Genomic DNA, 144179 nt, shown 5'->3' with positions numbered 1-144179 from the left:
TGGGGGATTGTTAATTCCCAACACGCAGAATGCCATTTTTCTATGGGGATTTGGGAGGATAACTGGAGGAATCAAGATTCCCTGCACCAGGAATGCCATGATTCCATGGGAAATTGCGTGGAGAGCTGGCGGAGAATACATTCCTGATATCTGGAATTCTGTTATTCCTTGTGAATTTCGTGGTTATTTGGGAGGGTGTATGGGAGATTCTAAAGTGCTGACACCCAGAATGCCATGATTCCATGGGAAATTCGAAGGGGAAGTGGAGGATGCTCAATTCCTGACACCTGGAATTCTGTTATTCCATGGCAGTTATGGTGCGGAGCTGAAGGATTCCAAATGCCTGACACCCGGAATTGTCTTATTCCCTAGGGATCTGGGAGGGAAATGGGCAAATTGTCAATTCTCAATACCCAGAATGTCGTTATTCCATGGCCTTTTTGGAAGGGAACTCGAGGATTCCAATATCCCCATGCCTGCAAGGCTGTTATTCTATTGGAATTTGGGAGTGGAACCGGAGGATTCCAAATTCCCAATGCCCAGAGTGCTGTCATTGCATGGTTTTGCTGGGAATTGGATAGTGCAAATGGCGGATACCATATTCCCAACACCATGAATGCTGTTTTTCCGAGGTTGTCGTGGGAATTTAAGTGGGCATATGGATGTTTTGAAAATCCCCATACCCGGAATGCAGCTATTCTATGGGAATTTGGAAGGGGAAGTGGAGGATTCTAAATTTCGCACACACAAAATGCCGTTCTTCCATTCGAGTTTGGTGGAAATTTGGGAGAGGAAGAGGAGGAGTTGAAATTAGCAATGAGTGAACTGCTCTTATTCCATGGTTTTGTTGGGAATTTGGAAGGGGTAGTGGAGGATTCTAAATTCTCAACACACATAGTGTCATGATTTCGTTACAGGTTGATTGGAATTTGGGCGAGGAACTGGAGCATTTGAAATTCCCAACACATTAAAGTGGTTATTTCATGGGAATTTGCAAGGGGAACATGAGGATTCAACGTTCCCAATGCCCAGAATGCCATTATTCCCTAAGCATTTGGGAGGGAAACAGGCAGCTTCCAAGTCCTCAGCTCCCAGAATGCTGTTATTCCATGGGAATTGGGGTATGGAACTAGATGAAACTCAATTCCCCATGCTTGGGTATGCGTTATTCCATGGGAATATGGGAGACCGTATGGACGATTCGAAATTCCTGATAGCCGGAAGGCCGTTATTTTATGGGAATTTGGATGTGGAAATGGGGTATCCTAAATTCCTGATACTTGGAATGCCGCTATTGCATGGGAATTTGGTGGGATTTTGGGACAGCTTCTGGGGGGTTCCAAATTGCGGAAAAACCGAATGCAATGTTTCCATGGGAATTTGGGAGGGGAAGAGGATGATTCTCAGTTCCTGAAATCTGGAATGTTGTTATTCCATGGGAATGTGGTGGGAATCTGGGAGGCTGTACGGGGCATTCTCAATTCCTCACACCTGGAATCCCATGATTCCATGGGAATTTTTTTTTCAGGGAGGTGGAGGATTCCAAATTCCTGACACTTGGGATGCTGTTGTTCCATCGGAATTTGAGTGGGGAACTGGAATATTTCAAATTGCGGACATCTGGAAAGTTGCTTTTCTTTGGGAATGTGGTGGGATTTGGGGTGGGTTTCTGGGGGATTGTTAATTCCCAACAGGCAGAATGCCATTTTTCTATGGGGATTTGGGAGGATAACTGGAGGAATCAAGATTCCCTGCACCAGGAATGCCATGATTCCATGGGAAATTGCGTGGAGAGCTGGCGGAGAATACATTCCTGATATCTGGAATTCTGTTATTCCTTGTGAATTTCGTGGTTATTTGGGAGGGTGTATGGGAGATTCTAAAGTGCTGACACCCAGAATGCCATGATTCCATGGGAAATTCGAAGGGGAAGTGGAGGATGCTCAATTCCTGACACCTGGAATTCTGTTATTCCATGGCAGTTATGGTGCGGAGCTGAAGGATTCCAAATGCCTGACACCCGGAATTGTCTTATTCCCTAGGGATCTGGGAGGGAAATGGGCAAATTGTCAATTCTCAATACCCAGAATGTCGTTATTCCATGGGCTTTTTGGAAGGGAACTCGAGGATTCCAATATCCCCATGCCTGCAAGGCTGTTATTCTATTGGAATTTGGGAGTGGAACCGGAGGATTCCAAATTCCCAATGCCCAGAGTGCTGTCATTGCATGGTTTTGCTGGGAATTGGATAGTGCAAATGGCGGATACCATATTCCCAACACCATGAATGCTGTTTTTCCGAGGTTGTCGTGGGAATTTAAGTGGGCATATGGATGTTTTGAAAATCCCCATACCCGGAATGCAGCTATTCTATGGGAATTTGGAAGGGGAAGTGGAGGATTCTAAATTTCGCACACACAAAATGCCGTTCTTCCATTCGAGTTTGGTGGAAATTTGGGAGAGGAAGAGGAGGAGTTGAAATTAGCAATGAGTGAACTGCTCTTATTCCATGGTTTTGTTGGGAATTTGGAAGGGGAAGTGGAGGACTCTAAATTTCGCACACACATATTGTCATGATTTTGTTACAGGTTGATTGGAATTTGGGCGAGGAACTGGAGCATTCGAAATTCCCAACACATTCAATTGGTTATTTCATGGGAATTTGCAAGGGGAACATGAGGATTCAACGTTCCCAATGCCCAGAATGCCATTATTCCCTAAGCATTTGGGAGGGAAACAGGCAGCTTCCAAGTCCTCAGCTCCCAGAATGCTGTTATTCCATGGGAATCGGGGTATGGAACTAGATGAAACTCAATTCCCCATGCTTGGGTATGCGTTATTCCATGGGAATATGGGAGACCGTATGGACGATTCGAAATTCCTGATAGCCGGAAGGCCGTTATTTTATGGGAATTTGGATGTGGAAATGGGGTATCCTAAATTCCTGATACTTGGAATGCCGCTATTGCATGGGAATTTGGTGGGATTTTGGGACAGCTTCTGGGGGGTTGCAAATTGCGGAAAAACCGAATGCAATGTTTCCATGGGAATTTGGGAGGGGAAGAGGATGATTCTCAGTTCCTGAAATCTGGAATGTTGTTATTCCATGGGAATGTGGTGGGAATCTGGGAGGCTGTACGGGGCATTCTCAATTCCTCACACCTGGAATCCCATGATTCCATGGGAATTTTTTTTTCAGGGAGGTGGAGGATTCCAAATTCCTGACACTTGGGATGCTGTTGTTCCATCGGAATTTGAGTGGGGAACGGAAATATTTCAAATTGCGGACATCTGGAAAGTTGCTTTTCTTTGGGAATGTGGTGGGATTTGGGGTGGGTTTCTGGGGGATTGTTAATTCCCAACACGCAGAATGCCATTTTTCTATGGGGATTTGGGAGGATAACTGGAGGAATCAAGATTCCCTGCACCAGGAATGCCATGATTCCATGGGAAATTGCGTGGAGAGCTGGCGGAGAATACATTCCTGATATCTGGAATTCTGTTATTCCTTGTGAATTTCGTGGTTATTTGGGAGGGTGTATGGGAGATTCTAAAGTGCTGACACCCAGAATGCCATGATTCCATGGGAAATTCGAAGGGGAAGTGGAGGATGCTCAATTCCTGACACCTGGAATTCTGTTATTCCATGGCAGTTATGGTGCGGAGCTGAAGGATTCCAAATGCCTGACACCCGGAATTGTCTTATTCCCTAGGGATCTGGGAGGGAAATGGGCAAATTGTCAATTCTCAATACCCAGAATGTCGTTATTCCATGGGCTTTTTGGAAGGGAACTCGAGGATTCCAATATCCCCATGCCTGCAAGGCTGTTATTCTATTGGAATTTGGGAGTGGAACCGGAGGATTCCAAATTCCCAATGCCCAGAGTGCTGTCATTGCATGGTTTTGCTGGGAATTGGATAGTGCAAATGGCGGATACCATATTCCCAACACCATGAATGCTGTTTTTCCGAGGTTGTCGTGGGAATTTAAGTGGGCATATGGATGTTTTGAAAATCCCCATACCCGGAATGCAGCTATTCTATGGGAATTTGGAAGGGGAAGTGGAGGATTCTAAATTTCGCACACACAAAATGCCGTTCTTCCATTCGAGTTTGGTGGAAATTTGGGAGAGGAAGAGGAGGAGTTGAAATTAGCAATGAGTGAACTGCTCTTATTCCATGGTTTTGTTGGGAATTTGGAAGGGGAAGTGGAGGACTCTAAATTTCGCACACACATATTGTCATGATTTTGTTACAGGTTGATTGGAATTTGGGCGAGGAACTGGAGCATTCGAAATTCCCAACACATTCAATTGGTTATTTCATGGGAATTTGCAAGGGGAACATGAGGATTCAACGTTCCCAATGCCCAGAATGCCATTATTCCCTAAGCATTTGGGAGGGAAACAGGCAGCTTCCAAGTCCTCAGCTCCCAGAATGCTGTTATTCCATGGGAATCGGGGTATGGAACTAGATGAAACTCAATTCCCCATGCTTGGGTATGCGTTATTCCATGGGAATATGGGAGACCGTATGGACGATTCGAAATTCCTGATAGCCGGAAGGCCGTTATTTTATGGGAATTTGGATGTGGAAATGGGGTATCCTAAATTCCTGATACTTGGAATGCCGCTATTGCATGGGAATTTGGTGGGATTTTGGGACAGCTTCTGGGGGGTTGCAAATTGCGGAAAAACCGAATGCAATGTTTCCATGGGAATTTGGGAGGGGAAGAGGATGATTCTCAGTTCCTGAAATCTGGAATGTTGTTATTCCATGGGAATGTGGTGGGAATCTGGGAGGCTGTACGGGGCATTCTCAATTCCTCACACCTGGAATCCCATGATTCCATGGGAATTTTTTTTTCAGGGAGGTGGAGGATTCCAAATTCCTGACACTTGGGATGCTGTTGTTCCATCGGAATTTGAGTGGGGAACGGAAATATTTCAAATTGCGGACATCTGGAAAGTTGCTTTTCTTTGGGAATGTGGTGGGATTTGGGGTGGGTTTCTGGGGGATTGTTAATTCCCAACACGCAGAATGCCATTTTTCTATGGGGATTTGGGAGGATAACTGGAGGAATCAAGATTCCCTGCACCAGGAATGCCATGATTCCATGGGAAATTGCGTGGAGAGCTGGCGGAGAATACATTCCTGATATCTGGAATTCTGTTATTCCTTGTGAATTTCGTGGTTATTTGGGAGGGTGTATGGGAGATTCTAAAGTGCTGACACCCAGAATGCCATGATTCCATGGGAAATTCGAAGGGGAAGTGGAGGATGCTCAATTCCTGACACCTGGAATTCTGTTATTCCATGGCAGTTATGGTGCGGAGCTGAAGGATTCCAAATGCCTGACACCCGGAATTGTCTTATTCCCTAGGGATCTGGGAGGGAAATGGGCAAATTGTCAATTCTCAATACCCAGAATGTCGTTATTCCATGGGCTTTTTGGAAGGGAACTCGAGGATTCCAATATCCCCATGCCTGCAAGGCTGTTATTCTATTGGAATTTGGGAGTGGAACCGGAGGATTCCAAATTCCCAATGCCCAGAGTGCTGTCATTGCATGGTTTTGCTGGGAATTGGATAGTGCAAATGGCGGATACCATATTCCCAACACCATGAATGCTGTTTTTCCGAGGTTGTCGTGGGAATTTAAGTGGGCATATGGATGTTTTGAAAATCCCCATACCCGGAATGCAGCTATTCTATGGGAATTTGGAAGGGGAAGTGGAGGATTCTAAATTTCGCACACACAAAATGCCGTTCTTCCATTCGAGTTTGGTGGAAATTTGGGAGAGGAAGAGGAGGAGTTGAAATTAGCAATGAGTGAACTGCTCTTATTCCATGGTTTTGTTGGGAATTTGGAAGGGGTAGTGGAGGATTCTAAATTCTCAACACACATAGTGTCATGATTTCGTTACAGGTTGATTGGAATTTGGGCGAGGAACTGGAGCATTTGAAATTCCCAACACATTCAATTGGTTATTTCATGGGAATTTGCAAGGGGAACATGAGCATTCAACGTTCCCAATGCCCAGAATGCCATTATTCCCTAAGCATTTGGGAGGGAAACAGGCAGCTTCCAAGTCCTCAGCTCCCAGAATGCTGTTATTCCATGGGAATCGGGGTATGGAACTAGATGAAACTCAATTCCCCATGCTTGGGTATGCGTTATTCCATGGGAATATGGGAGACCGTATGGACGATTCGAAATTCCTGATAGCCGGAAGGCCGTTATTTTATGGGAATTTGGATGCGGAAATGGGGTATCCTAAATTCCTGATACTTGGAATGCCGCTATTGCATGGGAATTTGGTGGGATTTTGGGACAGCTTCTGGGGGGTTGCAAATTGCGGAAAAACCGAATGCAATGTTTCCATGGGAATTTGGGAGGGGAAGAGGATGATTCTCAGTTCCTGAAATCTGGAATGTTGTTATTCCATGGGAATGTGGTGGGAATCTGGGAGGCTGTACGGGGCATTCTCAATTCCTCACACCTGGAATCCCATGATTCCATGGGAATTTTTTTTTCAGGGAGGTGGAGGATTCCAAATTCCTGACACTTGGGATGCTGTTGTTCCATCGGAATTTGAGTGGGGAACTGGAATATTTCAAATTGCGGACATCTGGAAAGTTGCTTTTCTTTGGGAATGTGGTGGGATTTGGGGTGGGTTTCTGGGGGATTGTTAATTCCCAACACGCAGAATGCCATTTTTCTATGGGGATTTGGGAGGATAACTGGAGGAATCAAGATTCCCTGCACCAGGAATGCCATGATTCCATGGGAAATTGCGTGGAGAGCTGGCGGAGAATACATTCCTGATATCTGGAATTCTGTTATTCCTTGTGAATTTCGTGGTTATTTGGGAGGGTGTATGGGAGATTCTAAAGTGCTGACACCCAGAATGCCATGATTCCATGGGAAATTCGAAGGGGAAGTGGAGGATGCTCAATTCCTGACACCTGGAATTCTGTTATTCCATGGCAGTTATGGTGCGGAGCTGAAGGATTCCAAATGCCTGACACCCGGAATTGTCTTATTCCCTAGGGATCTGGGAGGGAAATGGGCAAATTGTCAATTCTCAATACCCAGAATGTCGTTATTCCATGGGCTTTTTGGAAGGGAACTCGAGGATTCCAATATCCCCATGCCTGCAAGGCTGTTATTCTATTGGAATTTGGGAGTGGAACCGGAGGATTCCAAATTCCCAATGCCCAGAGTGCTGTCATTGCATGGTTTTGCTGGGAATTGGATAGTGCAAATGGCGGATACCATATTCCCAACACCATGAATGCTGTTTTTCCGAGGTTGTCGTGGGAATTTAAGTGGGCATATGGATGTTTTGAAAATCCCCATACCCGGAATGCAGCTATTCTATGGGAATTTGGAAGGGGAAGTGGAGGATTCTAAATTTCGCACACACAAAATGCCGTTCTTCCATTCGAGTTTGGTGGAAATTTGGGAGAGGAAGAGGAGGAGTTGAAATTAGCAATGAGTGAACTGCTCTTATTCCATGGTTTTGTTGGGAATTTGGAAGGGGTAGTGGAGGATTCTAAATTCTCAACACACATAGTGTCATGATTTCGTTACAGGTTGATTGGAATTTGGGCGAGGAACTGGAGCATTTGAAATTCCCAACACATTCAATTGGTTATTTCATGGGAATTTGCAAGGGGAACATGAGGATTCAACGTTCCCAATGCCCAGAATGCCATTATTCCCTAAGCATTTGGGAGGGAAACAGGCAGCTTCCAAGTCCTCAGCTCCCAGAATGCTGTTATTCCATGGGAATCGGGGTATGGAACTAGATGAAACTCAATTCCCCATGCTTGGGTATGCGTTATTCCATGGGAATATGGGAGACCGTATGGACGATTCGAAATTCCTGATAGCCGGAAGGCCGTTATTTTATGGGAATTTGGATGTGGAAATGGGGTATCCTAAATTCCTGATACTTGGAATGCCGCTATTGCATGGGAATTTGGTGGGATTTTGGGACAGCTTCTGGGGGGTTGCAAATTGCGGAAAAACCGAATGCAATGTTTCCATGGGAATTTGGGAGGGGAAGAGGATGATTCTCAGTTCCTGAAATCTGGAATGTTGTTATTCCATGGGAATGTGGTGGGAATCTGGGAGGCTGTACGGGGCATTCTCAATTCCTCACACCTGGAATCCCATGATTCCATGGGAATTTTTTTTTCAGGGAGGTGGAGGATTCCAAATTCCTGACACTTGGGATGTTGTTGTTCCATCGGAATTTGAGTGGGGAACGGAAATATTTCAAATTGCGGACATCTGGAAAGTTGCTTTTCTTTGGGAATGTGGTGGGATTTGGGGTGGGTTTCTGGGGGATTGTTAATTCCCAACAGGCAGAATGCCATTTTTCTATGGGGATTTGGGAGGATAACTGGAGGAATCAAGATTCCCTGCACCAGGAATGCCATGATTCCATGGGAAATTGCGTGGAGAGCTGGCGGAGAATACATTCCTGATATCTGGAATTCTGTTATTCCTTGTGAATTTCGTGGTTATTTGGGAGGGTGTATGGGAGATTCTAAAGTGCTGACACCCAGAATGCCATGATTCCATGGGAAATTCGAAGGGGAAGTGGAGGATGCTCAATTCCTGACACCTGGAATTCTGTTATTCCATGGCAGTTATGGTGCGGAGCTGAAGGATTCCAAATGCCTGACACCCGGAATTGTCTTATTCCCTAGGGATCTGGGAGGGAAATGGGCAAATTGTCAATTCTCAATACCCAGAATGTCGTTATTCCATGGGCTTTTTGGAAGGGAACTCGAGGATTCCAATATCCCCATGCCTGCAAGGCTGTTATTCTATTGGAATTTGGGAGTGGAACCGGAGGATTCCAAATTCCCAATGCCCAGAGTGCTGTCATTGCATGGTTTTGCTGGGAATTGGATAGTGCAAATGGCGGATACCATATTCCCAACACCATGAATGCTGTTTTTCCGAGGTTGTCGTGGGAATTTAAGTGGGCATATGGATGTTTTGAAAATCCCCATACCCGGAATGCAGCTATTCTATGGGAATTTGGAAGGGGAAGTGGAGGATTCTAAATTTCGCACACACAAAATGCCGTTCTTCCATTCGAGTTTGGTGGAAATTTGGGAGAGGAAGAGGAGGAGTTGAAATTAGCAATGAGTGAACTGCTCTTATTCCATGGTTTTGTTGGGAATTTGGAAGGGGTAGTGGAGGATTCTAAATTCTCAACACACATAGTGTCATGATTTCGTTACAGGTTGATTGGAATTTGGGCGAGGAACTGGAGCATTCGAAATTCCCAACACATTCAATTGGTTATTTCATGGGAATTTGCAAGGGGAACATGAGCATTCAACGTTCCCAATGCCCAGAATGCCATTATTCCCTAAGCATTTGGGAGGGAAACAGGCAGCTTCCAAGTCCTCAGCTCCCAGAATGCTGTTATTCCATGGGAATCGGGGTATGGAACTAGATGAAACTCAATTCCCCATGCTTGGGTATGCGTTATTCCATGGGAATATGGGAGACCGTATGGACGATTCGAAATTCCTGATAGCCGGAAGGCCGTTATTTTATGGGAATTTGGATGCGGAAATGGGGTATCCTAAATTCCTGATACTTGGAATGCCGCTATTGCATGGGAATTTGGTGGGATTTTGGGACAGCTTCTGGGGGGTTCCAAATTGCGGAAAAACCGAATGCAATGTTTCCATGGGAATTTGGGAGGGGAAGAGGATGATTCTCAGTTCCTGAAATCTGGAATGTTGTTATTCCATGGGAATGTGGTGGGAATCTGGGAGGCTGTACGGGGCATTCTCAATTCCTCACACCTGGAATCCCATGATTCCATGGGAATTTTTTTTCAGGGAGCTGGAGGATTCCCAATTTCTGACAATTGGAATGCTGGTGTTTCATGGGAATTTGAGTGGGGAACTGGAATATTTCAAATTGCAGACATCTGGAAAGTTGCTTTTCTTTGGGAATGTGGTGGGATTTGGGGTGGGTTTCTGGGGGATTGTTAATTCCCAACAGGCAGAATGCCATTTTTCTATGGGGATTTGGGAGGATAACTGGAGGAATCAAGATTCCCTGCACCAGGAATGCCATGATTCCATGGGAAATTGCGTGGAGAGCTGGCGGAGAATACATTCCTGATATCTGGAATTCTGTTATTCCTTGTGAATTTTTGGGTATTTGGGAGGGTGTATGGGAGATTCTAAAGTGCTGACACCCAGAATGCCATGATTCCATGGGAAATTCGAAGGGGAAGTGGAGGATGCTCAATTCCTGACACCTGGAATTCTGTTATTCCATGGCAGTTATGGTGAGGAGCTGAAGGATTCCAAATGCCTGACACCCGGAATTGTCTTATTCCCTAGGGATCTGGGAGGGAAATGGGCAAATTGTCAATTCTCAATACCCAGAATGTCGTTATTCCATGGGCTTTTTGGAAGGGAACTCGAGGATTCCAATATCCCCATGCCTGCAAGGCTGTTATTCTATTGGAATTTGGGAGTGGAACCGGAGGATTCCAAATTCCCAATGCCCAGAGTGCTGTCATTGCATGGTTTTGCTGGGAATTGGATAGTGCAAATGGCGGATACCATATTCCCAACACCATGAATGCTGTTTTTCCGAGGTTGTCGTGGGAATTTAAGTGGGCATATGGATGTTTTGAAAATCCCCATACCCGGAATGCAGCTATTCTATGGGAATTTGGAAGGGGAAGTGGAGGATTCTAAATTTCGCACACACAAAATGCCGTTCTTCCATTCGAGTTTGGTGGAAATTTGGGAGAGGAAGAGGAGGAGTTGAAATTAGCAATGAGTGAACTGCTCTTATTCCATGGTTTTGTTGGGAATTTGGAAGGGGAAGTGGAGGACTCTAAATTTCGCACACACATATTGTCATGATTTTGTTACAGGTTGATTGGAATTTGGGCGAGGAACTGGAGCATTCGAAATTCCCAACACATTCAATTGGTTATTTCATGGGAATTTGCAAGGGGAACATGAGGATTCAACGTTCCCAATGCCCAGAATGCCATTATTCCCTAAGCATTTGGGAGGGAAACAGGCAGCTTCCAAGTCCTCAGCTCCCAGAATGCTGTTATTCCATGGGAATCGGGGTATGGAACTAGATGAAACTCAATTCCCCATGCTTGGGTATGCGTTATTCCATGGGAATATGGGAGACCGTATGGACGATTCGAAATTCCTGATAGCCAGAAGGCCGTTATTTTATGGGAATTTGGATGCGGAAATGGGGTATCCTAAATTCCTGATACTTGGAATGCCGCTATTGCATGGGAATTTGGTGGGATTTTGGGACAGCTTCTGGGGGGTTGCAAATTGCGGAAAAACCGAATGCAATGTTTCCATGGGAATTTGGGAGGGGAAGAGGATGATTCTCAGTTCCTGAAATCTGGAATGTTGTTATTCCATGGGAATGTGGTGGGAATCTGGGAGGCTGTACGGGGCATTCTCAATTCCTCACACCTGGAATCCCATGATTCCATGGGAATTTTTTTTCAGGGAGCTGGAGGATTCCCAATTTCTGACAATTGGAATGCTGTTGTTTCATGGGAATTTGAGTGGGGAACTGGAAGATTTCAAATTGCAGACATCTGGAAAGTTGCTTTTCTTTGGGAATGTGGTGGGATTTGGGGTGGGTTTCTGGGGGATTGTTAATTCCCAACAGGCAGAATGCCATTTTTCTATGGCGATTTGGGAGGATAACTGGAGGAATCAAGATTCCCTGCACCAGGAATGCCATGATTCCATGGGAAATTGCGTGGAGAGCTGGCGGAGAATACATTCCTGATATCTGGAATTCTGTTATTCCTTGTGAATTTCGTGGTTATTTGGGAGGGTGTATGGGAGATTCTAAAGTGCTGACACCCAGAATGCCATGATTCCATGGGAAATTCGAAGGGGAAGTGGAGGATGCTCAATTCCTGACACCTGGAATTCTGTTATTCCATGGCAGTTATGGTGCGGAGCTGAAGGATTCCAAATGCCTGACACCCGGAATTGTCTTATTCCCTAGGGATCTGGGAGGGAAATGGGCAAATTGTCAATTCTCAATACCCAGAATGTCGTTATTCCATGGGCTTTTTGGAAGGGAACTCGAGGATTCCAATATCCCCATGCCTGCAAGGCTGTTATTCTATTGGAATTTGGGAGTGGAACCGGAGGATTCCAAATTCCCAATGCCCAGAGTGCTGTCATTGCATGGTTTTGCTGGGAATTGGATAGTGCAAATGGCGGATACCATATTCCCAACACCATGAATGCTGTTTTTCCGAGGTTGTCGTGGGAATTTAAGTGGGCATATGGATGTTTTGAAAATCCCCATACCCGGAATGCAGCTATTCTATGGGAATTTGGAAGGGGAAGTGGAGGATTCTAAATTTCGCACACACAAAATGCCGTTCTTCCATTCGAGTTTGGTGGAAATTTGGGAGAGGAAGAGGAGGAGTTGAAATTAGCAATGAGTGAACTGCTCTTATTCCATGGTTTTGTTGGGAATTTGGAAGGGGAAGTGGAGGACTCTAAATTTCGCACACACATATTGTCATGATTTTGTTACAGGTTGATTGGAATTTGGGCGAGGAACTGGAGCATTCGAAATTCCCAACACATTAAATTGGTTATTTCATGGGAATTTGCAAGGGGAACATGAGGATTCAACGTTCCCAATGCCCAGAATGCCATTATTCCCTAAGCATTTGGGAGGGAAACAGGCAGCTTCCGAGTCCTCAGCTCCCAGAATGCTGTTATTCCATGGGAATCGGGGTATGGAACTAGATGAAACTCAATTCCCCATGCTTGGGTATGCGTTATTCCATGGGAATATGGGAGACCGTATGGACGATTCGAAATTCCTGATAGCCGGAAGGCCGTTATTTTATGGGAATTTGGATGTGGAAATGGGGTATCCTAAATTCCTGATACTTGGAATGCCGCTATTGCATGGGAATTTGGTGGGATTTTGGGACAGCTTCTGGGGGGTTCCAAATTGCGGAGAAACCGAATGCAATGTTTCCATGGGAATTTGGGAGGGGAAGAGGATGATTCTCAGTTCCTGAAATCTGGAATGTTGTTATTCCATGGGAATGTGGTGGGAATCTGGGAGGCTGTACGGGGCATTCTCAATTCCTCACACCTGGAATCCCATGATTCCATGGGAATTTTTTTTTCAGGGAGGTGGAGGATTCCAAATTCCTGACACTTGGGATGCTGTTGTTCCATGGAATTTGAGTGGGGAACGGAAATATTTCAAATTGCAGACATCTGGAAAGTTGCTTTTCTTTGGGAATGTGGTGGGATTTGGGGTGGGTTTCTGGGGGATTGTTAATTCCCAACACGCAGAATGCCATTTTTCTATGGGGATTTGGGAGGATAACTGGAGGAATCAAGATTCCCTGCACCAGGAATGCCATGATTCCATGGGAAATTGCGTGGAGAGCTGGCGGAGAATACATTCCTGATATCTGGAATTCTGTTATTCCTTGTGAATTTCGTGGTTATTTGGGAGGGTGTATGGGAGATTCTAAAGTGCTGACACCCAGAATGCCATGATTCCATGGGAAATTCGAAGGGGAAGTGGAGGATGCTCAATTCCTGACACCTGGAATTCTGTTATTCCATGGCAGTTATGGTGCGGAGCTGAAGGATTCCAAATGCCTGACACCCGGAATTGTCTTATTCCCTAGGGATCTGGGAGGGAAATGGGCAAATTGTCAATTCTCAATACCCAGAATGTCGTTATTCCATGGGCTTTTTGGAAGGGAACTCGAGGATTCCAATATCCCCATGCCTGCAAGGCTGTTATTCTATTGCAATTTGGGAGTGGAACCGGAGGATTCCAAATTCCCAATGCCCAGAGTGCTGTCATTGCATGGTTTTGCTGGGAATTGGATAGTGCAAATGGCGGATACCATATTCCCAACACCATGAATGCTGTTTTTCCGAGGTTGTCGTGGGAATTTAAGTGGGCATATGGATGTTTTGAAAATCCCCATACCCGGAATGCAGCTATTCTATGGGAATTTGGAAGGGGAAGTGGAGGATTCTAAATTTCGCACACACAAAATGCCGTTCTTCCATTCGAGTTTGGTGGAAATTTGGGAGAGGAAGAGGAGGAGTTGAAATTAGCAATGAGTGAACTGCTCTTATTCCATGGTTTTGTTGGGAATTTGGAAGGGGAAGTGGAGGACTCTAAATTTCGCACACACATATTGTCATGATTTTGTTACAGGTTGATTGGAATTTGGGCGAGGAACTGGAGCATTCGAAATTCCCAACACATTCAATTGGTTATTTCATGGGAATTTGCAAGGGGAACATGAGCATTCAACGTTCCCAATGCCCAGAATGCCATTATTCCCTAAGCATTTGGGAGGGAAACAGGCAGCTTCCAAGTCCTCAGCTCCCAGAATGCTGTTATTCCATGGGAATCGGGGTATGGAACTAGATGAAACTCAATTCCCCATGCTTGGGTATGCGTTATTCCATGGGAATATGGGAGACCGTATGGACGATTCGAAATTCCTGATAGCCGGAAGGCCGTTATTTTATGGGAATTTGGATGCGGAAATGGGGTATCCTAAATTCCTGATACTTGGAATGCCGCTATTGCATGGGAATTTGGTGGGATTTTGGGACAGCTTCTGGGGGGTTGCAAATTGCGGAAAAACCGAATGCAATGTTTCCATGGGAATTTGGGAGGGGAAGAGGATGATTCTCAGTTCCTGAAATCTGGAATGTTGTTATTCCATGGGAATGTGGTGGGAATCTGGGAGGCTGTACGGGGCATTCTCAATTGCTCACACCTGGAATCCCATGATTCCATGGGAATTTTTTTTCAGGGAGCTGGAGGATTCCCAATTTCTGACAATTGGAATGCTGTTGTTTCATGGGAATTTGAGTGGGGAACTGGAAGATTTCAAATTGCAGACATCTGGAAAGTTGCTTTTCTTTGGGAATGTGGTGGGATTTGGGGTGGGTTTCTGGGGGATTGTTAATTCCCAACAGGCAGAATGCCATTTTTCTATGGGGATTTGGGAGGATAACTGGAGGAATCAAGATTCCCTGCACCAGGAATGCCATGATTCCATGGGAAATTGCGTGGAGAGCTGGCGGAGAATACATTCCTGATATCTGGAATTCTGTTATTCCTTGTGAATTTCGTGGTTATTTGGGAGGGTGTATGGGAGATTCTAAAGTGCTGACACCCAGAATGCCATGATTCCATGGGAAATTCGAAGGGGAAGTGGAGGATGCTCAATTCCTGACACCTGGAATTCTGTTATTCCATGGCAGTTATGGTGCGGAGCTGAAGGATTCCAAATGCCTGACACCCGGAATTGTCTTATTCCCTAGGGATCTGGGAGGGAAATGGGCAAATTGTCAATTCTCAATACCCAGAATGTCGTTATTCCATGGGCTTTTTGGAAGGGAACTCGAGGATTCCAATATCCCCATGCCTGCAAGGCTGTTATTCTATTGGAATTTGGGAGTGGAACCGGAGGATTCCAAATTCCCAATGCCCAGAGTGCTGTCATTGCATGGTTTTGCTGGGAATTGGATAGTGCAAATGGCGGATACCATATTCCCAACACCATGAATGCTGTTTTTCCGAGGTTGTCGTGGGAATTTAAGTGGGCATATGGATGTTTTGAAAATCCCCATACCCGGAATGCAGCTATTCTATGGGAATTTGGAAGGGGAAGTGGAGGATTCTAAATTTCGCACACACAAAATGCCGTTCTTCCATTCGAGTTTGGTGGAAATTTGGGAGAGGAAGAGGAGGAGTTGAAATTAGCAATGAGTGAACTGCTCTTATTCCATGGTTTTGTTGGGAATTTGGAAGGGGAAGTGGAGGACTCTAAATTTCGCACACACATATTGTCATGATTTTGTTACAGGTTGATTGGAATTTGGGCGAGGAACTGGAGCATTCGAAATTCCCAACACATTCAATTGGTTATTTCATGGGAATTTGCAAGGGGAACATGAGCATTCAACGTTCCCAATGCCCAGAATGCCATTATTCCCTAAGCATTTGGGAGGGAAACAGGCAGCTTCCAAGTCCTCAGCTCCCAGAATGCTGTTATTCCATGGGAATCGGGGTATGGAACTAGATGAAACTCAATTCCCCATGCTTGGGTATGCGTTATTCCATGGGAATATGGGAGACCGTATGGACGATTCGAAATTCCTGATAGCCGGAAGGCCGTTATTTTATGGGAATTTGGATGCGGAAATGGGGTATCCTAAATTCCTAATACTTGGAATGCCGCTATTGCATGGGAATTTGGTGGGATTTTGGGACAGCTTCTGGGGGGTTCCAAATTGCGGAAAAACCGAATGCAATGTTTCCATGGGAATTTGGGAGGGGAAGAGGATGATTCTCAGTTCCTGAAATCTGGAATGTTGTTATTCCATGGGAATGTGGTGGGAATCTGGGAGGCTGTACGGGGCATTCTCAATTCCTCACACCTGGAATCCCATGATTCCATGGGAATTTTTTTTTCAGGGAGGTGGAGGATTCCAAATTCCTGACACTTTGGATGCTGTTGTTCCATCGGAATTTGAGTGGGGAACGGAAATATTTCAAATTGCAGACATCTGGAAAGTTGCTTTTCTTTGGGAATGTGGTGGGATTTGGGGTGGGTTTCTGGGGGATTGTTAATTCCCAACAGGCAGAATGCCATTTTTCTATGGGGATTTGGGAGGATAACTGGAGGAATCAAGATTCCCTGCACCAGGAATGCCATGATTCCATGGGAAATTGCGTGGAGAGCTGGCGGAGAATACATTCCTGATATCTGGAATTCTGTTATTCCTTGTGAATTTCGTGGTTATTTGGGAGGGTGTATGGGAGATTCTAAAGTGCTGACACCCAGAATGCCATGATTCCATGGGAAATTCGAAGGGGAAGTGGAGGATGCTCAATTCCTGACACCTGGAATTCTGTTATTCCATGGCAGTTATGGTGCGGAGCTGAAGGATTCCAAATGCCTGACACCCGGAATTGTCTTATTCCCTAGGGATCTGGGAGGGAAATGGGCAAATTGTCAATTCTCAATACCCAGAATGTCGTTATTCCATGGGCTTTTTGGAAGGGAACTCGAGGATTCCAATATCCCCATGCCTGCAAGGCTGTTATTCTATTGGAATTTGGGAGTGGAACCGGAGGATTCCAAATTCCCAATGCCCAGAGTGCTGTCATTGCATGGTTTTGCTGGGAATTGGATAGTGCAAATGGCGGATACCATATTCCCAACACCATGAATGCTGTTTTTCCGAGGTTGTCGTGGGAATTTAAGTGGGCATATGGATGTTTTGAAAATCCCCATACCCGGAATGCAGCTATTCTATGGGAATTTGGAAGGGGAAGTGGAGGATTCTAAATTTCGCACACACAAAATGCCGTTCTTCCATTCGAGTTTGGTGGAAATTTGGGAGAGGAAGAGGAGGAGTTGAAATTAGCAATGAGTGAACTGCTCTTATTCCATGGTTTTGTTGGGAATTTGGAAGGGGAAGTGGAGGACTCTAAATTTCGCACACACATATTGTCATGATTTTGTTACAGGTTGATTGGAATTTGGGCGAGGAACTGGAGCATTCGAAATTCCCAACACATTCAATTGGTTATTTCATGGGAATTTGCAAGGGGAACATGATGATTCAACGTTCCCAATGCCCAGAATGCCATTATTCCCTAAGCATTTGGGAGGGAAACAGGCAGCTTCCAAGTCCTCAGCTCCCAGAATGCTGTTATTCCATGGGAATCGGGGTATGGAACTAGATGAAACTCAATTCCCCATGCTTGGGTATGCGTTATTCCATGGGAATATGGGAGACCGTATGGACGATTCGAAATTCCTGATAGCCGGAAGGCCGTTATTTTATGGGAATTTGGATGCGGAAATGGGGTATCCTAAATTCCTGATACTTGGAATGCCGCTATTGCTTGGGAATTTGGTGGGATTTTGGGACAGCTTCTGGGGGGTTCCAAATTGCGGAAAAACCGAATGCAATGTTTCCATGGGAATTTGGGAGGGGAAGAGGATGATTCTCAGTTCCTGAAATCTGGAATGTTGTTATTCCATGGGAATGTGGTGGGAATCTGGGAGGCTGTACGGGGCATTCTCAATTGCTCACACCTGGAATCCCATGATTCCATGGGAATTTTTTTTCAGGGAGCTGGAGGATTCCCAATTTCTGACAATTGGAATGCTGTTGTTTCATGGGAATTTGAGTGGGGAACTGGAATATTTCAAATTGCAGACATCTGGAAAGTTGCTTTTCTTTGGGAATGTGGTGGGATTTGGGGTGGGTTTCTGGGGGATTGTTAATTCCCAACAGGCAGAATGCCATTTTTCTATGGCGATTTGGGAGGATAACTGGAGGAATCAAGATTCCCTGCACCAGGAATGCCATGATTCCATGGGAAATTGCGTGGAGAGCTGGCGGAGAATACATTCCTGATATCTGGAATTCTGTTATTCCTTGTGAATTTCGTGGTTATTTGGGAGGGTGTATGGGAGATTCTAAAGTGCTGACACCCAGAATGCCATGATTCCATGGGAAATTCGAAGGGGAAGTGGAGGATGCTCAATTCCTGACACCTGGAATTCTGTTATTCCATGGCAGTTATGGTGCGGAGCTGAAGGATTCCAAATGCCTGACACCCGGAATTGTCTTATTCCCTAGGGATCTGGGAGGGAAATGGGCAAATTGTCAATTCTCAATACCCAGAATGTCGTTATTCCATGGGCTTTTTGGAAGGGAACTCGAGGATTCCAATATCCCCATGCCTGCAAGGCTGTTATTCTATTGGAATTTGGGAGTGGAACCGGAGGATTCCAAATTCCCAATGCCCAGAGTGCTGTCATTGCATGGTTTTGCTGGGAATTGGATAGTGCAAATGGCGGATACCATATTCCCAACACCATGAATGCTGTTTTTCCGAGGTTGTCGTGGGAATTTAAGTGGGCATATGGATGTTTTGAAAATCCCCATACCCGGAATGCAGCTATTCTATGGGAATTTGGAAGGGGAAGTGGAGGATTCTAAATTTCGCACACACAAAATGCCGTTCTTCCATTCGAGTTTGGTGGAAATTTGGGAGAGGAAGAGGAGGAGTTGAAATTAGCAATGAGTGAACTGCTCTTATTCCATGGTTTTGTTGGGAATTTGGAAGGGGAAGTGGAGGACTCTAAATTTCGCACACACATATTGTCATGATTTTGTTACAGGTTGATTGGAATTTGGGCGAGGAACTGGAGCATTCGAAATTCCCAACACATTCAATTGGTTATTTCATGGGAATTTGCAAGGGGAACATGAGCATTCAACGTTCCCAATGCCCAGAATGCCATTATTCCCTAAGCATTTGGGAGGGAAACAGGCAGCTTCCAAGTCCTCAGCTCCCAGAATGCTGTTATTCCATGGGAATCGGGGTATGGAACTAGATGAAACTCAATTCCCCATGCTTGGGTATGCGTTATTCCATGGGAATATGGGAGACCGTATGGACGATTCGAAATTCCTGATAGCCGGAAGGCCGTTATTTTATGGGAATTTGGATGTGGAAATGGGGTATCCTAAATTCCTGATACTTGGAATGCCGCTATTGCATGGGAATTTGGTGGGATTTTGGGACAGCTTCTGGGGGGTTCCAAATTGCGGAAAAACCGAATGCAATGTTTCCATGGGAATTTGGGAGGGGAAGAGGATGATTCTCAGTTCCTGAAATCTGGAATGTTGTTATTCCATGGGAATGTGGTGGGAATCTGGGAGGCTGTACGGGGCATTCTCAATTCCTCACACCTGGAATCCCATGATTCCATGGGAATTTTTTTTCAGGGAGCTGGAGGATTCCCAATTTCTGACAATTGGAATGCTGTTGTTTCATGGGAATTTGAGTGGGGAACTGGAATATTTCAAATTGCAGACATCTGGAAAGTTGCTTTTCTTTGGGAATGTGGTGGGATTTGGGGTGGGTTTCTGGGGGATTGTTAATTCCCAACAGGCAGAATGCCATTTTTCTATGGGGATTTGGGAGGATAACTGGAGGAATCAAGATTCCCTGCACCAGGAATGCCATGATTCCATGGGAAATTGCGTGGAGAGCTGGCGGAGAATACATTCCTGATATCTGGAATTCTGTTATTCCTTGTGAATTTCGTGGTTATTTGGGAGGGTGTATGGGAGATTCTAAAGTGCTGACACCCAGAATGCCATGATTCCATGGGAAATTCGAAGGGGAAGTGGAGGATGCTCAATTCCTGACACCTGGAATTCTGTTATTCCATGGCTGTTATGGTGCGGAGCTGAAGGATTCCAAATGCCTGACACCCGGAATTGTCTTATTCCCTAGGGATCTGGGAGGGAAATGGGCAAATTGTCAATTCTCAATACCCAGAATGTCGTTATTCCATGGGCTTTTTGGAAGGGAACTCGAGGATTCCAATATCCCCATGCCTGCAAGGCTGTTATTCTATTGGAATTTGGGAGTGGAACCGGAGGATTCCAAATTCCCAATGCCCAGAGTGCTGTCATTGCATGGTTTTGCTGGGAATTGGATAGTGCAAATGGCGGATACCATATTCCCAACACCATGAATGCTGTTTTTCCGAGGTTGTCGTGGGAATTTAAGTGGGCATATGGATGTTTTGAAAATCCCCATACCCGGAATGCAGCTATTCTATGGGAATTTGGAAGGGGAAGTGGAGGATTCTAAATTTCGCACACACAAAATGCCGTTCTTCCATTCGAGTTTGGTGGAAATTTGGGAGAGGAAGAGGAGGAGTTGAAATTAGCAATGAGTGAACTGCTCTTATTCCATGGTTTTGTTGGGAATTTGGAAGGGGAAGTGGAGGACTCTAAATTTCGCACACACATATTGTCATGATTTTGTTACAGGTTGATTGGAATTTGGGCGAGGAACTGGAGCATTCGAAATTCCCAACACATTCAATTGGTTATTTCATGGGAATTTGCAAGGGGAACATGAGCATTCAACGTTCCCAATGCCCAGAATGCCATTATTCCCTAAGCATTTGGGAGGGAAACAGGCAGCTTCCAAGTCCTCAGCTCCCAGAATGCTGTTATTCCATGGGAATCGGGGTATGGAACTAGATGAAACTCAATTCCCCATGCTTGGGTATGCGTTATTCCATGGGAATATGGGAGACCGTATGGACGATTCGAAATTCCTGATAGCCGGAAGGCCGTTATTTTATGGGAATTTGGATGCGGAAATGGGGTATCCTAAATTCCTAATACTTGGAATGCCGCTATTGCATGGGAATTTGGTGGGATTTTGGGACAGCTTCTGGGGGGTTCCAAATTGCGGAAAAACCGAATGCAATGTTTCCATGGGAATTTGGGAGGGGAAGAGGATGATTCTCAGTTCCTGAAATCTGGAATGTTGTTATTCCATGGGAATGTGGTGGGAATCTGGGAGGCTGTACGGGGCATTCTCAATTCCTCACACCTGGAATCCCATGATTCCATGGGAATTTTTTTTTCAGGGAGGTGGAGGATTCCAAATTCCTGACACTTTGGATGCTGTTGTTCCATCGGAATTTGAGTGGGGAACGGAAATATTTCAAATTGCAGACATCTGGAAAGTTGCTTTTCTTTGGGAATGTGGTGGGATTTGGGGTGGGTTTCTGGGGGATTGTTAATTCCCAACAGGCAGAATGCCATTTTTCTATGGGGATTTGGGAGGATAACTGGAGGAATCAAGATTCCCTGCACCAGGAATGCCATGATTCCATGGGAAATTGCGTGGAGAGCTGGCGGAGAATACATTCCTGATATCTGGAATTCTGTTATTCCTTGTGAATTTCGTGGTTATTTGGGAGGGTGTATGGGAGATTCTAAAGTGCTGACACCCAGAATGCCATGATTCCATGGGAAATTCGAAGGGGAAGTGGAGGATGCTCAATTCCTGACACCTGGAATTCTGTTATTCCATGGCAGTTATGGTGCGGAGCTGAAGGATTCCAAATGCCTGACACCCGGAATTGTCTTATTCCCTAGGGATCTGGGAGGGAAATGGGCAAATTGTCAATTCTCAATACCCAGAATGTCGTTATTCCATGGGCTTTTTGGAAGGGAACTCGAGGATTCCAATATCCCCATGCCTGCAAGGCTGTTATTCTATTGGAATTTGGGAGTGGAACCGGAGGATTCCAAATTCCCAATGCCCAGAGTGCTGTCATTGCATGGTTTTGCTGGGAATTGGATAGTGCAAATGGCGGATACCATATTCCCAACACCATGAATGCTGTTTTTCCGAGGTTGTCGTGGGAATTTAAGTGGGCATATGGATGTTTTGAAAATCCCCATACCCGGAATGCAGCTATTCTATGGGAATTTGGAAGGGGAAGTGGAGGATTCTAAATTTCGCACACACAAAATGCCGTTCTTCCATTCGAGTTTGGTGGAAATTTGGGAGAGGAAGAGGAGGAGTTGAAATTAGCAATGAGTGAACTGCTCTTATTCCATGGTTTTGTTGGGAATTTGGAAGGGGAAGTGGAGGACTCTAAATTTCGCACACACATATTGTCATGATTTTGTTACAGGTTGATTGGAATTTGGGCGAGGAACTGGAGCATTCGAAATTCCCAACACATTCAATTGGTTATTTCATGGGAATTTGCAAGGGGAACATGAGCATTCAACGTTCCCAATGCCCAGAATGCCATTATTCCCTAAGCATTTGGGAGGGAAACAGGCAGCTTCCAAGTCCTCAGCTCCCAGAATGCTGTTATTCCATGGGAATCGGGGTATGGAACTAGATGAAACTCAATTCCCCATGCTTGGGTATGCGTTATTCCATGGGAATATGGGAGACCGTATGGACGATTCGAAATTCCTGATAGCCGGAAGGCCGTTATTTTATGGGAATTTGGATGTGGAAATGGGGTATCCTAAATTCCTGATACTTGGAATGCCGCTATTGCATGGGAATTTGGTGGGATTTTGGGACAGCTTCTGGGGGGTTCCAAATTGCGGAAAAACCGAATGCAATGTTTCCATGGGAATTTGGGAGGGGAAGAGGATGATTCTCAGTTCCTGAAATCTGGAATGTTGTTATTCCATGGGAATGTGGTGGGAATCTGGGAGGCTGTACGGGGCATTCTCAATTGCTCACACCTGGAATCCCATGATTCCATGGGAATTTTTTTTCAGGGAGCTGGAGGATTCCCAATTTCTGACAATTGGAATGCTGTTGTTTCATGGGAATTTGAGTGGGGAACTGGAAGATTTCAAATTGCAGACATCTGGAAAGTTGCTTTTCTTTGGGAATGTGGTGGGATTTGGGGTGGGTTTCTGGGGGATTGTTAATTCCCAACAGGCAGAATGCCATTTTTCTATGGGGATTTGGGAGGATAACTGGAGGAATCAAGATTCCCTGCACCAGGAATGCCATGATTCCATGGGAAATTGCGTGGAGAGCTGGCGGAGAATACATTCCTGATATCTGGAATTCTGTTATTCCTTGTGAATTTCGTGGTTATTTGGGAGGGTGTATGGGAGATTCTAAAGTGCTGACACCCAGAATGCCATGATTCCATGGGAAATTCGAAGGGGAAGTGGAGGATGCTCAATTCCTGACACCTGGAATTCTGTTATTCCATGGCAGTTATGGTGCGGAGCTGAAGGATTCCAAATGCCTGACACCCGGAATTGTCTTATTCCCTAGGGATCTGGGAGGGAAATGGGCAAATTGTCAATTCTCAATACCCAGAATGTCGTTATTCCATGGGCTTTTTGGAAGGGAACTCGAGGATTCCAATATCCCCATGCCTGCAAGGCTGTTATTCTATTGGAATTTGGGAGTGGAACCGGAGGATTCCAAATTCCCAATGCCCAGAGTGCTGTCATTGCATGGTTTTGCTGGGAATTGGATAGTGCAAATGGCGGATACCATATTCCCAACACCATGAATGCTGTTTTTCCGAGGTTGTCGTGGGAATTTAAGTGGGCATATGGATGTTTTGAAAATCCCCATACCCGGAATGCAGCTATTCTATGGGAATTTGGAAGGGGAAGTGGAGGATTCTAAATTTCGCACACACAAAATGCCGTTCTTCCATTCGAGTTTGGTGGAAATTTGGGAGAGGAAGAGGAGGAGTTGAAATTAGCAATGAGTGAACTGCTCTTATTCCATGGTTTTGTTGGGAATTTGGAAGGGGAAGTGGAGGACTCTAAATTTCGCACACACATATTGTCATGATTTTGTTACAGGTTGATTGGAATTTGGGCGAGGAACTGGAGCATTCGAAATTCCCAACACATTCAATTGGTTATTTCATGGGAATTTGCAAGGGGAACATGAGCATTCAACGTTCCCAATGCCCAGAATGCCATTATTCCCTAAGCATTTGGGAGGGAAACAGGCAGCTTCCAAGTCCTCAGCTCCCAGAATGCTGTTATTCCATGGGAATCGGGGTATGGAACTAGATGAAACTCAATTCCCCATGCTTGGGTATGCGTTATTCCATGGGAATATGGGAGACCGTATGGACGATTCGAAATTCCTGATAGCCGGAAGGCCGTTATTTTATGGGAATTTGGATGCGGAAATGGGGTATCCTAAATTCCTGATACTTGGAATGCCGCTATTGCATGGGAATTTGGTGGGATTTTGGGACAGCTTCTGGGGGGTTCCAAATTGCGGAAAAACCGAATGCAATGTTTCCATGGGAATTTGGGAGGGGAAGAGGATGATTCTCAGTTCCTGAAATCTGGAATGTTGTTATTCCATGGGAATGTGGTGGGAATCTGGGAGGCTGTACGGGGCATTCTCAATTCCTCACACCTGGAATCCCATGATTCCATGGAAATTTTTTTTCAGGGAGCTGGAGGATTCCCAATTTCTGACAATTGGAATGCTGTTGTTTCATGGGAATTTGAGTGGGGAACTGGAATATTTCAAATTGCAGACATCTGGAAAGTTGCTTTTCTTTGGGAATGTGGTGGGATTTGGGGTGGGTTTCTGGGGGATTGTTAATTCCCAACAGGCAGAATGCCATTTTTCTATGGGGATTTGGGAGGATAACTGGAGGAATCAAGATTCCCTGCACCAGGAATGCCATGATTCCATGGGAAATTGCGTGGAGAGCTGGCGGAGAATACATTCCTGATATCTGGAATTCTGTTATTCCTTGTGAATTTCGTGGTTATTTGGGAGGGTGTATGGGAGATTCTAAAGTGCTGACACCCAGAATGCCATGATTCCATGGGAAATTCGAAGGGGAAGTGGAGGATGCTCAATTCCTGACACCTGGAATTCTGTTATTCCATGGCAGTTATGGTGAGGAGCTGAAGGATTCCAAATGCCTGACACCCGGAATTGTCTTATTCCCTAGGGATCTGGGAGGGAAATGGGCAAATTGTCAATTCTCAATACCCAGAATGTCGTTATTCCATGGGCTTTTTGGAAGGGAACTCGAGGATTCCAATATCCCCATGCCTGCAAGGCTGTTATTCTATTGGAATTTGGGAGTGGAACCGGAGGATTCCAAATTCCCAATGCCCAGAGTGCTGTCATTGCATGGTTTTGCTGGGAATTGGATAGTGCAAATGGCGGATACCATATTCCCAACACCATGAATGCTGTTTTTCCGAGGTTGTCGTGGGAATTTAAGTGGGCATATGGATGTTTTGAAAATCCCCATACCCGGAATGCAGCTATTCTATGGGAATTTGGAAGGGGAAGTGGAGGATTCTAAATTTCGCACACACAAAATGCCGTTCTTCCATTCGAGTTTGGTGGAAATTTGGGAGAGGAAGAGGAGGAGTTGAAATTAGCAATGAGTGAACTGCTCTTATTCCATGGTTTTGTTGGGAATTTGGAAGGGGAAGTGGAGGACTCTAAATTTCGCACACACATATTGTCATGATTTTGTTACAGGTTGATTGGAATTTGGGCGAGGAACTGGAGCATTCGAAATTCCCAACACATTCAATTGGTTATTTCATGGGAATTTGCAAGGGGAACATGAGGATTCAACGTTCCCAATGCCCAGAATGCCATTATTCCCTAAGCATTTGGGAGGGAAACAGGCAGCTTCCAAGTCCTCAGCTCCCAGAATGCTGTTATTCCATGGGAATCGGGGTATGGAACTAGATGAAACTCAATTCCCCATGCTTGGGTATGCGTTATTCCATGGGAATATGGGAGACCGTATGGACGATTCGAAATTCCTGATAGCCGGAAGGCCGTTATTTTATGGGAATTTGGATGCGGAAATGGGGTATCCTAAATTCCTGATACTTGGAATGCCGCTATTGCATGGGAATTTGGTGGGATTTTGGGACAGCTTCTGGGGGGTTCCAAATTGCGGAAAAACCGAATGCAATGTTTCCATGGGAATTTGGGAGGGGAAGAGGATGATTCTCAGTTCCTGAAATCTGGAATGTTGTTATTCCATGGGAATGTGGTGGGAATCTGGGAGGCTGTACGGGGCATTCTCAATTCCTCACACCTGGAATCCCATGATTCCATGGAAATTTTTTTTCAGGGAGCTGGAGGATTCCCAATTTCTGACAATTGGAATGCTGTTGTTTCATGGGAATTTGAGTGGGGAACTGGAATATTTCAAATTGCAGACATCTGGAAAGTTGCTTTTCTTTGGGAATGTGGTGGGATTTGGGGTGGGTTTCTGGGGGATTGTTAATTCCCAACACGCAGAATGCCATTTTTCTATGGGGATTTGGGAGGATAACTGGAGGAATCAAGATTCCCTGCACCAGGAATGCCATGATTCCATGGGAAATTGCGTGGAGAGCTGGCGGAGAATACATTCCTGATATCTGGAATTCTGTTATTCCTTGTGAATTTCGTGGTTATTTGGGAGGGTGTATGGGAGATTCTAAAGTGCTGACACCCAGAATGCCATGATTCCATGGGAAATTCGAAGGGGAAGTGGAGGATGCTCAATTCCTGACACCTGGAATTCTGTTATTCCATGGCAGTTATGGTGCGGAGCTGAAGGATTCCAAATGCCTGACACCCGGAATTGTCTTATTCCCTAGGGATCTGGGAGGGAAATGGGCAAATTGTCAATTCTCAATACCCAGAATGTCGTTATTCCATGGGCTTTTTGGAAGGGAACTCGAGGATTCCAATATCCCCATGCCTGCAAGGCTGTTATTCTATTGGAATTTGGGAGTGGAACCGGAGGATTCCAAATTCCCAATGCCCAGAGTGCTGTCATTGCATGGTTTTGCTGGGAATTGGATAGTGCAAATGGCGGATACCATATTCCCAACACCATGAATGCTGTTTTTCCGAGGTTGTCGTGGGAATTTAAGTGGGCATATGGATGTTTTGAAAATCCCCATACCCGGAATGCAGCTATTCTATGGGAATTTGGAAGGGGAAGTGGAGGATTCTAAATTTCGCACACACAAAATGCCGTTCTTCCATTCGAGTTTGGTGGAAATTTGGGAGAGGAAGAGGAGGAGTTGAAATTAGCAATGAGTGAACTGCTCTTATTCCATGGTTTTGTTGGGAATTTGGAAGGGGAAGTGGAGGACTCTAAATTTCGCACACACATATTGTCATGATTTTGTTACAGGTTGATTGGAATTTGGGCGAGGAACTGGAGCATTCGAAATTCCCAACACATTCAATTGGTTATTTCATGGGAATTTGCAAGGGGAACATGATGATTCAACGTTCCCAATGCCCAGAATGCCATTATTCCCTAAGCATTTGGGAGGGAAACAGGCAGCTTCCAAGTCCTCAGCTCCCAGAATGCTGTTATTCCATGGGAATCGGGGTATGGAACTAGATGAAACTCAATTCCCCATGCTTGGGTATGCGTTATTCCATGGGAATATGGGAGACCGTATGGACGATTCGAAATTCCTGATAGCCGGAAGGCCGTTATTTTATGGGAATTTGGATGCGGAAATGGGGTATCCTAAATTCCTGATACTTGGAATGCCGCTATTGCTTGGGAATTTGGTGGGATTTTGGGACAGCTTCTGGGGGGTTCCAAATTGCGGAAAAACCGAATGCAATGTTTCCATGGGAATTTGGGAGGGGAAGAGGATGATTCTCAGTTCCTGAAATCTGGAATGTTGTTATTCCATGGGAATGTGGTGGGAATCTGGGAGGCTGTACGGGGCATTCTCAATTCCTCACACCTGGAATCCCATGATTCCATGGGAATTTTTTTTCAGGGAGCTGGAGGATTCCCAATTTCTGACAATTGGAATGCTGTTGTTTCATGGGAATTTGAGTGGGGAACTGGAATATTTCAAATTGCAGACATCTGGAAAGTTGCTTTTCTTTGGGAATGTGGTGGGATTTGGGGTGGGTTTCTGGGGGATTGTTAATTCCCAACACGCAGAATGCCATTTTTCTATGGGGATTTGGGAGGATAACTGGAGGAATCAAGATTCCCTGCACCAGGAATGCCATGATTCCATGGGAAATTGCGTGGAGAGCTGGCGGAGAATACATTCCTGATATCTGGAATTCTGTTATTCCTTGTGAATTTCGTGGTTATTTGGGAGGGTGTATGGGAGATTCTAAAGTGCTGACACCCAGAATGCCATGATTCCATGGGAAATTCGAAGGGGAAGTGGAGGATGCTCAATTCCTGACACCTGGAATTCTGTTATTCCATGGCAGTTATGGTGCGGAGCTGAAGGATTCCAAATGCCTGACACCCGGAATTGTCTTATTCCCTAGGGATCTGGGAGGGAAATGGGCAAATTGTCAATTCTCAATACCCAGAATGTCGTTATTCCATGGGCTTTTTGGAAGGGAACTCGAGGATTCCAATATCCCCATGCCTGCAAGGCTGTTATTCTATTGGAATTTGGGAGTGGAACCGGAGGATTCCAAATTCCCAATGCCCAGAGTGCTGTCATTGCATGGTTTTGCTGGGAATTGGATAGTGCAAATGGCGGATACCATATTCCCAACACCATGAATGCTGTTTTTCCGAGGTTGTCGTGGGAATTTAAGTGGGCATATGGATGTTTTGAAAATCCCCATACCCGGAATGCAGCTATTCTATGGGAATTTGGAAGGGGAAGTGGAGGATTCTAAATTTCGCACACACAAAATGCCGTTCTTCCATTCGAGTTTGGTGGAAATTTGGGAGAGGAAGAGGAGGAGTTGAAATTAGCAATGAGTGAACTGCTCTTATTCCATGGTTTTGTTGGGAATTTGGAAGGGGAAGTGGAGGACTCTAAATTTCGCACACACATATTGTCATGATTTTGTTACAGGTTGATTGGAATTTGGGCGAGGAACTGGAGCATTCGAAATTCCCAACACATTCAATTGGTTATTTCATGGGAATTTGCAAGGGGAACATGAGGATTCAACGTTCCCAATGCCCAGAATGCCATTATTCCCTAAGCATTTGGGAGGGAAACAGGCAGCTTCCGAGTCCTCAGCTCCCAGAATGCTGTTATTCCATGGGAATCGGGGTATGGAACTAGATGAAACTCAATTCCCCATGCTTGGGTATGCGTTATTCCATGGGAATATGGGAGACCGTATGGACGATTCGAAATTCCTGATAGCCGGAAGGCCGTTATTTTATGGGAATTTGGATGTGGAAATGGGGTATCCTAAATTCCTGATACTTGGAATGCCGCTATTGCATGGGAATTTGGTGGGATTTTGGGACAGCTTCTGGGGGGTTCCAAATTGCAGAAAAACCGAATGCAATGTTTCCATGGGAATTTGGGAGGGGAAGAGGATGATTCTCAGTTCCTGAAATCTGGAATGTTGTTATTCCATGGGAATGTGGTGGGAATCTGGGAGGCTGTACGGGGCATTCTCAATTCCTCACACCTGGAATCCCATGATTCCATGGGAATTTTTTTTTCAGGGAGGTGGAGGATTCCCAATTCCTGACACTTTGGATGCTGTTGTTCCATCGGAATTTGAGTGGGGAACGGAAATATTTCAAATTGCAGACATCTGGAAAGTTGCTTTTCTTTGGGAATGTGGTGGGATTTGGGGTGGGTTTCTGGGGGATTGTTAATTCCCAACAGGCAGAATGCCATTTTTCTATGGGGATTTGGGAGGATAACTGGAGGAATCAAGATTCCCTGCACCAGGAATGCCATGATTCCATGGGAAATTGCGTGGAGAGCTGGCGGAGAATACATTCCTGATATCTGGAATTCTGTTATTCCTTGTGAATTTCGTGGTTATTTGGGAGGGTGTATGGGAGATTCTAAAGTGCTGACACCCAGAATGCCATGATTCCATGGGAAATTCGAAGGGGAAGTGGAGGATGCTCAATTCCTGACACCTGGAATTCTGTTATTCCATGGCAGTTATGGTGCGGAGCTGAAGGATTCCAAATGCCTGACACCCGGAATTGTCTTATTCCCTAGGGATCTGGGAGGGAAATGGGCAAATTGTCAATTCTCAATACCCAGAATGTCGTTATTCCATGGGCTTTTTGGAAGGGAACTCGAGGATTCCAATATCCCCATGCCTGCAAGGCTGTTATTCTATTGGAATTTGGGAGTGGAACCGGAGGATTCCAAATTCCCAATGCCCAGAGTGCTGTCATTGCATGGTTTTGCTGGGAATTGGATAGTGCAAATGGCGGATACCATATTCCCAACACCATGAATGCTGTTTTTCCGAGGTTGTCGTGGGAATTTAAGTGGGCATATGGATGTTTTGAAAATCCCCATACCCGGAATGCAGCTATTCTATGGGAATTTGGAAGGGGAAGTGGAGGATTCTAAATTTTGCACACACAAAATGCCGTTCTTCCATTCGAGTTTGGTGGAAATTTGGGAGAGGAAGAGGAGGAGTTGAAATTAGCAATGAGTGAACTGCTCTTATTCCATGGTTTTGTTGGGAATTTGGAAGGGGAAGTGGAGGACTCTAAATTTCGCACACACATATTGTCATGATTTTGTTACAGGTTGATTGGAATTTGGGCGAGGAACTGGAGCATTCGAAATTCCCAACACATTCAATTGGTTATTTCATGGGAATTTGCAAGGGGAACATGAGCATTCAACGTTCCCAATGCCCAGAATGCCATTATTCCCTAAGCATTTGGGAGGGAAACAGGCAGCTTCCAAGTCCTCAGCTCCCAGAATGCTGTTATTCCATGGGAATCGGGGTATGGAACTAGATGAAACTCAATTCCCCATGCTTGGGTATGCGTTATTCCATGGGAATATGGGAGACCGTATGGACGATTCGAAATTCCTGATAGCCGGAAGGCCGTTATTTTATGGGAATTTGGATGCGGAAATGGGGTATCCTAAATTCCTGATACTTGGAATGCCGCTATTGCATGGGAATTTGGTGGGATTTTGGGACAGCTTCTGGGGGGTTCCAAATTGCGGAAAAACCGAATGCAATGTTTCCATGGGAATTTGGGAGGGGAAGAGGATGATTCTCAGTTCCTGAAATCTGGAATGTTGTTATTCCATGGGAATGTGGTGGGAATCTGGGAGGCTGTACGGGGCATTCTCAATTCCTCACACCTGGAATCCCATGATTCCATGGAAATTTTTTTTCAGGGAGCTGGAGGATTCCCAATTTCTGACAATTGGAATGCTGTTGTTTCATGGGAATTTGAGTGGGGAACTGGAATATTTCAAATTGCAGACATCTGGAAAGTTGCTTTTCTTTGGGAATGTGGTGGGATTTGGGGTGGGTTTCTGGGGGATTGTTAATTCCCAACAGGCAGAATGCCATTTTTCTATGGGGATTTGGGAGGATAACTGGAGGAATCAAGATTCCCTGCACCAGGAATGCCATGATTCCATGGGAAATTGCGTGGAGAGCTGGCGGAGAATACATTCCTGATATCTGGAATTCTGTTATTCCTTGTGAATTTCGTGGTTATTTGGGAGGGTGTATGGGAGATTCTAAAGTGCTGACACCCAGAATGCCATGATTCCATGGGAAATTCGAAGGGGAAGTGGAGGATGCTCAATTCCTGACACCTGGAATTCTGTTATTCCATGGCAGTTATGGTGCGGAGCTGAAGGATTCCAAATGCCTGACACCCGGAATTGTCTTATTCCCTAGGGATCTGGGAGGGAAATGGGCAAATTGTCAATTCTCAATACCCAGAATGTCGTTATTCCATGGGCTTTTTGGAAGGGAACTCGAGGATTCCAATATCCCCATGCCTGCAAGGCTGTTATTCTATTGGAATTTGGGAGTGGAACCGGAGGATTCCAAATTCCCAATGCCCAGAGTGCTGTCATTGCATGGTTTTGCTGGGAATTGGATAGTGCAAATGGCGGATACCATATTCCCAACACCATGAATGCTGTTTTTCCGAGGTTGTCGTGGGAATTTAAGTGGGCATATGGATGTTTTGAAAATCCCCATACCCGGAATGCAGCTATTCTATGGGAATTTGGAAGGGGAAGTGGAGGATTCTAAATTTCGCACACACAAAATGCCGTTCTTCCATTCGAGTTTGGTGGAAATTTGGGAGAGGAAGAGGAGGAGTTGAAATTAGCAATGAGTGAACTGCTCTTATTCCATGGTTTTGTTGGGAATTTGGAAGGGGAAGTGGAGGACTCTAAATTTCGCACACACATATTGTCATGATTTTGTTACAGGTTGATTGGAATTTGGGCGAGGAACTGGAGCATTCGAAATTCCCAACACATTCAATTGGTTATTTCATGGGAATTTGCAAGGGGAACATGATGATTCAACGTTCCCAATGCCCAGAATGCCATTATTCCCTAAGCATTTGGGAGGGAAACAGGCAGCTTCCAAGTCCTCAGCTCCCAGAATGCTGTTATTCCATGGGAATCGGGGTATGGAACTAGATGAAACTCAATTCCCCATGCTTGGGTATGCGTTATTCCATGGGAATATGGGAGACCGTATGGACGATTCGAAATTCCTGATAGCCGGAAGGCCGTTATTTTATGGGAATTTGGATGCGGAAATGGGGTATCCTAAATTCCTGATACTTGGAATGCCGCTATTGCATGGGAATTTGGTGGGATTTTGGGACAGCTTCTGGGGGGTTGCAAATTGCGGAAAAACCGAATGCAATGTTTCCATGGGAATTTGGGAGGGGAAGAGGATGATTCTCAGTTCCTGAAATGTGGAATGTTGTTATTCCATGGGAATGTGGTGGGAATCTGGGAGGCTGTACGGGGCATTCTCAATTCCTCACACCTGGAATCCCATGATTCCATGGGAATTTTTTTTCAGGGAGCTGGAGGATTCCCAATTTCTGACAATTGGAATGCTGTTGTTTCATGGGAATTTGAGTGGGGAACTGGAAGATTTCAAATTGCAGACATCTGGAAAGTTGCTTTTCTTTGGGAATGTGGTGGGATTTGGGGTGGGTTTCTGGGGGATTGTTAATTCCCAACACGCAGAATGCCATTTTTCTATGGGGATTTGGGAGGATAACTGGAGGAATCAAGATTCCCTGCACCAGGAATGCCATGATTCCATGGGAAATTGCGTGGAGAGCTGGCGGAGAATACATTCCTGATATCTGGAATTCTGTTATTCCTTGTGAATTTCGTGGTTATTTGGGAGGGTGTATGGGAGATTCTAAAGTGCTGACACCCAGAATGCCATGATTCCATGGGAAATTCGAAGGGGAAGTGGAGGATGCTCAATTCCTGACACCTGGAATTCTGTTATTCCATGGCAGTTATGGTGAGGAGCTGAAGGATTCCAAATGCCTGACACCCGGAATTGTCTTATTCCCTAGGGATCTGGGAGGGAAATGGGCAAATTGTCAATTCTCAATACCCAGAATGTCGTTATTCCATGGGCTTTTTGGAAGGGAACTCGAGGATTCCAATATCCCCATGCCTGCAAGGCTGTTATTCTATTGGAATTTGGGAGTGGAACCGGAGGATTCCAAATTCCCAATGCCCAGAGTGCTGTCATTGCATGGTTTTGCTGGGAATTGGATAGTGCAAATGGCGGATACCATATTCCCAACACCATGAATGCTGTTTTTCCGAGGTTGTCGTGGGAATTTAAGTGGGCATATGGATGTTTTGAAAATCCCCATACCCGGAATGCAGCTATTCTATGGGAATTTGGAAGGGGAAGTGGAGGATTCTAAATTTCGCACACACAAAATGCCGTTCTTCCATTCGAGTTTGGTGGAAATTTGGGAGAGGAAGAGGAGGAGTTGAAATTAGCAATGAGTGAACTGCTCTTATTCCATGGTTTTGTTGGGAATTTGGAAGGGGAAGTGGAGGACTCTAAATTTCGCACACACATAGTGTCATGATTTTGTTACAGGTTGATTGGAATTTGGGCGAGGAACTGGAGCATTCGAAATTCCCAACACATTCAATTGGTTATTTCATGGGAATTTGCAAGGGGAACATGAGGATTCAACGTTCCCAATGCCCAGAATGCCATTATTCCCTAAGCATTTGGGAGGGAAACAGGCAGCTTCCAAGTCCTCAGCTCCCAGAATGCTGTTATTCCATGGGAATCGGGGTATGGAACTAGATGAAACTCAATTCCCCATGCTTGGGTATGCGTTATTCCATGGGAATATGGGAGACCGTATGGACGATTCGAAATTCCTGATAGCCGGAAGGCCGTTATTTTATGGGAATTTGGATGCGGAAATGGGGTATCCTAAATTCCTGATACTTGGAATGCCGCTATTGCATGGGAATTTGGTGGGATTTTGGGACAGCTTCTGGGGGGTTGCAAATTGCGGAAAAACCGAATGCAATGTTTCCATGGGAATTTGGGAGGGGAAGAGGATGATTCTCAGTTCCTGAAATCTGGAATGTTGTTATTCCATGGGAATGTGGTGGGAATCTGGGAGGCTGTACGGGGCATTCTCAATTGCTCACACCTGGAATCCCATGATTCCATGGGAATTTTTTTTCAGGGAGCTGGAGGATTCCAAATTCCTGACACTTTGGATGCTGTTGTTCCATCGGAATTTGAGTGGGGAACTGGAAATATTTCAAATTGCAGACATCTGGAAAGTTGCTTTTCTTTGGGAATGTGGTGGGATTTGGGGTGGGTTTCTGGGGGATTGTTAATTCCCAACAGGCAGAATGCCATTTTTCTATGGGGATTTGGGAGGATAACTGGAGGAATCAAGATTCCCTGCACCAGGAATGCCATGATTCCATGGGAAATTGCGTGGAGAGCTGGCGGAGAATACATTCCTGATATCTGGAATTCTGTTATTCCTTGTGAATTTCGTGGTTATTTGGGAGGGTGTATGGGAGATTCTAAAGTGCTGACACCCAGAATGCCATGATTCCATGGGAAATTCGAAGGGGAAGTGGAGGATGCTCAATTCCTGACACCTGGAATTCTGTTATTCCATGGCAGTTATGGTGCGGAGCTGAAGGATTCCAAATGCCTGACACCCGGAATTGTCTTATTCCCTAGGGATCTGGGAGGGAAATGGGCAAATTGTCAATTCTCAATACCCAGAATGTCGTTATTCCATGGGCTTTTTGGAAGGGAACTCGAGGATTCCAATATCCCCATGCCTGCAAGGCTGTTATTCTATTGGAATTTGGGAGTGGAACCGGAGGATTCCAAATTCCCAATGCCCAGAGTGCTGTCATTGCATGGTTTTGCTGGGAATTGGATAGTGCAAATGGCGGATACCATATTCCCAACACCATGAATGCTGTTTTTCCGAGGTTGTCGTGGGAATTTAAGTGGGCATATGGATGTTTTGAAAATCCCCATACCCGGAATGCAGCTCTTCTATGGGAATTTGGAAGGGGAAGTGGAGGATTCTAAATTTTGCACACACAAAATGCCGTTCTTCCATTCGAGTTTGGTGGAAATTTGGGAGAGGAAGAGGAGGAGTTGAAATTAGCAATGAGTGAACTGCTCTTATTCCATGGTTTTGTTGGGAATTTGGAAGGGGAAGTGGAGGACTCTAAATTTCGCACACACATATTGTCATGATTTTGTTACAGGTTGATTGGAATTTGGGCGAGGAACTGGAGCATTCGAAATTCCCAACACATTCAATTGGTTATTTCATGGGAATTTGCAAGGGGAACATGAGGATTCAACGTTCCCAATGCCCAGAATGCCATTATTCCCTAAGCATTTGGGAGGGAAACAGGCAGCTTCCAAGTCCTCAGCTCCCAGAATGCTGTTATTCCATGGGAATCGGGGTATGGAACTAGATGAAACTCAATTCCCCATGCTTGGGTATGCGTTATTCCATGGGAATATGGGAGACCGTATGGACGATTCGAAATTCCTGATAGCCGGAAGGCCGTTATTTTATGGGAATTTGGATGTGGAAATGGGGTATCCTAAATTCCTGATACTTGGAATGCCGCTATTGCATGGGAATTTGGTGGGATTTTGGGACAGCTTCTGGGGGGTTGCAAATTGCGGAAAAACCGAATGCAATGTTTCCATGGGAATTTGGGAGGGGAAGAGGATGATTCTCAGTTCCTGAAATCTGGAATGTTGTTATTCCATGGGAATGTGGTGGGAATCTGGGAGGCTGTACGGGGCATTCTCAATTCCTCACACCTGGAATCCCATGATTCCATGGGAATTTTTTTTCAGGGAGCTGGAGGATTCCCAATTTCTGACAATTGGAATGCTGTTGTTTCATGGGAATTTGAGTGGGGAACTGGAATATTTCAAATTGCAGACATCTGGAAAGTTGCTTTTCTTTGGGAATGTGGTGGGATTTGGGGTGGGTTTCTGGGGGATTGTTAATTCCCAACAGGCAGAATGCCATTTTTCTATGGGGATTTGGGAGGATAACTGGAGGAATCAAGATTCCCTGCACCAGGAATGCCATGATTCCATGGGAAATTGCGTGGAGAGCTGGCGGAGAATACATTCCTGATATCTGGAATTCTGTTATTCCTTGTGAATTTCGTGGTTATTTGGGAGGGTGTATGGGAGATTCTAAAGTGCTGACACCCAGAATGCCATGATTCCATGGGAAATTCGAAGGGGAAGTGGAGGATGCTCAATTCCTGACACCTGGAATTCTGTTATTCCATGGCAGTTATGGTGCGGAGCTGAAGGATTCCAAATGCCTGACACCCGGAATTGTCTTATTCCCTAGGGATCTGGGAGGGAAATGGGCAAATTGTCAATTCTCAATACCCAGAATGTCGTTATTCCATGGGCTTTTTGGAAGGGAACTCGAGGATTCCAATATCCCCATGCCTGCAAGGCTGTTATTCTATTGGAATTTGGGAGTGGAACCGGAGGATTCCAAATTCCCAATGCCCAGAGTGCTGTCATTGCATGGTTTTGCTGGGAATTGGATAGTGCAAATGGCGGATACCATATTCCCAACACCATGAATGCTGTTTTTCCGAGGTTGTCGTGGGAATTTAAGTGGGCATATGGATGTTTTGAAAATCCCCATACCCGGAATGCAGCTCTTCTATGGGAATTTGGAAGGGGAAGTGGAGGATTCTAAATTTTGCACACACAAAATGCCGTTCTTCCATTCGAGTTTGGTGGAAATTTGGGAGAGGAAGAGGAGGAGTTGAAATTAGCAATGAGTGAACTGCTCTTATTCCATGGTTTTGTTGGGAATTTGGAAGGGGAAGTGGAGGACTCTAAATTTCGCACACACATATTGTCATGATTTTGTTACAGGTTGATTGGAATTTGGGCGAGGAACTGGAGCATTCGAAATTCCCAACACATTCAATTGGTTATTTCATGGGAATTTGCAAGGGGAACATGAGGATTCAACGTTCCCAATGCCCAGAATGCCATTATTCCCTAAGCATTTGGGAGGGAAACAGGCAGCTTCCAAGTCCTCAGCTCCCAGAATGCTGTTATTCCATGGGAATCGGGGTATGGAACTAGATGAAACTCAATTCCCCATGCTTGGGTATGCGTTATTCCATGGGAATATGGGAGACCGTATGGACGATTCGAAATTCCTGATAGCTGGAAGGCCGTTATTTTATGGGAATTTGGATGTGGAAATGGGGTATCCTAAATTCCTGATACTTGGAATGCCGCTATTGCATGGGAATTTGGTGGGATTTTGGGACAGCTTCTGGGGGGTTGCAAATTGCGGAAAAACCGAATGCAATGTTTCCATGGGAATTTGGGAGGGGAAGAGGATGATTCTCAGTTCCTGAAATCTGGAATGTTGTTATTCCATGGGAATGTGGTGGGAATCTGGGAGGCTGTACGGGGCATTCTCAATTCCTCACACCTGGAATCCCATGATTCCATGGGAATTTTTTTTCAGGGAGCTGGAGGATTCCCAATTTCTGACAATTGGAATGCTGTTGTTTCATGGGAATTTGAGTGGGGAACTGGAAGATTTCAAATTGCAGACATCTGGAAAGTTGCTTTTCTTTGGGAATGTGGTGGGATTTGGGGTGGGTTTCTGGGGGATTGTTAATTCCCAACTCGCAGAATGCCATTTTTCTATGGGGATTTGGGAGGATAACTGGAGGAATCAAAATTCCCTGCACCAGGAATGCCATGATTCCATGGGAAATTGCGTGGAGAGCTGGCGGAGAATACATTCCTGATATCTGGAATTCTGTTATTCCTTGTGAATTTCGTGGTTATTTGGGAGGGTGTATGGGAGATTCTAAAGTGCTGACACCCAGAATGCCATGATTCCATGGGAAATTCGAAGGGGAAGTGGAGGATGCTCAATTCCTGACACCTGGAATTCTGTTATTCCATGGCAGTTATGGTGCGGAGCTGAAGGATTCCAAATGCCTGACACCCGGAATTGTCTTATTCCCTAGGGATCTGGGAGGGAAATGGGCAAATTGTCAATTCTCAATACCCAGAATGTCGTTATTCCATGGGCTTTTTGGAAGGGAACTCGAGGATTCCAATATCCCCATGCCTGCAAGGCTGTTATTCTATTGGAATTTGGGAGTGGAACCGGAGGATTCCAAATTCCCAATGCCCAGAGTGCTGTCATTGCATGGTTTTGCTGGGAATTGGATAGTGCAAATGGCGGATACCATATTCCCAACACCATGAATGCTGTTTTTCCGAGGTTGTCGTGGGAATTTAAGTGGGCATATGGATGTTTTGAAAATCCCCATACCCGGAATGCAGCTCTTCTATGGGAATTTGGAAGGGGAAGTGGAGGATTCTAAATTTTGCACACACAAAATGCCGTTCTTCCATTCGAGTTTGGTGGAAATTTGGGAGAGGAAGAGGAGGAGTTGAAATTAGCAATGAGTGAACTGCTCTTATTCCATGGTTTTGTTGGGAATTTGCAAGGGGAAGTGGAGGACTCTAAATTTCGCACACACATATTGTCATGATTTTGTTACAGGTTGATTGGAATTTGGGCGAGGAACTGGAGCATTCGAAATTCCCAACACATTCAATTGGTTATTTCATGGGAATTTGCAAGGGGAACATGAGGATTCAACGTTCCCAATGCCCAGAATGCCATTATTCCCTAAGCATTTGGGAGGGAAACAGGCAGCTTCCAAGTCCTCAGCTCCCAGAATGCTGTTATTCCATGGGAATCGGGGTATGGAACTAGATGAAACTCAATTCCCCATGCTTGGGTATGCGTTATTCCATGGGAATATGGGAGACCGTATGGACGATTCGAAATTCCTGATAGCTGGAAGGCCGTTATTTTATGGGAATTTGGATGTGGAAATGGGGTATCCTAAATTCCTGATACTTGGAATGCCGCTATTGCATGGGAATTTGGTGGGATTTTGGGACAGCTTCTGGGGGGTTGCAAATTGCGGAAAAACCGAATGCAATGTTTCCATGGGAATTTGGGAGGGGAAGAGGATGATTCTCAGTTCCTGAAATGTGGAATGTTGTTATTCCATGGGAATGTGGTGGGAATCTGGGAGGCTGTACGGGGCATTCTCAATTCCTCACACCTGGAATCCCATGATTCCATGGGAATTTTTTTTCAGGGAGCTGGAGGATTCCCAATTTCTGACAATTGGAATGCTGTTGTTTCATGGGAATTTGAGTGGGGAACTGGAATATTTCAAATTGCAGACATCTGGAAAGTTGCTTTTCTTTGGGAATGTGGTGGGATTTGGGGTGGGTTTCTGGGGGATTGTTAATTCCCAACAGGCAGAATGCCATTTTTCTATGGGGATTTGGGAGGATAACTGGAGGAATCAAAATTCCCTGCACCAGGAATGCCATGATTCCATGGGAAATTGCGTGGAGAGCTGGCGGAGAATACATTCCTGATATCTGGAATTCTGTTATTCCTTGTGAATTTCGTGGTTATTTGGGAGGGTGTATGGGAGATTCTAAAGTGCTGACACCCAGAATGCCATGATTCCATGGGAAATTCGAAGGGGAAGTGGAGGATGCTCAATTCCTGACACCTGGAATTCTGTTATTCCATGGCAGTTATGGTGCGGAGCTGAAGGATTCCAAATGCCTGACACCCGGAATTGTCTTATTCCCTAGGGATCTGGGAGGGAAATGGGCAAATTGTCAATTCTCAATACCCAGAATGTCGTTATTCCATGGGCTTTTTGGAAGGGAACTCGAGGATTCCAATATCCCCATGCCTGCAAGGCTGTTATTCTATTGGAATTTGGGAGTGGAACCGGAGGATTCCAAATTCCCAATGCCCAGAGTGCTGTCATTGCATGGTTTTGCTGGGAATTGGATAGTGCAAATGGCGGATACCATATTCCCAACACCATGAATGCTGTTTTTCCGAGGTTGTCGTGGGAATTTAAGTGGGCATATGGATGTTTTGAAAATCCCCATACCCGGAATGCAGCTATTCTATGGGAATTTGGAAGGGGAAGTGGAGGATTCTAAATTTCGCACACACAAAATGCCGTTCTTCCATTCGAGTTTGGTGGAAATTTGGGAGAGGAAGAGGAGGAGTTGAAATTAGCAATGAGTGAACTGCTCTTATTCCATGGTTTTGTTGGGAATTTGGAAGGGGAAGTGGAGGACTCTAAATTTCGCACACACATATTGTCATGATTTTGTTACAGGTTGATTGGAATTTGGGCGAGGAACTGGAGCATTCGAAATTCCCAACACATTCAATTGGTTATTTCATGGGAATTTGCAAGGGGAACATGAGGATTCAACGTTCCCAATGCCCAGAATGCCATTATTCCCTAAGCATTTGGGAGGGAAACAGGCAGCTTCCAAGTCCTCAGCTCCCAGAATGCTGTTATTCCATGGGAATCGGGGTATGGAACTAGATGAAACTCAATTCCCCATGCTTGGGTATGCGTTATTCCATGGGAATATGGGAGACCGTATGGACGATTCGAAATTCCTGATAGCTGGAAGGCCGTTATTTTATGGGAATTTGGATGTGGAAATGGGGTATCCTAAATTCCTGATACTTGGAATGCCGCTATTGCATGGGAATTTGGTGGGATTTTGGGACAGCTTCTGGGGGGTTGCAAATTGCGGAAAAACCGAATGCAATGTTTCCATGGGAATTTGGGAGGGGAAGAGGATGATTCTCAGTTCCTGAAATGTGGAATGTTGTTATTCCATGGGAATGTGGTGGGAATCTGGGAGGCTGTACGGGGCATTCTCAATTCCTCACACCTGGAATCCCATGATTCCATGGGAATTTTTTTTCAGGGAGCTGGAGGATTCCCAATTTCTGACAATTGGAATGCTGTTGTTTCATGGGAATTTGAGTGGGGAACTGGAAGATTTCAAATTGCAGACATCTGGAAAGTTGCTTTTCTTTGGGAATGTGGTGGGATTTGGGGTGGGTTTCTGGGGGATTGTTAATTCCCAACTCGCAGAATGCCATTTTTCTATGGGGATTTGGGAGGATAACTGGAGGAATCAAAATTCCCTGCACCAGGAATGCCATGATTCCATGGGAAATTGCGTGGAGAGCTGGCGGAGAATACATTCCTGATATCTGGAATTCTGTTATTCCTTGTGAATTTCGTGGTTATTTGGGAGGGTGTATGGGAGATTCTAAAGTGCTGACACCCAGAATGCCATGATTCCATGGGAAATTCGAAGGGGAAGTGGAGGATGCTCAATTCCTGACACCTGGAATTCTGTTATTCCATGGCAGTTATGGTGCGGAGCTGAAGGATTCCAAATGCCTGACACCCGGAATTGTCTTATTCCCTAGGGATCTGGGAGGGAAATGGGCAAATTGTCAATTCTCAATACCCAGAATGTCGTTATTCCATGGGCTTTTTGGAAGGGAACTCGAGGATTCCAATATCCCCATGCCTGCAAGGCTGTTATTCTATTGGAATTTGGGAGTGGAACCGGAGGATTCCAAATTCCCAATGCCCAGAGTGCTGTCATTGCATGGTTTTGCTGGGAATTGGATAGTGCAAATGGCGGATACCATATTCCCAACACCATGAATGCTGTTTTTCCGAGGTTGTCGTGGGAATTTAAGTGGGCATATGGATGTTTTGAAAATCCCCATACCCGGAATGCAGCTATTCTATGGGAATTTGGAAGGGGAAGTGGAGGATTCTAAATTTTGCACACACAAAATGCCGTTCTTCCATTCGAGTTTGGTGGAAATTTGGGAGAGGAAGAGGAGGAGTTGAAATTAGCAATGAGTGAACTGCTCTTATTCCATGGTTTTGTTGGGAATTTGGAAGGGGAAGTGGAGGACTCTAAATTTCGCACACACATATTGTCATGATTTTGTTACAGGTTGATTGGAATTTGGGCGAGGAACTGGAGCATTCGAAATTCCCAACACATTCAATTGGTTATTTCATGGGAATTTGCAAGGGGAACATGAGGATTCAACGTTCCCAATGCCCAGAATGCCATTATTCCCTAAGCATTTGGGAGGGAAACAGGCAGCTTCCAAGTCCTCAGCTCCCAGAATGCTGTTATTCCATGGGAATCGGGGTATGGAACTAGATGAAACTCAATTCCCCATGCTTGGGTATGCGTTATTCCATGGGAATATGGGAGACCGTATGGACGATTCGAAATTCCTGATAGCTGGAAGGCCGTTATTTTATGGGAATTTGGATGTGGAAATGGGGTATCCTAAATTCCTGATACTTGGAATGCCGCTATTGCATGGGAATTTGGTGGGATTTTGGGACAGCTTCTGGGGGGTTGCAAATTGCGGAAAAACCGAATGCAATGTTTCCATGGGAATTTGGGAGGGGAAGAGGATGATTCTCAGTTCCTGAAATGTGGAATGTTGTTATTCCATGGGAATGTGGTGGGAATCTGGGAGGCTGTACGGGGCATTCTCAATTCCTCACACCTGGAATCCCATGATTCCATGGGAATTTTTTTTCAGGGAGCTGGAGGATTCCCAATTTCTGACAATTGGAATGCTGTTGTTTCATGGGAATTTGAGTGGGGAACTGGAAGATTTCAAATTGCAGACATCTGGAAAGTTGCTTTTCTTTGGGAATGTGGTGGGATTTGGGGTGGGTTTCTGGGGGATTGTTAATTCCCAACTCGCAGAATGCCATTTTTCTATGGGGATTTGGGAGGATAACTGGAGGAATCAAAATTCCCTGCACCAGGAATGCCATGATTCCATGGGAAATTGCGTGGAGAGCTGGCGGAGAATACATTCCTGATATCTGGAATTCTGTTATTCCTTGTGAATTTCGTGGTTATTTGGGAGGGTGTATGGGAGATTCTAAAGTGCTGACACCCAGAATGCCATGATTCCATGGGAAATTCGAAGGGGAAGTGGAGGATGCTCAATTCCTGACACCTGGAATTCTGTTATTCCATGGCAGTTATGGTGCGGAGCTGAAGGATTCCAAATGCCTGACACCCGGAATTGTCTTATTCCCTAGGGATCTGGGAGGGAAATGGGCAAATTGTCAATTCTCAATACCCAGAATGTCGTTATTCCATGGGCTTTTTGGAAGGGAACTCGAGGATTCCAATATCCCCATGCCTGCAAGGCTGTTATTCTATTGGAATTTGGGAGTGGAACCGGAGGATTCCAAATTCCCAATGCCCAGAGTGCTGTCATTGCATGGTTTTGCTGGGAATTGGATAGTGCAAATGGCGGATACCATATTCCCAACACCATGAATGCTGTTTTTCCGAGGTTGTCGTGGGAATTTAAGTGGGCATATGGATGTTTTGAAAATCCCCATACCCGGAATGCAGCTATTCTATGGGAATTTGGAAGGGGAAGTGGAGGATTCTAAATTTCGCACACACAAAATGCCGTTCTTCCATTCGAGTTTGGTGGAAATTTGGGAGAGGAAGAGGAGGAGTTGAAATTAGCAATGAGTGAACTGCTCTTATTCCATGGTTTTGTTGGGAATTTGGAAGGGGAAGTGGAGGACTCTAAATTTCGCACACACATATTGTCATGATTTTGTTACAGGTTGATTGGAATTTGGGCGAGGAACTGGAGCATTCGAAACTCCCAACACATTCAATTGGTTATTTCATGGGAATTTGCAAGGGGAACATGAGGATTCAACGTTCCCAATGCCCAGAATGCCATTATTCCCTAAGCATTTGGGAGGGAAACAGGCAGCTTCCAAGTCCTCAGCTCCCAGAATGCTGTTATTCCATGGGAATCGGGGTATGGAACTAGATGAAACTCAATTCCCCATGCTTGGGTATGCGTTATTCCATGGGAATATGGGAGACCGTATGGACGATTCGAAATTCCTGATAGCCGGAAGGCCGTTATTTTATGGGAATTTGGATGCGGAAATGGGGTATCCTAAATTCCTGATACTTGGAATGCCGCTATTGCATGGGAATTTGGTGGGATTTTGGGACAGCTTCTGGGGGGTTCCAAATTGCGGAAAAACCGAATGCAATGTTTCCATGGGAATTTGGGAGGGGAAGAGGATGATTCTCAGTTCCTGAAATCTGGAATGTTGTTATTCCATGGGAATGTGGTGGGAATCTGGGAGGCTGTACGGGGCATTCTCAATTGCTCACACCTGGAATCCCATGATTCCATGGGAAATTTTTTTCAGGGAGCTGGAGGATTCCAAATTCCTGACACTTTGGATGCTGTTGTTCCATCGGAATTTGAGTGGGGAACTGGAAATATTTCAAATTGCAGACATCTGGAAAGTTGCTTTTCTTTGGGAATGTGGTGGGATTTGGGGTGGGTTTCTGGGGGATTGTTAATTCCCAACAGGCAGAATGCCATTTTTCTATGGGGATTTGGGAGGATAACTGGAGGAATCAAGATTCCCTGCACCAGGAATGCCATGATTCCATGGGAAATTGCGTGGAGAGCTGGCGGAGAATACATTCCTGATATCTGGAATTCTGTTATTCCTTGTGAATTTCGTGGTTATTTGGGAGGGTGTATGGGAGATTCTAAAGTGCTGACACCCAGAATGCCATGATTCCATGGGAAATTCGAAGGGGAAGTGGAGGATGCTCAATTCCTGACACCTGGAATTCTGTTATTCCATGGCAGTTATGGTGCGGAGCTGAAGGATTCCAAATGCCTGACACCCGGAATTGTCTTATTCCCTAGGGATCTGGGAGGGAAATGGGCAAATTGTCAATTCTCAATACCCAGAATGTCGTTATTCCATGGGCTTTTTGGAAGGGAACTCGAGGATTCCAATATCCCCATGCCTGCAAGGCTGTTATTCTATTGGAATTTGGGAGTGGAACCGGAGGATTCCAAATTCCCAATGCCCAGAGTGCTGTCATTGCATGGTTTTGCTGGGAATTGGATAGTGCAAATGGCGGATACCATATTCCCAACACCATGAATGCTGTTTTTCCGAGGTTGTCGTGGGAATTTAAGTGGGCATATGGATGTTTTGAAAATCCCCATACCCGGAATGCAGCTATTCTATGGGAATTTGGAAGGGGAAGTGGAGGATTCTAAATTTCGCACACACAAAATGCCGTTCTTCCATTCGAGTTTGGTGGAAATTTGGGAGAGGAAGAGGAGGAGTTGAAATTAGCAATGAGTGAACTGCTCTTATTCCATGGTTTTGTTGGGAATTTGGAAGGGGAAGTGGAGGACTCTAAATTTCGCACACACATATTGTCATGATTTTGTTACAGGTTGATTGGAATTTGGGCGAGGAACTGGAGCATTCGAAATTCCCAACACATTCAATTGGTTATTTCATGGGAATTTGCAAGGGGAACATGAGGATTCAACGTTCCCAATGCCCAGAATGCCATTATTCCCTAAGCATTTGGGAGGGAAACAGGCAGCTTCCAAGTCCTCAGCTCCCAGAATGCTGTTATTCCATGGGAATCGGGGTATGGAACTAGATGAAACTCAATTCCCCATGCTTGGGTATGCGTTATTCCATGGGAATATGGGAGACCGTATGGACGATTCGAAATTCCTGATAGCCGGAAGGCCGTTATTTTATGGGAATTTGGATGTGGAAATGGGGTATCCTAAATTCCTGATACTTGGAATGCCGCTATTGCATGGGAATTTGGTGGGATTTTGGGACAGCTTCTGGGGGGTTGCAAATTGCGGAAAAACCGAATGCAATGTTTCCATGGGAATTTGGGAGGGGAAGAGGATGATTCTCAGTTCCTGAAATGTGGAATGTTGTTATTCCATGGGAATGTGGTGGGAATCTGGGAGGCTGTACGGGGCATTCTCAATTCCTCACACCTGGAATCCCATGATTCCATGGGAATTTTTTTTCAGGGAGCTGGAGGATTCCCAATTTCTGACAATTGGAATGCTGTTGTTTCATGGGAATTTGAGTGGGGAACTGGAAGATTTCAAATTGCAGACATCTGGAAAGTTGCTTTTCTTTGGGAATGTGGTGGGATTTGGGGTGGGTTTCTGGGGGATTGTTAATTCCCAACAGGCAGAATGCCATTTTTCTATGGGGATTTGGGAGGATAACTGGAGGAATCAAGATTCCCTGCACCAGGAATGCCATGATTCCATGGGAAATTGCGTGGAGAGCTGGCGGAGAATACATTCCTGATATCTGGAATTCTGTTATTCCTTGTGAATTTCGTGGTTATTTGGGAGGGTGTATGGGAGATTCTAAAGTGCTGACACCCAGAATGCCATGATTCCATGGGAAATTCGAAGGGGAAGTGGAGGATGCTCAATTCCTGACACCTGGAATTCTGTTATTCCATGGCAGTTATGGTGCGGAGCTGAAGGATTCCAAATGCCTGACACCCGGAATTGTCTTATTCCCTAGGGATCTGGGAGGGAAATGGGCAAATTGTCAATTCTCAATACCCAGAATGTCGTTATTCCATGGGCTTTTTGGAAGGGAACTCGAGGATTCCAATATCCCCATGCCTGCAAGGCTGTTATTCTATTGGAATTTGGGAGTGGAACCGGAGGATTCCAAATTCCCAATGCCCAGAGTGCTGTCATTGCATGGTTTTGCTGGGAATTGGATAGTGCAAATGGCGGATACCATATTCCCAACACCATGAATGCTGTTTTTCCGAGGTTGTCGTGGGAATTTAAGTGGGCATATGGATGTTTTGAAAATCCCCATACCCGGAATGCAGCTCTTCTATGGGAATTTGGAAGGGGAAGTGGAGGATTCTAAATTTCGCACACACAAAATGCCGTTCTTCCATTCGAGTTTGGTGGAAATTTGGGAGAGGAAGAGGAGGAGTTGAAATTAGCAATGAGTGAACTGCTCTTATTCCATGGTTTTGTTGGGAATTTGGAAGGGGAAGTGGAGGACTCTAAATTTCGCACACACATATTGTCATGATTTTGTTACAGGTTGATTGGAATTTGGGCGAGGAACTGGAGCATTCGAAATTCCCAACACATTCAATTGGTTATTTCATGGGAATTTGCAAGGGGAACATGAGGATTCAACGTTCCCAATGCCCAGAATGCCATTATTCCCTAAGCATTTGGGAGGGAAACAGGCAGCTTCCAAGTCCTCAGCTCCCAGAATGCTGTTATTCCATGGGAATCGGGGTATGGAACTAGATGAAACTCAATTCCCCATGCTTGGGTATGCGTTATTCCATGGGAATATGGGAGACCGTATGGACGATTCGAAATTCCTGATAGCCGGAAGGCCGTTATTTTATGGGAATTTGGATGCGGAAATGGGGTATCCTAAATTCCTGATACTTGGAATGCCGCTATTGCATGGGAATTTGGTGGGATTTTGGGACAGCTTCTGGGGGGTTGCAAATTGCGGAAAAACCGAATGCAATGTTTCCATGGGAATTTGGGAGGGGAAGAGGATGATTCTCAGTTCCTGAAATCTGGAATGTTGTTATTCCATGGGAATGTGGTGGGAATCTGGGAGGCCGTACGGGGCATTCTCAATTCCTCACACCTGGAATCCCATGATTCCATGGGAATTTTTTTTCAGGGAGCTGGAGGATTCCCAATTTCTGACAATTGGAATGCTGTTGTTTCATGGGAATTTGAGTGGGGAACTGGAAGATTTCAAATTGCAGACATCTGGAAAGTTGCTTTTCTTTGGGAATGTGGTGGGATTTGGGGTGGGTTTCTGGGGGATTGTTAATTCCCAACACGCAGAATGCCATTTTTCTATGGGGATTTGGGAGGATAACTGGAGGAATCAAGATTCCCTGCACCAGGAATGCCATGATTCCATGGGAAATTGCGTGGAGAGCTGGCGGAGAATACATTCCTGATATCTGGAATTCTGTTATTCCTTGTGAATTTCGTGGTTATTTGGGAGGGTGTATGGGAGATTCTAAAGTGCTGACACCCAGAATGCCATGATTCCATGGGAAATTCGAAGGGGAAGTGGAGGATGCTCAATTCCTGACACCTGGAATTCTGTTATTCCATGGCAGTTATGGTGCGGAGCTGAAGGATTCCAAATGCCTGACACCCGGAATTGTCTTATTCCCTAGGGATCTGGGAGGGAAATGGGCAAATTGTCAATTCTCAATACCCAGAATGTCGTTATTCCATGGGCTTTTTGGAAGGGAACTCGAGGATTCCAATATCCCCATGCCTGCAAGGCTGTTATTCTATTGGAATTTGGGAGTGGAACCGGAGGATTCCAAATTCCCAATGCCCAGAGTGCTGTCATTGCATGGTTTTGCTGGGAATTGGATAGTGCAAATGGCGGATACCATATTCCCAACACCATGAATGCTGTTTTTCCGAGGTTGTCGTGGGAATTTAAGTGGGCATATGGATGTTTTGAAAATCCCCATACCCGGAATGCAGCTATTCTATGGGAATTTGGAAGGGGAAGTGGAGGATTCTAAATTTCGCACACACAAAATGCCGTTCTTCCATTCGAGTTTGGTGGAAATTTGGGAGAGGAAGAGGAGGAGTTGAAATTAGCAATGAGTGAACTGCTCTTATTCCATGGTTTTGTTGGGAATTTGCAAGGGGAAGTGGAGGACTCTAAATTTCGCACACACATATTGTCATGATTTTGTTACAGGTTGATTGGAATTTGGGCGAGGAACTGGAGCATTCGAAATTCCCAACACATTCAATTGGTTATTTCATGGGAATTTGCAAGGGGAACATGAGGATTCAACGTTCCCAATGCCCAGAATGCCATTATTCCCTAAGCATTTGGGAGGGAAACAGGCAGCTTCCAAGTCCTCAGCTCCCAGAATGCTGTTATTCCATGGGAATCGGGGTATGGAACTAGATGAAACTCAATTCCCCATGCTTGGGTATGCGTTATTCCATGGGAATATGGGAGACCGTATGGACGATTCGAAATTCCTGATAGCCGGAAGGCCGTTATTTTATGGGAATTTGGATGCGGAAATGGGGTATCCTAAATTCCTGATACTTGGAATGCCGCTATTGCATGGGAATTTGGTGGGATTTTGGGACAGCTTCTGGGGGGTTGCAAATTGCGGAAAAACCGAATGCAATGTTTCCATGGGAATTTGGGAGGGGAAGAGGATGATTCTCAGTTCCTGAAATGTGGAATGTTGTTATTCCATGGGAATGTGGTGGGAATCTGGGAGGCTGTACGGGGCATTCTCAATTCCTCACACCTGGAATCCCATGATTCCATGGGAATTTTTTTTCAGGGAGCTGGAGGATTCCCAATTTCTGACAATTGGAATGCTGTTGTTTCATGGGAATTTGAGTGGGGAACTGGAATATTTCAAATTGCAGACATCTGGAAAGTTGCTTTTCTTTGGGAATGTGGTGGGATTTGGGGTGGGTTTCTGGGGGATTGTTAATTCCCAACTCGCAGAATGCCATTTTTCTATGGGGATTTGGGAGGATAACTGGAGGAGTCAAGATTCCCTGCACCAGGAATGCCATGATTCCATGGGAAATTGCGTGGAGAGCTGGCGGAGAATACATTCCTGATATCTGGAATTCTGTTATTCCTTGTGAATTTCGTGGTTATTTGGGAGGGTGTATGGGAGATTCTAAAGTGCTGACACCCAGAATGCCATGATTCCATGGGAAATTCGAAGGGGAAGTGGAGGATGCTCAATTCCTGACACCTGGAATTCTGTTATTCCATGGCAGTTATGGTGCGGAGCTGAAGGATTCCAAATGCCTGACACCCGGAATTGTCTTATTCCCTAGGGATCTGGGAGGGAAATGGGCAAATTGTCAATTCTCAATACCCAGAATGTCGTTATTCCATGGGCTTTTTGGAAGGGAACTCGAGGATTCCAATATCCCCATGCCTGCAAGGCTGTTATTCTATTGGAATTTGGGAGTGGAACCGGAGGATTCCAAATTCCCAATGCCCAGAGTGCTGTCATTGCATGGTTTTGCTGGGAATTGGATAGTGCAAATGGCGGATACCATATTCCCAACACCATGAATGCTGTTTTTCCGAGGTTGTCGTGGGAATTTAAGTGGGCATATGGATGTTTTGAAAATCCCCATACCCGGAATGCAGCTATTCTATGGGAATTTGGAAGGGGAAGTGGAGGATTCTAAATTTCGCACACACAAAATGCCGTTCTTCCATTCGAGTTTGGTGGAAATTTGGGAGAGGAAGAGGAGGAGTTGAAATTAGCAATGAGTGAACTGCTCTTATTCCATGGTTTTGTTGGGAATTTGCAAGGGGAAGTGGAGGACTCTAAATTTCGCACACACATATTGTCATGATTTTGTTACAGGTTGATTGGAATTTGGGCGAGGAACTGGAGCATTCGAAATTCCCAACACATTCAATTGGTTATTTCATGGGAATTTGCAAGGGGAACATGAGGATTCAACGTTCCCAATGCCCAGAATGCCATTATTCCCTAAGCATTTGGGAGGGAAACAGGCAGCTTCCGAGTCCTCAGCTCCCAGAATGCTGTTATTCCATGGGAATCGGGGTATGGAACTAGATGAAACTCAATTCCCCATGCTTGGGTATGCGTTATTCCATGGGAATATGGGAGACCGTATGGACGATTCGAAATTCCTGATAGCCGGAAGGCCGTTATTTTATGGGAATTTGGATGTGGAAATGGGGTATCCTAAATTCCTGATACTTGGAATGCCGCTATTGCATGGGAATTTGGTGGGATTTTGGGACAGCTTCTGGGGGGTTGCAAATTGCGGAAAAACCGAATGCAATGTTTCCATGGGAATTTGGGAGGGGAAGAGGATGATTCTCAGTTCCTGAAATCTGGAATGTTGTTATTCCATGGGAATGTGGTGGGAATCTGGGAGGCTGTACGGGGCATTCTCAATTCCTCACACCTGGAATCCCATGATTCCATGGGAATTTTTTTTCAGGGAGCTGGAGGATTCCCAATTTCTGACAATTGGAATGCTGTTGTTTCATGGGAATTTGAGTGGGGAACTGGAATATTTCAAATTGCAGACATCTGGAAAGTTGCTTTTCTTTGGGAATGTGGTGGGATTTGGGGTGGGTTTCTGGGGGATTGTTAATTCCCAACAGGCAGAATGCCATTTTTCTATGGGGATTTGGGAGGATAACTGGAGGAGTCAAGATTCCCTGCACCAGGAATGCCATGATTCCATGGGAAATTGCGTGGAGAGCTGGCGGAGAATACATTCCTGATATCTGGAATTCTGTTATTCCTTGTGAATTTCGTGGTTATTTGGGAGGGTGTATGGGAGATTCTAAAGTGCTGACACCCAGAATGCCATGATTCCATGGGAAATTCGAAGGGGAAGTGGAGGATGCTCAATTCCTGACACCTGGAATTCTGTTATTCCATGGCAGTTATGGTGCGGAGCTGAAGGATTCCAAATGCCTGACACCCGGAATTGTCTTATTCCCTAGGGATCTGGGAGGGAAATGGGCAAATTGTCAATTCTCAATACCCAGAATGTCGTTATTCCATGGGCTTTTTGGAAGGGAACTCGAGGATTCCAATATCCCCATGCCTGCAAGGCTGTTATTCTATTGGAATTTGGGAGTGGAACCGGAGGATTCCAAATTCCCAATGCCCAGAGTGCTGTCATTGCATGGTTTTGCTGGGAATTGGATAGTGCAAATGGCGGATACCATATTCCCAACACCATGAATGCTGTTTTTCCGAGGTTGTCGTGGGAATTTAAGTGGGCATATGGATGTTTTGAAAATCCCCATACCCGGAATGCAGCTCTTCTATGGGAATTTGGAAGGGGAAGTGGAGGATTCTAAATTTTGCACACACAAAATGCCGTTCTTCCATTCGAGTTTGGTGGAAATTTGGGAGAGGAAGAGGAGGAGTTGAAATTAGCAATGAGTGAACTGCTCTTATTCCATGGTTTTGTTGGGAATTTGGAAGGGGAAGTGGAGGACTCTAAATTTCGCACACACATATTGTCATGATTTTGTTACAGGTTGATTGGAATTTGGGCGAGGAACTGGAGCATTCGAAATTCCCAACACATTCAATTGGTTATTTCATGGGAATTTGCAAGGGGAACATGAGGATTCAACGTTCCCAATGCCCAGAATGCCATTATTCCCTAAGCATTTGGGAGGGAAACAGGCAGCTTCCAAGTCCTCAGCTCCCAGAATGCTGTTATTCCATGGGAATCGGGGTATGGAACTAGATGAAACTCAATTCCCCATGCTTGGGTATGCGTTATTCCATGGGAATATGGGAGACCGTATGGACGATTCGAAATTCCTGATAGCCGGAAGGCCGTTATTTTATGGGAATTTGGATGTGGAAATGGGGTATCCTAAATTCCTGATACTTGGAATGCCGCTATTGCATGGGAATTTGGTGGGATTTTGGGACAGCTTCTGGGGGGTTGCAAATTGCGGAAAAACCGAATGCAATGTTTCCATGGGAATTTGGGAGGGGAAGAGGATGATTCTCAGTTCCTGAAATCTGGAATGTTGTTATTCCATGGGAATGTGGTGGGAATCTGGGAGGCTGTACGGGGCATTCTCAATTCCTCACACCTGGAATCCCATGATTCCATGGGAATTTTTTTTTCAGGGAGGTGGAGGATTCCAAATTCCTGACACTTGGGATGCTGTTGTTCCATCGGAATTTGAGTGGGGAACGGAAATATTTCAAATTGCGGACATCTGGAAAGTTGCTTTTCTTTGGGAATGTGGTGGGATTTGGGGTGGGTTTCTGGGGGATTGTTAATTCCCAACAGGCAGAATGCCATTTTTCTATGGGGATTTGGGAGGATAACTGGAGGAGTCAAGATTCCCTGCACCAGGAATGCCATGATTCCATGGGAAATTGCGTGGAGAGCTGGCGGAGAATACATTCCTGATATCTGGAATTCTGTTATTCCTTGTGAATTTCGTGGTTATTTGGGAGGGTGTATGGGAGATTCTAAAGTGCTGACACCCAGAATGCCATGATTCCATGGGAAATTCGAAGGGGAAGTGGAGGATGCTCAATTCCTGACACCTGGAATTCTGTTATTCCATGGCAGTTATGGTGCGGAGCTGAAGGATTCCAAATGCCTGACACCCGGAATTGTCTTATTCCCTAGGGATCTGGGAGGGAAATGGGCAAATTGTCAATTCTCAATACCCAGAATGTCGTTATTCCATGGGCTTTTTGGAAGGGAACTCGAGGATTCCAATATCCCCATGCCTGCAAGGCTGTTATTCTATTGGAATTTGGGAGTGGAACCGGAGGATTCCAAATTCCCAATGCCCAGAGTGCTGTCATTGCATGGTTTTGCTGGGAATTGGATAGTGCAAATGGCGGATACCATATTCCCAACACCATGAATGCTGTTTTTCCGAGGTTGTCGTGGGAATTTAAGTGGGCATATGGATGTTTTGAAAATCCCCATACCCGGAATGCAGCTATTCTATGGGAATTTGGAAGGGGAAGTGGAGGATTCTAAATTTCGCACACACAAAATGCCGTTCTTCCATTCGAGTTTGGTGGAAATTTGGGAGAGGAAGAGGAGGAGTTGAAATTAGCAATGAGTGAACTGCTCTTATTCCATGGTTTTGTTGGGAATTTGCAAGGGGAAGTGGAGGACTCTAAATTTCGCACACACATATTGTCATGATTTTGTTACAGGTTGATTGGAATTTGGGCGAGGAACTGGAGCATTCGAAATTCCCAACACATTCAATTGGTTATTTCATGGGAATTTGCAAGGGGAACATGAGGATTCAACGTTCCCAATGCCCAGAATGCCATTATTCCCTAAGCATTTGGGAGGGAAACAGGCAGCTTCCGAGTCCTCAGCTCCCAGAATGCTGTTATTCCATGGGAATCGGGGTATGGAACTAGATGAAACTCAATTCCCCATGCTTGGGTATGCGTTATTCCATGGGAATATGGGAGACCGTATGGACGATTCGAAATTCCTGATAGCCGGAAGGCCGTTATTTTATGGGAATTTGGATGTGGAAATGGGGTATCCTAAATTCCTGATACTTGGAATGCCGCTATTGCATGGGAATTTGGTGGGATTTTGGGACAGCTTCTGGGGGGTTGCAAATTGCGGAAAAACCGAATGCAATGTTTCCATGGGAATTTGGGAGGGGAAGAGGATGATTCTCAGTTCCTGAAATCTGGAATGTTGTTATTCCATGGGAATGTGGTGGGAATCTGGGAGGCTGTACGGGGCATTCTCAATTCCTCACACCTGGAATCCCATGATTCCATGGGAATTTTTTTTCAGGGAGCTGGAGGATTCCCAATTTCTGACAATTGGAATGCTGTTGTTTCATGGGAATTTGAGTGGGGAACTGGAATATTTCAAATTGCAGACATCTGGAAAGTTGCTTTTCTTTGGGAATGTGGTGGGATTTGGGGTGGGTTTCTGGGGGATTGTTAATTCCCAACAGGCAGAATGCCATTTTTCTATGGGGATTTGGGAGGATAACTGGAGGAATCAAGATTCCCTGCACCAGGAATGCCATGATTCCATGGGAAATTGCGTGGAGAGCTGGCGGAGAATACATTCCTGATATCTGGAATTCTGTTATTCCTTGTGAATTTCGTGGTTATTTGGGAGGGTGTATGGGAGATTCTAAAGTGCTGACACCCAGAATGCCATGATTCCATGGGAAATTCGAAGGGGAAGTGGAGGATGCTCAATTCCTGACACCTGGAATTCTGTTATTCCATGGCAGTTATGGTGCGGAGCTGAAGGATTCCAAATGCCTGACACCCGGAATTGTCTTATTCCCTAGGGATCTGGGAGGGAAATGGGCAAATTGTCAATTCTCAATACCCAGAATGTCGTTATTCCATGGGCTTTTTGGAAGGGAACTCGAGGATTCCAATATCCCCATGCCTGCAAGGCTGTTATTCTATTGGAATTTGGGAGTGGAACCGGAGGATTCCAAATTCCCAATGCCCAGAGTGCTGTCATTGCATGGTTTTGCTGGGAATTGGATAGTGCAAATGGCGGATACCATATTCCCAACACCATGAATGCTGTTTTTCCGAGGTTGTCGTGGGAATTTAAGTGGGCATATGGATGTTTTGAAAATCCCCATACCCGGAATGCAGCTATTCTATGGGAATTTGGAAGGGGAAGTGGAGGATTCTAAATTTCGCACACACAAAATGCCGTTCTTCCATTCGAGTTTGGTGGAAATTTGGGAGAGGAAGAGGAGGAGTTGAAATTAGCAATGAGTGAACTGCTCTTATTCCATGGTTTTGTTGGGAATTTGGAAGGGGAAGTGGAGGACTCTAAATTTCGCACACACATATTGTCATGATTTTGTTACAGGTTGATTGGAATTTGGGCGAGGAACTGGAGCATTCGAAATTCCCAACACATTCAATTGGTTATTTCATGGGAATTTGCAAGGGGAACATGAGGATTCAACGTTCCCAATGCCCAGAATGCCATTATTCCCTAAGCATTTGGGAGGGAAACAGGCAGCTTCCAAGTCCTCAGCTCCCAGAATGCTGTTATTCCATGGGAATCGGGGTATGGAACTAGATGAAACTCAATTCCCCATGCTTGGGTATGCGTTATTCCATGGGAATATGGGAGACCGTATGGACGATTCGAAATTCCTGATAGCCGGAAGGCCGTTATTTTATGGGAATTTGGATGTGGAAATGGGGTATCCTAAATTCCTGATACTTGGAATGCCGCTATTGCATGGGAATTTGGTGGGATTTTGGGACAGCTTCTGGGGGGTTGCAAATTGCGGAAAAACCGAATGCAATGTTTCCATGGGAATTTGGGAGGGGAAGAGGATGATTCTCAGTTCCTGAAATCTGGAATGTTGTTATTCCATGGGAATGTGGTGGGAATCTGGGAGGCTGTACGGGGCATTCTCAATTCCTCACACCTGGAATCCCATGATTCCATGGGAATTTTTTTTCAGGGAGCTGGAGGATTCCCAATTTCTGACAATTGGAATGCTGTTGTTTCATGGGAATTTGAGTGGGGAACTGGAAGATTTCAAATTGCAGACATCTGGAAAGTTGCTTTTCTTTGGGAATGTGGTGGGATTTGGGGTGGGTTTCTGGGGGATTGTTAATTCCCAACAGGCAGAATGCCATTTTTCTATGGGGATTTGGGAGGATAACTGGAGGAATCAAGATTCCCTGCACCAGGAATGCCATGATTCCATGGGAAATTGCGTGGAGAGCTGGCGGAGAATACATTCCTGATATCTGGAATTCTGTTATTCCTTGTGAATTTCGTGGTTATTTGGGAGGGTGTATGGGAGATTCTAAAGTGCTGACACCCAGAATGCCATGATTCCATGGGAAATTCGAAGGGGAAGTGGAGGATGCTCAATTCCTGACACCTGGAATTCTGTTATTCCATGGCAGTTATGGTGCGGAGCTGAAGGATTCCAAATGCCTGACACCCGGAATTGTCTTATTCCCTAGGGATCTGGGAGGGAAATGGGCAAATTGTCAATTCTCAATACCCAGAATGTCGTTATTCCATGGGCTTTTTGGAAGGGAACTCGAGGATTCCAATATCCCCATGCCTGCAAGGCTGTTATTCTATTGGAATTTGGGAGTGGAACCGGAGGATTCCAAATTCCCAATGCCCAGAGTGCTGTCATTGCATGGTTTTGCTGGGAATTGGATAGTGCAAATGGCGGATACCATATTCCCAACACCATGAATGCTGTTTTTCCGAGGTTGTCGTGGGAATTTAAGTGGGCATATGGATGTTTTGAAAATCCCCATACCCGGAATGCAGCTATTCTATGGGAATTTGGAAGGGGAAGTGGAGGATTCTAAATTTCGCACACACAAAATGCCGTTCTTCCATTCGAGTTTGGTGGAAATTTGGGAGAGGAAGAGGAGGAGTTGAAATTAGCAATGAGTGAACTGCTCTTATTCCATGGTTTTGTTGGGAATTTGCAAGGGGAAGTGGAGGACTCTAAATTTCGCACACACATATTGTCATGATTTTGTTACAGGTTGATTGGAATTTGGGCGAGGAACTGGAGCATTCGAAATTCCCAACACATTCAATTGGTTATTTCATGGGAATTTGCAAGGGGAACATGAGCATTCAACGTTCCCAATGCCCAGAATGCCATTATTCCCTAAGCATTTGGGAGGGAAACAGGCAGCTTCCAAGTCCTCAGCTCCCAGAATGCTGTTATTCCATGGGAATCGGGGTATGGAACTAGATGAAACTCAATTCCCCATGCTTGGGTATGCGTTATTCCATGGGAATATGGGAGACCGTATGGACGATTCGAAATTCCTGATAGCCGGAAGGCCGTTATTTTATGGGAATTTGGATGTGGAAATGGGGTATCCTAAATTCCTGATACTTGGAATGCCGCTATTGCATGGGAATTTGGTGGGATTTTGGGACAGCTTCTGGGGGGTTGCAAATTGTGGAAAAACCGAATGCAATGTTTCCATGGGAATTTGGGAGGGGAAGAGGATGATTCTCAGTTCCTGAAATCTGGAATGTTGTTATTCCATGGGAATGTGGTGGGAATCTGGGAGGCTGTACGGGGCATTCTCAATTGCTCACACCTGGAATCCCATGATTCCATGGGAATTTTTTTTCAGGGAGCTGGAGGATTCCCAATTTCTGACAATTGGAATGCTGTTGTTTCATGGGAATTTGAGTGGGGAACTGGAAGATTTCAAATTGCAGACATCTGGAAAGTTGCTTTTCTTTGGGAATGTGGTGGGATTTGGGGTGGGTTTCTGGGGGATTGTTAATTCCCAACACGCAGAATGCCATTTTTCTATGGGGATTTGGGAGGATAACTGGAGGAATCAAGATTCCCTGCAGCAGGAATGCCATGATTCCATGGGAAATTGCGTGGAGAGCTGGCGGAGAATACATTCCTGATATCTGGAATTCTGTTATTCCTTGTGAATTTCGTGGTTATTTGGGAGGGTGTATGGGAGATTCTAAAGTGCTGACACCCAGAATGCCATGATTCCATGGGAAATTCGAAGGGGAAGTGGAGGATGCTCAATTCCTGACACCTGGAATTCTGTTATTCCATGGCAGTTATGGTGCGGAGCTGAAGGATTCCAAATGCCTGACACCCGGAATTGTCTTATTCCCTAGGGATCTGGGAGGGAAATGGGCAAATTGTCAATTCTCAATACCCAGAATGTCGTTATTCCATGGGCTTTTTGGAAGGGAACTCGAGGATTCCAATATCCCCATGCCTGCAAGGCTGTTATTCTATTGGAATTTGGGAGTGGAACCGGAGGATTCCAAATTCCCAATGCCCAGAGTGCTGTCATTGCATGGTTTTGCTGGGAATTGGATAGTGCAAATGGCGGATACCATATTCCCAACACCATGAATGCTGTTTTTCCGAGGTTGTCGTGGGAATTTAAGTGGGCATATGGATGTTTTGAAAATCCCCATACCCGGAATGCAGCTATTCTATGGGAATTTGGAAGGGGAAGTGGAGGATTCTAAATTTCGCACACACAAAATGCCGTTCTTCCATTCGAGTTTGGTGGAAATTTGGGAGAGGAAGAGGAGGAGTTGAAATTAGCAATGAGTGAACTGCTCTTATTCCATGGTTTTGTTGGGAATTTGGAAGGGGAAGTGGAGGACTCTAAATTTCGCACACACATATTGTCATGATTTTGTTACAGGTTGATTGGAATTTGGGCGAGGAACTGGAGCATTCGAAATTCCCAACACATTCAATTGGTTATTTCATGGGAATTTGCAAGGGGAACATGAGCATTCAACGTTCCCAATGCCCAGAATGCCATTATTCCCTAAGCATTTGGGAGGGAAACAGGCAGCTTCCAAGTCCTCAGCTCCCAGAATGCTGTTATTCCATGGGAATCGGGGTATGGAACTAGATGAAACTCAATTCCCCATGCTTGGGTATGCGTTATTCCATGGGAATATGGGAGACCGTATGGACGATTCGAAATTCCTGATAGCCGGAAGGCCGTTATTTTATGGGAATTTGGATGTGGAAATGGGGTATCCTAAATTCCTGATACTTGGAATGCCGCTATTGCATGGGAATTTGGTGGGATTTTGGGACAGCTTCTGGGGGGTTGCAAATTGCGGAAAAACCGAATGCAATGTTTCCATGGGAATTTGGGAGGGGAAGAGGATGATTCTCAGTTCCTGAAATCTGGAATGTTGTTATTCCATGGGAATGTGGTGGGAATCTGGGAGGCTGTACGGGGCATTCTCAATTCCTCACACCTGGAATCCCATGATTCCATGGGAATTTTTTTTCAGGGAGCTGGAGGATTCCCAATTTCTGACAATTGGAATGCTGTTGTTTCATGGGAATTTGAGTGGGGAACTGGAAGATTTCAAATTGCAGACATCTGGAAAGTTGCTTTTCTTTGGGAATGTGGTGGGATTTGGGGTGGGTTTCTGGGGGATTGTTAATTCCCAACACGCAGAATGCCATTTTTCTATGGCGATTTGGGAGGATAACTGGAGGAATCAAGATTCCCTGCACCAGGAATGCCATGATTCCATGGGAAATTGCGTGGAGAGCTGGCGGAGAATACATTCCTGATATCTGGAATTCTGTTATTCCTTGTGAATTTCGTGGTTATTTGGGAGGGTGTATGGGAGATTCTAAAGTGCTGACACCCAGAATGCCATGATTCCATGGGAAATTCGAAGGGGAAGTGGAGGATGCTCAATTCCTGACACCTGGAATTCTGTTATTCCATGGCAGTTATGGTGCGGAGCTGAAGGATTCCAAATGCCTGACACCCGGAATTGTCTTATTCCCTAGGGATCTGGGAGGGAAATGGGCAAATTGTCAATTCTCAATACCCAGAATGTCGTTATTCCATGGGCTTTTTGGAAGGGAACTCGAGGATTCCAATATCCCCATGCCTGCAAGGCTGTTATTCTTTTGGAATTTGGGAGTGGAACCGGAGGATTCCAAATTCCCAATGCCCAGAGTGCTGTCATTGCATGGTTTTGCTGGGAATTGGATAGTGCAAATGGCGGATACCATATTCCCAACACCATGAATGCTGTTTTTCCGAGGTTGTCGTGTGAATTTAAGTGGGCATATGGATGTTTTGAAAATCCCCATACCCGGAATGCAGCTCTTCTATGGGAATTTGGAAGGGGAAGTGGAGGATTCTAAATTTCGCACACACAAAATGCCGTTCTTCCATTCGAGTTTGGTGGAAATTTGGGAGAGGAAGAGGAGGAGTTGAAATTAGCAATGAGTGAACTGCTCTTATTCCATGGTTTTGTTGGGAATTTGGAAGGGGAAGTGGAGGACTCTAAATTTCGCACACACATATTGTCATGATTTTGTTACAGGTTGATTGGAATTTGGGCGAGGAACTGGAGCATTCAAAATTCCCAACACATTCAATTGGTTATTTCATGGGAATTTGCAAGGGGAACATGAGGATTCAACGTTCCCAATGCCCAGAATGCCATTATTCCCTAAGCATTTGGGAGGGAAACAGGCAGCTTCCAAGTCCTCAGCTCCCAGAATGCTGTTATTCCATGGGAATCGGGGTATGGAACTAGATGAAACTCAATTCCCCATGCTTGGGTATGCGTTATTCCATGGGAATATGGGAGACCGTATGGACGATTCGAAATTCCTGATAGCCGGAAGGCCGTTATTTTATGGGAATTTGGATGCGGAAATGGGGTATCCTAAATTCCTGATACTTGGAATGCCGCTATTGCATGGGAATTTGGTGGGATTTTGGGACAGCTTCTGGGGGGTTGCAAATTGCGGAAAAACCGAATGCAATGTTTCCATGGGAATTTGGGAGGGGAAGAGGATGATTCTCAGTTCCTGAAATCTGGAATGTTGTTATTCCATGGGAATGTGGTGGGAATCTGGGAGGCTGTACGGGGCATTCTCAATTCCTCACACCTGGAATCCCATGATTCCATGGGAATTTTTTTTCAGGGAGCTGGAGGATTCCCAATTTCTGACAATTGGAATGCTGTTGTTTCATGGGAATTTGAGTGGGGAACTGGAAGATTTCAAATTGCAGACATCTGGAAAGTTGCTTTTCTTTGGGAATGTGGTGGGATTTGGGGTGGGTTTCTGGGGGATTGTTAATTCCCAACACGCAGAATGCCATTTTTCTATGGGGATTTGGGAGGATAACTGGAGGAATCAAGATTCCCTGCACCAGGAATGCCATGATTCCATGGGAAATTGCGTGGAGAGCTGGCGGAGAATACATTCCTGATATCTGGAATTCTGTTATTCCTTGTGAATTTCGTGGTTATTTGGGAGGGTGTATGGGAGATTCTAAAGTGCTGACACCCAGAATGCCATGATTCCATGGGAAATTCGAAGGGGAAGTGGAGGATGCTCAATTCCTGACACCTGGAATTCTGTTATTCCATGGCAGTTATGGTGCGGAGCTGAAGGATTCCAAATGCCTGACACCCGGAATTGTCTTATTCCCTAGGGATCTGGGAGGGAAATGGGCAAATTGTCAATTCTCAATACCCAGAATGTCGTTATTCCATGGGCTTTTTGGAAGGGAACTCGAGGATTCCAATATCCCCATGCCTGCAAGGCTGTTATTCTATTGGAATTTGGGAGTGGAACCGGAGGATTCCAAATTCCCAATGCCCAGAGTGCTGTCATTGCATGGTTTTGCTGGGAATTGGATAGTGCAAATGGCGGATACCATATTCCCAACACCATGAATGCTGTTTTTCCGAGGTTGTCGTGTGAATTTAAGTGGGCATATGGATGTTTTGAAAATCCCCATACCCGGAATGCAGCTCTTCTATGGGAATTTGGAAGGGGAAGTGGAGGATTCTAAATTTCGCACACACAAAATGCCGTTCTTCCATTCGAGTTTGGTGGAAATTTGGGAGAGGAAGAGGAGGAGTTGAAATTAGCAATGAGTGAACTGCTCTTATTCCATGGTTTTGTTGGGAATTTGGAAGGGGAAGTGGAGGACTCTAAATTTCGCACACACATATTGTCATGATTTTGTTACAGGTTGATTGGAATTTGGGCGAGGAACTGGAGCATTCGAAATTCCCAACACATTCAATTGGTTATTTCATGGGAATTTGCAAGGGGAACATGAGGATTCAACGTTCCCAATGCCCAGAATGCCATTATTCCCTAAGCATTTGGGAGGGAAACAGGCAGCTTCCAAGTCCTCAGCTCCCAGAATGCTGTTATTCCATGGGAATCGGGGTATGGAACTAGATGAAACTCAATTCCCCATGCTTGGGTATGCGTTATTCCATGGGAATATGGGAGACCGTATGGACGATTCGAAATTCCTGATAGCCGGAAGGCCGTTATTTTATGGGAATTTGGATGTGGAAATGGGGTATCCTAAATTCCTGATACTTGGAATGCCGCTATTGCATGGGAATTTGGTGGGATTTTGGGACAGCTTCTGGGGGGTTGCAAATTGCGGAAAAACCGAATGCAATGTTTCCATGGGAATTTGGGAGGGGAAGAGGATGATTCTCAGTTCCTGAAATCTGGAATGTTGTTATTCCATGGGAATGTGGTGGGAATCTGGGAGGCTGTACGGGGCATTCTCAATTCCTCACACCTGGAATCCCATGATTCCATGGGAATTTTTTTTCAGGGAGCTGGAGGATTCCCAATTTCTGACAATTGGAATGCTGTTGTTTCATGGGAATTTGAGTGGGGAACTGGAAGATTTCAAATTGCAGACATCTGGAAAGTTGCTTTTCTTTGGGAATGTGGTGGGATTTGGGGTGGGTTTCTGGGGGATTGTTAATTCCCAACACGCAGAATGCCATTTTTCTATGGCGATTTGGGAGGATAACTGGAGGAATCAAGATTCCCTGCAGCAGGAATGCCATGATTCCATGGGAAATTGCGTGGAGAGCTGGCGGAGAATACATTCCTGATATCTGGAATTCTGTTATTCCTTGTGAATTTCGTGGTTATTTGGGAGGGTGTATGGGAGATTCTAAAGTGCTGACACCCAGAATGCCATGATTCCATGGGAAATTCGAAGGGGAAGTGGAGGATGCTCAATTCCTGACACCTGGAATTCTGTTATTCCATGGCAGTTATGGTGCGGAGCTGAAGGATTCCAAATGCCTGACACCCGGAAGTGTCTTATTCCCTAGGGATCTGGGAGGGAAATGGGCAAATTGTCAATTCTCAATACCCAGAATGTCGTTATTCCATGGGCTTTTTGGAAGGGAACTCGAGGATTCCAATATCCCCATGCCTGCAAGGCTGTTATTCTATTGGAATTTGGGAGTGGAACCGGAGGATTCCAAATTCCCAATGCCCAGAGTGCTGTCATTGCATGGTTTTGCTGGGAATTGGATAGTGCAAATGGCGGATACCATATTCCCAACACCATGAATGCTGTTTTTCCGAGGTTGTCGTGGGAATTTAAGTGGGCATATGGATGTTTTGAAAATCCCCATACCCGGAATGCAGCTCTTCTATGGGAATTTGGAAGGGGAAGTGGAGGATTCTAAATTTCGCACACACAAAATGCCGTTCTTCCATTCGAGTTTGGTGGAAATTTGGGAGAGGAAGAGGAGGAGTTGAAATTAGCAATGAGTGAACTGCTCTTATTCCATGGTTTTGTTGGGAATTTGGAAGGGGAAGTGGAGGACTCTAAATTTCGCACACACATATTGTCATGATTTTGTTACAGGTTGATTGGAATTTGGGCGAGGAACTGGAGCATTCGAAATTCCCAACACATTCAATTGGTTATTTCATGGGAATTTGCAAGGGGAACATGAGGATTCAACGTTCCCAATGCCCAGAATGCCATTATTCCCTAAGCATTTGGGAGGGAAACAGGCAGCTTCCAAGTCCTCAGCTCCCAGAATGCTGTTATTCCATGGGAATCGGGGTATGGAACTAGATGAAACTCAATTCCCCATGCTTGGGTATGCGTTATTCCATGGGAATATGGGAGACCGTATGGACGATTCGAAATTCCTGATAGCCGGAAGGCCGTTATTTTATGGGAATTTGGATGTGGAAATGGGGTATCCTAAATTCCTGATACTTGGAATGCCGCTATTGCATGGGAATTTGGTGGGATTTTGGGACAGCTTCTGGGGGGTTCCAAATTGCGGAAAAACCGAATGCAATGTTTCCATGGGAATTTGGGAGGGGAAGAGGATGATTCTCAGTTCCTGAAATCTGGAATGTTGTTATTCCATGGGAATGTGGTGGGAATCTGGGAGGCTGTACGGGGCATTCTCAATTCCTCACACCTGGAATCCCATGATTCCATGGGAATTTTTTTTCAGGGAGCTGGAGGATTCCCAATTTCTGACAATTGGAATGCTGTTGTTTCATGGGAATTTGAGTGGGGAACTGGAATATTTCAAATTGCAGACATCTGGAAAGTTGCTTTTCTTTGGGAATGTGGTGGGATTTGGGGTGGGTTTCTGGGGGATTGTTAATTCCCAACACGCAGAATGCCATTTTTCTATGGCGATTTGGGAGGATAACTGGAGGAATCAAGATTCCCTGCAGCAGGAATGCCATGATTCCATGGGAAATTGCGTGGAGAGCTGGCGGAGAATACATTCCTGATATCTGGAATTCTGTTATTCCTTGTGAATTTCGTGGTTATTTGGGAGGGTGTATGGGAGATTCTAAAGTGCCGACAGCCAGAATGCCATGATTCCATGGGAAATTCGAAGGGGAAGTGGAGGATGCTCCATTCCTGACACCTGGAATTCTGTTATTCCATGGCTGTTATGGTGCGGATTTGAAGGATTCCAAATGCCTGACACCCGGAATTGTCTTATTCCCTAGGGATCTGGGAGGGAAATGGGCAAATTGTCAATTCTCAATACCCAGAATGTCGTTATTCCATGGGCTTTTTGGAAGGGAACTCGAGGATTCCAATATCCCCATGCCTGCAAGGCTGTTATTCTATTGGAATTTGGGAGTGGAACCGGAGGATTCCAAATTCCCAATGCCCAGAGTGCTGTCATTGCATGGTTTTGCTGGGAATTGGATAGTGCAAATGGCGGATACCATATTCCCAACACCATGAATGCTGTTTTTCCGAGGTTGTCGTGGGAATTTAAGTGGGCATATGGATGTTTTGAAAATCCCCATACCCGGAATGCAGCTATTCTATGGGAATTTGGAAGGGGAAGTGGAGGATTCTAAATTTCGCACACACAAAATGCCGTTCTTCCATTCGAGTTTGGTGGAAATTTGGGAGAGGAAGAGGAGGAGTTGAAATTAGCAATGAGTGAACTGCTCTTATTCCATGGTTTTCTTGTGAATTTGGAAGGGGAAGTGGAGGATTCTAAATTCTAAACACACATATTGTCATGATTTCGTTACAGGTTGATTGGAATTTGGGCGAGGAACTGGAGCATTCGAAATTCCCAACACATTCAATTGGTTATTTCATGGGAATTTGCAAGGGGAACATGAGGATTCAACGTTCCCAATGCCCAGAATGCCATTATTCCCTAAACATTTGGGAGGGAAATAGGCAGATTCCAAGTACACAGCTCCCAGAATGCTGTTATTCCATGGGAATTGGGGTATGGAACTAGATGAAACTCAATTCCCCATGCTTGGGTATGCGTTATTCCATGGGAATATGGGAGACCGTATGGACGATTCGAAATTCCTGATAGCCGGAAGGCCGTTATTCTATGGGAATTTGGATGCGGAAATGGGGTATCCTAAAGTCCTGATACTTGGAATGCCGCTATTGCATGGGAATTTGGTGGGATTTTGGGACAGCTTCTGGGGGGTTGCAAATTGCGGAAAAACCGAATGCAATGTTTCCATGGGAATTTGGGAGGGGAAGAGGATGATTCTCAGTTCCTGAAATCTGGAATGTTGTTATTCCATGGGAATGTGGTGGGAATCTGGGAGGCTGTACGGGGCATTCTCAATTGCTCACACCTGGAATCCCATGATTCCATGGGAATTTTTTTCAGGGAGCTGGAGCATTCCCAATTCCTGACACTTGGGATGCTGTTGTTCCATCGGAATTTGAGTGGGGAACTGGAAGATTTCAAATTGCAGACATCTGGAAAGTTGCTTTTCTTTGGGAATGTGGTGGGATTTGGGGTGGGTTTCTGGGGGATTGTTAATTCCCAACACGCAGAATGCCATTTTTCTATGGCGATTTGGGAGGATAAGTGGAGGAGTCAAGATTCCCTGCACCAGGAATGCCATGATTCCATGGGAAATTGCGTGGAGAGCTGGCGGATAATAGATTCCTGATATCTGGAATTCTGTTATTCCTTGTGAATTTCCTGGGTATTTGGGAGGGTGTATGGGAGATTCTAAAGTGCCAACAGCCAGAATGCCATGATTCCATGGGAAATTCGAAGGGGAAGTGGAGGATGCTCCATTCCTGACACCTGGAATTCTGTTATTCCATGGCTGTTATGGTGCGGATTTGAAGGATTCGAAATACGTGACACCCGGAATTGTCTTATTCCCTAGGGATCTGGGAGGGAAATGGGCAAATTCTCAATTCTCAATACCCAGAATGTCGTTATTCCATGGGCTTTTTGGAAGGGAACTCGAGGATTCCAATATCCCCATGCCTGCAAAGCTGTTATTCTATTGGAATTTGGGAATGGAATCGGAGGATTCCAAATTCCCAATGCCCAGAGTGCTGTCATTGCATGGTTTTGCTGGGAATTGGATAGTGCAAATGGCGGATACCATATTCCCAACACCATGAATGCTGTTTTTCCGAGGTTGTCGTGGGAATTTAAGTGGGCATATGGATGTTTTGAAAATCCCCATACCCGGAATGCAGCTATTCTATGGGAATTTGGAAGGGGAAGTGGAGGATTCTAAATTTCGCACACACAAAATGCCGTTCTTCCATTCGAGTTTGGTGGAAATTTGGGAGAGGAAGAGGAGGAGTTGAAATTAGCAATGAGTGAACTGCTCTTATTCCATGGTTTTGTTGGGAATTTGGAAGGGGAAGTGGAGGATTGTAAATTTCGCACACACATAGTGTCATTATTTCGTTACAGGTTGATTGGAATTTGGGCGAGGAACTGGAGCATTCGAAATTCCCAACACATTCAATTGGTTATTTCATGGGAATTTGCAAGGGGAACATGAGGATTCAACGTTCCCAATGCCCAGAATGCCATTATTCCCTAAACATTTGGGAGGGAAATAGGCAGATTCCTATTCCTCCACTACCAGAATACTCTTATTCCATGGGAATTGGGGTATGGAACTAGATGAAACTCAATTCCCCATGCTTGGGTATGCGTTATTCCATGGGAATATGGGAGACCGTATGGACGATTCGAAATTCCTGATAGCCGGAAGGCCGTTATTCTATGGGAATTTGGATGCGGAAATGGGGTATCCTAAAGTCCTGATACTTGGAATGCCGCTATTGCATGGGAATTTGGTGGGATTTTGGGACAGCTTCTGGGGGGTTGCAAATTGCGGAAAAACCGAATGCAATGTTTCCATGGGAATTTGGGAGGGGAAGAGGATGATTCTCAGTTCCTGAAATCCGGAATGTTGTTATTCCATGGGAATGTGGTGGGAATCTGGGAGGCTGTACGGGGCATTCTCAATTGCTCACACCTGGAATCCCATGATTCCATGGGAATTTTTTTCAGGGAGCTGGAGCATTCCCAATTCCTGACACTTGGGATGCTGTTGTTCCATCGGAATTTGAGTGGGGAACTGGAATATTTCAAATTGCAGACATCTGGAAAGTTGCTTTTCTTTGGGAATGTGGTGGGATTTGGGGTGGGTTTCTGGGGGATTGTTAATTCCCAACAGGCAGAATGCCATTTTTCTATGGCGATTTGGGAGGATAAGTGGAGGAGTCAAGATTCCCTGCACCAGGAATGCCATGATTCCATGGGAAATTGCGTGGAGAGCTGGCGGATAATAGATTCCTGATATCTGGAATTCTGTTATTCCTTGTGAATTTCCTGGGTATTTGGGAGGGTGTATGGGAGATTCTAAAGTGCCAACAGCCAGAATGCCATGATTCCATGGGAAATTCGAAGGGGAAGTGGAGGATGCTCCATTCCTGACACCTGGAATTCTGTTATTCCATGGCTGTTATGGTGCGGATTTGAAGGATTCGAAATACGTGACACCCGGAAGTGTCTTATTCCCTAGGGATCTGGGAGGGAAATGGGCAAATTCTCAATTCTCAATACCCAGAATGTCGTTATTCCATGGGCTTTTTGGAAGGGAACTCGAGGATTCCAATATCCCCATGCCTGCAAAGCTGTTATTCTATTGGAATTTGGGAGTGGAACCGGAGGATTCCAAATTCCCAATGCCCAGAGTGCTGTAATTGCATGGTTTTGCTGGGAATTGGATAGTGCAAATGGCGGATACCATATTCCCAACACCATGAATGCTGTTTTTCCGAGGTTGTCGTGGGAATTTAAGTGGGCATATGGATGTTTTGAAAATCCCCATACCCGGAATGCAGCTATTCTATGGGAATTTGGAAGGGGAAGTGGAGGATTCTAAATTTCGCACACACAAAATGCCGTTCTTCCATTCGAGTTTGGTGGAAATTTGGGAGAGGAAGAGGAGGAGTTGAAATTAGCAATGAGTGAACTGCTCTTATTGCATGGTTTTGTTGGGAATTTGGAAGGTGACGTGGAGGATTGTAAATTTCGCACACACATAGTGTCATTATTTCGTTACAGGTTGATTGGAATTTGGGCGAGGAACTGGAGCATTCGAAATTCCCAACACATTAAATTGGTTATTTCATGGGAATTTGCAAGGGGAACATGAGGATTCAACGTTCCCAATGCCCAGAATGCCATTATTCCCTAAACATTTGGGAGGGAAATAGGCAGATTCCTATTCCTCCACTACCAGAATACTCTTATTCCATGCGAATTGGGGTATGGAACTAGATGAAACTCAATTCCCCATGCTTGGGTATGCGTTATTCCATGGGAATATGGGAGACCGTATGGACGATTCGAAATTCCTGATAGCCGGAAGGCCATTATTCTATGGGAATTTGGATGCAGAAATGGGGTATCCTAAATTCCTGATACTTGGAATGCCGCTATTGCATGGGAATTTGGTGGGATTTTGGGACAGCTTCTGGGGGGTTGCAAATTGCGGAAAAACCGAATGCAATGTTTCCATGGGAATTTGGGAGGGGAAGAGGATGATTCTCAGTTCCTGAAATCCGGAATGTTGTTATTCCATGGGAATGTGGTGGGAATCTGGGAGGCTGTACGGGGCATTCTCAATTGCTCACACCTGGAATCCCATGATTCCATGGGAATTTTTTTCAGGGAGCTGGAGCATTCCCAATTCCTGACACTTGGGATGCTGTTGTTCCATCGGAATTTGAGTGGGGAACTGGAATATTTCAAATTGCAGACATCTGGAAAGTTGCTTTTCTTTGGGAATGTGGTGGGATTTGGGGTGGGTTTCTGGGGGATTGTTAATTCCCAACAGGCAGAATGCCATTTTTCTATGGCGATTTGGGAGGATAAGTGGAGGAGTCAAGATTCCCTGCACCAGGAATGCCATGATTCCATGGGAAATTGCGTGGAGAGCTGGCGGATAATAGATTCCTGATATCTGGAATTCTGTTATTCCTTGTGAATTTCCTGGGTATTTGGGAGGGTGTATGGGAGATTCTAAAGTGCCAACAGCCAGAATGCCATGATTCCATGGGAAATTCGAAGGGGAAGTGGAGGATGCTCCATTCCTGACACCTGGAATTCTGTTATTCCATGGCTGTTATGGTGCGGATTTGAAGGATTCGAAATACGTGACACCCGGAAGTGTCTTATTCCCTAGGGATCTGGGAGGGAAATGGGCAAATTCTCAATTCTCAATACCCAGAATGTCGTTATTCCATGGGCTTTTTGGAAGGGAACTCGAGGATTCCAATATCCCCATGCCTGCAAGGCTGTTATTCTATTGGAATTTGGGAGTGGAACCGGAGGATTCCAAATTCCCAATGCCCAGAGTGCTGTCATTGCATGGTTTTGCTGGGAATTGGATAGTGCAAATGGCGGATACCATATTCCCAACACCATGAATGCTGTTTTTCCGAGGTTGTCGTGGGAATTTAAGTGGGCATATGGATGTTTTGAAAATCCCCATACCCGGAATGCAGCTATTCTATGGGAATTTGGAAGGGGAAGTGGAGGATTCTAAATTCTCAACACACATCATGTCATTATTGCGTTACAGGTTGATTGGAATTTGGGCGAGGAACTGGAGCATTCGAAATTCCCAACACATTAAATTGGTTATTTCATGGGAATTTGCAAGGGGAACATGAGGATTCAACGTTCCCAATGCCCAGAATGCCATTATTCCCTAAACATTTGGGAGGGAAATAGGCAGATTCCAAGTACACAGCTCCCAGAATGCTCTTATTCCATGGGAATTGGGGTATGGAACTAGATGAAACTCAATTCCCCATGCTTGGGTATGCGTTATTCCATGGGAATATGGGAGACCGTATGGACGATTCGAAATTCCTGATAGCCGGAAGGCCGTTATTCTATGGGAATTTGGATGCGGAAATGGGGTATCCTAAAGTCCTGATACTTGGAATGCCGCTATTGCATGGGAATTTGGTGGGATTTTGGGACAGCTTCTGGGGGGTTGCAAATTGCGGAAAAACCGAATGCAATGTTTCCATGGGAATTTGGGAGGGGAAGAGGATGATTCTCAGTTCGTGAAATCTGGAATGTTGTTATTCCATGGGAATGTGGTGGGAATCTGGGAGGCTGTACGGGGCATTCTCAATTGCTCACACCTGGAATCCCATGATTCCATGGGAATTTTTTTCAGGGAGCTGGAGCATTCCCAATTCCTGACACTTGGGATGCTGTTGTTCCATCGGAATTTGAGTGGGGAACTGGAATATTTCAAATTGCAGACATCTGGAAAGTTGCTTTTCTTTGGGAATGTGGTGGGATTTGGGGTGGGTTTCTGGGGGATTGTTAATTCCCAACACGCAGAATGCCATTTTTCTATGGGGATTTGGGAGGATAAGTGGAGGAGTCAAGATTCCCTGCACCAGGAATGCCATGATTCCATGGGAAATTGCGTGGAGAGCTGGCGGATAATAGATTCCTGATATCTGGAATTCTGTTATTCCTTGTGAATTTCCTGGGTATTTGGGAGGGTGTATGGGAGATTCTAAAGTGCCAACAGCCAGAATGCCATGATTCCATGGGAAATTCGAAGGGGAAGTGGAGGATGCTCCATTCCTGACACCTGGAATTCTGTTATTCCATGGCTGTTATGGTGCGGATTTGAAGGATTCGAAATACGTGACACCCGGAAGTGTCTTATTCCCTAGGGATCTGGGAGGGAAATGGGCAAATTCTCAATTCTCAATACCCAGAATGTCGTTATTCCATGGGCTTTTTGGAAGGGAACTCGAGGATTCCAATATCCCCATGCCTGCAAGGCTGTTATTCTATTGGAATTTGGGAGTGGAACCGGAGGATTCCAAATTCCCAATGCCCAGAGTGCTGTCATTGCATGGTTTTGCTGGGAATTGGATAGTGCAAATGGCGGATACCATATTCCCAACACCATGAATGCTGTTTTTCCGAGGTTGTCGTGGGAATTTAAGTGGGCATATGGATGTTTTGAAAATCCCCATACCCGGAATGCAGCTATTCTATGGGAATTTGGAAGGGGAAGTGGAGGATTCTAAATTCTCAACACACATCGTGTCATTGTTGCGTTACAGGTTGATTGGAATTTGGGCGAGGAACTGGAGCATTCGAAATTCCCAACACATTAAATTGGTTATTTCATGGGAATTTGCAAGGGGAACATGAGGATTCAACGTTCCCAATGCCCAGAATGCCATTATTCCCTAAGCATTTGGGAGGGAAACAGGCAGCTTCCAAGTCCTCAGATCCCAGAATGCTGTTATTCCATGGGAATCGGGGTATGGAACTAGATGAAACTCAATTCCCCATGCTTGGGTATGCGTTATTCCATGGGAATATGGGAGACCGTATGGACGATTCGAAATTCCTGATAGCCGGAAGGCCGTTATTTTATGGGAATTTGGATGTGGAAATGGGGTATCCTAAATTCCTGATACTTGGAATGCCGCTATTGCATGGGAATTTGGTGGGATTTTGGGACAGCTTCTGGGGGGTTGCAAATTGCGGAAAAACCGAATGCAATGTTTCCATGGGAATTTGGGAGGGGAAGAGGATGATTCTCAGTTCCTGAAATCTGGAATGTTGTTATTCCATGGGAATGTGGTGGGAATCTGGGAGGCTGTACGGGGCATTCTCAATTCCTCACACCTGGAATCCCATGATTCCATGGGAATTTTTTTTCAGGGAGCTGGAGGATTCCCAATTTCTGACAATTGGAATGCTGTTGTTTCATGGGAATTTGAGTGGGGAACTGGAAGATTTCAAATTGCAGACATCTGGAAAGTTGCTTTTCTTTGGGAATGTGGTGGGATTTGGGGTGGGTTTCTGGGGGATTGTTAATTCCCAACACGCAGAATGCCATTTTTCTATGGGGATTTGGGAGGATAACTGGAGGAATCAAGATTCCCTGCACCAGGAATGCCATGATTCCATGGGAAATTGCGTGGAGAGCTGGCGGAGAATACATTCCTGATATCTGGAATTCTGTTATTCCTTGTGAATTTCGTGGTTATTTGGGAGGGTGTATGGGAGATTCTAAAGTGCTGACACCCAGAATGCCATGATTCCATGGGAAATTCGAAGGGGAAGTGGAGGATGCTCAATTCCTGACACCTGGAATTCTGTTATTCCATGGCTGTTATGGTGCGGAGCTGAAGGATTCCAAATGCCTGACACCCGGAATTGTCTTATTCCCTAGGGATCTGGGAGGGAAATGGGCAAATTGTCAATTCTCAATACCCAGAATGTCGTTATTCCATGGGCTTTTTGGAAGGGAACTCGAGGATTCCAATATCCCCATGCCTGCAAGGCTGTTATTCTATTGGAATTTGGGAGTGGAACCGGAGGATTCCAAATTCCCAATGCCCAGAGTGCTGTCATTGCATGGTTTTGCTGGGAATTGGATAGTGCAAATGGCGGATACCATATTCCCAACACCATGAATGCTGTTTTTCCGAGGTTGTCGTGGGAATTTAAGTGGGCATATGGATGTTTTGAAAATCCCCATACCCGGAATGCAGCTCTTCTATGGGAATTTGGAAGGGGAAGTGGAGGATTCTAAATTTCGCACACACAAAATGCCGTTCTTCCATTCGAGTTTGGTGGAAATTTGGGAGAGGAAGAGGAGGAGTTGAAATTAGCAATGAGTGAACTGCTCTTATTCCATGGTTTTGTTGGGAATTTGGAAGGGGAAGTGGAGGACTCTAAATTTCGCACACACATATTGTCATGATTTTGTTACAGGTTGATTGGAATTTGGGCGAGGAACTGGAGCATTCGAAATTCCCAACACATTCAATTGGTTATTTCATGGGAATTTGCAAGGGGAACATGAGGATTCAACGTTCCCAATGCCCAGAATGCCATTATTCCCTAAGCATTTGGGAGGGAAACAGGCAGCTTCCAAGTCCTCAGCTCCCAGAATGCTGTTATTCCATGGGAATCGGGGTATGGAACTAGATGAAACTCAATTCCCCATGCTTGGGTATGCGTTATTCCATGGGAATATGGGAGACCGTATGGACGATTCGAAATTCCTGATAGCCGGAAGGCCGTTATTTTATGGGAATTTGGATGTGGAAATGGGGTATCCTAAATTCCTGATACTTGGAATGCCGCTATTGCATGGGAATTTGGTGGGATTTTGGGACAGCTTCTGGGGGGTTGCAAATTGCGGAAAAACCGAATGCAATGTTTCCATGGGAATTTGGGAGGGGAAGAGGATGATTCTCAGTTCCTGAAATCTGGAATGTTGTTATTCCATGGGAATGTGGTGGGAATCTGGGAGGCTGTACGGGGCATTCTCAATTCCTCACACCTGGAATCCCATGATTCCATGGGAATTTTTTTTCAGGGAGCTGGAGGATTCCCAATTTCTGACAATTGGAATGCTGTTGTTTCATGGGAATTTGAGTGGGGAACTGGAAGATTTCAAATTGCAGACATCTGGAAAGTTGCTTTTCTTTGGGAATGTGGTGGGATTTGGGGTGGGTTTCTGGGGGATTGTTAATTCCCAACACGCAGAATGCCATTTTTCTATGGGGATTTGGGAGGATAACTGGAGGAATCAAGATTCCCTGCAGCAGGAATGCCATGATTCCATGGGAAATTGCGTGGAGAGCTGGCGGAGAATACATTCCTGATATCTGGAATTCTGTTATTCCTTGTGAATTTCGTGGTTATTTGGGAGGGTGTATGGGAGATTCTAAAGTGCTGACACCCAGAATGCCATGATTCCATGGGAAATTCGAAGGGGAAGTGGAGGATGCTCAATTCCTGACACCTGGAATTCTGTTATTCCATGGCAGTTATGGTGCGGATTTGAAGGATTCCAAATGCCTGACACCCGGAATTGTCTTATTCCCTAGGGATCTGGGAGGGAAATGGGCAAATTGTCAATTCTCAATACCCAGAATGTCGTTATTCCATGGGCTTTTTGGAAGGGAACTCGAGGATTCCAATATCCCCATGCCTGCAAGGCTGTTATTCTATTGGAATTTGGGAGTGGAACCGGAGGATTCCAAATTCCCAATGCCCAGAGTGCTGTCATTGCATGGTTTTGCTGGGAATTGGATAGTGCAAATGGCGGATACCATATTCCCAACACCATGAATGCTGTTTTTCCGAGGTTGTCGTGGGAATTTAAGTGGGCATATGGATGTTTTGAAAATCCCCATACCCGGAATGCAGCTATTCTATGGGAATTTGGAAGGGGAAGTGGAGGATTCTAAATTTCGCACACACAAAATGCCGTTCTTCCATTCGAGTTTGGTGGAAATTTGGGAGAGGAAGAGGAGGAGTTGAAATTAGCAATGAGTGAACTGCTCTTATTCCATGGTTTTCTTGGGAATTTGGAAGGGGACGTGGAGGATTCTAAATTCTAAACACACATAGTGTCATGATTTCGTTACAGGTTGATTGGAATTTGGGCGAGGAACTGGAGCATTCGAAATTCCCAACACATTAAATTGGTTATTTCATGGGAATTTGCAAGGGGAACATGAGGATTCAACGTTCCCAATGCCCAGAATGCCATTATTCCCTAAGCATTTGGGAGGGAAACAGGCAGCTTCCAAGTCCTCAGCTCCCAGAATGCTGTTATTCCATGGGAATTGGGGTATGGAACTAGATGAAACTCAATTCCCCATGCTTGGGTATGCGTTATTCCATGGGAATATGGGAGACCGTATGGACGATTCGAAATTCCTGATAGCCGGAAGGCCGTTATTCTATGGGAATTTGGATGCGGAAATGGGGTATCCTAAAGTCCTGATACTTGGAATGCCGCTATTGCATGGGAATTTGGTGGGATTTTGGGACAGCTTCTGGGGGGTTGCAAATTGCGGAAAAACCGAATGCAATGTTTCCATGGGAATTTGGGAGGGGAAGAGGATGATTCTCAGTTCGTGAAATCTGGAATGTTGTTATTCCATGGGAATGTGGTGGGAATCTGGGAGGCTGTACGGGGCATTCTCAATTCCTCACACCTGGAATCCCATGATTCCATGGGAATTTTTTTCAGGGAGCTGGAGCATTCCCAATTCCTGACACTTGGGATGCTGTTGTTCCATCGGAATTTGAGTGGGGAACTGGAATATTTCAAATTGCAGACATCTGGAAAGTTGCTTTTCTTTGGGAATGTGGTGGGATTTGGGGTGGGTTTCTGGGGGATTGTTAATTCCCAACAGGCAGAATGCCATTTTTCTATGGCGATTTGGGAGGATAAGTGGAGGAGTCAAGATTCCCTGCACCAGGAATGCCATGATTCCATGGGAAATTGCGTGGAGAGCTGGCGGATAATAGATTCCTGATATCTGGAATTCTGTTATTCCTTGTGAATTTCCTGGGTATTTGGGAGGGTGTATGGGAGATTCTAAAGTGCCAACAGCCAGAATGCCATGATTCCATGGGAAATTCGAAGGGGAAGTGGAGGATGCTCCATTCCTGACACCTGGAATTCTGTTATTCCATGGCTGTTATGGTGCGGATTTGAAGGATTCGAAATACGTGACACCCGGAAGTGTCTTATTCCCTAGGGATCTGGGAGGGAAATGGGCAAATTCTCAATTCTCAATACCCAGAATGTCGTTATTCCATGGGCTTTTTGGAAGGGAACTCGAGGATTCCAATATCCCCATGCCTGCAAAGCTGTTATTCTATTGGAATTTGGGAATGGAATCGGAGGATTCCAAATTCCCAATGCCCAGAGTGCTGTCATTGCATGGTTTTGCTGGGAATTGGATAGTGCAAATGGCGGATACCATATTCCCAACACCATGAATGCTGTTTTTCCGAGGTTGTCGTGGGAATTTAAGTGGGCATATGGATGTTTTGAAAATCCCCATACCCGGAATGCAGCTATTCTATGGGAATTTGGAAGGGGAAGTGGAGGATTCTAAATTTCGCACACACAAAATGCCGTTCTTCCATTCGAGTTTGGTGGAAATTTGGGAGAGGAAGAGGAGGAGTTGAAATTAGCAATGAGTGAACTGCTCTTATTCCATGGTTTTGTTGGGAATTTGGAAGGGGAAGTGGAGGATTGTAAATTTCGCACACACATAGTGTCATTATTTCGTTACAGGTTGATTGGAATTTGGGCGAGGAACTGGAGCATTCGAAATTCCCAACACATTAAATTGGTTATTTCATGGGAATTTGCAAGGGGAACATGAGGATTCAACGTTCCCAATGCCCAGAATGCCATTATTCCCTAAACATTTGGGAGGGAAATAGGCAGATTCCTATTCCTCCACTACCAGAATACTCTTATTCCATGGGAATTGGGGTATGGAACTAGATGAAACTCAATTCCCCATGCTTGGGTATGCGTTATTCCATGGGAATATGGGAGACCGTATGGACGATTCGAAATTCCTGATAGCCGGAAGGCCGTTATTCTATGGGAATTTGGATGCGGAAATGGGGTATCCTAAATTCCTGATACTTGGAATGCCGCTATTGCATGGGAATTTGGTGGGATTTTGGGACAGCTTCTGGGGGGTTCCAAATTGCGGAAAAACCGAATGCAATGTTTCCATGGGAATTTGGGAGGGGAAGAGGATGATTCTCAGTTCCTGAAATCCGGAATGTTGTTATTCCATGGGAATGTGGTGGGAATCTGGGAGGCTGTACGGGGCATTCTCAATTGCTCACACCTGGAATCCCATGATTCCATGGGAATTTTTTTCAGGGAGCTGGAGCATTCCCAATTCCTGACACTTGGGATGCTGTTGTTCCATCGGAATTTGAGTGGGGAACTGGAATATTTCAAATTGCAGACATCTGGAAAGTTGCTTTTCTTTGGGAATGTGGTGGGATTTGGGGTGGGTTTCTGGGGGATTGTTAATTCCCAACAGGCAGAATGCCATTTTTCTATGGCGATTTGGGAGGATAAGTGGAGGAGTCAAGATTCCCTGCACCAGGAATGCCATGATTCCATGGGAAATTGCGTGGAGAGCTGGCGGATAATAGATTCCTGATATCTGGAATTCTGTTATTCCTTGTGAATTTCCTGGGTATTTGGGAGGGTGTATGGGAGATTCTAAAGTGCCAACAGCCAGAATGCCATGATTCCATGGGAAATTCGAAGGGGAAGTGGAGGATGCTCCATTCCTGACACCTGGAATTCTGTTATTCCATGGCTGTTATGGTGCGGATTTGAAGGATTCGAAATACGTGACACCCGGAAGTGTCTTATTCCCTAGGGATCTGGGAGGGAAATGGGCAAATTCTCAATTCTCAATACCCAGAATGTCGTTATTCCATGGGCTTTTTGGAAGGGAACTCGAGGATTCCAATATCCCCATGCCTGCAAGGCTGTTATTCTATTGGAATTTGGGAGTGGAACCGGAGGATTCCAAATTCCCAATGCCCAGAGTGCTGTCATTGCATGGTTTTGCTGGGAATTGGATAGTGCAAATGGCGGATACCATATTCCCAACACCATGAATGCTGTTTTTCCGAGGTTGTCGTGGGAATTTAAGTGGGCATATGGATGTTTTGAAAATCCCCATACCCGGAATGCAGCTATTCTATGGGAATTTGGAAGGGGAAGTGGAGGATTCTAAATTCTCAACACACATCGTGTCATTATTGCGTTACAGGTTGATTGGAATTTGGGCGAGGAACTGGAGCATTCGAAATTCCCAACACATTCAATTGGTTATTTCATGGGAATTTGCAAGGGGAACATGAGGATTCAACGTTCCCAATGCCCAGAATGCCATTATTCCCTAAACATTTGGGAGGGAAATAGGCAGATTCCAAGTACACAGCTCCCAGAATGCTGTTATTCCATGGGAATTGGGGTATGGAACTAGATGAAACTCAATTCCCCATGCTTGGGTATGCGTTATTCCATGGGAATATGGGAGACCGTATGGACGATTCGAAATTCCTGATAGCCGGAAGGCCGTTATTCTATGGGAATTTGGATGCGGAAATGGGGTATCCTAAAGTCCTGATACTTGGAATGCCGCTATTGCATGGGAATTTGGTGGGATTTTGGGACAGCTTCTGGGGGGTTGCAAATTGCGGAAAAACCGAATGCAATGTTTCCATGGGAATTTGGGAGGGGAAGAGGATGATTCTCAGTTCGTGAAATCTGGAATGTTGTTATTCCATGGGAATGTGGTGGGAATCTGGGAGGCTGTACGGGGCATTCTCAATTGCTCACACCTGGAATCCCATGATTCCATGGGAATTTTTTTCAGGGAGCTGGAGCATTCCCAATTCCTGACACTTGGGATGCTGTTGTTCCATCGGAATTTGAGTGGGGAACTGGAAGATTTCAAATTGCAGACATCTGGAAAGTTGCTTTTCTTTGGGAATGTGGTGGGATTTGGGGTGGGTTTCTGGGGGATTGTTAATTCCCAACAGGCAGAATGCCATTTTTCTATGGCGATTTGGGAGGATAAGTGGAGGAGTCAAGATTCCCTGCACCAGGAATGCCATGATTCCATGGGAAATTGCGTGGAGAGCTGGCGGATAATAGATTCCTGATATCTGGAATTCTGTTATTCCTTGTGAATTTCCTGGGTATTTGGGAGGGTGTATGGGAGATTCTAAAGTGCCAACAGCCAGAATGCCATGATTCCATGGGAAATTCGAAGGGGAAGTGGAGGATGCTCCATTCCTGACACCTGGAATTCTGTTATTCCATGGCTGTTATGGTGCGGATTTGAAGGATTCGAAATACGTGACACCCGGAAGTGTCTTATTCCCTAGGGATCTGGGAGGGAAATGGGCAAATTCTCAATTCTCAATACCCAGAATGTCGTTATTCCATGGGCTTTTTGGAAGGGAACTCGAGGATTCCAATATCCCCATGCCTGCAAAGCTGTTATTCTATTGGAATTTGGGAATGGAATCGGAGGATTCCAAATTCCCAATGCCCAGAGTGCTGTCATTGCATGGTTTTGCTGGGAATTGGATAGTGCAAATGGCGGATACCATATTCCCAACACCATGAATGCTGTTTTTCCGAGGTTGTCGTGGGAATTTAAGTGGGCATATGGATGTTTTGAAAATCCCCATACCCGGAATGCAGCTATTCTATGGGAATTTGGAAGGGGAAGTGGAGGATTCTAAATTTCGCACACACAAAATGCCGTTCTTCCATTCGAGTTTGGTGGAAATTTGGGAGAGGAAGAGGAGGAGTTGAAATTAGCAATGAGTGAACTGCTCTTATTCCATGGTTTTGTTGGGAATTTGGAAGGGGAAGTGGAGGATTGTAAATTTCGCACACACATAGTGTCATTATTTCGTTACAGGTTGATTGGAATTTGGGCGAGGAACTGGAGCATTCGAAATTCCCAACACATTAAATTGGTTATTTCATGGGAATTTGCAAGGGGAACATGAGGATTCAACGTTCCCAATGCCCAGAATGCCATTATTCCCTAAACATTTGGGAGGGAAATAGGCAGATTCCTATTCCTCCACTACCAGAATACTCTTATTCCATGGGAATTGGGGTATGGAACTAGATGAAACTCAATTCCCCATGCTTGGGTATGCGTTATTCCATGGGAATATGGGAGACCGTATGGACGATTCGAAATTCCTGATAGCCGGAAGGCCGTTATTCTATGGGAATTTGGATGCGGAAATGGGGTATCCTAAATTCCTGATACTTGGAATGCCGCTATTGCATGGGAATTTGGTGGGATTTTGGGACAGCTTCTGGGGGGTTGCAAATTGCGGAAAAACCGAATGCAATGTTTCCATGGGAATTTGGGAGGGGAAGAGGATGATTCTCAGTTCCTGAAATCCGGAATGTTGTTATTCCATGGGAATGTGGTGGGAATCTGGGAGGCTGTACGGGGCATTCTCAATTGCTCACACCTGGAATCCCATGATTCCATGGGAATTTTTTTCAGGGAGCTGGAGCATTCCCAATTCCTGACACTTGGGATGCTGTTGTTCCATCGGAATTTGAGTGGGGAACTGGAATATTTCAAATTGCAGACATCTGGAAAGTTGCTTTTCTTTGGGAATGTGGTGGGATTTGGGGTGGGTTTCTGGGGGATTGTTAATTCCCAACAGGCAGAATGCCATTTTTCTATGGCGATTTGGGAGGATAAGTGGAGGAGTCAAGATTCCCTGCACCAGGAATGCCATGATTCCATGGGAAATTGCGTGGAGAGCTGGCGGATAATAGATTCCTGATATCTGGAATTCTGTTATTCCTTGTGAATTTCCTGGGTATTTGGGAGGGTGTATGGGAGATTCTAAAGTGCCAACAGCCAGAATGCCATGATTCCATGGGAAATTCGAAGGGGAAGTGGAGGATGCTCCATTCCTGACACCTGGAATTCTGTTATTCCATGGCTGTTATGGTGCGGATTTGAAGGATTCGAAATACGTGACACCCGGAAGTGTCTTATTCCCTAGGGATCTGGGAGGGAAATGGGCAAATTGTCAATTCTCAATACCCAGAATGTCGTTATTCCATGGGCTTTTTGGAAGGGAACTCGAGGATTCCAATATCCCCATGCCTGCAAGGCTGTTATTCTATTGGAATTTGGGAGTGGAACCGGAGGATTCCAAATTCCCAATGCCCAGAGTGCTGTCATTGCATGGTTTTGCTGGGAATTGGATAGTGCAAATGGCGGATACCATAATCCCAACACCATGAATGCTGTTTTTCCGAGGTTGTCGTGGGAATTTAAGTGGGCATATGGATGTTTTGAAAATCCCCATACCCGGAATGCAGCTATTCTATGGGAATTTGGAAGGGGAAGTGGAGGATTCTAAATTCTCAACACACATCGTGTCATTATTGCGTTACAGGTTGATTGGAATTTGGGCGAGGAACTGGAGCATTCGAAATTCCCAACACATTCAATTGGTTATTTCATGGGAATTTGCAAGGGGAACATGAGGATTCAACGTTCCCAATGCCCAGAATGCCATTATTCCCTAAACATTTGGGAGGGAAATAGGCAGATTCCAAGTACACAGCTCCCAGAATGCTGTTATTCCATGGGAATTGGGGTATGGAACTAGATGAAACTCAATTCCCCATGCTTGGGTATGCGTTATTCCATGGGAATATGGGAGACCGTATGGACGATTCGAAATTCCTGATAGCCGGAAGGCCGTTATTCTATGGGAATTTGGATGCGGAAATGGGGTATCCTAAAGTCCTGATACTTGGAATGCCGCTATTGCATGGGAATTTGGTGGGATTTTGGGACAGCTTCTGGGGGGTTGCAAATTGCGGAAAAACCGAATGCAATGTTTCCATGGGAATTTGGGAGGGGAAGAGGATGATTCTCAGTTCGTGAAATCTGGAATGTTGTTATTCCATGGGAATGTGGTGGGAATCTGGGAGGCTGTACGGGGCATTCTCAATTGCTCACACCTGGAATCCCATGATTCCATGGGAATTTTTTTCAGGGAGCTGGAGCATTCCCAATTCCTGACACTTGGGATGCTGTTGTTCCATCGGAATTTGAGTGGGGAACTGGAAGATTTCAAATTGCAGACATCTGGAAAGTTGCTTTTCTTTGGGAATGTGGTGGGATTTGGGGTGGGTTTCTGGGGGATTGTTAATTCCCAACAGGCAGAATGCCATTTTTCTATGGCGATTTGGGAGGATAAGTGGAGGAGTCAAGATTCCCTGCACCAGGAATGCCATGATTCCATGGGAAATTGCGTGGAGAGCTGGCGGATAATAGATTCCTGATATCTGGAATTCTGTTATTCCTTGTGAATTTCCTGGGTATTTGGGAGGGTGTATGGGAGATTCTAAAGTGCCAACAGCCAGAATGCCATGATTCCATGGGAAATTCGAAGGGGAAGTGGAGGATGCTCCATTCCTGACACCTGGAATTCTGTTATTCCATGGCTGTTATGGTGCGGATTTGAAGGATTCGAAATACGTGACACCCGGAAGTGTCTTATTCCCTAGGGATCTGGGAGGGAAATGGGCAAATTCTCAATTCTCAATACCCAGAATGTCGTTATTCCATGGGCTTTTTGGAAGGGAACTCGAGGATTCCAATATCCCCATGCCTGCAAGGCTGTTATTCTATTGGAATTTGGGAGTGGAACCGGAGGATTCCAAATTCCCAATGCCCAGAGTGCTGTCATTGCATGGTTTTGCTGGGAATTGGATAGTGCAAATGGCGGATACCATATTCCCAACACCATGAATGCTGTTTTTCCGAGGTTGTCGTGGGAATTTAAGTGGGCATATGGATGTTTTGAAAATCCCCATACCCGGAATGCAGCTATTCTATGGGAATTTGGAAGGGGAAGTGGAGGATTCTAAATTTCGCACACACAAAATGCCGTTCTTCCATTCGAGTTTGGTGGAAATTTGGGAGAGGAAGAGGAGGAGTTGAAATTAGCAATGAGTGAACTGCTCTTATTCCATGGTTTTGTTGGGAATTTGGAAGGGGAAGTGGAGGATTCTAAATTCTAAACACACATAGTGTCATTATTTCGTTACAGGTTGATTGGAATTTGGGCGAGGAACTGGAGCATTCGAAATTCCCAACACATTAAATTGGTTATTTCATGGGAATTTGGAAGGGGAACATGAGGATTCAACGTTCCCAATGCCCAGAATGCCATTATTCCCTAAACATTTGGGAGGGAAATAGGCAGATTCCTAGTCCTCCGCTACCAGAATGCTCTTATTCCATGGGAATTGGGGTATGGAACTAGATGAAACTCAATTCCCCATGCTTGGGTATGCGTTATTCCATGGGAATATGGGAGACCGTATGGACGATTCGAAATTCCTGATAGCCGGAAGGCCGTTATTCTATGGGAATTTGGATGCAGAAATGGGGTATCCTAAATTCCTGATACTTGGAATGCCGCTATTGCATGGGAATTTGGTGGGATTTTGGGACAGCTTCTGGGGGGTTCCAAATTGCGGAAAAACCGAATGCAATGTTTCCATGGGAATTTGGGAGGGGAAGAGGATGATTCTCAGTTCCTGAAATCCGGAATGTTGTTATTCCATGGGAATGTGGTGGGAATCTGGGAGGCTGTACGGGGCATTCTCAATTGCTCACACCTGGAATCCCATGATTCCATGGGAATTTTTTTTCAGGGAGCTGGAGCATTCCCAATTCCTGACACTTGGGATGCTGTTGTTCCTTCGGAATTTGAGTGGGGAACTGGAATATTTCAAATTGCAGACATCTGGAAAGTTACTTTTCTTTGGGAATGTGGTGGGATTTGGGGTGGGTTTCTGGGGGATTGTTAATTCCCAACAGGCAGAATGCCATTTTTCTATGGCGATTTGGGAGGATAAGTGGAGGAGTCAAGATTCCCTGCACCAGGAATGCCATGATTCCATGGGAAATTGCGTGGAGAGCTGGCGGATAATAGATTCCTGATATCTGGAATTCTGTTATTCCTTGTGAATTTCCTGGGTATTTGGGAGGGTGTATGGGAGATTCTAAAGTGCCAACAGCCAGAATGCCATGATTCCATGGGAAATTCGAAGGGGAAGTGGAGGATGCTCCATTCCTGACACCTGGAATTCTGTTATTCCATGGCTGTTATGGTGCGGATTTGAAGGATTCGAAATACGTGACACCCGGAAGTGTCTTATTCCCTAGGGATCTGGGAGGGAAATGGGCAAATTCTCAATACCCAGAATGTCGTTATTCCATGGGCTTTTTGGAAGGGAACTCGAGGATTCCAATATCCCCATGCCTGCAAGGCTGTTATTCTATTGGAATTTGGGAGTGGAACCGGAGGATTCCAAATTCCCAATGCCCAGAGTGCTGTCATTGCATGGTTTTGCTGGGAATTGGATAGTGCAAATGGCGGATACCATATTCCCAACACCATGAATGCTGTTTTTCCGAGGTTGTCGTGGGAATTTAAGTGGGCATATGGATGTTTTGAAAATCCCCATACCCGGAATGCAGCTATTCTATGGGAATTTGGAAGGGGAAGTGGAGGATTCTAAATTCTCAACACACATCGTGTCATTGTTGCGTTACAGGTTGATTGGAATTTGGGCGAGGAACTGGAGCATTCGAAATTCCCAACACATTAAATTGGTTATTTCATGGGAATTTGCAAGGGGAACATGAGGATTCAACGTTCCCAATGCCCAGAATGCCATTATTCCCTAAGCATTTGGGAGGGAAACAGGCAGCTTCCAAGTCCTCAGATCCCAGAATGCTGTTATTCCATGGGAATCGGGGTATGGAACTAGATGAAACTCAATTCCCCATGCTTGGGTATGCGTTATTCCATGGGAATATGGGAGACCGTATGGACGATTCGAAATTCCTGATAGCCGGAAGGCCGTTATTCTATGGGAATTTGGATGCGGAAATGGGGTATCCTAAAGTCCTGATACTTGGAATGCCGCTATTGCATGGGAATTTGGTGGGATTTTGGGACAGCTTCTGGGGGGTTGCAAATTGCGGAAAAACCGAATGCAATGTTTCCATGGGAATTTGGGAGGGGAAGAGGATGATTCTCAGTTCGTGAAATCTGGAATGTTGTTATTCCATGGGAATGTGGTGGGAATCTGGGAGGCTGTACGGGGCATTCTCAATTGCTCACACCTGGAATCCCATGATTCCATGGGAATTTTTTTCAGGGAGCTGGAGCATTCCCAATTCCTGACACTTGGGATGCTGTTGTTCCATCGGAATTTGAGTGGGGAACTGGAAGATTTCAAATTGCAGACATCTGGAAAGTTGCTTTTCTTTGGGAATGTGGTGGGATTTGGGGTGGGTTTCTGGGGGATTGTTAATTCCCAACAGGCAGAATGCCATTTTTCTATGGCGATTTGGGAGGATAAGTGGAGGAGTCAAGATTCCCTGCACCAGGAATGCCATGATTCCATGGGAAATTGCGTGGAGAGCTGGCGGATAATAGATTCCTGATATCTGGAATTCTGTTATTCCTTGTGAATTTCCTGGGTATTTGGGAGGGTGTATGGGAGATTCTAAAGTGCCAACAGCCAGAATGCCATGATTCCATGGGAAATTCGAAGGGGAAGTGGAGGATGCTCCATTCCTGACACCTGGAATTCTGTTATTCCATGGCTGTTATGGTGCGGATTTGAAGGATTCGAAATACGTGACACCCGGAAGTGTCTTATTCCCTAGGGATCTGGGAGGGAAATGGGCAAATTCTCAATTCTCAATACCCAGAATGTCGTTATTCCATGGGCTTTTTGGAAGGGAACTCGAGGATTCCAATATCCCCATGCCTGCAAAGCTGTTATTCTATTGGAATTTGGGAATGGAATCGGAGGATTCCAAATTCCCAATGCCCAGAGTGCTGTCATTGCATGGTTTTGCTGGGAATTGGATAGTGCAAATGGCGGATACCATATTCCCAACACCATGAATGCTGTTTTTCCGAGGTTGTCGTGGGAATTTAAGTGGGCATATGGATGTTTTGAAAATCCCCATACCCGGAATGCAGCTATTCTATGGGAATTTGGAAGGGGAAGTGGAGGATTCTAAATTTCGCACACACAAAATGCCGTTCTTCCATTCGAGTTTGGTGGAAATTTGGGAGAGGAAGAGGAGGAGTTGAAATTAGCAATGAGTGAACTGCTCTTATTCCATGGTTTTGTTGGGAATTTGGAAGGGGAAGTGGAGGATTGTAAATTTCGCACACACATAGTGTCATTATTTCGTTACAGGTTGATTGGAATTTGGGCGAGGAACTGGAGCATTCGAAATTCCCAACACATTAAATTGGTTATTTCATGGGAATTTGCAAGGGGAACATGAGGATTCAACGTTCCCAATGCCCAGAATGCCATTATTCCCTAAACATTTGGGAGGGAAATAGGCAGATTCCTATTCCTCCACTACCAGAATACTCTTATTCCATGGGAATTGGGGTATGGAACTAGATGAAACTCAATTCCCCATGCTTGGGTATGCGTTATTCCATGGGAATATGGGAGACCGTATGGACGATTCGAAATTCCTGATAGCCGGAAGGCCGTTATTCTATGGGAATTTGGATGCGGAAATGGGGTATCCTAAATTCCTGATACTTGGAATGCCGCTATTGCATGGGAATTTGGTGGGATTTTGGGACAGCTTCTGGGGGGTTGCAAATTGCGGAAAAACCGAATGCAATGTTTCCATGGGAATTTGGGAGGGGAAGAGGATGATTCTCAGTTCCTGAAATCCGGAATGTTGTTATTCCATGGGAATGTGGTGGGAATCTGGGAGGCTGTACGGGGCATTCTCAATTGCTCACACCTGGAATCCCATGATTCCATGGGAATTTTTTTCAGGGAGCTGGAGCATTCCCAATTCCTGACACTTGGGATGCTGTTGTTCCATCGGAATTTGAGTGGGGAACTGGAATATTTCAAATTGCAGACATCTGGAAAGTTGCTTTTCTTTGGGAATGTGGTGGGATTTGGGGTGGGTTTCTGGGGGATTGTTAATTCCCAACAGGCAGAATGCCATTTTTCTATGGCGATTTGGGAGGATAAGTGGAGGAGTCAAGATTCCCTGCACCAGGAATGCCATGATTCCATGGGAAATTGCGTGGAGAGCTGGCGGATAATAGATTCCTGATATCTGGAATTCTGTTATTCCTTGTGAATTTCCTGGGTATTTGGGAGGGTGTATGGGAGATTCTAAAGTGCCAACAGCCAGAATGCCATGATTCCATGGGAAATTCGAAGGGGAAGTGGAGGATGCTCCATTCCTGACACCTGGAATTCTGTTATTCCATGGCTGTTATGGTGCGGATTTGAAGGATTCGAAATACGTGACACCCGGAAGTGTCTTATTCCCTAGGGATCTGGGAGGGAAATGGGCAAATTGTCAATTCTCAATACCCAGAATGTCGTTATTCCATGGGCTTTTTGGAAGGGAACTCGAGGATTCCAATATCCCCATGCCTGCAAGGCTGTTATTCTATTGGAATTTGGGAGTGGAACCGGAGGATTCCAAATTCCCAATGCCCAGAGTGCTGTCATTGCATGGTTTTGCTGGGAATTGGATAGTGCAAATGGCGGATACCATAATCCCAACACCATGAATGCTGTTTTTCCGAGGTTGTCGTGGGAATTTAAGTGGGCATATGGATGTTTTGAAAATCCCCATACCCGGAATGCAGCTATTCTATGGGAATTTGGAAGGGGAAGTGGAGGATTCTAAATTCTCAACACACATCGTGTCATTATTGCGTTACAGGTTGATTGGAATTTGGGCGAGGAACTGGAGCATTCGAAATTCCCAACACATTCAATTGGTTATTTCATGGGAATTTGCAAGGGGAACATGAGGATTCAACGTTCCCAATGCCCAGAATGCCATTATTCCCTAAACATTTGGGAGGGAAATAGGCAGATTCCAAGTACACAGCTCCCAGAATGCTGTTATTCCATGGGAATTGGGGTATGGAACTAGATGAAACTCAATTCCCCATGCTTGGGTATGCGTTATTCCATGGGAATATGGGAGACCGTATGGACGATTCGAAATTCCTGATAGCCGGAAGGCCGTTATTCTATGGGAATTTGGATGCGGAAATGGGGTATCCTAAAGTCCTGATACTTGGAATGCCGCTATTGCATGGGAATTTGGTGGGATTTTGGGACAGCTTCTGGGGGGTTGCAAATTGCGGAAAAACCGAATGCAATGTTTCCATGGGAATTTGGGAGGGGAAGAGGATGATTCTCAGTTCGTGAAATCTGGAATGTTGTTATTCCATGGGAATGTGGTGGGAATCTGGGAGGCTGTACGGGGCATTCTCAATTGCTCACACCTGGAATCCCATGATTCCATGGGAATTTTTTTCAGGGAGCTGGAGCATTCCCAATTCCTGACACTTGGGATGCTGTTGTTCCATCGGAATTTGAGTGGGGAACTGGAAGATTTCAAATTGCAGACATCTGGAAAGTTGCTTTTCTTTGGGAATGTGGTGGGATTTGGGGTGGGTTTCTGGGGGATTGTTAATTCCCAACAGGCAGAATGCCATTTTTCTATGGCGATTTGGGAGGATAAGTGGAGGAGTCAAGATTCCCTGCACCAGGAATGCCATGATTCCATGGGAAATTGCGTGGAGAGCTGGCGGATAATAGATTCCTGATATCTGGAATTCTGTTATTCCTTGTGAATTTCCTGGGTATTTGGGAGGGTGTATGGGAGATTCTAAAGTGCCAACAGCCAGAATGCCATGATTCCATGGGAAATTCGAAGGGGAAGTGGAGGATGCTCCATTCCTGACACCTGGAATTCTGTTATTCCATGGCTGTTATGGTGCGGATTTGAAGGATTCGAAATACGTGACACCCGGAAGTGTCTTATTCCCTAGGGATCTGGGAGGGAAATGGGCAAATTCTCAATTCTCAATACCCAGAATGTCGTTATTCCATGGGCTTTTTGGAAGGGAACTCGAGGATTCCAATATCCCCATGCCTGCAAGGCTGTTATTCTATTGGAATTTGGGAGTGGAACCGGAGGATTCCAAATTCCCAATGCCCAGAGTGCTGTCATTGCATGGTTTTGCTGGGAATTGGATAGTGCAAATGGCGGATACCATATTCCCAACACCATGAATGCTGTTTTTCCGAGGTTGTCGTGGGAATTTAAGTGGGCATATGGATGTTTTGAAAATCCCCATACCCGGAATGCAGCTATTCTATGGGAATTTGGAAGGGGAAGTGGAGGATTCTAAATTTCGCACACACAAAATGCCGTTCTTCCATTCGAGTTTGGTGGAAATTTGGGAGAGGAAGAGGAGGAGTTGAAATTAGCAATGAGTGAACTGCTCTTATTCCATGGTTTTGTTGGGAATTTGGAAGGGGAAGTGGAGGATTCTAAATTCTAAACACACATAGTGTCATTATTTCGTTACAGGTTGATTGGAATTTGGGCGAGGAACTGGAGCATTCGAAATTCCCAACACATTAAATTGGTTATTTCATGGGAATTTGGAAGGGGAACATGAGGATTCAACGTTCCCAATGCCCAGAATGCCATTATTCCCTAAACATTTGGGAGGGAAATAGGCAGATTCCTAGTCCTCCGCTACCAGAATGCTCTTATTCCATGGGAATTGGGGTATGGAACTAGATGAAACTCAATTCCCCATGCTTGGGTATGCGTTATTCCATGGGAATATGGGAGACCGTATGGACGATTCGAAATTCCTGATAGCCGGAAGGCCGTTATTCTATGGGAATTTGGATGCAGAAATGGGGTATCCTAAATTCCTGATACTTGGAATGCCGCTATTGCATGGGAATTTGGTGGGATTTTGGGACAGCTTCTGGGGGGTTCCAAATTGCGGAAAAACCGAATGCAATGTTTCCATGGGAATTTGGGAGGGGAAGAGGATGATTCTCAGTTCCTGAAATCCGGAATGTTGTTATTCCATGGGAATGTGGTGGGAATCTGGGAGGCTGTACGGGGCATTCTCAATTGCTCACACCTGGAATCCCATGATTCCATGGGAATTTTTTTTCAGGGAGCTGGAGCATTCCCAATTCCTGACACTTGGGATGCTGTTGTTCCTTCGGAATTTGAGTGGGGAACTGGAATATTTCAAATTGCAGACATCTGGAAAGTTACTTTTCTTTGGGAATGTGGTGGGATTTGGGGTGGGTTTCTGGGGGATTGTTAATTCCCAACAGGCAGAATGCCATTTTTCTATGGCGATTTGGGAGGATAAGTGGAGGAGTCAAGATTCCCTGCACCAGGAATGCCATGATTCCATGGGAAATTGCGTGGAGAGCTGGCGGATAATAGATTCCTGATATCTGGAATTCTGTTATTCCTTGTGAATTTCCTGGGTATTTGGGAGGGTGTATGGGAGATTCTAAAGTGCCAACAGCCAGAATGCCATGATTCCATGGGAAATTCGAAGGGGAAGTGGAGGATGCTCCATTCCTGACACCTGGAATTCTGTTATTCCATGGCTGTTATGGTGCGGATTTGAAGGATTCGAAATACGTGACACCCGGAAGTGTCTTATTCCCTAGGGATCTGGGAGGGAAATGGGCAAATTCTCAATTCTCAATACCCAGAATGTCGTTATTCCATGGGCTTTTTGGAAGGGAACTCGAGGATTCCAATATCCCCATGCCTGCAAGGCTGTTATTCTATTGGAATTTGGGAGTGGAACCGGAGGATTCCAAATTCCCAATGCCCAGAGTGCTGTCATTGCATGGTTTTGCTGGGAATTGGATAGTGCAAATGGCGGATACCATATTCCCAACACCATGAATGCTGTTTTTCCGAGGTTGTCGTGGGAATTTAAGTGGGCATATGGATGTTTTGAAAATCCCCATACCCGGAATGCAGCTATTCTATGGGAATTTGGAAGGGGAAGTGGAGGATTCTAAATTCTCAACACACATCGTGTCATTGTTGCGTTACAGGTTGATTGGAATTTGGGCGAGGAACTGGAGCATTCGAAATTCCCAACACATTAAATTGGTTATTTCATGGGAATTTGCAAGGGGAACATGAGGATTCAACGTTCCCAATGCCCAGAATGCCATTATTCCCTAAGCATTTGGGAGGGAAACAGGCAGCTTCCAAGTCCTCAGATCCCAGAATGCTGTTATTCCATGGGAATCGGGGTATGGAACTAGATGAAACTCAATTCCCCATGCTTGGGTATGCGTTATTCCATGGGAATATGGGAGACCGTATGGACGATTCGAAATTCCTGATAGCCGGAAGGCCGTTATTTTATGGGAATTTGGATGTGGAAATGGGGTATCCTAAATTCCTGATACTTGGAATGCCGCTATTGCATGGGAATTTGGTGGGATTTTGGGACAGCTTCTGGGGGGTTCCAAATTGCGGAAAAACCGAATGCAATGTTTCCATGGGAATTTGGGAGGGGAAGAGGATGATTCTCAGTTCCTGAAATCTGGAATGTTGTTATTCCATGGGAATGTGGTGGGAATCTGGGAGGCTGTACGGGGCATTCTCAATTCCTCACACCTGGAATCCCATGATTCCATGGGAATTTTTTTTCAGGGAGCTGGAGGATTCCCAATTTCTGACAATTGGAATGCTGTTGTTTCATGGGAATTTGAGTGGGGAACTGGAAGATTTCAAATTGCAGACATCTGGAAAGTTGCTTTTCTTTGGGAATGTGGTGGGATTTGGGGTGGGTTTCTGGGGGATTGTTAATTCCCAACACGCAGAATGCCATTTTTCTATGGGGATTTGGGAGGATAACTGGAGGAATCAAGATTCCCTGCACCAGGAATGCCATGATTCCATGGGAAATTGCGTGGAGAGCTGGCGGAGAATACATTCCTGATATCTGGAATTCTGTTATTCCTTGTGAATTTCGTGGTTATTTGGGAGGGTGTATGGGAGATTCTAAAGTGCTGACACCCAGAATGCCATGATTCCATGGGAAATTCGAAGGGGAAGTGGAGGATGCTCAATTCCTGACACCTGGAATTCTGTTATTCCATGGCAGTTATGGTGCGGAGCTGAAGGATTCCAAATGCCTGACACCCGGAATTGTCTTATTCCCTAGGGATCTGGGAGGGAAATGGGCAAATTGTCAATTCTCAATACCCAGAATGTCGTTATTCCATGGGCTTTTTGGAAGGGAACTCGAGGATTCCAATATCCCCATGCCTGCAAGGCTGTTATTCTATTGGAATTTGGGAGTGGAACCGGAGGATTCCAAATTCCCAATGCCCAGAGTGCTGTCATTGCATGGTTTTGCTGGGAATTGGATAGTGCAAATGGCGGATACCATATTCCCAACACCATGAATGCTGTTTTTCCGAGGTTGTCGTGGGAATTTAAGTGGGCATATGGATGTTTTGAAAATCCCCATACCCGGAATGCAGCTCTTCTATGGGAATTTGGAAGGGGAAGTGGAGGATTCTAAATTTCGCACACACAAAATGCCGTTCTTCCATTCGAGTTTGGTGGAAATTTGGGAGAGGAAGAGGAGGAGTTGAAATTAGCAATGAGTGAACTGCTCTTATTCCATGGTTTTGTTGGGAATTTGGAAGGGGAAGTGGAGGACTCTAAATTTCGCACACACATATTGTCATGATTTTGTTACAGGTTGATTGGAATTTGGGCGAGGAACTGGAGCATTCGAAATTCCCAACACATTAAATTGGTTATTTCATGGGAATTTGCAAGGGGAACATGAGGATTCAACGTTCCCAATGCCCAGAATGCCGTTATTCCCTAAACATTTGGGAGGGAAACAGGCAGCTTCCAAGTCCTCAGCTCCCAGAATGCTGTTATTCCATGGGAATCGGGGTATGGAACTAGATGAAACTCAATTCCCCATGCTTGGGTATGCGTTATTCCATGGGAATATGGGAGACCGTATGGACGATTCGAAATTCCTGATAGCCGGAAGGCCGTTATTTTATGGGAATTTGGATGTGGAAATGGGGTATCCTAAATTCCTGATACTTGGAATGCCGCTATTGCATGGGAATTTGGTGGGATTTTGGGACAGCTTCTGGGGGGTTCCAAATTGCGGAAAAACCGAATGCAATGTTTCCATGGGAATTTGGGAGGGGAAGAGGATGATTCTCAGTTCCTGAAATCTGGAATGTTGTTATTCCATGGGAATGTGGTGGGAATCTGGGAGGCTGTACGGGGCATTCTCAATTCCTCACACCTGGAATCCCATGATTCCATGGGAATTTTTTTTCAGGGAGCTGGAGGATTCCCAATTTCTGACAATTGGAATGCTGTTGTTTCATGGGAATTTGAGTGGGGAACTGGAAGATTTCAAATTGCAGACATCTGGAAAGTTGCTTTTCTTTGGGAATGTGGTGGGATTTGGGGTGGGTTTCTGGGGGATTGTTAATTCCCAACACGCAGAATGCCATTTTTCTATGGGGATTTGGGAGGATAACTGGAGGAATCAAGATTCCCTGCACCAGGAATGCCATGATTCCATGGGAAATTGCGTGGAGAGCTGGCGGAGAATACATTCCTGATATCTGGAATTCTGTTATTCCTTGTGAATTTCGTGGTTATTTGGGAGGGTGTATGGGAGATTCTAAAGTGCTGACACCCAGAATGCCATGATTCCATGGGAAATTCGAAGGGGAAGTGGAGGATGCTCAATTCCTGACACCTGGAATTCTGTTATTCCATGGCAGTTATGGTGCGGAGCTGAAGGATTCCAAATGCCTGACACCCGGAATTGTCTTATTCCCTAGGGATCTGGGAGGGAAATGGGCAAATTGTCAATTCTCAATACCCAGAATGTCGTTATTCCATGGGCTTTTTGGAAGGGAACTCGAGGATTCCAATATCCCCATGCCTGCAAGGCTGTTATTCTATTGGAATTTGGGAGTGGAACCGGAGGATTCCAAATTCCCAATGCCCAGAGTGCTGTCATTGCATGGTTTTGCTGGGAATTGGATAGTGCAAATGGCGGATACCATATTCCCAACACCATGAATGCTGTTTTTCCGAGGTTGTCGTGGGAATTTAAGTGGGCATATGGATGTTTTGAAAATCCCCATACCCGGAATGCAGCTATTCTATGGGAATTTGGAAGGGGAAGTGGAGGATTCTAAATTTCGCACACACAAAATGCCGTTCTTCCATTCGAGTTTGGTGGAAATTTGGGAGAGGAAGAGGAGGAGTTGAAATTAGCAATGAGTGAACTGCTCTTATTCCATGGTTTTCTTGGGAATTTGGAAGGGGACGTGGAGGATTCTAAATTCTAAACACACATAGTGTCATGATTTCGTTACAGGTTGATTGGAATTTGGGCGAGGAACTGGAGCATTCGAAATTCCCAACACATTAAATTGGTTATTTCATGGGAATTTGCAAGGGGAACATGAGGATTCAACGTTCCCAATGCCCAGAATGCCATTATTCCCTAAGCATTTGGGAGGGAAACAGGCAGCTTCCAAGTCCTCAGCTCCCAGAATGCTGTTATTCCATGGGAATTGGGGTATGGAACTAGATGAAACTCAATTCCCCATGCTTGGGTATGCGTTATTCCATGGGAATATGGGAGACCGTATGGACGATTCGAAATTCCTGATAGCCGGAAGGCCGTTATTCTATGGGAATTTGGATGCGGAAATGGGGTATCCTAAAGTCCTGATACTTGGAATGCCGCTATTGCATGGGAATTTGGTGGGATTTTGGGACAGCTTCTGGGGGGTTGCAAATTGCGGAAAAACCGAATGCAATGTTTCCATGGGAATTTGGGAGGGGAAGAGGATGATTCTCAGTTCGTGAAATCTGGAATGTTGTTATTCCATGGGAATGTGGTGGGAATCTGGGAGGCTGTACGGGGCATTCTCAATTGCTCACACCTGGAATCCCATGATTCCATGGGAATTTTTTTCAGGGAGCTGGAGCATTCCCAATTCCTGACACTTGGGATGCTGTTGTTCCATCGGAATTTGAGTGGGGAACTGGAATATTTCAAATTGCAGACATCTGGAAAGTTGCTTTTCTTTGGGAATGTGGTGGGATTTGGGGTGGGTTTCTGGGGGATTGTTAATTCCCAACAGGCAGAATGCCATTTTTCTATGGCGATTTGGGAGGATAAGTGGAGGAGTCAAGATTCCCTGCACCAGGAATGCCATGATTCCATGGGAAATTGCGTGGAGAGCTGGCGGATAATAGATTCCTGATATCTGGAATTCTGTTATTCCTTGTGAATTTCCTGGGTATTTGGGAGGGTGTATGGGAGATTCTAAAGTGCCAACAGCCAGAATGCCATGATTCCATGGGAAATTCGAAGGGGAAGTGGAGGATGCTCCATTCCTGACACCTGGAATTCTGTTATTCCATGGCTGTTATGGTGCGGATTTGAAGGATTCGAAATACGTGACACCCGGAAGTGTCTTATTCCCTAGGGATCTGGGAGGGAAATGGGCAAATTCTCAATTCTCAATACCCAGAATGTCGTTATTCCATGGGCTTTTTGGAAGGGAACTCGAGGATTCCAATATCCCCATGCCTGCAAAGCTGTTATTCTATTGGAATTTGGGAATGGAATCGGAGGATTCCAAATTCCCAATGCCCAGAGTGCTGTCATTGCATGGTTTTGCTGGGAATTGGATAGTGCAAATGGCGGATACCATATTCCCAACACCATGAATGCTGTTTTTCCGAGGTTGTCGTGGGAATTTAAGTGGGCATATGGATGTTTTGAAAATCCCCATACCCGGAATGCAGCTATTCTATGGGAATTTGGAAGGGGAAGTGGAGGATTCTAAATTTCGCACACACAAAATGCCGTTCTTCCATTCGAGTTTGGTGGAAATTTGGGAGAGGAAGAGGAGGAGTTGAAATTAGCAATGAGTGAACTGCTCTTATTCCATGGTTTTGTTGGGAATTTGGAAGGGGAAGTGGAGGATTGTAAATTTCGCACACACATAGTGTCATTATTTCGTTACAGGTTGATTGGAATTTGGGCGAGGAACTGGAGCATTCGAAATTCCCAACACATTAAATTGGTTATTTCATGGGAATTTGCAAGGGGAACATGAGGATTCAACGTTCCCAATGCCCAGAATGCCATTATTCCCTAAACATTTGGGAGGGAAATAGGCAGATTCCTATTCCTCCACTACCAGAATACTCTTATTCCATGGGAATTGGGGTATGGAACTAGATGAAACTCAATTCCCCATGCTTGGGTATGCGTTATTCCATGGGAATATGGGAGACCGTATGGACGATTCGAAATTCCTGATAGCCGGAAGGCCGTTATTCTATGGGAATTTGGATGCGGAAATGGGGTATCCTAAATTCCTGATACTTGGAATGCCGCTATTGCATGGGAATTTGGTGGGATTTTGGGACAGCTTCTGGGGGGTTCCAAATTGCGGAAAAACCGAATGCAATGTTTCCATGGGAATTTGGGAGGGGAAGAGGATGATTCTCAGTTCCTGAAATCCGGAATGTTGTTATTCCATGGGAATGTGGTGGGAATCTGGGAGGCTGTACGGGGCATTCTCAATTGCTCACACCTGGAATCCCATGATTCCATGGGAATTTTTTTTCAGGGAGCTGGAGCATTCCCAATTCCTGACACTTGGGATGCTGTTGTTCCTTCGGAATTTGAGTGGGGAACTGGAATATTTCAAATTGCAGACATCTGGAAAGTTACTTTTCTTTGGGAATGTGGTGGGATTTGGGGTGGGTTTCTGGGGGATTGTTAATTCCCAACAGGCAGAATGCCATTTTTCTATGGCGATTTGGGAGGATAAGTGGAGGAGTCAAGATTCCCTGCACCAGGAATGCCATGATTCCATGGGAAATTGCGTGGAGAGCTGGCGGATAATAGATTCCTGATATCTGGAATTCTGTTATTCCTTGTGAATTTCCTGGGTATTTGGGAGGGTGTATGGGAGATTCTAAAGTGCCAACAGCCAGAATGCCATGATTCCATGGGAAATTCGAAGGGGAAGTGGAGGATGCTCCATTCCTGACACCTGGAATTCTGTTATTCCATGGCTGTTATGGTGCGGAGCTGAAGGATTCGAAATACGTGACACCCGGAAGTGTCTTATTCCCTAGGGATCTGGGAGGGAAATGGGCAAATTCTCAATTCTCAATACCCAGAATGTCGTTATTCCATGGGCTTTTTGGAAGGGAACTCGAGGATTCCAATATCCCCATGCCTGCAAGGCTGTTATTCTATTGGAATTTGGGAGTGGAACCGGAGGATTCCAAATTCCCAATGCCCAGAGTGCTGTCATTGCATGGTTTTGCTGGGAATTGGATAGTGCAAATGGCGGATACCATATTCCCAACACCATGAATGCTGTTTTTCCGAGGTTGTCGTGGGAATTTAAGTGGGCATATGGATGTTTTGAAAATCCCCATACCCGGAATGCAGCTATTCTATGGGAATTTGGAAGGGGAAGTGGAGGATTCTAAATTTCGCACACACAAAATGCCGTTCTTCCATTCGAGTTTGGTGGAAATTTGGGAGAGGAAGAGGAGGAGTTGAAATTAGCAATGAGTGAACTGCTCTTATTCCATGGTTTTGTTGGGAATTTGGAAGGGGAAGTGGAGGATTCTAAATTCTAAACACACATAGTGTCATTATTTCGTTACAGGTTGATTGGAATTTGGGCGAGGAACTGGAGCATTCGAAATTCCCAACACATTAAATTGGTTATTTCATGGGAATTTGGAAGGGGAACATGAGGATTCAACGTTCCCAATGCCCAGAATGCCATTATTCCCTAAACATTTGGGAGGGAAATAGGCAGATTCCTAGTCCTCCGCTACCAGAATGCTCTTATTCCATGGGAATTGGGGTATGGAACTAGATGAAACTCAATTCCCCATGCTTGGGTATGCGTTATTCCATGGGAATATGGGAGACCGTATGGACGATTCGAAATTCCTGATAGCCGGAAGGCCGTTATTCTATGGGAATTTGGATGCAGAAATGGGGTATCCTAAATTCCTGATACTTGGAATGCCGCTATTGCATGGGAATTTGGTGGGATTTTGGGACAGCTTCTGGGGGGTTCCAAATTGCGGAAAAACCGAATGCAATGTTTCCATGGGAATTTGGGAGGGGAAGAGGATGATTCTCAGTTCCTGAAATCCGGAATGTTGTTATTCCATGGGAATGTGGTGGGAATCTGGGAGGCTGTACGGGGCATTCTCAATTGCTCACACCTGGAATCCCATGATTCCATGGGAATTTTTTTTCAGGGAGCTGGAGCATTCCCAATTCCTGACACTTGGGATGCTGTTGTTCCTTCGGAATTTGAGTGGGGAACTGGAATATTTCAAATTGCAGACATCTGGAAAGTTACTTTTCTTTGGGAATGTGGTGGGATTTGGGGTGGGTTTCTGGGGGATTGTTAATTCCCAACAGGCAGAATGCCATTTTTCTATGGCGATTTGGGAGGATAAGTGGAGGAGTCAAGATTCCCTGCACCAGGAATGCCATGATTCCATGGGAAATTGCGTGGAGAGCTGGCGGATAATAGATTCCTGATATCTGGAATTCTGTTATTCCTTGTGAATTTCCTGGGTATTTGGGAGGGTGTATGGGAGATTCTAAAGTGCCAACAGCCAGAATGCCATGATTCCATGGGAAATTCGAAGGGGAAGTGGAGGATGCTCCATTCCTGACACCTGGAATTCTGTTATTCCATGGCTGTTATGGTGCGGATTTGAAGGATTCGAAATACGTGACACCCGGAAGTGTCTTATTCCCTAGGGATCTGGGAGGGAAATGGGCAAATTCTCAATTCTCAATACCCAGAATGTCGTTATTCCATGGGCTTTTTGGAAGGGAACTCGAGGATTCCAATATCCCCATGCCTGCAAGGCTGTTATTCTATTGGAATTTGGGAGTGGAACCGGAGGATTCCAAATTCCCAATGCCCAGAGTGCTGTCATTGCATGGTTTTGCTGGGAATTGGATAGTGCAAATGGCGGATACCATATTCCCAACACCATGAATGCTGTTTTTCCGAGGTTGTCGTGGGAATTTAAGTGGGCATATGGATGTTTTGAAAATCCCCATACCCGGAATGCAGCTATTCTATGGGAATTTGGAAGGGGAAGTGGAGGATTCTAAATTCTCAACACACATCGTGTCATTGTTGCGTTACAGGTTGATTGGAATTTGGGCGAGGAACTGGAGCATTCGAAATTCCCAACACATTAAATTGGTTATTTCATGGGAATTTGCAAGGGGAACATGAGGATTCAACGTTCCCAATGCCCAGAATGCCATTATTCCCTAAGCATTTGGGAGGGAAACAGGCAGCTTCCAAGTCCTCAGATCCCAGAATGCTGTTATTCCATGGGAATCGGGGTATGGAACTAGATGAAACTCAATTCCCCATGCTTGGGTATGCGTTATTCCATGGGAATATGGGAGACCGTATGGACGATTCGAAATTCCTGATAGCCGGAAGGCCGTTATTTTATGGGAATTTGGATGTGGAAATGGGGTATCCTAAATTCCTGATACTTGGAATGCCGCTATTGCATGGGAATTTGGTGGGATTTTGGGACAGCTTCTGGGGGGTTCCAAATTGCGGAAAAACCGAATGCAATGTTTCCATGGGAATTTGGGAGGGGAAGAGGATGATTCTCAGTTCCTGAAATCTGGAATGTTGTTATTCCATGGGAATGTGGTGGGAATCTGGGAGGCTGTACGGGGCATTCTCAATTCCTCACACCTGGAATCCCATGATTCCATGGGAATTTTTTTTCAGGGAGCTGGAGGATTCCCAATTTCTGACAATTGGAATGCTGTTGTTTCATGGGAATTTGAGTGGGGAACTGGAAGATTTCAAATTGCAGACATCTGGAAAGTTGCTTTTCTTTGGGAATGTGGTGGGATTTGGGGTGGGTTTCTGGGGGATTGTTAATTCCCAACAGGCAGAATGCCATTTTTCTATGGGGATTTGGGAGGATAACTGGAGGAATCAAGATTCCCTGCACCAGGAATGCCATGATTCCATGGGAAATTGCGTGGAGAGCTGGCGGAGAATACATTCCTGATATCTGGAATTCTGTTATTCCTTGTGAATTTCGTGGTTATTTGGGAGGGTGTATGGGAGATTCTAAAGTGCTGACACCCAGAATGCCATGATTCCATGGGAAATTCGAAGGGGAAGTGGAGGATGCTCAATTCCTGACACCTGGAATTCTGTTATTCCATGGCAGTTATGGTGCGGAGCTGAAGGATTCCAAATGCCTGACACCCGGAATTGTCTTATTCCCTAGGGATCTGGGAGGGAAATGGGCAAATTGTCAATTCTCAATACCCAGAATGTCGTTATTCCATGGGCTTTTTGGAAGGGAACTCGAGGATTCCAATATCCCCATGCCTGCAAGGCTGTTATTCTATTGGAATTTGGGAGTGGAACCGGAGGATTCCAAATTCCCAATGCCCAGAGTGCTGTCATTGCATGGTTTTGCTGGGAATTGGATAGTGCAAATGGCGGATACCATATTCCCAACACCATGAATGCTGTTTTTCCGAGGTTGTCGTGGGAATTTAAGTGGGCATATGGATGTTTTGAAAATCCCCATACCCGGAATGCAGCTCTTCTATGGGAATTTGGAAGGGGAAGTGGAGGATTCTAAATTTCGCACACACAAAATGCCGTTCTTCCATTCGAGTTTGGTGGAAATTTGGGAGAGGAAGAGGAGGAGTTGAAATTAGCAATGAGTGAACTGCTCTTATTCCATGGTTTTGTTGGGAATTTGGAAGGGGAAGTGGAGGACTCTAAATTTCGCACACACATATTGTCATGATTTTGTTACAGGTTGATTGGAATTTGGGCGAGGAACTGGAGCATTCGAAATTCCCAACACATTAAATTGGTTATTTCATGGGAATTTGCAAGGGGAACATGAGGATTCAACGTTCCCAATGCCCAGAATGCCGTTATTCCCTAAACATTTGGGAGGGAAACAGGCAGCTTCCAAGTCCTCAGCTCCCAGAATGCTGTTATTCCATGGGAATCGGGGTATGGAACTAGATGAAACTCAATTCCCCATGCTTGGGTATGCGTTATTCCATGGGAATATGGGAGACCGTATGGACGATTCGAAATTCCTGATAGCCGGAAGGCCGTTATTTTATGGGAATTTGGATGTGGAAATGGGGTATCCTAAATTCCTGATACTTGGAATGCCGCTATTGCATGGGAATTTGGTGGGATTTTGGGACAGCTTCTGGGGGGTTCCAAATTGCGGAAAAACCGAATGCAATGTTTCCATGGGAATTTGGGAGGGGAAGAGGATGATTCTCAGTTCCTGAAATCTGGAATGTTGTTATTCCATGGGAATGTGGTGGGAATCTGGGAGGCTGTACGGGGCATTCTCAATTCCTCACACCTGGAATCCCATGATTCCATGGGAATTTTTTTTCAGGGAGCTGGAGGATTCCCAATTTCTGACAATTGGAATGCTGTTGTTTCATGGGAATTTGAGTGGGGAACTGGAAGATTTCAAATTGCAGACATCTGGAAAGTTGCTTTTCTTTGGGAATGTGGTGGGATTTGGGGTGGGTTTCTGGGGGATTGTTAATTCCCAACACGCAGAATGCCATTTTTCTATGGGGATTTGGGAGGATAACTGGAGGAATCAAGATTCCCTGCACCAGGAATGCCATGATTCCATGGGAAATTGCGTGGAGAGCTGGCGGAGAATACATTCCTGATATCTGGAATTCTGTTATTCCTTGTGAATTTCGTGGTTATTTGGGAGGGTGTATGGGAGATTCTAAAGTGCTGACACCCAGAATGCCATGATTCCATGGGAAATTCGAAGGGGAAGTGGAGGATGCTCAATTCCTGACACCTGGAATTCTGTTATTCCATGGCAGTTATGGTGCGGAGCTGAAGGATTCCAAATGCCTGACACCCGGAATTGTCTTATTCCCTAGGGATCTGGGAGGGAAATGGGCAAATTGTCAATTCTCAATACCCAGAATGTCGTTATTCCATGGGCTTTTTGGAAGGGAACTCGAGGATTCCAATATCCCCATGCCTGCAAGGCTGTTATTCTATTGGAATTTGGGAGTGGAACCGGAGGATTCCAAATTCCCAATGCCCAGAGTGCTGTCATTGCATGGTTTTGCTGGGAATTGGATAGTGCAAATGGCGGATACCATATTCCCAACACCATGAATGCTGTTTTTCCGAGGTTGTCGTGGGAATTTAAGTGGGCATATGGATGTTTTGAAAATCCCCATACCCGGAATGCAGCTATTCTATGGGAATTTGGAAGGGGAAGTGGAGGATTCTAAATTTCGCACACACAAAATGCCGTTCTTCCATTCGAGTTTGGTGGAAATTTGGGAGAGGAAGAGGAGGAGTTGAAATTAGCAATGAGTGAACTGCTCTTATTCCATGGTTTTCTTGGGAATTTGGAAGGGGACGTGGAGGATTCTAAATTCTAAACACACATAGTGTCATGATTTCGTTACAGGTTGATTGGAATTTGGGCGAGGAACTGGAGCATTCGAAATTCCCAACACATTAAATTGGTTATTTCATGGGAATTTGCAAGGGGAACATGAGGATTCAACGTTCCCAATGCCCAGAATGCCATTATTCCCTAAGCATTTGGGAGGGAAACAGGCAGCTTCCAAGTCCTCAGCTCCCAGAATGCTGTTATTCCATGGGAATTGGGGTATGGAACTAGATGAAACTCAATTCCCCATGCTTGGGTATGCGTTATTCCATGGGAATATGGGAGACCGTATGGACGATTCGAAATTCCTGATAGCCGGAAGGCCGTTATTCTATGGGAATTTGGATGCGGAAATGGGGTATCCTAAAGTCCTGATACTTGGAATGCCGCTATTGCATGGGAATTTGGTGGGATTTTGGGACAGCTTCTGGGGGGTTGCAAATTGCGGAAAAACCGAATGCAATGTTTCCATGGGAATTTGGGAGGGGAAGAGGATGATTCTCAGTTCGTGAAATCTGGAATGTTGTTATTCCATGGGAATGTGGTGGGAATCTGGGAGGCTGTACGGGGCATTCTCAATTGCTCACACCTGGAATCCCATGATTCCATGGGAATTTTTTTCAGGGAGCTGGAGCATTCCCAATTCCTGACACTTGGGATGCTGTTGTTCCATCGGAATTTGAGTGGGGAACTGGAATATTTCAAATTGCAGACATCTGGAAAGTTGCTTTTCTTTGGGAATGTGGTGGGATTTGGGGTGGGTTTCTGGGGGATTGTTAATTCCCAACAGGCAGAATGCCATTTTTCTATGGCGATTTGGGAGGATAAGTGGAGGAGTCAAGATTCCCTGCACCAGGAATGCCATGATTCCATGGGAAATTGCGTGGAGAGCTGGCGGATAATAGATTCCTGATATCTGGAATTCTGTTATTCCTTGTGAATTTCCTGGGTATTTGGGAGGGTGTATGGGAGATTCTAAAGTGCCAACAGCCAGAATGCCATGATTCCATGGGAAATTCGAAGGGGAAGTGGAGGATGCTCCATTCCTGACACCTGGAATTCTGTTATTCCATGGCTGTTATGGTGCGGATTTGAAGGATTCGAAATACGTGACACCCGGAAGTGTCTTATTCCCTAGGGATCTGGGAGGGAAATGGGCAAATTCTCAATTCTCAATACCCAGAATGTCGTTATTCCATGGGCTTTTTGGAAGGGAACTCGAGGATTCCAATATCCCCATGCCTGCAAAGCTGTTATTCTATTGGAATTTGGGAATGGAATCGGAGGATTCCAAATTCCCAATGCCCAGAGTGCTGTCATTGCATGGTTTTGCTGGGAATTGGATAGTGCAAATGGCGGATACCATATTCCCAACACCATGAATGCTGTTTTTCCGAGGTTGTCGTGGGAATTTAAGTGGGCATATGGATGTTTTGAAAATCCCCATACCCGGAATGCAGCTATTCTATGGGAATTTGGAAGGGGAAGTGGAGGATTCTAAATTTCGCACACACAAAATGCCGTTCTTCCATTCGAGTTTGGTGGAAATTTGGGAGAGGAAGAGGAGGAGTTGAAATTAGCAATGAGTGAACTGCTCTTATTCCATGGTTTTGTTGGGAATTTGGAAGGGGAAGTGGAGGATTGTAAATTTCGCACACACATAGTGTCATTATTTCGTTACAGGTTGATTGGAATTTGGGCGAGGAACTGGAGCATTCGAAATTCCCAACACATTAAATTGGTTATTTCATGGGAATTTGCAAGGGGAACATGAGGATTCAACGTTCCCAATGCCCAGAATGCCATTATTCCCTAAACATTTGGGAGGGAAATAGGCAGATTCCTATTCCTCCACTACCAGAATACTCTTATTCCATGGGAATTGGGGTATGGAACTAGATGAAACTCAATTCCCCATGCTTGGGTATGCGTTATTCCATGGGAATATGGGAGACCGTATGGACGATTCGAAATTCCTGATAGCCGGAAGGCCGTTATTCTATGGGAATTTGGATGCGGAAATGGGGTATCCTAAATTCCTGATACTTGGAATGCCGCTATTGCATGGGAATTTGGTGGGATTTTGGGACAGCTTCTGGGGGGTTCCAAATTGCGGAAAAACCGAATGCAATGTTTCCATGGGAATTTGGGAGGGGAAGAGGATGATTCTCAGTTCCTGAAATCCGGAATGTTGTTATTCCATGGGAATGTGGTGGGAATCTGGGAGGCTGTACGGGGCATTCTCAATTGCTCACACCTGGAATCCCATGATTCCATGGGAATTTTTTTTCAGGGAGCTGGAGCATTCCCAATTCCTGACACTTGGGATGCTGTTGTTCCTTCGGAATTTGAGTGGGGAACTGGAATATTTCAAATTGCAGACATCTGGAAAGTTACTTTTCTTTGGGAATGTGGTGGGATTTGGGGTGGGTTTCTGGGGGATTGTTAATTCCCAACAGGCAGAATGCCATTTTTCTATGGCGATTTGGGAGGATAAGTGGAGGAGTCAAGATTCCCTGCACCAGGAATGCCATGATTCCATGGGAAATTGCGTGGAGAGCTGGCGGATAATAGATTCCTGATATCTGGAATTCTGTTATTCCTTGTGAATTTCCTGGGTATTTGGGAGGGTGTATGGGAGATTCTAAAGTGCCAACAGCCAGAATGCCATGATTCCATGGGAAATTCGAAGGGGAAGTGGAGGATGCTCCATTCCTGACACCTGGAATTCTGTTATTCCATGGCTGTTATGGTGCGGAGCTGAAGGATTCGAAATACGTGACACCCGGAAGTGTCTTATTCCCTAGGGATCTGGGAGGGAAATGGGCAAATTCTCAATTCTCAATACCCAGAATGTCGTTATTCCATGGGCTTTTTGGAAGGGAACTCGAGGATTCCAATATCCCCATGCCTGCAAGGCTGTTATTCTATTGGAATTTGGGAGTGGAACCGGAGGATTCCAAATTCCCAATGCCCAGAGTGCTGTCATTGCATGGTTTTGCTGGGAATTGGATAGTGCAAATGGCGGATACCATATTCCCAACACCATGAATGCTGTTTTTCCGAGGTTGTCGTGGGAATTTAAGTGGGCATATGGATGTTTTGAAAATCCCCATACCCGGAATGCAGCTATTCTATGGGAATTTGGAAGGGGAAGTGGAGGATTCTAAATTCTCAACACACATCGTGTCATTGTTGCGTTACAGGTTGATTGGAATTTGGGCGAGGAACTGGAGCATTCGAAATTCCCAACACATTAAATTGGTTATTTCATGGGAATTTGCAAGGGGAACATGAGGATTCAACGTTCCCAATGCCCAGAATGCCATTATTCCCTAAGCATTTGGGAGGGAAACAGGCAGCTTCCAAGTCCTCAGATCCCAGAATGCTGTTATTCCATGGGAATCGGGGTATGGAACTAGATGAAACTCAATTCCCCATGCTTGGGTATGCGTTATTCCATGGGAATATGGGAGACCGTATGGACGATTCGAAATTCCTGATAGCCGGAAGGCCGTTATTTTATGGGAATTTGGATGTGGAAATGGGGTATCCTAAATTCCTGATACTTGGAATGCCGCTATTGCATGGGAATTTGGTGGGATTTTGGGACAGCTTCTGGGGGGTTCCAAATTGCGGAAAAACCGAATGCAATGTTTCCATGGGAATTTGGGAGGGGAAGAGGATGATTCTCAGTTCCTGAAATCTGGAATGTTGTTATTCCATGGGAATGTGGTGGGAATCTGGGAGGCTGTACGGGGCATTCTCAATTCCTCACACCTGGAATCCCATGATTCCATGGGAATTTTTTTTCAGGGAGCTGGAGGATTCCCAATTTCTGACAATTGGAATGCTGTTGTTTCATGGGAATTTGAGTGGGGAACTGGAAGATTTCAAATTGCAGACATCTGGAAAGTTGCTTTTCTTTGGGAATGTGGTGGGATTTGGGGTGGGTTTCTGGGGGATTGTTAATTCCCAACACGCAGAATGCCATTTTTCTATGGGGATTTGGGAGGATAACTGGAGGAATCAAGATTCCCTGCACCAGGAATGCCATGATTCCATGGGAAATTGCGTGGAGAGCTGGCGGAGAATACATTCCTGATATCTGGAATTCTGTTATTCCTTGTGAATTTCGTGGTTATTTGGGAGGGTGTATGGGAGATTCTAAAGTGCTGACAGCCAGAATGCCATGATTCCATGGGAAATTCGAAGGGGAAGTGGAGGATGCTCAATTCCTGACACCTGGAATTCTGTTATTCCATGGCAGTTATGGTGCGGAGCTGAAGGATTCCAAATGCCTGACACCCGGAATTGTCTTATTCCCTAGGGATCTGGGAGGGAAATGGGCAAATTGTCAATTCTCAATACCCAGAATGTCGTTATTCCATGGGCTTTTTGGAAGGGAACTCGAGGATTCCAATATCCCCATGCCTGCAAGGCTGTTATTCTATTGGAATTTGGGAGTGGAACCGGAGGATTCCAAATTCCCAATGCCCAGAGTGCTGTCATTGCATGGTTTTGCTGGGAATTGGATAGTGCAAATGGCGGATACCATATTCCCAACACCATGAATGCTGTTTTTCCGAGGTTGTCGTGGGAATTTAAGTGGGCATATGGATGTTTTGAAAATCCCCATACCCGGAATGCAGCTCTTCTATGGGAATTTGGAAGGGGAAGTGGAGGATTCTAAATTTCGCACACACAAAATGCCGTTCTTCCATTCGAGTTTGGTGGAAATTTGGGAGAGGAAGAGGAGGAGTTGAAATTAGCAATGAGTGAACTGCTCTTATTCCATGGTTTTGTTGGGAATTTGGAAGGGGAAGTGGAGGACTCTAAATTTCGCACACACATATTGTCATGATTTTGTTACAGGTTGATTGGAATTTGGGCGAGGAACTGGAGCATTCGAAATTCCCAACACATTCAATTGGTTATTTCATGGGAATTTGCAAGGGGAACATGAGGATTCAACGTTCCCAATGCCCAGAATGCCGTTATTCCCTAAGCATTTGGGAGGGAAACAGGCAGCTTCCAAGTCCTCAGCTCCCAGAATGCTGTTATTCCATGGGAATCGGGGTATGGAACTAGATGAAACTCAATTCCCCATGCTTGGGTATGCGTTATTCCATGGGAATATGGGAGACCGTATGGACGATTCGAAATTCCTGATAGCCGGAAGGCCGTTATTCTATGGGAATTTGGATGCGGAAATGGGGTATCCTAAAGTCCTGATACTTGGAATGCCGCTATTGCATGGGAATTTGGTGGGATTTTGGGACAGCTTCTGGGGGGTTGCAAATTGCGGAAAAACCGAATGCAATGTTTCCATGGGAATTTGGGAGGGGAAGAGGATGATTCTCAGTTCGTGAAATCTGGAATGTTGTTATTCCATGGGAATGTGGTGGGAATCTGGGAGGCTGTACGGGGCATTCTCAATTGCTCACACCTGGAATCCCATGATTCCATGGGAATTTTTTTCAGGGAGCTGGAGCATTCCCAATTCCTGACACTTGGGATGCTGTTGTTCCATCGGAATTTGAGTGGGGAACTGGAATATTTCAAATTGCAGACATCTGGAAAGTTGCTTTTCTTTGGGAATGTGGTGGGATTTGGGGTGGGTTTCTGGGGGATTGTTAATTCCCAACAGGCAGAATGCCATTTTTCTATGGCGATTTGGGAGGATAAGTGGAGGAGTCAAGATTCCCTGCACCAGGAATGCCATGATTCCATGGGAAATTGCGTGGAGAGCTGGCGGATAATAGATTCCTGATATCTGGAATTCTGTTATTCCTTGTGAATTTCCTGGGTATTTGGGAGGGTGTATGGGAGATTCTAAAGTGCCAACAGCCAGAATGCCATGATTCCATGGGAAATTCGAAGGGGAAGTGGAGGATGCTCCATTCCTGACACCTGGAATTCTGTTATTCCATGGCTGTTATGGTGCGGATTTGAAGGATTCGAAATACGTGACACCCGGAAGTGTCTTATTCCCTAGGGATCTGGGAGGGAAATGGGCAAATTCTCAATTCTCAATACCCAGAATGTCGTTATTCCATGGGCTTTTTGGAAGGGAACTCGAGGATTCCAATATCCCCATGCCTGCAAGGCTCTTATTCTATTGGAATTTGGGAGTGGAACCGGGGGATTCCAAATTCCCAATGCCCAGAGTGCTGTCATTGCATGGTTTTGCTGGGAATTGGATAGTGCAAATGGCGGATACCATATTCCCAACACCATGAATGCTGTTTTTCCGAGGTTGTCGTGGGAATTTAAGTGGGCATATGGATGTTTTGAAAATCCCCATACCCGGAATGCAGCTATTCTATGGGAATTTGGAAGGGGAAGTGGAGGATTCTAAATTTCGCACACACAAAATGCCGTTCTTCCATTCGAGTTTGGTGGAAATTTGGGAGAGGAAGAGGAGGAGTTGAAATTAGCAATGAGTGAACTGCTCTTATTCCATGGTTTTGTTGGGAATTTGGAAGGGGAAGTGGAGGATTGTAAATTTCGCACACACATAGTGTCATTATTTCGTTACAGGTTGATTGGAATTTGGGCGAGGAACTGGAGCATTCGAAATTCCCAACACATTAGATTGGTTATTTCATGGGAATTTGCAAGGGGAACATGAGGATTCAACGTTCCCAATGCCCAGAATGCCATTATTCCCTAAACATTTGGGAGGGAAATAGGCAGATTCCTATTCCTCCACTACCAGAATACTCTTATTCCATGGGAATTGGGGTATGGAACTAGATGAAACTCAATTCCCCATGCTTGGGTATGCGTTATTCCATGGGAATATGGGAGACCGTATGGACGATTCGAAATTCCTGATAGCCGGAAGGCCGTTATTCTATGGGAATTTGGATGCGGAAATGGGGTATCCTAAATTCCTGATACTTGGAATGCCGCTATTGCATGGGAATTTGGTGGGATTTTGGGACAGCTTCTGGGGGGTTCCAAATTGCGGAAAAACCGAATGCAATGTTTCCATGGGAATTTGGGAGGGGAAGAGGATGATTCTCAGTTCCTGAAATCCGGAATGTTGTTATTCCATGGGAATGTGGTGGGAATCTGGGAGGCTGTACGGGGCATTCTCAATTGCTCACACCTGGAATCCCATGATTCCATGGGAATTTTTTTCAGGGAGCTGGAGCATTCCCAATTCCTGACACTTGGGATGCTGTTGTTCCATCGGAATTTGAGTGGGGAACTGGAATATTTCAAATTGCAGACATCTGGAAAGTTGCTTTTCTTTGGGAATGTGGTGGGATTTGGGGTGGGTTTCTGGGGGATTGTTAATTCCCAACAGGCAGAATGCCATTTTTCTATGGCGATTTGGGAGGATAAGTGGAGGAGTCAAGATTCCCTGCACCAGGAATGCCATGATTCCATGGGAAATTGCGTGGAGAGCTGGCGGATAATAGATTCCTGATATCTGGAATTCTGTTATTCCTTGTGAATTTCCTGGGTATTTGGGAGGGTGTATGGGAGATTCTAAAGTGCCAACAGCCAGAATGCCATGATTCCATGGGAAATTCGAAGGGGAAGTGGAGGATGCTCCATTCCTGACACCTGGAATTCTGTTATTCCATGGCTGTTATGGTGCGGATTTGAAGGATTCGAAATACGTGACACCCGGAAGTGTCTTATTCCCTAGGGATCTGGGAGGGAAATGGGCAAATTGTCAATTCTCAATACCCAGAATGTCGTTATTCCATGGGCTTTTTGGAAGGGAACTCGAGGATTCCAATATCCCCATGCCTGCAAGGCTGTTATTCTATTGGAATTTGGGAGTGGAACTGGAGGATTCCAAATTCCCAATGCCCAGAGTGCTGTCATTGCATGGTTTTGCTGGGAATTGGATAGTGCAAATGGCGGATACCATATTCCCAACACCATGAATGCTGTTTTTCCGAGGTTGTCGTGGGAATTTAAGTGGGCATATGGATGTTTTGAAAATCCCCATACCCGGAATGCAGCTATTCTATGGGAATTTGGAAGGGGAAGTGGAGGATACTAAATTCTCAACACACATCGTGTCATTATTGCGTTACAGGTTGATTGGAATTTGGGCGAGGAACTGGAGCATTCGAAATTCCCAACACATTCAATTGGTTATTTCATGGGAATTTGCAAGGGGAACATGAGGATTCAACGTTCCCAATGCCCAGAATGCCATTATTCCCTAAACATTTGGGAGGGAAATAGGCAGATTCCAAGTACACAGCTCCCAGAATGCTCTTATTCCATGGGAATTGGGGTATGGAACTAGATGAAACTCAATTCCCCATGCTTGGGTATGCGTTATTCCATGGGAATATGGGAGACCGTATGGACGATTCGAAATTCCTGATAGCCGGAAGGCCGTTATTCTATGGGAATTTGGATGCGGAAATGGGGTATCCTAAATTCCTGATACTTGGAATGCCGCTATTGCATGGGAATTTGGTGGGATTTTGGGACAGCTTCTGGGGGGTTCCAAATTGCGGAAAAACCGAATGCAATGTTTCCATGGGAATTTGGGAGGGGAAGAGGATGATTCTCAGTTCGTGAAATCGGGAATGTTGTTATTCCATGGGAATGTGGTGGGAATCTGGGAGGCTGTACGGGGCATTCTCAATTGCTCACACCTGGAATCCCATGATTCCATGGGAATTTTTTTCAGGGAGCTGGAGCATTCCCAATTCCTGACACTTGGGATGCTGTTGTTCCATCGGAATTTGAGTGGGGAACTGGAAGATTTCAAATTGCAGACATCTGGAAAGTTGCTTTTCTTTGGGAATGTGGTGGGATTTGGGGTGGGTTTCTGGGGGATTGTTAATTCCCAACAGGCAGAATGCCATTTTTCTATGGCGATTTGGGAGGATAAGTGGAGGAGTCAAGATTCCCTGCACCAGGAATGCCATGATTCCATGGGAAATTGCGTGGAGAGCTGGCGGATAATAGATTCCTGATATCTGGAATTCTGTTATTCCTTGTGAATTTCCTGGGTATTTGGGAGGGTGTATGGGAGATTCTAAAGTGCCAACAGCCAGAATGCCATGATTCCATGGGAAATTCGAAGGGGAAGTGGAGGATGCTCAATTCCTGACACCTGGAATTCTGTTATTCCATGGCTGTTATGGTGCGGATTTGAAGGATTCGAAATACGTGACACCCGGAAGTGTCTTATTCCCTAGGGATCTGGGAGGGAAATGGGCAAATTGTCAATTCTCAATACCCAGAATGTCGTTATTCCATGGGCTTTTTGGAAGGGAACTCGAGGATTCCAATATCCCCATGCCTGCAAGGCTGTTATTCTATTGGAATTTGGGAGTGGAACCGGAGGATTCCAAATTCCCAATGCCCAGAGTGCTGTCATTGCATGGTTTTGCTGGGAATTGGATAGTGCAAATGGCGGATACCATATTCCCAACACCATGAATGCTGTTTTTCCGAGGTTGTCGTGGGAATTTAAGAGGGCATATGGATGTTTTGAAAATCCCCATACCCGGAATGCAGCTATTCTATGGGAATTTGGAAGGGGAAGTGGAGGATTCTAAATTCTCAACACACATCGTGTCATTGTTGCGTTACAGGTTGATTGGAATTTGGGCGAGGAACTGGAGCATTCGAAATTCCCAACACATTAAATTGGTTATTTCATGGGAATTTGGAAGGGGAACATGAGGATTCAACGTTCCCAATGCCCAGAATGCCATTATTCCCTAAACATTTGGGAGGGAAATAGGCAGATTCCTAGTCCTCCGCTACCAGAATGCTCTTATTCCATGGGAATTGGGGTATGGAACTAGATGAAACTCAATTCCCCATGCTTGGGTATGCGTTATTCCATGGGAATATGGGAGACCGTATGGACGATTCGAAATTCCTGATAGCCGGAAGGCCGTTATTCTATGGGAATTTGGATGCGGAAATGGGGTATCCTAAAGTCCTGATACTTGGAATGCCGCTATTGCATGGGAATTTGGTGGGATTTTGGGACAGCTTCTGGGGGGTTCCAAATTGCGGAAAAACCGAATGCAATGTTTCCATGGGAATTTGGGAGGGGAAGAGGATGATTCTCAGTTCCTGAAATCCGGAATGTTGTTATTCCATGGGAATGTGGTGGGAATCTGGGAGGCTGTACGGGGCATTCTCAATTGCTCACACCTGGAATCCCATGATTCCATGGGAATTTTTTTCAGGGAGCTGGAGCATTCCCAATTCCTGACACTTGGGATGCTGTTGTTCCATCGGAATTTGAGTGGGGAACTGGAAGATTTCAAATTGCAGACATCTGGAAAGTTGCTTTTCTTTGGGAATGTGGTGGGATTTGGGGTGGGTTTCTGGGGGATTGTTAATTCCCAACACGCAGAATGCCATTTTTCTATGGCGATTTGGGAGGATAAGTGGAGGAGTCAAGATTCCCTGCACCAGGAATGCCATGATTCCATGGGAAATTGCGTGGAGAGCTGGCGGATAATAGATTCCTGATATCTGGAATTCTGTTATTCCTTGTGAATTTCCTGGGTATTTGGGAGGGTGTATGGGAGATTCTAAAGTGCCAACAGCCAGAATGCCATGATTCCATGGGAAATTCGAAGGGGAAGTGGAGGATGCTCCATTCCTGACACCTGGAATTCTGTTATTCCATGGCTGTTATGGTGCGGATTTGAAGGATTCGAAATACGTGACACCCGGAAGTGTCTTATTCCCTAGGGATCTGGGAGGGAAATGGGCAAATTCTCAATTCTCAATACCCAGAATGTCGTTATTCCATGGGCTTTTTGGAAGGGAACTCGAGGATTCCAATATCCCTATGCCTGCAAGGCTGTTATTCTACTGGAATTTGGGAATGGAACCGGAGGATTCCAAATTCCCAATGCCCAGAGTGCTGTAATTGCATGGTTTTGCTGGGAATTGGATAGTGCAAATGGCGGATACCATATTCCCAACACCATGAATGCTGTTTTTCCGAGGTTGTCGTGGGAATTTAAGTGGGCATATGGATGTTTTGAAAATCCCCATACCCGGAATGCAGCTATTCTATGGGAATTTGGAAGGGGAAGTGGAGGATTCTAAATTTCGCACACACAAAATGCCGTTCTTCCATTCGAGTTTGGTGGAAATTTGGGAGAGGAAGAGGAGGAGTTGAAATTAGCAATGAGTGAACTGCTCTTATTCCATGGTTTTGTTGGGAATTTGGAAGGGGAAGTGGAGGATTCTAAATTCTAAACACACATAGTGTCATTATTTCGTTACAGGTTGATTGGAATTTGGGCGAGGAACTGGAGCATTCGAAATTCCCAACACATTAAATTGGTTATTTCATGGGAATTTGGAAGGGGAACATGAGGATTCAACGTTCCCAATGCCCAGAATGCCATTATTCCCTAAACATTTGGGAGGGAAACAGGCAGATTCCTAGTCCTCCGCTACCAGAATGCTGTTATTCCATGGGAATTGGGGTATGGAACTAGATGAAACTCAATTCCCCATGCTTGGGTATGCGTTATTCCATGGGAATATGGGAGACCGTATGGACGATTCGAAATTCCTGATAGCCGGAAGGCCGTTATTTTATGGGAATTTGGATGCAGAAATGGGGTATCCTAAATTCCTGATACTTGGAATGCCGCTATTGCATGGGAATTTGGTGGGATTTTGGGACAGCTTCTGGGGGGTTCCAAATTGCGGCAAAACCGAATGCAATGTTTCCATGGGAATTTGGGAGGGGAAGAGGATGATTCTCAGTTCCTGAAATCCGGAATGTTGTTATTCCATGGGAATGTGGTGGGAATCTGGGAGGCTGTACGGGGCATTCTCAATTGCTCACACCTGGAATCCCATGATTCCATGGGAATTTTTTTCAGGGAGCTGGAGCATTCCCAATTCCTGACACTTGGGATGCTGTTGTTCCATCGGAATTTGAGTGGGGAACTGGAATATTTCAAATTGCAGACATCTGGAAAGTTGCTTTTCTTTGGGAATGTGGTGGGATTTGGGGTGGGTTTCTGGGGGATTGTTAATTCCCAACAGGCAGAATGCCATTTTTCTATGGCGATTTGGGAGGATAAGTGGAGGAGTCAAGATTCCCTGCACCAGGAATGCCATGATTCCATGGGAAATTGCGTGGAGAGCTGGCGGATAATAGATTCCTGATATCTGGAATTCTGTTATTCCTTGTGAATTTCCTGGGTATTTGGGAGGGTGTATGGGAGATTCTAAAGTGCCAACAGCCAGAATGCCATGATTCCATGGGAAATTCGAAGGGGAACTGGAGGATGCTCCATTCCTGACACCTGGAATTCTGTTATTCCATGGCTGTTATGGTGCGGAGCTGAAGGATTCGAAATACGTGACACCCGGAAGTGTCTTATTCCCTAGGGATCTGGGAGGGAAATGGGCAAATTCTCAATTCTCAATACCCAGAATGTCGTTATTCCATGGGCTTTTTGGAAGGGAACTCGAGGATTCCAATATCCCCATGCCTGCAAGGCTGTTATTCTATTGGAATTTGGGAGTGGAACCGGAGGATTCCAAATTCCCAATGCCCAGAGTGCTGTCATTGCATGGTTTTGCTGGGAATTGGATAGTGCAAATGGCGGATACCATATTCCCAACACCATGAATGCTGTTTTTCCGAGGTTGTCGTGGGAATTTAAGTGGGCATATGGATGTTTTGAAAATCCCCATACCCGGAATGCAGCTATTCTATGGGAATTTGGAAGGGGAAGTGGAGGATTCTAAATTCTCAACACACATCGTGTCATTATTGCGTTACAGGTTGATTGGAATTTGGGCGAGGAACTGGAGCATTCGAAATTCCCAACACATTCAATTGGTTATTTCATGGGAATTTGCAAGGGGAACATGAGGATTCAACGTTCCCAATGCCCAGAATGCCATTATTCCCTAAACATTTGGGAGGGAAATAGGCAGATTCCAAGTACACAGCTCCCAGAATGCTCTTATTCCATGGGAATTGGGGTATGGAACTAGATGAAACTCAATTCCCCATGCTTGGGTATGCGTTATTCCATGGGAATATGGGAGACCGTATGGACGATTCGAAATTCCTGATAGCCGGAAGGCCGTTATTCTATGGGAATTTGGATGCGGAAATGGGGTATCCTAAATTCCTGATACTTGGAATGCCGCTATTGCATGGGAATTTGGTGGGATTTTGGGACAGCTTCTGGGGGGTTCCAAATTGCGGAAAAACCGAATGCAATGTTTCCATGGGAATTTGGGAGGGGAAGAGGATGATTCTCAGTTCGTGAAATCGGGAATGTTGTTATTCCATGGGAATGTGGTGGGAATCTGGGAGGCTGTACGGGGCATTCTCAATTGCTCACACCTGGAATCCCATGATTCCATGGGAATTTTTTTCAGGGAGCTGGAGCATTCCCAATTCCTGACACTTGGGATGCTGTTGTTCCATCGGAATTTGAGTGGGGAACTGGAAGATTTCAAATTGCAGACATCTGGAAAGTTGCTTTTCTTTGGGAATGTGGTGGGATTTGGGGTGGGTTTCTGGGGGATTGTTAATTCCCAACAGGCAGAATGCCATTTTTCTATGGCGATTTGGGAGGATAAGTGGAGGAGTCAAGATTCCCTGCACCAGGAATGCCATGATTCCATGGGAAATTGCGTGGAGAGCTGGCGGATAATAGATTCCTGATATCTGGAATTCTGTTATTCCTTGTGAATTTCCTGGGTATTTGGGAGGGTGTATGGGAGATTCTAAAGTGCCAACAGCCAGAATGCCATGATTCCATGGGAAATTCGAAGGGGAAGTGGAGGATGCTCAATTCCTGACACCTGGAATTCTGTTATTCCATGGCTGTTATGGTGCGGATTTGAAGGATTCGAAATACGTGACACCCGGAAGTGTCTTATTCCCTAGGGATCTGGGAGGGAAATGGGCAAATTGTCAATTCTCAATACCCAGAATGTCGTTATTCCATGGGCTTTTTGGAAGGGAACTCGAGGATTCCAATATCCCCATGCCTGCAAGGCTGTTATTCTATTGGAATTTGGGAGTGGAACCGGAGGATTCCAAATTCCCAATGCCCAGAGTGCTGTCATTGCATGGTTTTGCTGGGAATTGGATAGTGCAAATGGCGGATACCATATTCCCAACACCATGAATGCTGTTTTTCCGAGGTTGTCGTGGGAATTTAAGAGGGCATATGGATGTTTTGAAAATCCCCATACCCGGAATGCAGCTATTCTATGGGAATTTGGAAGGGGAAGTGGAGGATTCTAAATTCTCAACACACATCGTGTCATTGTTGCGTTACAGGTTGATTGGAATTTGGGCGAGGAACTGGAGCATTCGAAATTCCCAACACATTAAATTGGTTATTTCATGGGAATTTGGAAGGGGAACATGAGGATTCAACGTTCCCAATGCCCAGAATGCCATTATTCCCTAAACATTTGGGAGGGAAATAGGCAGATTCCAAGTACACAGCTCCCAGAACGCTGTTATTCCATGGGAATTGGGGTATGGAACTAGATGAAACTCAATTCCCCATGCTTGGGTATGCGTTATTCCATGGGAATATGGGAGACCGTATGGACGATTCGAAATTCCTGATAGCCGGAAGGCCGTTATTCTATGGGAATTTGGATGCGGAAATGGGGTATCCTAAAGTCCTGATACTTGGAATGCCGCTATTGCATGGGAATTTGGTGGGATTTTGGGACAGCTTCTGGGGGGTTCCAAATTGCGGAAAAACCGAATGCAATGTTTCCATGGGAATTTGGGAGGGGAAGAGGATGATTCTCAGTTCGTGAAATCTGGAATGTTGTTATTCCATGGGAATGTGGTGGGAATCTGGGAGGCTGTACGGGGCATTCTCAATTGCTCACACCTGGAATCCCATGATTCCATGGGAATTTTTTTCAGGGAGCTGGAGCATTCCCAATTCCTGACACTTGGGATGCTGTTGTTCCATCGGAATTTGAGTGGGGAACTGGAAGATTTCAAATTGCAGACATCTGGAAAGTTGCTTTTCTTTGGGAATGTGGTGGGATTTGGGGTGGGTTTCTGGGGGATTGTTAATTCCCAACACGCAGAATGCCATTTTTCTATGGCGATTTGGGAGGATAACTGCAGGAGTCAAGATTCCCTGCACCAGGAATGCCATGATTCCATGGGAAATTGCGTGGAGAGCTGGCGGATAATAGATTCCTGATATCTGGAATTCTGTTATTCCTTGTGAATTTCCTGGGTATTTGGGAGGGTGTATGGGAGATTCTAAAGTGCCAACAGCCAGAATGCCATGATTCCATGGGAAATTCGAAGGGGAAGTGGAGGATGCTCAATTCCTGACACCTGGAATTCTGTTATTCCATGGCTGTTATGGTGCGGAGCTGAAGGATTCGAAATACGTGACACCCGGAAGTGTCTTATTCCCTAGGGATCTGGGAGGGAAATGGGCAAATTGTCAATTCTCAATACCCAGAATGTCGTTATTCCATGGGCTTTTTGGAAGGGAACTCGAGGATTCCAATATCCCCATGCCTGCAAGGCTCTTATTCTATTGGAATTTGGGAGTGGAACCGGGGGATTCCAAATTCCCAATGCCCAGAGTGCTGTCATTGCATGGTTTTGCTGGGAATTGGATAGTGCAAATGGCGGATACCATATTCCCAACACCATGAATGCTGTTTTTCCGAGGTTGTCGTGGGAATTTAAGTGGGCATATGGATGTTTTGAAAATCCCCATACCCGGAATGCAGCTATTCTATGGGAATTTGGAAGGGGAAGTGGAGGATTCTAAATTTCGCACACACAAAATGCCGTTCTTCCATTCGAGTTTGGTGGAAATTTGGGAGAGGAAGAGGAGGAGTTGAAATTAGCAATGAGTGAACTGCTCTTATTCCATGGTTTTGTTGGGAATTTGGAAGGGGAAGTGGAGGATTCTAAATTCTAAACACACATAATGTCATTATTTCGTTACAGGTTGATTGGAATTTGGGCGAGGAACTGGAGCATTCGAAATTCCCAACACATTAAATTGGTTATTGCATGGGAATTTGGAAGGGGAACATGAGGATTCAACGTTCCCAATGCCCAGAATGCCATTATTCCCTAAACATTTGGGAGGGAAATAGGCAGATTCCTAGTCCTCCGCTACCAGAATGCTCTTATTCCATGGGAATTGGGGTATGGAACTAGATGAAACTCAATTCCCCATGCTTGGGTATGCGTTATTCCATGGGAATATGGGAGACCGTATGGACGATTCGAAATTCCTGATAGCCGGAAGGCCGTTATTCTATGGGAATTTGGATGCGGAAATGGGGTATCCTAAAGTCCTGATACTTGGAATGCCGCTATTGCATGGGAATTTGGTGGGATTTTGGGACAGCTTCTGGGGGGTTCCAAATTGCGGAAAAACCGAATGCAATGTTTCCATGGGAATTTGGGAGGGGAAGAGGATGATTCTCAGTTCCTGAAATCCGGAATGTTGTTATTCCATGGGAATGTGGTGGGAATCTGGGAGGCTGTACGGGGCATTCTCAATTGCTCACACCTGGAATCCCATGATTCCATGGGAATTTTTTTCAGGGAGCTGGAGCATTCCCAATTCCTGACACTTGGGATGCTGTTGTTCCATCGGAATTTGAGTGGGGAACTGGAATATTTCAAATTGCAGACATCTGGAAAGTTGCTTTTCTTTGGGAATGTGGTGGGATTTGGGGTGGGTTTCTGGGGGATTGTTAATTCCCAACACGCAGAATGCCATTTTTCTATGGCGATTTGGGAGGATAAGTGGAGGAGTCAAGATTCCCTGCACCAGGAATGCCATGATTCCATGGGAAATTGCGTGGAGAGCTGGCGGATAATAGATTCCTGATATCTGGAATTCTGTTATTCCTTGTGAATTTCCTGGGTATTTGGGAGGGTGTATGGGAGATTCTAAAGTGCCAACAGCCAGAATGCCATGATTCCATGGGAAATTCGAAGGGGAAGTGGAGGATGCTCCATTCCTGACACCTGGAATTCTGTTATTCCATGGCTGTTATGGTGCGGATTTGAAGGATTCGAAATACGTGACACCCGGAAGTGTCTTATTCCCTAGGGATCTGGGAGGGAAATGGGCAAATTCTCAATTCTCAATACCCAGAATGTCGTTATTCCATGGGCTTTTTGGAAGGGAACTCGAGGATTCCAATATCCCTATGCCTGCAAGGCTGTTATTCTACTGGAATTTGGGAATGGAACCGGAGGATTCCAAATTCCCAATGCCCAGAGTGCTGTAATTGCATGGTTTTGCTGGGAATTGGATAGTGCAAATGGCGGATACCATATTCCCAACACCATGAATGCTGTTTTTCCGAGGTTGTCGTGGGAATTTAAGTGGGCATATGGATGTTTTGAAAATCCCCATACCCGGAATGCAGCTATTCTATGGGAATTTGGAAGGGGAAGTGGAGGATTCTAAATTTCGCACACACAAAATGCCGTTCTTCCATTCGAGTTTGGTGGAAATTTGGGAGAGGAAGAGGAGGAGTTGAAATTAGCAATGAGTGAACTGCTCTTATTCCATGGTTTTGTTGGGAATTTGGAAGGGGAAGTGGAGGATTCTAAATTCTAAACACACATAGTGTCATTATTTCGTTACAGGTTGATTGGAATTTGGGCGAGGAACTGGAGCATTCGAAATTCCCAACACATTAAATTGGTTATTTCATGGGAATTTGGAAGGGGAACATGAGGATTCAACGTTCCCAATGCCCAGAATGCCATTATTCCCTAAACATTTGGGAGGGAAACAGGCAGATTCCTAGTCCTCCGCTACCAGAATGCTGTTATTCCATGGGAATTGGGGTATGGAACTAGATGAAACTCAATTCCCCATGCTTGGGTATGCGTTATTCCATGGGAATATGGGAGACCGTATGGACGATTCGAAATTCCTGATAGCCGGAAGGCCGTTATTCTATGGGAATTTGGATGCAGAAATGGGGTATCCTAAATTCCTGATACTTGGAATGCCGCTATTGCATGGGAATTTGGTGGGATTTTGGGACAGCTTCTGGGGGGTTCCAAATTGCGGCAAAACCGAATGCAATGTTTCCATGGGAATTTGGGAGGGGAAGAGGATGATTCTCAGTTCCTGAAATCCGGAATGTTGTTATTCCATGGGAATGTGGTGGGAATCTGGGAGGCTGTACGGGGCATTCTCAATTGCTCACACCTGGAATCCCATGATTCCATGGGAATTTTTTTCAGGGAGCTGGAGCATTCCCAATTCCTGACACTTGGGATGCTGTTGTTCCATCGGAATTTGAGTGGGGAACTGGAATATTTCAAATTGCAGACATCTGGAAAGTTGCTTTTCTTTGGGAATGTGGTGGGATTTGGGGTGGGTTTCTGGGGGATTGTTAATTCCCAACAGGCAGAATGCCATTTTTCTATGGCGATTTGGGAGGATAAGTGGAGGAGTCAAGATTCCCTGCACCAGGAATGCCATGATTCCATGGGAAATTGCGTGGAGAGCTGGCGGATAATAGATTCCTGATATCTGGAATTCTGTTATTCCTTGTGAATTTCCTGGGTATTTGGGAGGGTGTATGGGAGATTCTAAAGTGCCAACAGCCAGAATGCCATGATTCCATGGGAAATTCGAAGGGGAACTGGAGGATGCTCCATTCCTGACACCTGGAATTCTGTTATTCCATGGCTGTTATGGTGCGGAGCTGAAGGATTCGAAATACGTGACACCCGGAAGTGTCTTATTCCCTAGGGATCTGGGAGGGAAATGGGCAAATTCTCAATTCTCAATACCCAGAATGTCGTTATTCCATGGGCTTTTTGGAAGGGAACTCGAGGATTCCAATATCCCCATGCCTGCAAGGCTGTTATTCTATTGGAATTTGGGAGTGGAACCGGAGGATTCCAAATTCCCAATGCCCAGAGTGCTGTCATTGCATGGTTTTGCTGGGAATTGGATAGTGCAAATGGCGGATACCATATTCCCAACACCATGAATGCTGTTTTTCCGAGGTTGTCGTGGGAATTTAAGTGGGCATATGGATGTTTTGAAAATCCCCATACCCGGAATGCAGCTATTCTATGGGAATTTGGAAGGGGAAGTGGAGGATTCTAAATTTCGCACACACAAAATGCCGTTCTTCCATTCGAGTTTGGTGGAAATTTGGGAGAGGAAGAGGAGGAGTTGAAATTAGCAATGAGTGAACTGCTCTTATTCCATGGTTTTGTTGGGAATTTGGAAGGGGAAGTGGAGGATTCTAAATTTCGCACACACATAGTGTCATTATTTTGTTACAGGTTGATTGGAATTTGGGCGAGGAACTGGAGCATTCGAAATTCCCAACACATTAAATTGGTTATTTCATGGGAATTTGCAAGGGGAACATGAGGATTCAAGGTTCCCAATGCCCAGAATGCCATTATTCCCTAAACATTTGGGAGGGAAATAGGCAGATTCCAAGTCCTCAGCTCCCAGAATGCTGTTATTCCATGGGAATTGGGGTATGGAACTAGATGAAACTCAATTCCCCATGCTTGGGTATGCGTTATTCCATGGGAATATGGGAGACCGTATGGACGATTCGAAATTCCTGATAGCCGGAAGGCCGTTATTCTATGGGAATTTGGATGTGGAAATGGGGTATCCTAAATTCCTGACACTTGGAATGCCGCTATTGCATGGGAATTTGGTGCGATTTTGGGACAGCTTCTGGGGGGTTCCAAATTGCAGAAAAACCGAATGCAATGTTTCCATGGGAATTTGGGAGGGGAAGAGGATGATTCTCAGTTCCTGAAATCTGGAATGTTGTTATTCCATGGGAATGTGGTGGGAATCTGGGAGGCTGTACGGGGCATTCTCAATTGCTCACACCTGGAATCCCATGATTCCATGGGAATTTTTTTCAGGGAGCTGGAGCATTCCCAATTCCTGACACTTGGGATGCTGTTGTTCCATCGGAATTTGAGTGGGGACCTGAAATATTCCAAATTGCAGACATCTGGAAAGTTGCTCTTCTTTGGGAATGTGGTGGGATTTGGGGTGGGTTTCTGGGGGATTGTTAATTCCCAACAGGCAGAATGCCATTTTTCTATGGCGATTTGGGAGGATAACTGGAGGAGTCAAGATTCCCTGCACCAGGAATGCCATGATTCCATGGGAAATTGCGTGGAGAGCTGGCGGATAATACATTCCTGATACCTGTAATTCTGTTATTCCTTGTGAATTTTTGGGTATCTGGGAGGGTGTATGGGAGATTGTAAAGTGCCAACACCCAGAATGCCATGATTCCATGGGATATTTGAAGGGGAAGTGGAGGATGCTCAATTCCTGGCACCTGGAATTCTGTTATTCCATTGCAGTTATGGTGCGGAGCTGAAGGATTCCAAATGCCTGACACCCGGAATTGTCTTATTCCCTAGGGATCTGGGAGGGAAATGGGCAAATTGTCAATTCTCAATACCCAGAATGTCGTTATTCCATGGGCTTTTTGGAAGGGAACTCGAGGATTCCAATATCCCCATGCCTGCAAGGCTGTTATTCTATTGAAATTTTGGAGTGGAACTGGAGGATTCCAAATTCCCAATGCCCAGAGTGCTGTAATTGCATGGTTTTGCTGGGAATTGGATAGTGCAAATGGCGGATACCATATTCCCAACACCATGAATGCTGTTTTTCCGAGGTTGTCGTGGGAATTTAAGTGGGCATATGGATGTTTTGAAAATCCCCATACCCGGAATGCAGCTATTCTATGGGAATTTGGAAGGGGAAGTGGAGGATTCTAAATTTCGCACACACAAAATGCCGTTCTTCCATTCGAGTTTGGTGGAAATTTGGGAGAGGAAGAGGAGGAGTTGAAATTAGCAATGAGTGAACTGCTCTTATTCCATGGTTTTGTTGGGAATTTGGAAGGGGAAGTGGAGGATTCTAAATTTGGTACACACATAGTGTCATGATTTCGTTACAGGTTGATTGGAATTTGGGCGAGGAACTGGAGCATTCGAAATACCCAACACATTAAATTGGTTATTTCATGGGAATTTGCAAGGGGAACATGAGGATTCAAGGTTCCCAATGCCCAGAATGCCATTATTCCCTAAACATTTGGGAGGGAAATAGGCAGATTCCAAGTCCTCAGCTCCCAGAATGCTGTTATTCCATGGGAATTGGGGTATGGAACTAGATGAAACTCAATTCCCCATGCTTGGGTATGCGTTATTCCATGGGAATATGGGAGACTCTATGGACGATTCAAAATTCCTGATAGCCGGAAGGCCGTTATTCTATGGGAATTTGGATGTGGAAATGGGGTATCCTAAAGTCCTGACACTTGGAATGCCGCTATTGCATGGGAATTTGGTGGGATTTTGGGACAGCTTCTGGGGGGTTCCAAATTGCGGAAAAACCGAATGCAATGTTTCCATGGGAATTTGGGAGGGGAAGAGGATGATTCTCAGTTCCTGAAATCTGGAATGTTGTTATTCCATGGGAATGTGGTGGGAATCTGGGAAGCTGTACGGGGCATTCTCAATTGCTCACACCTGGAATCCCATGATTCCATGGGAATTTTTTTCAGGGAGCTGGAGCATTCCCAATTCCTGACACTTGGGATGCTGTTGTTCCATCGGAATTTGAGTGGGGAACTGGAAGATTTCAAATTGCAGACATCTGGAAAGTTGCTTTTCTTTGGGAATGTGGTGGGATTTGGGGTGGGTTTCTGGGGGATTGTTAATTCCCAACACGCAGAATGCCATTTTTCTATGGCGATTTGGGAGGATAACTGCAGGAGTCAAGATTCCCTGCACCAGGAATGCCATGATTCCATGGGAAATTGCGTGGAGAGCTGGCGGATAATACATTGCTGATATTTGGAATTCTGTTCTTCCTTGTGAATTTTTGGGTATTTGGGAGAGTGTATGGGAGATTCTAAAGTGCCAACAGCCAGAATGCCATGATTCCATGGGAAATTCGAAGGGGAAGTGGAGGATGCTCAATTCCTGACACCTGGAATTCTGTTATTCCATGGCAGTTATGGTGCGGATTTGAAGGATTCGAAATACATGACACCCGGAAGTGTCTTATTCCCTAGGGATCTGGGAGGGAAATGGGCAAATTGTCAATTCTCAATACCCAGAATGTCGTTATTCCATGGGCTTTTTGGAAGGGAACTCGAGGATTCCAATATCCCCATGCCTGCAAGGCTCTTATTCTATTGGAATTTTGGGAATGGAACTGGAGGATTCCAAATTCCCAATGCCCAGAGTGCTGTAATTGCATGGTTTTGCTGGGAATTGGATAGTGCAAATGGCGGATACCATATTCCCAACACCATGAATGCTGTTTTTCCGAGGTTGTCGTGGGAATTTAAGTGGGCATATGGATGTTTTGAAAATCCCATACCCGGAATGCAGCTATTCTATGGGAATTTGGAAGGGGAAGTGGAGGATTCTAAATTTCGCACACACAAAATGCCGTTCTTCCATTCGAGTTTGGTGGAAATTTGGGAGAGGAAGAGGAGGAGTTGAAATTAGCAATGAGTGAACTGCTCTTATTCCATGGTTTTGTTGGGAATTTGGAAGGGGAAGTGGAGGATTCTAAATTTCGCACACACATAGTGTCATTATTTTGTTACAGGTTGATTGGTATTTGGGCGAGGAACTGGAGCATTCGAAATTCCCAACACATTAAATTGGTTATTTCATGGGAATTTGCAAGGGGAACATGAGGATTCATCGTTCCCAATGCCCAGAATGCCATTATTCCCTAAACATTTGGGAGGGAAATAGGCAGATTCCAAGTACACAGCTCCCAGAATGCTCTTATTCCATGGGAATTGGGGTATGGAACTAGATGAAACTCAATTCCCCATGCTTGGGTATGCGTTATTCCATGGGAATATGGGAGACCATATGGACGATTCGAAATTCCTGATAGCCGGAAGGCCGTTATTCTATGGGAATTTGGATGTGGAAATGGGGTATCCTAAATTCCTGACACTTGGAATGCCGCTATTGCATGGGAATTTGGTGCGATTTTGGGACAGCTTCTGGGGGGTTCCAAATTGCGGCAAAACCGAATGCAATGTTTCCATGGGAATTTGGGAGGGGAAGAGGATGATTCTCAGTTCCTGAAATCTGGAATGTTGTTATTCCATGGGAATGTGGTGGGAATCTGGGAAGCTGTACGGGGCATTCTCAATTGCTCACACCTGGAATCCCATGATTCCATGGGAATTTTTTTCAGGGAGCTGGAGCATTCCCAATTCCTGACACTTGGGATGCTGTTGTTCCATCGGAATTTGAGTGGGGAACTGGAATATTTCAAATTGCAGACATCTGGAAAGTTGCTTTTCTTTGGGAATGTGGTGGGATTTGGGGTGCGTACATGGGCATGTTAAATTCCCAACAGGCAGAATGCCATTTTTCTATGGCGATTTGGGAGGATAAGTGGAGGAGTCAAGATTCCCTGCACCAGGAATGCCATGATTCCATGGGAAATTGCGTGGAGAGCTGGCGGATAATAGATTCCTGATATCTGGAATTCTGTTATTCCTTGTGAATTTCCTGGGTATTTGGGAGGGTGTATGGGAGATTCTAAAGTGCCAACAGCCAGAATGCCATGATTCCATGGGAAATTCGAAGGGGAAGTGGAGGATGCTCAATTCCTAACACCTGGAATTCTGTTATTCCACGGCGGTTATGGTGCGGAGCTGAGGTATTCCAAACGCCTGACACCCGGAATTGTCTTATTCCCTAGGGATCTGGGAGGGAAATGGGCAAATTCTCAATTCTCAATACCCAGAATGTCGTTATTCCATGGGCTTTTTGGAAGGGAACTCGAGGATTCCAATATCCCCATGCCTGCAAGGCTGTTATTCTATTGGAATTTGGGAGTGGAACCGGAGGATTCCAAATTCCCAATGCCCAGAGTGCTGTCATTGCATGGTTTTGCTGGGAATTGGATAGTGCAAATGGCGGATACCATATTCCCAACACCATGAATGCTGTTTTTCCGAGGTTGTCGTGGGAATTTAATTGGGCATAGGAATGTTTCGAAAATCCCCAAACCCGGAATGCAGCTATTCTATGGGGTTATGGAAGGGGAAGTGGAGGATTCTAAATTCTCAACACACATACACGGCAGAAGGCGAGGAATTAAGCTGCTTGCAAGCGCAGTACAGCGAATAGGACAGGAGCAGCCAAAGAGCTCTTTCATAATTTCTTTCACTTCTCAGTGCTCTTGCTGCTTGGAAAAGCAGCACACAGCCGTTGCACGCCACGGCAAAAGCTGGGGCAGTGCCCTTCCTCACACCTTCGCTGTGGTGTACTCCATGAAGCTAGAGCAAAGCGAGAAGGACAGGAGGAAGAAGAAGGCGTTCTTAAAGTAGCCCCCTGGCAGCAGCCCTTGAAAGGGTGCATAACACACGGCGTCTCACTGCCCTCCATTCTACATACTCGCAGCTCCCTTTGCCGACTTCCAGAAGTTGCTACCAGAGCAGACGGGGCCAGATTGAAGAGGCAGTGCCTAGGTTCACCTTCTACTTATTGCATGTAAGCCACATCCAGCTCCTCGCTGCACTCTGTATTTCCCTTCTCCTCGGCACTTACCGTGGTGCTGTGTGCAACTCGGTGCCTAGAAGTGACCGCCAATGCTTCCACAGCAGGCTGCAAGGGAACCAAGGAGCAGCACAAGCAGCAGTGCTTCAGCTTGCTCCTTCCGACTGCTAAGGGCACTTGGGAAGGCAAGCGAGAGGCAGCCACCTTCCTCTCCTAGTAGCCTGTAACATGGTGCACACAAGCACGGGACTAGTACTGCTTCGTTCACCGCCCTCGCCCACGCCTGGCGCCGCTTTCACTTGCCGGCGGCCAGAAGACGCTGCAAGGGCGCCACACACCCAGCAATGTGCCGGCAGCCAAGAGCTCAAGAACCCTGCATCTGCCCAAGCCCGCCTAGGGCGTGCACCTTTGGTCTCAGAGCTCCGTGCAACAGTCTGCCTCTCTCGCAGTTCGAATGGAAAACGAAAGCTTTTCGCCTACGCCCGTCACAGAGATCCGTTGCCAGGACGAGAATGCTTTGTGGCCGGAGCTCGCCCCCGCCGCGAGGAAGCTGCTATTAGCACCGCATTGCAGGGGCACGTCTCGCTTCTTGACTTCGTGCTCAGCGCTCTCCGAATTCGCTGCTAGCTCCATGGTCCTTCTCACCTGCAAGTAGCAGCGCTCACAGTACATAGAGCTTCGCAAGGACCGAAGACCTGGAGAGACATATCGCACACGATAATGTGCCAGGACAGAGACGTTCTACACTGAGTAGAGACAGAGACAGACAGAGAGTTCTACACTGCCCCTTCTCGTCGGCCATCTTGTGGTCTGCTGCCTCTGCTGTGACGAATCATTCCTTGAAAGACGAGTGACAGCGCCTCTCCAGGCACTGAGTGAGAGCTCCCTAGGGACTTTTGGATGTAAAACTTTTTCCACCTCCAAAAATACATGGGTAAGTCCTAAAAGTTTTAGTTTTATTAAGAATAGTTACGTCCAAGTATTGCTGTTCTAAACACCCTTGGTTTCAGTCTGAAATTAACTGCTTGTTTCTGTCTTTTTGCCTAGTGGCAATCTAATTCTAAGGTAACTAGATGTGTTGGAAATCCATAAATTATATCTCAGGTTAGGTGGGATAATTGGCTCGGAAGAAAATGGAATTGAGAATTTGGAAAGAATCCAAAGTGAGCTGATGTCACAATCTGAGATTCCCTTTCATTTGTGTTTTTGTGGGCTTTTTTGAAGGCGGTGTACAGTTGAAGCCATGATTTAGCTGCGGTGAGACCTGCTCTGCTGTAAAAGCATTATTTTCTCAGTGAGCATGGACAACAGTTAGAGTGTCGTCTTTTAAGATTCCCTGCACTCCACTTATGGTGGCAAAAGCAGTGCCTTGACTGTAATCATAAAAGTGATTACAGTTTCATTGCTTTGACATCATGTAGGATGCTTCCTCCATCTGCTGTGGTCAGCATTAAGTAACAGATTTCTCAGTTTCTAGGAAGAGTCTAGCAAACAATCACCTTGCTCCTTCTCTTGCATTTATTCATCACTGCTATGCTGCTATACAGGCAGATAGTCTGTTTATGATTCAACAATTCAGTGGGACATCAAGTAAATAGCAAAGCAAAACTAACTACCGAAAGCACTATAAGGGCCAGAGATTAGCTTGGATCAAAACAGGTATTCTCCTAGCATTGTTTACAAACGAGTCAGCATGTGAAACAGAAGGCACAATGTAGTTTGTGCCTTGTTTTGGGCATGCCCGGAAGAAGGAAATTCTGATTTCACATATGGGAAAAGAAAGGTTGACATTTGAATGAGATTGTTCATACCCCAGTAAAGGTTGCTTTGAAAGGTTGTGGAAGTCCTGTTAGGAAACATGGCTTTACAAGTCCTTTCCACCAGGAGACAACAGCTGCAGAACATCTGGGTGTGTCAGTGTTGAGAGCACCAGCAAAGATCGAAGTGGAGAAGTTGGTGAACAATGGCAGTGGCCTGGCGGAGGGCAAGTGGGGTGCTGGCTGTGGGACCAGGGGAGTACTGACTGATTTAGGAGGCGTGTGATGGTCTGTGCCAGCAAGTGGAGTAGTGCTGTGGCCTTGGCACACTGCTAATACTGGAATTCAGTGGGGTCACTGGGCAGGCTGAGTGTGTGAGCTGCTGGAGGGACCCAGGTTGCCCACATGTAAACATCCAGTCTCACTCTTGCCAGCCACAGAAAGGAGCAGGATGTGGCTGCTGGCGATGCCTGTCACGTATATGTAGTGTATATGTGTGCTATCCCAGCCTGCTGGGAACACTTCTTCTTTGGGACTGCTTGGGCTGAGGGAGAGAAAGCAGTGGTAGTTTCTGAGGTTTCGAGTTTGCTCGAGTTTCTCAGGCTGTTTCTGGAGCCACCCAGAGTTCTCTTCCTTGAAGCATTTCAAGTCCTGCTAATTTTCAAAATTCAAACAGACACAGCCCTAAGCTAGTTGATCTGACTTCAGAGCTATTCTTACGCTGAGCTGTTGGATGATCTGATCTCCTGAGATGTCTTCCATCTCAGTTTATGACCTGGTTCTTGTGAAAAGTAGGATCTTTTAGCCTGGAGAAGAGAGGTTTCTGGAGAGACAGTATTGTGCCCTTTGAATATGTAAAGAGGGTATAAGACAAATGGAGAAAGACTTTTGAGGAAGGTTTGCAGAGACAGGACAAGGGGCCATGCTTTCAAACTGAGACTAGGTTTAGATTGGCTAAAAGGAAAAACTTTTCTACAATGAAGCTGGTGAGACACTCAAACGGGTGTTCCAGAGAAGTTGTGGATGCCCCATCATTGAGAGTGCTCCTTATCAGTTTGGCTAGTCTTGAGCAATTTGATCTACTGTAAGATCTACCTGGCAAGGAAGTTGGACTAGATGATCTTTAATCACAGACTGTTGTATGATTCTGTGAAAGACAGAATGCAATAAAGTTCATATTTCAGATTTTGGTGCAGACATATTTATTATTTCTCACTTTATGCATCATTGCAATGACAACTTGTTAGCTTCTGAAATGATTAGCTGAGATTGAGTTCCTTCCTTAGTTTCATTTTCCTTGTTATTCCTTCACTCTTGGACTTTTTTTTTCACTAGATTTCCTCTTTCAGTAAACTGCCCTTAAGTATCACTTTGCTCCCCACCTGGCTTTTTTTTTTTTTTTTCAATGACACCTTTTCACTGGTTCATTTTGGGCCTTTGCTACTTGAAGTCCAGCAGCCTCCTTGTCTGAGCATTATGGAGCTTTCTTTACAGCTTCATCACTATGCAAAAAGCCATAAATTACTGTGTTCCATCTCACATACCATCAAGTATCACACTAATATTCCCTCTGCTGAATAGCTGGTTGGCTTACATAGACCAGCCAAATACCAGGAAATCCAGATGGCAGCAAGAATCTTGTAGACTACTCCCGCTGTTCATTTAAATTCTGGAGAAGTCACGTGAGGTATCACATTCTCTTGAAAGAAGTGTCTATCATCTCGGACATTCTAGAATGGGCTATTAATATTGTCATGAGTTTCTGGCTAGACTTTTTAGTATGCAAATTCAAATTATCTGAAATGATAGAACTTCAAGAAATTTTTTTTCCCAGAATCGAAGTATGATGGAGTTCTGTAGGGAGAATCTTAATCTTAGTTATTCTATTCCATCTCACATCATGGTTGGGGGCAGTTAGAAGGGAGTATCTTTGGGGGACAATGGGTTCCGGTGTAGTCAGTAAGCTGGGCAGAGGAGCCATCAGGTATTGTCTGTTGTTGGGGGGGGGGGAATTCGTGTGAACTCTTCCTTTCTTGTACCCTGCCACTAGTATTGTTGCTAAAATTGTTTGTTTTCTCATCCAAGTGACAAAATCAGCACACTTAATGAGGGATGAAGAGGGAACAGCGACCTCAGAACAGGAGGAAGAAGAAGTAGAGCCTGCTGTCCTCCAGAAGAAAAAAACACTACCAGCCAACTTTGCATCATCTGTGAACTTCCTGGGCGTGTACTCTGTCCCCTTGTCCAGATCACTGAGCAAGATATTAAACAGGACTGGGCCCAAGACTGAGCCTTGGAGACCAGCTGGATGAACTCTATTTCCCACCACTCTGTGGGCCTGGCCATCACCCAGTTTGTCACCCAGCAAACAGCCCACCCATGCAAACCATAAGCAGATAGTTTCTTCAGGAGAATGATGTGAGACTCATTGCAAAAAGGATCAGGGAGATGCCTAGGAAGAGTCTCAGGTGAATCCAGGAGACTATAGTGGAGGACTATTCAGTTTTCCAATCAATTTGCTTAAAAAACTCTACAAAACCATAATAAAAAACCAAACAAACAAAAAAAGCAGACCAAACAAACACACAAAAAACCCCAACCAATAATCCCCAAAGAGACAAAAAAAGCCCCAAAAAAAGCCCACAAAAAACCCCACCCAAAAATGGAAAAAAACCCCAAACCCAACACATCAAAAAATCAGGGTGAAGGATTTTAGTAACTTTAAAAATAACAAAACAAAACAAAAAGAACCCAGAAAGTCACATTTCTAAAGGTGCTGTCCCAGCCTCTTCTCTCAGCAGGGAGGGCATCCTGAAGTGGAGCCAGTTGGAAGAAAGCGGGACAGGGCAGCACCTGGGCCATTGTCACAGGACGGCCCTGTGGCTGCCCCATTGCCAAAACCTGGACACATAAATCAAACACAGGTATGCACATGTGCTTAGACACAGCAAAAATATATTTGTCTGAAAAGAATACTGGTCCATTTATATCACTGGAAAGAGCATAATGCCTCGTCTCAGCTTTCTTTTCAGTCATTACAAATGTTTCGAAAATAAAGGAGTGCAGAAAATGGAAATATCCAAGATCAACATGAGGACCAGTAACAAAGATTCCATTTTTGAAACTGCATTGGGAATCCTCTGCAGAAATTGACTCAGAGCTCTAAGATTTACAAAAAAGACCAAGAGGACTGGAGTCAATACAACACAGTGTCTGGAGACTTCAGCTGGTTGCCTTGATTTCTCAAATATGATGGAGAAAGCACCTTAGCAACTACAGCTGCCAGTTCTCTCAGGGCCCTGACATGCCTGTGGGTGGGTCCCATGGTCTTGCATGCTCAGGTTCCTCAAGTGGTCTGAAAGCTGACCTGCTACTATGGGTTAGAATCAAGTCCACCAGTCCAATAACCTGAGAGATGTGGAAATAGTGACTGGCAGTAAAAATTGAGACCAACACTTGTTGAGTACCTCAGCCTTCTCCTTGTCTGTTGTCACTAGTCCTGTCTCGCTTATGGGGGTGGGGGGGGGAATAGGGGAGGTGTGATAGGTTTCTTTCCATCTTCCTTTTCCTGCTGAAATACCCGTAGGTGCCTTTATTATTCTTAGTTTTGGCATGCTTTTCCAAATTCAGCTTCAACTGAGCCTTAGCTATACTGATCCCATCCTCACACACTCATGTGTTACCACTGTATTTTTCCCATGATTTGTCTCGCTGTGTATTGTCTGCATATTACCTACTTGCATCACATCTATTGATGTTCAATAACCTTCTGGCTTTAACTTGTTTTCAAAAAAAACCTTTTTGAACCTTTTCACCTCAGAAATTCACCTGGGAAACCCCAAATCCCCAAAATTCACCCCGAAGTCCCCCCTGGGATGCTCAGCACTCACCTGGCAACTCCCAAAATTCCACAAATTCACCCCAAAATTCACGGGGGACCCCCAAATCCCAGGGCTTCACCCCAAAATCCCACCTGCAACCCCCAAAATCCCTCAAATCACCCCCAAGACCCAGTTCCCCCAACACCTCCCAAATTCACCCCAAAATGTCTCCAATCCCCCTCAAAACCCGCCCAGATACCCCCAAATCCACCAAATTCACTCCAAGACCCATCTGGGACTCCCAAAAATCACTAAAATTCCCCGGAAAATCCACCTGCATCCCCCCAAAGTCATCCCAAAATTCTCCCACGACTCCCAAATGCTCACCTGGATACCCCAAAATCGACAGAATTCACCCCAAAATACGCCTGGCATCCCCAAAACTCACCTGAGAACCCTAAAATTCACATGTATACCCTAAAATTCACCAAATTCACCCCAAAATTCCCCTGAGATCCCTAGAATTCCACAAATTCCCCCTAAAATTCAACTGGGACTCCCCACATTCCACAAATTCACCCCAAACCTCACTACCCGGGATCCCCCAAAATTCCACAAATTCTCCCCCAAAATCAACCTGGGACCCCTCAAAACTCACCTGGATATCCCCAAATCCCCGCCCCCCCCTCCCCCCCCAATTCACCTGGGACCCCCAAAACCTCCAAATTCGCTCCAAAATGATTGGCAACTTTACACACTCCATTTTCCCACAAAAGGATCTAGAGCCCTGTGCGCTTCGTATACAAACTAAATGGAAACAACCTTTCTATTCATTCTCAGCAAAAAGACTTCCTATTCCTCCTTCTTTTGGACAAAACTGCCTTCACTTTCAAACTTATTCTCTTGCTCACTTACCTGCATAATGCTTAGTCCCTGTTCTGCATGCTCATTTTCTTCACTTTTACAAGGAATCCTCTCCTCATCTTCTTCTTCCTCTGCTTCTTCCATTTCCTGTGCCAAGATCACCTGTTTCTCTGTTAGATTTCTTTCTCCAGCTGATTTTTTGACAACTGTCCCTATCTTCTGGCACCGCTCGCTCGAGAGAGGCGATTGTCCCGCTCTGCTCTGGGCTGGGACTGCACTCTCTTCAAGCCCTGGGGGCAATTTTGGATGCCACAACGTCAGAAAGACCTCAGGCTATTGGAGAAATGTCCAAAGGAGGGACACAGAGATAGTGAAGAGGCTGGAGGGGAAGCCATACAAAGAGTGGCTCAGGGCATTTGGTTCACCTGCAGAGAGGACACTGAGCTCACACCTCACTTGGGACCTCTCAGCTCCTCCCAAGGGCAGCACAGGGACAGCTTTGCTCTCTGCTCTCTGCGACCAGGGACAGGAGCCAAGGGAATGCCAGGAGCTGTGTCAGGGGACGATTAGGCTGGCTATCAGGGAAAGGTTTTTTTCCTCAGAGGCTGGTCGGGCACTGAATAGGTTCTCCAGGCAATGGGCACAGCCCCAAGGCTGCCAGAGATCCAGGAGCGTTTGGCCAATGCTCTCAGGGATGCAGAGGGTGGGACTGCTGGAGTGTCTGTGCAGGGCCAGGAGTTGGACTTCGATGATCCCTAGGGGTCCCTTCCGACTCAGGAAACTCTTACCATTTTCCCCTCTTTCCTCTCCTTGCACAATGCTCTCAGCTTACTGTTCCACCGTATGTTCCACTTCTGAAACCTCCGCTGCTTCTTTCCAGTTCAAGCACAGTTCTACTGGTTACAATCCAAAGATAGACAGATTGAAAAACAACCAAAAAGAAACACCTGTTTGGAATGTCGTGGTCTTATCTGCATCTCGAACTATGAAGTCGATTGTGTCTTGCAAGTTCTAAAAGCAAAACAACAACAAAAACCACCCACCACACCGTTTTAACATAGGGATTTGCTTTCTTCTAAGAAATCCATATCCTTTCTCAAAATGGATCTATTTCAGTAAGAGATCATCTTGAATAGATCACTTACTATCTAAAGAACCTGGAACACTCAAATCCGTAATGATAAGCCTGTTACCTTGTCGTTTTCTGTTCCAAAGGCAAATGAATTTGCTCAAGTGCCGTTTGTAACAAGGACAGAGCTCAAAGTGTGGCTCTGAGAAATGTTTTGGTTTCCCTCTCCTATCTCTATCAAAAGCACTTTCTTCAATGGCTGAAACAATACTTGATATAGTCTGAATTTTAAAGGTCATGAAAATTTTCTCCAAAGTGAAAAATTAATCTAGCAGTCAGGTTTGAAACCAACGGGAATTTTTGTTTTACCTGTTTGAAGATTCCCTTCACACTAAAATGCTGGCTGATGGATACCTAGAAGAAATCAGTTCCCACAAAATGCTTCTGGGTAAGCCATTACGTCATCCATTACAATTTGCTTCAGTGTCCTGTCCAATTGAAGGTCCCTGTTTAAGAGACTCAAGTACGGAGAGAAATAAAATTAAATATGACTACAGTGCCTTTAAATCTAAATCGAACTTCCTGATCAATCTCATAAAACCTTTAGGCTAAATGTTGCCATTGATCTGTTTCTACTGAACACAATCACGTCCTAGCTAGTTAGAGATTAGTTCATTACAAAGAAAGAAATGCACAGAAGTTAAAATATTTCCAAAGAAGCATTTGACATCCTTCCTTTTGGATGGGGAACCATTCCAACACTGCTTACATAAGAGGTCAAATGACTGTCTTCCATGTTAGTTCTGCACTGTGCTCAGTGGAGCCTTTTTGGTTTATTTGCCTTTGACTTGGACATAAAGCTGAGTCTTGATTCAAGAAAAATCAATATTCACATTTGTTTTCATTTACACGGACATTGGCTTGGTCTCCTAAACAAAGAGAATGATGGGGAATTTATGTAGGTGTTCAGATAGGTAACATTCTCTTTCCGCAACCTGGCATTGTATTTTCACTTGGTCTGTTACCTCTGGCCTTGTTTTAACGGCTCAAATTATTAGGAAGAGTATCAAACCTCCAGCTCTAACCACAGTCCCACTGCGAGGTGTGTGAAGGTATGTGCATCTGCCCCTCAGGTCCATACTGCTCTTCTAATGTGCCTCTGATCGAGCAGGTAGGAAAGACCTCCTGGGTGTGTGAACAGTGCTGTTACCGTATGGACTAGAAATCCTGAATATTAGAATATAAAGTGTATAAACCATAATAGTAGTAGTAATGCTAAGGCTTGGAGACTGCAGTTCCCAGAGTAGGCCCTGGGAAACTAATTTAGGAATGTGCTGTGCTGAGAGCATGCAGAACCGTTAGTGATAAGGTTAAAGTATAATCATAAATAAAGTACTGGTGGTGGGCAGTGGCGTAAGAGAGAGATTGAGGGGGAGAACACTATAGTCCTAAGATAAGCAACCGTGTAAGATTTATGACGCAAAATGCTATCTACAAGGTGAATGTATCTATAGAAGAATGTGTACTTCTGCACATAAACCATTTGTAAAAAGGGTATAAAAAACCCTCTAAAAAGGGAACCGGTGGGATCCTGACTTGGGACGCGAGTCCCCAGGTCCCCGGGCCCTGAATAAAGCACCGCATAAACTGACACTCTGTTAGTTTGTGTTTTACTTGGGGTTTCGGGCAGCAGTGCTGCTTCCTCTATGGCTTCAGAGCTGCTGCTAAGATCTTCAGGAAGGAGAGCGGTATTGTACCCATTTTTAGATGGTTTTTAAAGTTGCCAGTGCTTGGCTGTCTTAAACGTCTGAGTTCCTAGAACTTTGAATGAGATCAAATCTATGAGTGAAGAGATGATGGTGCAGACCAACTTCTGATTCCAGTGATCCAAGAATCTGCACTACTACTTTTACCTTCTGAATAAGGCATGGATGTGATGGTATGCACAGTAATACTGATGTGCTATGGTTTTTGAATGATAGCAGTCTTCCTTTGTCCCATTCCTAAACCGTGGGCATTATTTGCCTTAACCTTGTTCAGTAGGGACATTATTCTATATTCTTACATGAAGTGAAAAGCACTCTTTTTCCATACCTTCACACAACAGCATTAAAACAAGGCCTAGGTAGTACAACCAATGTTCAAAGATGCTCTACCTTTTAAGTTTACAAAACATACAAAATTCATACCTTGTTCTAATTTGATCTCAAGAAGAAAGGGTGTTCTCCAAATACTCCTTCAGCTCTTCCTCACAGCTCACCGTTTGCCTTTTTTCTAAAATTGTATCCAGATCACTTTCATCATCTAAGGCCACATAAAAAAGCTAGTAAAAATGGTTTCGTAGATACTAAAATCTCCCCAACTATTTAGGATTCAAGGAAGTTAATTATGCACATATCTTCTACACCCAGAAGAGAAAGCTACCTCAGCAAAACTCATCGCCTATGAAAATCTTCCTAGATAATGAACACCTCTGACACTGCCACCCCAAGTTGGTGTTCTGAAACAATGAGAACCTCACATCCAATCAGACTCTAGACCTGCACAAGATCTCGTCATAGCAACTTGCAGCCACTTTCTACAGAAAGCAGCAGTGATCTCTATCACTGTTGCCATACCAACAATAAGACAGGACTGTCCATTCAGCGTGAATCAAGCAGTTAGCAAAAATGCACCTGACAGAATGAAACTGAAGAGTAGAAATTCCCATCTAAAAGTCAAAGATTACATTTTTCATTTTATAGCAGGTATTTTGAATTTCAGAGGGCTCTTTGCATTAAGAAGTCCTGTCTTTATAGCACACCCTTGTTTTTATGTTTCTACCTGGATTACGGCCATTTAGCCGTCTCCTTCAAATCACTCCAAAGAAAAACATTCAAGTGAACAAGTTCTTTCTAAACTGCTGGAAGGTGAAATGAATGAGTAAGAGGATATGTAACATGATAAAAGGCTGCCTGGAATTTTACGACTGGTATCCAACATGGCGTCTTCTATCTGGAGAGTAAAAAAAAATCAGTCTCCAAGTAAACTGGTAAGAATGCGGATTCTCAAAACTTCTGTTTATTCTGGCACCATAAAGCACCAAATCACCTTCTATAATTTATCCCTTTAGAAACAACTGCCCGACTTTTTTTATGTATAGAAAAGATTGGAAGACATTTGGGAGATCATTTCCAGCTATTCCTGAAGTCTGATCTTAAGCAGACTGGGACATATGTCATTCATCGCTATCATATGTATTTCAGATAGAAATGATCATAAAAATACAATCTATTTCTATTACAAATAATAAACACAATAATTAGGAACACTTCCACATGAAACTCTTCCACACCAAACTGTTTCTCTGGAGTGTTTTGTCACACTATGGACCTCTTTCTAAGGTGACATCAATAGCCTACCACGCAGAAGGCATTGCAGGTGGGAGCACAGGAAGAACAGACTAATCCCAAGGAGTGATGAAGATATATGTCATCAAATAAAAGAAACGTACATCCACGTGCTCCACTTCTTCTTCAAACCTACATTTTCGTTTCTCAGTCATCTGAAGTATGTTGGAGTGCACAACTTCAGCATCTTCTGCAAATGTTCATATCCAACAGGGTCATCTGAAGGAAAAGAAGAACAAATTATTGACATGCACAGAAGAAATACTGTGTGGCTTTCAGAGAGCCTGGCTAAACGTAGTGTTTCTTTTCTTGTGATGGACAGAGATAGATTCAGCCTCCTACATGCCATATTAGATTACTAAACAATACCATCTGGTTGGACACAAAGGGAGAAATTGAGGCAGAGGTGGAATTTCTTTCCCAAGATAAGACAGATTTAGCACAAGGGCTGAGGCTCCTTGCATCTTCCACATTCATGTAGGACAGCACTCCCTTCATTACTGGCATTTGTTACGGCTTTTCCACATTTCAAGTACAAATAACAACTACTACTGTGAAACCAAACGGATGGCTTACTTTTTGAACAGAGTAAGGCGGAGGTTAAAAAGGAATTCCACTTGTTATCTCAGTGTCTGGTGCATCCTCAGACGCACTTTACTCTAATGACACATTGGACCACGGCTATCACAGCCAAAAGCTGTGGCACTCAACTTGCACATCTGCCCTTTCTCCTGACATTTGCCCTCGACCAGCTCATACTGGATGCTCATTTTCTCCACGCACTCCACATTAGGGCTGTCTGAATGATACGGAACAGACCACAGTCAAAATTCCCATCTTTCACAGTGCAGTGTGACATGGAAACATGACAGAGGCCACGTGCTGAATCTCAGCACACGGAACAGATGCCAGCAGTGCCTACAGACACCAGACATTACCAGCCAAAGAAATCAAGACATTTTCATACACAGCTGTTTATCATTATGCTTCAAAGTAGCAAGGTACTTAAAATCACTACCAACTTCTTTGCTACCATACAGGCTACAAACATCCCAACAGGATGTGCTCTGGAGCAAGAGAAGGCAGACACAGAGAGGGAAGGCATGCTGCAAGGACACAGAGAAAGGAAGTATCTCCAATACTTCCCCTCTTCTTCTCCAAGAGTTAAAAAGGAGTATTTTTGTATGACTGAGAAGGGATCCATGTCAAAATTAACTTTTGATTTCCCCCAGATTCATTCTAACCGAGCCAGTTCCTGCTAGATCTCACCATGCACAGCTGTTTGTACTGGCCAAAGGAAAGCCATGCCACAGGCAGCTTCTTTGGCTCTTACTGCCACCTCCAAACAACTGAGAAGGTATGTGGGAACACACAGAACAAAGAATAGAGCAAACATGCACTCTCAAAGCAATCGTCTGCCTCATCGTTGCCCAGGAGAAAAGAAAATATTGCTTGAATTCCAGACTGTTCTTAGGATTTCCCGACCTACCTAGACTTTTGTTTCAATTCTTCAGAGTTCTGCACCATTCGTTTCCATCAGATTTGGCACGTGTTGGAGGCAACAAGGTGCTATCAAAGTAGGAAACAAGAGTCGGGTATCCTAAAATACAAACCAGTCAGTACTTCAAATATAAAATTATGAATCCGAATATCCATACTACTGGGCTTTCTTTTATTTACAGCCATCTTGGCAATGAAAATAAACCTGAGATTGTTGTTGTTCGAGGCCAATTGTTTACTGCCCGATAAGGAACTAACTGTCATCTACCTTGTTCCTCCATCCACCGTAAAAAACCTCCCTGTAAAGATCGTAATGCATTGCACCCACACCAATGTGTCTTGTGTTCAGGATGGATATTCAAACGTAGCAACGTTAGATTTCTATCCAGACTCCTCTCTTCATTTATTCCGCAAATAAAATCCCACGCCATGGAGAAAAAAATGCCTTGACAAAAACACCAAGTTCTAGCTCTCCACCCCTCTTTGCCCATTTCTACTATGTTTCAAGATTTACTTCTGCATTCCTCCATTTTTAGAGCCTGATCGCCACCTATTAAGTGTAGCTGGGGCACTGAAAATCAGGAATGCATTTTTTCCATTCAAAAGAGCTGTACAGAAATAGATGTAGACCCTGCCTTACTGCTGCATTTAGCAATCACACATTGACAGGAAGCAAAGTGCATTTTGTAGCCAAGTCCTTCATTAACTCCAGCAACAATTGTTTTCCTTTATGCTATACCCTCTTTTGCCATACCCGATATATTGCAAAACCTTCAGTCTCTCTTCACTGAGTACCATCTGCTCCTTTATCAACTTTTCCATTTCCATATTCACAGTTGGGGGATTCTGTATTTCTCCACTTGCCATAAATTCTCTGCAGGATGGAAAGTAGATATGTAGAATGGAATCACATGATATATGTGATATCATACGTGGTATCACATAGAAAGAAAAAATGATCAAGTATTACTTTGATAGAAACCAAAAGTGAACACTAGCCTCTTGGTGTTGCTCATTGTCCAAAAGAAGACTGCCAAATTTCTGACCTGAAACTCTGAGCTACACATTTCTTTTGCATGAGCTTCCAGTCCTTGACTCTCCCTTGCCATTTCAGTTGATGCCATTTTTCTTTCTCAAGCTCTGATTGCATTCGATTCAAGAGTAGCTTGGCACTTGCCCTCTCATTATCCAGCAGTGCTCTGTTTATATTCTGTGTATTTAAAACAAAACCAGAAGTAGAAGCAGCATACAACATGCAAAAACAAACCCAAAATTGTCTCTTCTACAGAAAATGAGGGGAGAAAAGAACACAAATTATAACCAATACCCTGCCAAGTCGAAATTTCTTCCATATTTCAGTGATCGATAAGCAGAAAAAATGAATTTCATCTGGGGAAAGAAAGACATTCTAGGAATATTCCGACTGCTATCTTGCCCCAGGTAAAACATTTACCATGGCCTTAGCGTTAATGAGCTTGTGAACATCAGCTGCCAAGAGGAAGGACATTTCCTCCAGTTTCACACAATACTTGGTCAGTATATCTGCTATCTGTGCAATCAAAGAATACAGAAAAGCAACAACAATGAAAAGTAGAACTCAAATATCAATTTCCCAAGTTAAAATCTACATGAACAAGACAATTTTTCCATTCAAGTGAATTCGATTTAATTAATTCATTAACTACATAAGTAGCATTCTCACGTTCAAGAGTAGAATTCAAAGAATCGACGTTGCTTCTTCTGAGACATTGAAGCCTGAGTAGATCCCAACTTCAAATCTAGTAGGACGGCATGAAAGCAATACCTGCTACATTTAGTACATGTAAACTACAAAGACATCTAGAACAGCTCTAAAAGATGAACAAACCCATGAACTTTGAAGGAGATGCTAGCAAGAAATGTGGAAATAGGCTTTATCTGCCCAGTGCTTTTCCCAAAAGCACGGGCACTCCTTGGCGTCAGTGAGAGCCTCTGTCTCATTACTCAGCAGCTGGCTTAGGGTAAAAAAGGACGCATGCAATCACTTCATTCCTGTTCATGACATAAACTTACTGCATCATCATGGAAGCCATTTACTTGGAAATATAGCCTAAAAAATAGGTGTCAGACTGGGTACATATCTAGATTGCCATGAGCAAAACCAATTTCTTTTTAACAGGAAAGCCATACAATATGCCTGCCATGGCAAATATTAGTCTACTAGCCCTGCACTTCAACGGGCAGTGAGCAGTTCATGACACCAAATTTACGTTTGGCAAGGAGACAGTCTATTTATTACAAGCCCCTAGTTCTAGAACCAAGAATTCAGGAGTTGCTCATTCCCAATGAAAATCTGTCCATTTCATACCTTTGGGGTTTTATGCTTCTGTTCTTTACCTGTCTTGAGTGTGGCTTTCTTGTGAAGTCACTGATGGGTGTTTTTCCAACACATTTCTGCTGATTACACGGTAATTGCATGGCATCAGCAGACATCTCTGAATGTCTCTTGAAAGTATGCTTTTTACTCTTCTTAGAGGACCTTGTCTTCTTCTTTCCTTCACCCAAAAGGTGGGCTAAGTGAGCCTTCAAAGAACCATCATCTCAACAATTAGAAGTCTTTCAAACCTACTGAATGGAGAACAGCAACAAAAAAATTTTAAAAAGACTAGTACGCTAGTACGCGAAAGACAGCAGAAGAGAAAGTAAAATAATGAATCCTACATGCCACGTGCATAACTCTCTTCATTCAAGGCTATTTTCAAAATGAGGAAAAAAAAAAAGATCATCTTTTCCTCAGAGAGGAAAAGTGGAGTAACTGGATTGTGTTGCCTTGCTTACAGTTACCAGAAAAGTCAACAGCAGAGTTGAAAACTCCTGAAGCTGGCTAACTACACCTCTAAATGTTTTACTACTGTGTTATGATTCTGTCTTCAGTTAATAGAACCCGATATACAACAAAGAGATGGGAGCACATGGAGATGCATTGGAGAGCCTACGCTGGAGGTAACACATTCATTTTTTACTCAAACAAATCCAAATTAGAAATGTTGAAAATGACCTGGGGCCATTTCAACAGCTAGCAAACTGACTAACACAACCAACCTTTGGCTTTTATTCAATCCTTTGCTTGTTTTACCTTGAAGATCTGTCTGCAGCCATCCTCTCTGCAAATATATCACACTCGTCCTATTGAGAACCCATGGCTCATCACAGCTGCTTTGCCACGCCTGCTTCCAGAAGAACTGGCAACTACAAGCTGGGAGCCAAGAGATACAACACTTCACTTGGAAAAGGGCCCTTTCATGAATCCTAGAATCCCAGAATGGTTTGGACTGGAAGCGACCTTAGGGACAGATTATCTTCTTCCCACATCCTGACACGGGCAGGGACACTTTTCCACTAGTCCAGGTTGCTCCATGTCCGCTCCAGCCTGGCCCTGGACGCTTCCTGCCATGGGGCTCCTACACAGCCTCTTTGAGCAACATGTGCCAGGCCTCAGCATCCACCCAAGGAAGAATTCCTTTCCAATATCCCATCTATCCCAGCCCTCTGGCAGTTTGAAGCTATTCCCCCTTGTCCTGCGAGTCCAGACCCTTTTCCAAAGTCCCTTCCCAGCTATCCTGGAGCCCCAGCAGGCACTGCAAGGGGCTCGAAGATCTCCCTGGAGCCTTCTGTTCTCCAGATTGGACACCCTCAGCTCTCCCAGACTGTCCTAGAGCAAAGAAGCTCCACCTTTCAAAGCACCTTAGACGCCTCCTACCGGCCAAACTCGATGGCAACGCTGGCCTTCCGGGCCCTACGGATATCGCTTCCGGTGTCGCTCGGAGTCACTCCCGGCTCTCTTCCCGCCCCCCATGGGGCCCTCAGGCGATGCCGCTCCTACGCCACTTCTGCCGCTGTCAGACCAACGCGGGGGCGGGGGGCCAGCCCAGACTCATCCACAATCCACACTGCCCTCGGCGGCTGCTGCGGGCTCATGGCGGCCCACACACCCGGAAGCAGAGCTCCGAACACAGAGGATCATAGCCCCACATTTGTG

This window comes from Sturnus vulgaris, chromosome 7, assembly GCF_052056855.1.
Source record: "Sturnus vulgaris isolate bStuVul1 chromosome 7, bStuVul1.hap1, whole genome shotgun sequence".
NCBI classification, from domain to species: Eukaryota; Metazoa; Chordata; class Aves; order Passeriformes; family Sturnidae; genus Sturnus; species Sturnus vulgaris.
Note: the sequence above shows the minus strand (reverse complement) of the source record.